General features: G+C 39.9%; 7 protein-coding genes, 2 long non-coding RNA genes and 1 pseudogene across 15 annotated transcripts in view; 7 read left to right on the top strand and 3 right to left on the bottom strand.

Annotated features, from left to right (window-relative positions):
• The first annotated feature begins 8,906 nt into the window (after positions 1-8,906).
• LOC149098653 (uncharacterized) lies at positions 8,907-16,457 on the top strand. Of its 2 annotated transcripts, none has more exons than XR_016203866.1 (2): positions 8,907-9,227; positions 14,505-16,457. It is a non-coding gene; the product is annotated as an uncharacterized LOC149098653 (long non-coding RNA). The 2 variants fall into 2 exon arrangements; XR_016203867.1 differs by lacking the exon at positions 8,907-9,227 and adding an exon at positions 9,288-9,582.
• Positions 16,458-27,655: 11,198 nt separating this feature from the next.
• Positions 27,656-34,070, top strand: LOC149098652 (uncharacterized). Its single transcript, XM_089276718.1, has 4 exons — positions 27,656-27,668; positions 27,945-28,037; positions 29,480-29,959; positions 33,643-34,070. The coding sequence occupies exons 1-4, from the start codon at positions 27,656-27,658 to the stop codon at positions 33,753-33,755; spliced, it is 699 nt and encodes a 232-aa protein (XP_089132844.1). The 3' UTR covers positions 33,756-34,070.
• Positions 34,071-35,764: 1,694 nt separating this feature from the next.
• On the bottom strand, positions 35,765-36,208 carry LOC149098651 (uncharacterized). The gene is made up of 2 exons (XR_016203871.1): positions 36,092-36,208; positions 35,765-35,914 (listed from the first exon to the last, which is right to left on the bottom strand). It is a non-coding gene; the product is annotated as an uncharacterized LOC149098651 (long non-coding RNA).
• Positions 36,209-40,169: 3,961 nt separating this feature from the next.
• On the top strand, positions 40,170-57,960 carry LOC110040202 (uncharacterized; annotated as a pseudogene). The gene is made up of 6 exons (XR_016203428.1): positions 40,170-40,182; positions 41,615-41,707; positions 43,924-44,193; positions 45,165-45,218; positions 49,340-51,692; positions 54,393-57,960. The product of XR_016203428.1 is annotated as an uncharacterized LOC110040202 (transcript).
• Positions 57,961-62,480: 4,520 nt separating this feature from the next.
• On the bottom strand, positions 62,481-89,206 carry LOC110040296 (EGF-like repeat and discoidin I-like domain-containing protein 3). 3 transcript variants are annotated; one of them, XM_089278316.1, is made up of 14 exons: positions 89,082-89,206; positions 77,981-78,053; positions 77,176-77,501; positions 76,216-76,357; positions 74,688-75,013; positions 71,746-71,890; positions 71,383-71,561; positions 70,444-70,587; positions 68,975-69,122; positions 68,331-68,659; positions 67,788-67,929; positions 65,299-65,624; positions 63,362-63,505; positions 62,481-62,629 (listed from the first exon to the last, which is right to left on the bottom strand). In XM_089278316.1, the coding sequence occupies exons 9-14, from the start codon at positions 69,003-69,005 to the stop codon at positions 62,621-62,623; spliced, it is 981 nt and encodes a 326-aa protein (XP_089134442.1). In that variant the 5' UTR covers positions 69,006-69,122; positions 70,444-70,587; positions 71,383-71,561; positions 71,746-71,890; positions 74,688-75,013; positions 76,216-76,357; positions 77,176-77,501; positions 77,981-78,053; positions 89,082-89,206; the 3' UTR covers positions 62,481-62,620. The 3 variants fall into 3 exon arrangements, with proteins under 3 accessions (XP_089134442.1, XP_089134441.1, XP_089134443.1); XM_089278315.1 differs by lacking the exon at positions 62,481-62,629 and having other exon boundaries at positions 63,347-63,505; XM_089278317.1 differs by lacking the exons at positions 62,481-62,629; positions 63,362-63,505; positions 65,299-65,624; positions 67,788-67,929; positions 68,331-68,659 and having other exon boundaries at positions 69,001-69,122.
• A 5,661-nt stretch (positions 89,207-94,867) lies between these two features.
• Positions 94,868-98,581, bottom strand: LOC110040382 (protein FAM185A-like). The gene is made up of 4 exons (XM_020745611.2): positions 98,134-98,581; positions 96,910-97,333; positions 96,109-96,246; positions 94,868-95,710 (listed from the first exon to the last, which is right to left on the bottom strand). Exons 1-4 carry the CDS (start codon positions 98,518-98,520, stop codon positions 95,454-95,456), a joined length of 1,206 nt encoding a protein of 401 aa, XP_020601270.2. The 5' UTR covers positions 98,521-98,581; the 3' UTR covers positions 94,868-95,453.
• Positions 98,558-101,501, top strand: LOC110040384 (prefoldin subunit 1-like). The gene is made up of 4 exons (XM_020745612.2): positions 98,558-98,710; positions 98,938-99,104; positions 100,182-100,266; positions 101,338-101,501. The coding sequence occupies exons 1-4, from the start codon at positions 98,573-98,575 to the stop codon at positions 101,416-101,418; spliced, it is 471 nt and encodes a 156-aa protein (XP_020601271.2). The 5' UTR covers positions 98,558-98,572; the 3' UTR covers positions 101,419-101,501.
• Positions 101,502-104,445: 2,944 nt separating this feature from the next.
• LOC110040345 (kelch-like protein 2) lies at positions 104,446-112,206 on the top strand. Its single transcript, XM_020745561.2, has 5 exons — positions 104,446-104,787; positions 106,258-106,604; positions 107,782-108,054; positions 108,812-109,122; positions 110,931-112,206. The coding sequence occupies exons 1-5, from the start codon at positions 104,766-104,768 to the stop codon at positions 111,748-111,750; spliced, it is 1,773 nt and encodes a 590-aa protein (XP_020601220.2). The 5' UTR covers positions 104,446-104,765; the 3' UTR covers positions 111,751-112,206.
• Positions 112,207-113,331: 1,125 nt separating this feature from the next.
• LOC110051101 (ATP-binding cassette sub-family C member 4-like) lies at positions 113,332-132,455 on the top strand. 2 transcript variants are annotated; one of them, XM_089278303.1, is made up of 9 exons: positions 113,332-113,414; positions 113,539-113,625; positions 121,222-121,767; positions 122,539-122,918; positions 125,845-127,184; positions 128,000-128,570; positions 128,894-129,030; positions 129,351-129,712; positions 130,291-132,455. In XM_089278303.1, exons 3-9 carry the CDS (start codon positions 121,252-121,254, stop codon positions 130,858-130,860), a joined length of 3,876 nt encoding a protein of 1,291 aa, XP_089134429.1. In that variant the 5' UTR covers positions 113,332-113,414; positions 113,539-113,625; positions 121,222-121,251; the 3' UTR covers positions 130,861-132,455. The 2 variants fall into 2 exon arrangements, with proteins under 2 accessions (XP_089134429.1, XP_089134428.1); XM_089278302.1 differs by having other exon boundaries at positions 113,334-113,435.
• Positions 132,456-133,685: 1,230 nt separating this feature from the next.
• Positions 133,686-142,836, top strand: part of LOC110045392 (ATP-binding cassette sub-family C member 4-like) — a 22,400-nt gene continuing 13,249 nt past the window's right edge. The window contains exons 1-4 of one of the 2 annotated variants that reach the window (XM_089278305.1): positions 133,686-133,767; positions 133,894-133,980; positions 140,832-141,377; positions 142,150-142,529. In XM_089278305.1, the coding sequence (XP_089134431.1) occupies positions 140,862-141,377; positions 142,150-142,529 (896 nt within the window). In that variant the 5' untranslated portion in view covers positions 133,686-133,767; positions 133,894-133,980; positions 140,832-140,861. Of the gene's footprint in view, positions 133,789-133,893; positions 133,981-140,831; positions 141,378-142,149; positions 142,530-142,836 lie in introns of both variants that reach the window. The other variant, XM_089278304.1, reaches the window with a different exon arrangement.

The raw sequence follows: 142,836 nt of genomic DNA, 5'->3' as shown, positions 1-142,836 counted from the left end.
TTCAACTTTGCATGACTGTGGATTCTAACCGCGTGACCTCTCAGATACCGGTCATGCGCTCTAACCACTGAGTAACGGACAGACTCTTGGTGAGCTAGGCCATTTCACTAAAAGATGGCGACCCTGAGTACATTTTCCATACTTGTTGTCAGACGAAAACTGTAACAAACCCACAGAAAAGTTCTGAAAACTCAGTCAAACCTACACACAATGTTGTTAGTGTACGAACGAATGTCGGAAAATATGTCTGTGATTGGTTTTTCTGACTGTGTTTAGTTCTCAGCGTATTGTGGTAAAATCTGCAGCCGCCAACTTTTTACTGCAGTGGACTTAATTCGATATGACGATAGCGCGATGTTTGTACCAAGCCTAACATTGTGCATTTGCTGGCCTTAAAGCAGTGTCTCAGCTAGCGTTTTCTCCATAAAGGAAACTAGCGGCTTTGGAGCTATTTAAATGTTTTATACTTTTTTGTCTGAATTTAAAATCACCCGAAATTTCTTGCACGTAATGTAGGTGAAAACTGTAATAATGAAAGGTCTGAGGAAAAAAGAAACTGATGGTCACTGCGATTCAACAACACAGTAGCAACATTGAACAAAGTGTTTTGAATGGATGTAGAGTTTATTGTATTGCTTTCCGATCGTTCAGTTCAGAACCCGCGGCTTAGGATCGTTGCTAATTTGTAACTACGTTTTGCACAGGTAATTAAACCGTTAATCTGTTAAAGTTGTAAGTATTAGACTCGAAGGTCAAGAGTACATTGAGACATAGTCAAAGATTTTGTCGTCTGTCGCCAAGATAAAATTGTCATTGTGAATTTTAGAAATTGAACACGAGGCGTGGACGAGTGTTGGCACGGCTCTTTTGAGTTCTCATCAACTTTCGTTTCATTAGTCAGTGAAAACAAGGAAAGGAAGCCTGCAGTTTCTTTTTCGAAATGAACTTAAGAAATGTTTTTCGGTTTTCGTAGTGTTTTGAGAAGAGGTTTCCGCTTGATATCAGTTTGAGAATTACCTTGTTTATATCTTGAATTATATTTGACAAGAACTTGTCGGAGTAACTGCAGTGAAATAGCAGTTAAGTTATTGTGGCTCAACTTGAGGATAGTAGTGTCTACTTTTCTGTCTCGTTGAACCGTGAGCAAAAAATCTTTTTGACCATAGATTAAGTTTTTAATTCATTGTTATTTGTAGATTTTACTTTTTTAAGTGCATGCCTTTGTGGCCAGTTGTAAATATGTTAGAAACCTTTACTTGTGGAATTTAACAATGAAGGAATGAGAACCGAATGTACAAAGTTCTTGTATAGTTGTTTGACAATATTAGCTTACAAAGATTAGCTAGCCTTAAAGAATATTTTGCGAAAGTATTATGCAGGTGTCAGCAAAATAATTTACTTCTAAATAAACAAAGTATTTTTGGTTTGTTTCTTTTTATGGAGGAGTTCATCTTCGCTTTCCCTCACAAACCTCCTTAGTCCTATAATGTGATCTTCGTTTTTAGAGCGTGTTCGTGGTTATTGCTTGTGGAGGGGGCAATTATCCCCAAAATGGTGCTGATTGTAGTCCTGCCCTGCCCTCCCTCACTTAGTAATCTAGGATGAATACAGAGTGCTTGAAGTATACCAGACTGAACGCTTATGTGCCACAGACACACCAAGCTCACGCTTTCAGCCCGCAACACACGCATAATGTTAAGAATGGAAATAAATCAAGGAGATAGACATGCTAAATATTAATGGCATAAAAATACTGTCCTTAATTTCTTTCTCTGCAGGGTCTACAATAGGGGTCTTTTTAAAGAGCCCTATTGTATGCGGCATTCCCGACCGATTTTCCCTTGCTTTCAATTCCATTATCTCGATGAATAGCAAAATCTCTGTTTACAAGGTTTGCCTCATTAGCATAAGCCATACAGTTTCTGATGAAGCTAAAACAAACATAACTTCTGAATATTGAAAGGGCACAGCACGATTAACGGTCCTAAGGAATTTGAGCTTGATGTATTGAATACATTTTGTGTGACGCGGGTGCGTGGAAAACTCAAAATGTTACAAAGAATGTAAGAGCTCATTAGCGTTTTTGCCACCCAGAAATTTTGCAGTTTCTGAAAGCCAATTTCTCCTCAGATGTTACACCCAAAGAGCCAAACATTTCACCAATGACTAAGTTTCACAAGCGCTACAAATTTTATCACAAAGCTTATCACATTTAGAAAACTTCGTTCAATTGACTTTGATAGTTTTGGTTCTGATGTCACGAATTCTAGTCTTTCGAGTCTCTTTTCCACACCGCTTCCGTGCCTTGATGACTTAATCAGTGAGTATAATGGCGTTCTTAGTTCCATACTTGATATCCACGCTCCTGTAAAAACCAAAACAATAACTCTGCGTCCGGCTGCACCTTGGTATTCTGAAGAAATAAACAATTTGAAGAAAGATCGCAGGAGACTGGAGCGGCGTTGGTGAAGGACCAAACTTCCAGTCGACCGCCAGTTGTTTATTGATCAATGCCGTGTAGTCAACTTTTTAATTTGTTCTTCCAAGAGAACTTACTACACTAAGCTGATCAGTGATAATCAGACGGACTATAAACTTCTTTTCAAAACAATTGACAGTCTATTACATAGGAAGTGTGATATACCATATCCGCCCTGCAACTCGCCTTCGGATCTCGCAAATAAGTTCGTCGAGTTCTTTTCTGATAAGATCACCAAAATACGGGTCGACTTAGACAATGCAGCTCTCATCATCCATCAAGTTCCTGAAGTTAACCGGGTCTGTCCTTATACGTTTGATGAGTTCAGTTTGGTAGATGTTGACGAAGTCCGCAAATGTGTTGTGAAATTATCTTCCAAGTCATGTGATCTTGATCCTCTTCCTGGCTATATCACAAGAAATGCTTTGAGCACACTGCTTCCATTTATCACCAAGATTATAAATACTTCGTTGCAATCTGGCCAAATACCCTCTCAATTAAAAGTTGCTAAGCTACGTCCTCTTCTTAAGAAGCCTTCTCTGGATCACACGCAGTTTTCAAATTATCGCCCTGTTTCGAATCTTACTTTTCTCAGCAAAGCAATTGAGAAGTTGGTTGCTAACCAACTGATCTCCTATGTTAACAACAACAACCTGAATGAGCCATTACAGTCTGCCTACAAACAGTATCATAGCACAGAAACGGCTCTCATTCGCGTGCATAATGACATCCTCACAGCAATTGATAAACGTAGAACGGTAATTTTATTACTTTTGGACCTCTCTGCTGCTTTCGATACTGTTGACCATGATATTCTCCTCTTCCGTCTACAACAGCGCTTTGGAGTTACTGGCAAGCCGTTACTATGGTTTAAATCTTATCTGTCCAATCGCATGCAGTATGTCTCTGTTGATGGTGCAGCTTCCTCAGATCATGCTCTTCAATGTGGTGTTCCACAAGGATCAGTGTTGGGACCCATTTTGTACGTTCTTTACACTTCACCCCTTTCAGACATTGTAAAAAAATTCAACTTGAGTTATCATTTTTATGCTGACGATTCACAACTTTATCTGTCCTTTCAGCCAACTATACCCAGTGATAAGGATTTAGCTGTGTCCAACATCGAGCGCTGTGTACGTGAGATTGATCACTGGATGTTGATTAATCGTCTTAAACTTAACAAGCATAAGACTGAACTTCTAGTGATCTCCGCAAAACATCTACCGAGACCAACCCTTCAAGAAATCTCTGTCGTCGATGAAACCATCTGCTCGTCACAGAAAGCAAGAAACATCGGTGTCATTTTTGACCATCATTTTCGTTTTAATGAACATATTGCAAGTATTTGCAAATCACCTTTTTATTATCTCCGTAATATCAGCAGTATAAGGAAGTACCTGTCATCGACCACCACTGAAATACTTGTTCATGCGTTTGTTTCTTCAAAATTGGATAACTGTAATTCTCTACTCTATGGCTTACCAAACTGTCTTTTAAAAAAGTTACAGCACGTCCAGAATGCCGCTGCTCGTCTCATCACCCTCTCTAGAAAACACGAACACATCACACCTATTTTGTTTAATCTCCACTGGCTTCCTGTTAACTATCGTATCATCTTTAAAATTCTACTCATCACGTACAAGGCCCTAAACGATCTGGCACCTTCATACGTTCGTGATCTTCTCACTCCTTACACTCCGTCTCGTCAGCTACGTTGATCTTCTAAAGAACTTCTTTCCATTCCGCACTTCAATTTGAAAACATATGGCGCAAGATCTTTCTCTGTAGCAGCTCCTACACTCTGGAACACTCTTCCGTCTGACATCAAGAACAGCTCCTCAGTGTCCCTTTTTAAACATAAACTAAAAACGTTCCTTTTTAAGAAAGCATTTTTATAACTTTTTAGCGACATTTTTTTATTTTTACTTTATTTGTCTTAAGTGTTTTTAATATTTCTAACTGTAAAGCGCTTTTGAACTTTTAGGATATTGGCGCTATATAAATATTTATTATTATCATTATCATTATTATTATTATTATTATTATTATTATTATTATTATTATTTATAAATTTTTGTAGTCAAATCTTGTCTACCGTGATGCCTTCTCTGCTTAAAGTCCTATTTTAATGAGGAAAAATGTAAACAATGACGTCAGAAAGGATTCTCCTATAAAAGTCAGTCCTGATTGAGGGTCAAAAAGGAAGGGGGGTTGTATAAATCCCATTTTCCAGACTATTTTTTGCCCAAATCCCAGTTCCATTCTTATTATTTTGTTTGTGATTCCCAGTCCCATGGACCATAATCTCATTTTCCCGGTGACAAAATAATCAAATTCCAGTTCCCAATTAACCCCTCCAGGCCCCTCTTTTAAGATCCATTTTTAATAAGCATAGCAGTATCTACCAGCTGGGAAAGTAGTTCAGTTCTTTTGTAATTCAAAGGTCTTTCTTTGGACGTCGGTTCTTAGTTCTTGGTCATAAGGTCTCGGCCAACGGTTTGTAGGATAATGCCGAATATTTAACATGTTATGTTTAACAGGTTTCAGCGTTGTCGCGGTGATTTTCCTAATTGTATCGCGGGGGCATGTCCTCGTGACCAAATATAGAGACTTGGTCAGCCATTTTGTATTGAGCATTGACCTCGTGGTTCAAATAAATCTTGGGGAATCTTCGACTCTGGAGTAATTGACTTGTCACGAATTTGAGTGTCACACCGTGTGGGAACTCCCATCAGGTTTTTAAGTTTTTTTCCGCGGATTGCAAATCTCTTGTTCCTCAGAAATTTGGTGTTTCACTTGTACACGCATCTCTCACTTTAATCGTTACATAACTGGAGCTAACTGTTCTTAGCATCCTTTTAATAATAAAGCTTAAGGCCTGAACTGCCCCTAAAGACACCAGTTAATGAGAATTAGACCAAGCGAACAGGGAGAAACCAAATATATTGGAAAGCGAATATTCTGATGGCGCTACGATCAAGATCAAGTGTTTTGGAGGTTCATGTTGTCTTGTCCAGACTCTCTCTCTAAACTGACCACAACTTTTAATTGTCGGAAATTGGGAGAAATGTTTCGAAAGAATGTCGTTTGTGGCGATTCTGTGGGTGCTCTTTGGACCACGATCCTTACTTCTCGGATTTTATTCTTCCAGGGTCTTTAGTATAAAGAGGAGGGGAAAAAAACACAACAAGCCAATGAGACTTGAATAGACAGAACGTAGAGGAATAAACGAGGAGAACTTTCTGTGGCCATGTAAGTAGTGGGGGGGGGGGGGGGGAGAGGGGGGAGGGGGAAGGGGAGGTCAGAACCTTCCACTTTCCGTACCCTATTCTCCCGCTTCCAGTACCTTTATCTCCCGACTCCCGCCCTTGTCTGCCTCGTTCCCGTCCAATGTAAATTAGGAGACTCAAAACACATCCTAGTCATTTAGCTGCACAATCCTTAGGCGTTTCTTTCCCTCTTTTCCTGTTTTTAGCCTCGCTCCTATTACTCTCGTCTTTTGACAGCTTTAAGAGGCCGGCAACAGTTTCCAGCACTTTTCCAACAGCTATACTTTGACGGATAAATACTACCTCTGTTTATCAAGTGATACTACAATAATGGTATCATGTACAACCCCAGCTATTGGTGAATCAATAACGGTAATCTTTATGGCATAAAAGGCTATCATAGCAACAGTATTACCTGCCATAAACACCCTAAATTTTAGCTTCAAGTGCTTATAACTCAAAAACGAGTTCGATTATCCCCATTTTTTATTATCTTATTGTGACAAGCATGATTAGATGGAACTTTTTGTAAAGTTTTGAAACAATTCTGAATTGTGGGTTTGGATCGAGCCACCTTAAATTTTCGAAGTATAACAAAGTGCATAACAATGTGTTCAGCAGTGATTGGGCAGTTCTTTGATACCATGATTGTAGTATCAACTGATAGAGTGGTTATAATGGCTCATCAAAATCTAAGTCTTGTGAAGTTCTCAAAACATGTTACCAGGCACCTTAAGCGAGATCATCTCATGACCTATGACGTAACCACCGTCTAAGGGTTTCAACTTTTACCGGATGTAAGCCTCAATTTTCTGGCCCAAGGGTGAATTTTCGTTTCCTCATCGGCCCAGAAGTCTCAAATGACGCCAAATGCAAGTCAAATAACATTTTGAGTTCTTGTTTTTTGGAAGTATTTGAACGCTTAACACACTGATTCAAGGCGCTTTATGCCAAAAACGCATTTTTGGAACATTTTGGACATTTTCAGCCTGGAAATGAGCCAAATTAGCTACAACCTACTCAAAAAGGCATTTGCAACATGACAACATGCCTTTCTTTCCACTAACATCGCGTTTTAGGACAGCCTTTGCCCGGGCGCACTCGGAAATCAAAATTTCGTCTTAAGGCTTTTGAGGGGTTTTTTTAATTTTTTTTTTTTTCGCCTTTCGCTTTTCTCCTTTTCTTATCTTTTTGCTGCTGTGATTGACTTTCTACCGGGCTTGCTTTCAGTTCAAAAATTCCAGAGAAAGCCTCATCGAGACGGGCAATTCTTACCATGGAGTAGCCAAGAGTAGTCGATGGAAATTTTGCTCCGAGTTTTTCACTCACATTTCTGAGTATTTTCGTGCGTATTTCAGGCTCCATTGACCTGATCACTCTGATCTGGGTATCATTGGAAAGATCTTTTTCTCCTGCAGAATGTGAGCATAGATGATGCCAATGTTGTTTAAAGTACAGCATGTAAATGTTCTGTAAATAGTGATTTACATTGTCTTTGTCGACAATGATCATTTGAAGAACATGTAAAAAACCTGTAAAATATTTTACGCACTTTTACAGTATCTGCCTTTGTAAAAAACATGTAAATTGCTTTGCTAAACCATATAAGAAACGTGTAAATAATTCAAGCGAATGCTGTAAAAAGTCTGGAAATGTTATGTTCGTAACCCTGTAAAAACCATGTAAATGAAAAAAGGGGGCTTGTAAGAAACATGTAAAAACCATGTCAATGAAAAAAAGGGGGCCTGTAAGAAACATGTAAAAACCATGTAAATGAGAAAAGGGGTCCTGTAAGAAACATTTAAAAACCATGTAAATGAAAAAAGGGGGCCTGTAAGAAACATGTAAAAACCATGTCAATGAAAAAAAGGGGGCCTGTAAGAAACATGTAAAAACCATGTCAATGAAAAAAAGGGGGCCGGTAAGAAACATGTAAAAACAATGTAAATGAAAGAAAGGGAGCCTGTAAGAAACATGTAAAAACCATGTAAATGGAAAACCTAGAAGTTGCACGGGTGCGGTAGAGGGCTGTAAATAGCCTGTTAAAAACATGTAAATTAAAAAGGGGACCTTGCAAAGGCTGTGAAAACAATTTAAATGAGATAATGGGGGCTTTTCGAAAAACTGTAAAGACCACGTTAATGTAAAATGGAGACTCTTAGAAAAAAAAAGATCTAAATTTAAGAGAAGGCCTGCCTAAACCCTGCAAAAACCATGTAATGGAAAAGTGAGCTTATTTAATATAACTCTGGTGTAACGGTTCAACCAGCGGAGACTGTTCAAATGATGTGAATTCCAAGTTACCGACAGGTTCGCTATCCTCTTGTAAACGGTTGGTTGGATTTTGCAAAGAAATAAATGAAGAGTTACCCCGGCCAGGTTAAACCTGGGGGGACGGGGGGGAAAGAGAGGAAGGGTTGTCTCGGGTAACCGAGAACATATAAATGGGACCTTTTAAAGGCGCGTAAAGTTAAAATGTAACACCGCCCTAAAGCTCCGTAAACATACCGTGAAGCCTCCATTAAGATGCCTTTTACGTTGAAGCATTTGAACTTCTCTAAAGTCTAAGTGTGTGCTATAGTTTGCTTTAAATTGAAGTTAGGTTAGAAGGTATGCACCAAACTACATCGCTGCACTGATCGACACCGCACTAAGCTGTCTTCTTGTGAACTTTCCGCGCATCCACAACGACAAAATAAAACTAGAATTGTTACTGCACATGCAGGCGTCCCAAGCTTACGTCTCTAGAAAAGAGAAAAATTAATTCTCGGACACGTACGTATTTATTCATGAAGGACCATGAAAGCATCACGTATTGTGTGAGTTCAAGACGGAAAGAGCCCTGGTAACCGAGTTTGAACTGACGCGAGTTAGGTTAGGCAGGGAACCATAAGGGACACGGCCGGCCCAACGACCGTTTTCTCTCGAATACTTTGAAACGCTGTTTTAGGCTATCTGGTGTACTTTCAAAGCTCTGTAGGTTAATTTTAGGTTGCGCAAAAAAAAAATTTATCTGTTCGGTTATTCTAGAGGAGCTTGAGTATTCTCGTACTTATTAGGGCTTTTCTGTCCATTTCCCGAAAACGTTAGGACTTATCGCCTTTCCGAAAATGATAGCTGACGTTTTTTCGGTAACCCAAAATGACATTTAGTTTTGTTTTTGTTTTGTTTTGGTGATTTCTACCGTTCTGTGCTTTCATTGCCGTCACTGTTATCCCAGTCCCTTTGTAAGAGCATACCAGCCTTGTGAGTGCCCGATCTCCAACAAACAGGAATCAGCGGTCTTCATGTTAGGTACCAGGTCTTCTCGGTTTTCCCGCCGTGTTTGGCAGTTCGTTGGAGCTTGCATCGAACTCGAGCTCTGTTTTAGCGGGCCAAAATCCACTCTACCTTCGCTTCGTCATCGTGCACGGTTTCAAGGCAAAGTTTTCCGTTACCCAGAAGCTGAAGATGGCGATTACAGGCAACAACAACAACAGGTAAGCAAGTTTTGCATAAATTGAACGAGTAGAGTAAAGTAACGTCAAGATACGTATACGTATACATTTCGTTTTGCCTGTTGGTTGTGAATGTGTCATTATCAAGGAGAAGTTACATTGCTTGTGGAATCGACTTTGTTGATGTTTACCTGCCGTGCATAAAGAGCTTTATGATCTGTTATTATCTGTTCTCGATAACCGAGTAAGAGCATGCGACATTTGTTATTGGCTTATATGCACCTTATAATTCCTTCTGATGCATTCTCTTGTAAGGTTATGTTGCCCTCTGATGTGAATGCTAGTAAGCTAAAATGTAATGTGCCATCTTCAGCAGAGAAATTTCTCTTCTGCTAGTGTAAGTATTCTGAAGTTACTCAAGTGTCTACAGTTGTACCTACAGTACCGCTCAAAAGTAAGTTATCACCCCTCGTCTCTCGTCTCGCGAGACGAGAGTCTCGACTCGCGAGACGAGAGTCTCGACTCGAGAGACGAGACTCTCGTCTCGCGAGAACCAATGAAGCGTATATTTTGGAATAAATTACAACAATTAGCTTGCGAGGAAACGATTAATTTCTCGCGACGCGTTTGTTGCAATGAGGCCTGGGAGTTTTCCCACGTATGAACAGAAAACAAAATTCGTCTGGGCGACTGTGTCTGTCTGGGCGAAACCATTCTCGTTCTGGGCGAATTCTGAATAATATCTGAGTCTCGGTCTGGGCGAATCGAGTTTATGTCTGGGCGAAACCATTCTCGTTCTGGGCGAAGCGCCTCATGGGCGAAACTCGTTATGGGCGAAACCCGCGGTTACCGTTGCAATGTATGCTTCGTGAAGTTCACGCTAATACAGCGTGAAGAGGTCTTGGATTGAAACTTGCTTCGCTAGATTCAACACGGTCATTACAAACGAAGAACTTTCATGGACTGGAATTATGGAGAAAAGTTACGTGTATGAAGAAACGAACGCCAAGACGTTAGCGAACTATTGTGTAACATTGCATCGCACCGGTCGGTGAAATGTCCTACATGTAGTTTTAGGTTTTTAGCGTGTTGAATTTCCATGTTACATGCGTGCGAGCGAATTGAAACGAAACTTATTTCGCAAGATCGGTACTATCGCCAGAATTGAAGAAGCTGATCCGTTGTGGAAAGCGCTTGATAAAGTTTCAACTTTCTCCGATTACTCAGAGTTATTCCTCGGTGCATCGAATTTGCATTTCGTGCCTGTGCATGAGTCCATTGATCTGGAACTCATTGTTGTTATTACAGATGAAAAAAACTTAGCTTGAACGTACTAATAAATGTTGTCATTACAGATGAAAAGTCTTGAATGTAAGTATAGCTCACAATCAATACACCAACCATTGATAAAATCTCTTGGCATATTTGTTGTTTGCGACGTTGATTACATAACAAATCGAAAACGTGACTAACTACACGTGGTTTCATAACAAAGGCACGTGATCGCGAAAGACGTGTCGAAAGGAAAGGATTCAGCGGCGATCAGAAAATTTGAAAGAAGTATTTCTCGCCAAGCTAGGCCATAGGCGGCAAGTTGAATGGGGCTCTTCATATAAAAGGAGTAGCCGAGAAATATAGTTCGAAAACTGTGCAAATCAACGGGAAATGGGAAATATTAATAAAACGTTGCTCTAGTTTTGCAATACATGTTTATTACTATTACAATTTATACAGAATACCATTACTACTAAGTGTAATACTTATTATTATACATGTTAATTACTTTTACAATTTATACAGTATACTAATACTGGTTACAACTAAGTGTAATACTTAGTATTATTGTTGATATAGTCTACTACTGGTTACAACCAAGCGTACATATAATACTAAAAATCCTAAGCAGGCATACTACAAACTGTTCAATGTCCTTCAAGGTCAATACTAATAAGGAAAAACCTACAAATTTTTCGTATAACGATATATTTGAAAACATAATAAGTCAATAAAGCATGTGACAATGTCAGATAAAGAAATTTTTTCCTTGGAGAAAACATGTAGTTCAAACCAAATAGAATCGTACAATTCGTCAAACTTAATTTCTAATTAACTACCTTTTCATGAGCCCTACATTTCCAAAAATTTATTGTTGCCTATTACCTTTTCCCTTTGCCCTACGTAAATACTCGTCTATCGCGACAATGCACTTGCGCCATTGCGCATCTTCCTGTGCTTGTCCGCAAGGATACAACTTAAACACATACTTTTTTACTATACCCAGCTTCCCTTGATCTAGTAACATTTTCCCCCTTGTCCCTGAACAATTTCGGCCTTCCAGTTCCCCAGGTTGAAATATAGTTTCAACAATTCTCACGCTAGAGCTCCCACTTTTGATTTGAACTGCCTCCTGCAAAAAACCATCCCCTTCCTCCCCGAATTGTTCCATGTTCCCACTATCCCCTACTGAATTAGAACTACCAGAAGCAATTGCATCATCCCTTAAGTCCCTAACTGCGTCAGCTCTGTTGTTCTTAACCATAACATCCCCAAAGTCCTCAACCATACCATCCCCAAAGTCCCCAACTGCGCCATCCCCAAAGTCCCCAGCTGCGCCATCCCCAAAGTCCCCAACTGCGCCATCCCTTAAGTCCCCAGTCGAAATCGTAGTAAACCTTCCCGAACATGGTTTTGGCGAAACCCTAACCCAAACCCTAACCCAAAAGCCAAGAAGTCTCTGTACCTATTTGCTTTTAAACATGACACTGTTTTCATCACTGCTTTCTTCCAGGTCTACAAACCTTTCTAAATGACCGGTTAAAGTAAATAAATAACTTCAATATCCACGACTTTCGCTTTATGTAGTTGACAAAAGAGGACGATACGATCGATCGGCAAACTTTCATCGTACAGGTTTGAGCACTTTTCCTTAAGCCCACGAACGACGTGATTTCCATTTAAAATAGTAAACTTTGCAGCATATTCTTGGATACGACTATTGAGCCAAGTAGATTTGAAAAGTTTAAGAGTCAAATCTCAAATGAACGTGATAACCAAACAACAGAGTTCGGCAAACGCTTCGTTCGAGCGCACGAAGTTACGCTTGGCTAATTTTCTGCGTGCTTGCAAGTTCGCATTACAATAGGCTATTAAAGTCTCGCGAGAAATTCAAGCAGTGGTACTTACAGTTTTTTCAAGCTCTCGCGAGACGAGAGTCTCGTCTCGAGAGACGAGAGTCTTGTCTCGCGAGACGAGAGTCTCGTCTCGCGAGAGGGTGGTAACTTACTTTTGAGCGGTACTGTACATGCAAATTACAATATGCTACACAACTGTACGTGGACATTGCAACCACTGGTGCTAATAGTAAGTTAAATGTTGTGAAACTTTCTTTCACAAAAAAAAACACTACGATACTTTATAAAGAAGTATACATGTACCTCAAACTGTCATGAAAACCACACAGGACTTGAAAAAAAAAAAAAAGGAAGAGTAACTTGCCAGGCGGAAAAATGTACTTGTCTTGGACGACACAGTATAGTCAATCGATTATTTCATAACAATCAATAGAAATTAGTCAATGATATCAGAAATCAATAAAAGGATTCGTCATGAGTAATCAATTGTGATCAAATTTTCAATAAGCCTTATCAATTTTGCTGATACTAGCTTATCTTTTAAGCAACATTTAATAAGAAAGATATAAAGTGAAATATGAAATCATGAATACAATTGCATAAAAACATAACATTGTGTCTTGTAAACAAAATATTTTGCTGGCATACATGTATCAGGGACTATGTTTTGGGGTCTTTTTTAGTGCCTTTGAAATCTACATAAATCTATGAATCTGCTGTTAAATATTAGTTGCCAGTGTGGTGGCCAGTAAGGAAATCAGAGGACAAATGCGAATGAAGTACACTCGGATTCCTAACTAATTCTTGCTTTCAACCTAATAATTAACTAATCTTTAGGTCTTAAGTTTTGAAATGGAATGACTGGAAATTATCATTTCTCAAGGTGGCATTTTTAGTCAGACTCACAAGACTACTGAGGCTACATTGTAGTTTCACTTGCCTACCGGGCCACTAAACTTCTATTTTCACTTGCCCAAGAGCAAAATTTACTTGGCTGAGGAAATCAGACCTGGGTTTTTCCTGCCCTGAGTAGATCACAGATAACACCAAAATGTGGTAAAAACAAAAGATATTCACATAAGCCATCACCAGAGTGTGTCACAGAATCTGTGAATTTTTAAGGCATGTGTCACTGATGTTCTTACCAGTGACATTTTGATGTCTTCTGTGATCTATTACTGAACAGATGCGCAACAACATAGAATCTATCTGCCTTCGTAATACATAACAGAAACAAAAACAAACATTTATGACATCAGTTGTACCTTTCTCTACCAATAGAGCATAAGTGCGCGTAAGAAACAATCAAATTGTGCCTGCAAATAACTTGACTTATTATTTAAACATTGTTTGATAGGAGTTTGATTTATTGTGCATGAATATTACAATGTAGAAGATAGTGAACATTGAATATTTACTGCCACACATTTTGAGTTTAGTTCTTCTACATCCTCTGACATTCAGTGCCTTCCAATCAGAGATGCAAAGTTTTTGTCACACAGTAGCTACAGATGTAGATGTAAGATCTGTTTGATTGATGAATATTCAGGGCTCAAAATAATGGCCGCTCAACGGGCAATGTCTGGCCAGAATGGTGACTTGACTGGCCAAAAACTTCACTCGCCAGTCATGTTGACCAGTCATGTCATGTTGAGACGGTCACGTTGTTCATTCTTGAATAAACAATCAAATCCCCAACTGTAAATCTGAGAGTTTTTAATCTCTTTTTTATTATGACCTCTAATGAAAACATACACCAATGCATACATGTATCTGTTCAAATGGCTTGCTGTTTGTCATGCGTTCAAGATCGATAGGAATGCCATTCAAGTGACTGGGGTTAAATCCGTTCGGAAAAATATTAAGCCAATTTTTAAACGCCCTAGCAGTGACTGGAACAAACAAACTATATTTGTGGGTTTAATTTGGCTCACATTACATGTACTTGATTTTTGTGTAAATATCCTGACCGGTCAGAAACGAAACGTGACCAAGCTAAAATTACTTTGGCCAGTCAACATGATCGGCTACAGTCCGATTTCAAAGGTCACAGTAGAAATTGGAATGATAAGAAACAAAATAATAACTCCAGTGTAAAATTCGCTGATTGATATCATACGCAGAATTTGCTGATTCATACTCAGACATAACTTATCTTATTTAACGAAATGTTTTATGTTACTTGTAGGATGAAGTAAAATTGAGAGTGGTCAATACATGCATACTCCTTGGCATTGATGCTTGATCAGGAAAAAAATCAGCCACTGAGAAGTCTACAGTACTTACGACTCTATAAGGGGTCCAAGGCCCATTTCTTGAAGGCCCTGGAAACTTTTTGGGCCCACAAAGCCATCTTTAATTGAGCTGTGTCTAAAAACTAAGAGCTGTATATGCCTGAAACTTCTTGTGTGAAGGAAACCTCTGTTCATATTGAGAATAAGCGATTAAAACAGCTCTGTAAGCAGAAGATTTCAGATTTTGGTATGGCTTTCTGGGTGCGAAACTTTTTGGGACCTTCGAGAAATGGGCCCCTGGTGCATTACAGTCTAACATGGTGACCTTCAACACTTTGATATGCTCTGGCAGCTTTCTGGCATAAACTCAACCACTTTAAACATTATTTTTTAATGCTTTGAAGTATCACCTACACTGTACCTGTGTTAGTGAATTAGCATCAGATTTAAATATCTTAGATTGCTAGGTTGATACTTATTGTTCAATACAGCAGCTATAAGATTTCATCATGAAAAGAAAAGGCTATGTTTACATACATGTAGTACCAGAACAATAATTTATTAACTTATGATGTGTTATGGGAACTATTGTACTAGATAGGCCTTTCAATTTCAACAGGCCCCTATGAATTTTTTTTACAGTACAGTTTTTTTTATCACAAAAAGAAAAAGTAAAATTTTGAATATTGTTTACAGTGAATGTTTTGTCAGGGGTGCAAAATGTTTGTACTGTTTGGATTCCGTACAGTTTTGGAAAAAGAAGGAAACTGTGACTTTGTAAACATAGCCTAAAAGATGTCAGAAGCCTTGTTTTGTGTTATGCAATGTAGTATTCCTTTGGCATGAATGTTTTTATGATGAATTTAAAATGTCAATCTCTATCTTGTGGTAAATGTTTTTTCTCCCTATTTTCTGTTATTTCAAAAGAACAGTTCACTCTATGAAAAAAGTTGATCAATAGTTCACACTTACATTGCAGTAATTTTCATAATAAAGTAAAGGTAAAGTCTGCATACGAGCCACGTGGCCCAACAGGCTGGAGCTTATCCCACTTTCTGTAGCAGGAAGCAACTAGGACTATATCTACTCCCCCTGGATGAGATGCCAGTCCATTGCAGGGTTACCCCACCATTAAATTCGCTGGTACCCACTTATACACCGGGGTGGAGAGGCACTGAGAGTAAAGTGTGTTGCCCAACAACACAACAGAATGTACCTGCCTAGGGCTTGAACCCAGATCGCTTGATCAGGAGTTGAGCGCACTACATGTAACTACGAGGCCATCGTGCCTCCCCCATTTTTCATAATAATTATTAAGGCTAATTTAATCCTACATTAATTACTTAGTGAGAAAAAACAGTTTATTCATTCATTTTATGACAAAGGTATTATCATTATGTTACATTTGACTTTGTGGATTTAGTATATGTTTAAGACAGGTATCCATTCGCAAACAATTTTAATTTAGTAATACACCTAAATTGCAAAATTTTTACTAGTTGTAGCTGACAACAGTATAGTTCTTAATCATTTTATTATTTATGAATTAAATAGAGCTGAATATGACATGGTTTTGCACAATCTTGAAAAGGTCTTGAATTTTGGTAGTCTTCTTGAAAAGTGCTTGAATTCGGTTAAAGGAGCTCAGTCATGGTATTTTAAAATATTTTGGCCATGCACAAAATTACATTTAAGTCGTCTTGTTATGGATAGATAGAAAAGAAAACATGTTTTATTTGTTGCAATGTATACATTGTAAACCTTATTCATGGCATATAAAAACTATTTGAATTTTACTGAGTTTGTTCTGATTGCAATAAATTTCTGATTCTGTATAAATTTGCATATTTTCTACTATTATGATTAAGGTCAACAGATTTGATTACAATAAAACTACATTCCATGCATTTTTCTTCAAGTTATTATTTACAAGTCATTTATTGTCCAGGGTTTCTGCCTCCCTTTTTCGATTTCTATATTATTTACAGGCTCCCTTTTTCCATTTCCAGGTTATTTACAGGCTCCCTTTTTCAATTTACAGGTTATTTGCAGTCTCCCTTTTTCAATTTCCAGGTTATTTACAGGCTCCCCTTTTCAATTTACATGATATTTACAGGTTCCCTTTTTCGATTTCCATGTTATTTACAGGCTCTCTTTTTCCATTTACTTGCTATTTACAGGCTCCCCTTTTCGATTTACATGTTATTTACAGGCTCCCCTTTTCGATTTACATGTTATTTACAGGCTCCCTTTTCGATTTCCATGTTATTTACAGGCTCTCTTTTTCCATTTACATGCTATTTACAGGCTCCCTTTTTCGATTTCCATGTTATTTACAGGCTCCCTTTTTCGATTTACATGTTATTTACAGGCTCCCTTCTTCGATTTACATGTTATTTACAGGCTCCCTTTTACGATTTACATGTTATTTACAGGCTCCCTTTTTTGATTTACATGTTATTTACAGGCTCCCTTTTTTGATTTACATGTTCTTTATGGGCTCCTCTTTTGATTTCCATGTTATTTACAGACTCCCTTTTTCGATTTACACGTTATTTACAGGCTCCTGTTTTTATTTTCCATGTTATTTACAGCCTCCCTTTTTTTATTTACATGTTGTTTACAGCCTCCCCTTTTTATTTACATGTTATTTACAGTATTATGGCAGCCTCCCTGTATTAAATTTACATGTTATTTACGGGTTTGTCAGGTTGAATCACAAGAAATTTACAGGCTATTTACAGTATTTGCAGGAACAGTTTACATGTTATTTACATGGTCTTAGCCCTTTGCTTTGAAACATTTACAGTGTTTTCTTCATCATTTACATGTTTCACTTAAAATATTTACATGTTTTTTACATGGAACCTCCAAAACATGTAAAAGAGGAAAAATCATGTAAATTATTCTTTACAGTCTCTTTTTGATTATTTACATGTTAATTACATGTTATTCACATACTCTGTAAATTTTCAACTTTTCCAGTGGTTTCAAATTAATTTTGGCATAATTTTTATCTTTCAGTGGAGCAATTTGCAAAAGAAATGTCACAGTCTGGAGTTATGCCAGCTTAACCAAGGGTAAGGTAATTAATTTTTCTGAAATAGAATAATAAATACTGTTACTCTATTTTAAGGTAATTCCTCTGAAATAAAAGCGACAATAGATTTTTGTTCAAACTTTGTCCACCGAATATTTGTCATGTGATAACTTCAGTTTTGAAATAAAAAAGGAGGGTGCCCATGCTCATTAAGGAGCAGTGAGGTATTGAAAATGCCCCATTTTGGCATTATTTAATGCTTGTTATAAGAACACATTCCCAGTAATTGTAAAATCTTTGTGAGCCCAGACTCATAAGAACACGCATTAAACTACAGTCAATACACTGTGTATATTTTAAGTCTGATTCTGACAGAAAGCTAAATCCTTGATTAAAAATTTGAACCAAATTTCTTGACGTGGTTACCAAACTGCAAAATAGAAAAGACCACAGTGTATCTGCTATTTTTCTTATTTATTCAATTTTCAGCAATAGAAATTAGCTCAGTCTTCTCTCACGCAAAGCTTATGATTAGATGATTACAATGACTGGAAAAAAAAATTGGGGTGCCTGTGCTCGTTGGTGAGCTAGGGCCATTTTTCAACTGACATAGCTCAATATCAAGGCAAATCCGTCATATTTTCAATATGCGCATGCATGAGCGCACGCTAATGACGCCATAAATTATGCGCAGTAAGGATGCGCGATGCAAGTGTGAGGAATGACCTTAAAGTGCACCTAACCCCAAAATTTATTTTTCGCTAAAACGAATCTACTTGTTATTTGAAATAGTTCTGGGAAAAAATTTTTGGATTCCGTAAAATCCTCGATTTTCTGTGCTCCGACGAAATCTCGAAATAGCTCCAAAACACCGCCATTTTGTTTCACGACCGAGTTTGAGGAGAATGGGTCCAGCGGCTCATGTGACATCTACCCAGGAAGGTTGGATATCTCACGTCCTCTCATTTCCTTCAGGATGGTGCAATACACATTCGAAAAGTGCACAGAAACGCCTTCCAGAGGTGCTATCGGCTGTTGCAGCAATATTCCAGATTTAAAGAAAAATATACTGTACAATTTACTGACGATGATCGGCTAATGGTGCAATAAAGACGTAAACGATGGTTGATTTTGTGGAACCGAAACAAGTGAACTGAATCTGTGAGAACCATTGAAGAACTCTCACTGGAATTTGTTCCGCAGACTTTCAAACGCTATTTTCATAAATTTTCTGCTTAAAGCTAACCAGCAATTTGTAGAAATACTACCGAAAACCTATATCTTCCAATCCCGCAGTATTTATAACATAACCGGCAAAGTTGTGCCGATCATGATCAAGAAGCGTTATACTGATATGTAAATAATAGATCGCAACTGTACGCCGCTAACCAACACTTATTTCTTTTTCGATTTAGATGAAAGTCGAAGATTAATCCTTTAGAATTACATGATAACAAAATTGTTAGACTCACAGAGTTTTTCGAAGGTTTCGAAATCAGCAGTGCGACAAAGATTCTGTGCAATAGCGTCGAAAATATGACCGCGTAACATTATCTGCGGACCACTTAGGGAACATCCTTTTCGCTTATCCGACGAATTTCACAGCAAACTTTGAGAACAATTTACATTCATTTGGTTATTTGGAGTTACGACTTAAAACGTGTGACAATGGAAAATCGGTAATTGTATGAAATATTTCCTTCCGCCTTACTTCCCGCAGCTTCAAAAATACAGGTCCAAACAATACGATTTTCACTCGATCGAAGCCAATGTTTTGGAGGTCATCAAGTCTCGAAAACTGCAACTCGTATGTCGCTCTTATAAACATGAAGTAAAACACAAACTGGATTTAACAGAACAATCACACCTTGACAAAATACATTCTCGCTAAGGACAAATGTAAACGGGCTATAAACACGCGTGGGAATCTTATGTTTAGTTGACGAAATTACGATCCAAAGCAGTCCTTGAGTTTTCTTTCCTGCTTTTCGTTTGCCTGCTCCTCCACTTCGTATCTAGCTTTCCATTCCTAATATACAAGCAGCTCGTCCGCAAAGAAGTCTTCCCCTTCGTCGCTTGAAATATTGTAAATTGCTCTCAAAGCTCTAAGCAGTGAGTTCACAGTTGTCGAACGTGCTCGATCGAAGTTTATTTCGGAGTCTTCTGAATCGAAACTAAACTCTGACTCCAGTGACGAAAAAGAAATGATTCTGAGACAAAACCTGGACGTTTGAGTCCCAAAATACATCGGAACGATTAGTTTTGTGTTCCATTTTCTCCAGCAAATACAGAGAGTTGACTGAGGCGCTATTGTGTTTGGTTCCTGGGTAGACGTCATCAGGTACCGCCGCCCCAGACTCCCTAAAACGCGGTCGTGAAACACTTCAAGCGTGACTTTGAAAGGGCATAGAAAATCGAGGATTCAACCAAATTCAAAAATTTCTTCGCCCAAATGCTTCAAATAAAGTCTAGATTCGTTTTAGCGAAAAAAAATTTGGGGGTTAGGTGCACTATAAGGAACAGTTGAAAACAATTTTGTAATGTGTTTCTATCGAGTTATTCAATATAGAAACATGAGTGGAAGTTTGGGAAAACAAGAAATGCTGTGGGAACACGAGCCAACAGGTGATTGTTTGAACCACAGTTCTTCCAAACTTTCACATTACATTAGAGTGTAAAACATTGACAAGCGTGTTTAATTGTTTTGCGCATGTAAAATCTATACCATAAAGCAAATGAAGAAGCCTAAGCCATGCATTACACTGTGATAAAACACTTGTCTGTGGCTCATGTTTTCTACAATGAATGTTTACTTTGATTCTCTTTGCTCGTGCCGTCATAATGTCAACATCTTGTGCGAGTTCCATGCTTCTGTCTATAGATCGTTTTCTAAAATCCAAAACTAAAGAGCCACTAAAGTTTTTATCCCCATCAGGCATAACAGGCAGTATATTTATATCTGTTTACAATTTTACAGCTCAATAGCATGCTTTGTTTGGAAACCAGAGCAATTTGAATTTCTGGGTTATGGAGGTGCGTGACACAAGGCTACGATCGAGTTTGTTGAAAAATATATACTTATCTCATGATTTTGAGCCTTTTTAGAAGTTAGAGCATTAAGAAAAGTCCTTACTTAAATGCTTCTTTGTTCGGTACTGATAATCAGTCGCTTAGATAGCCAAATTAAGTTCCAGATGTTTAGTCTATTTTCTGGCCACCATATTGGGGTACCACGGATGTGCACCAACATGGTGTTTTCATACTGGGCTCTGTAAACTTCTGCGAAATATTTCAACAAATATCTGAAGTTTGGGGGAACACACAGGCCTAAAACTTGGAGAAGTGTCTTATATTTTAGTTATCTTCTATAACATTGCAATTTCCTAGCTTTTTCCCTAGGATGGTTTTCGATTTATTTTTTTATTGCGTAACAGTGGAAACAATCTATATGTAGTTTTCTTGTTCACCACTAAATTTTGGGTAAAGTCTGCATACGAGCCAAGTGGTCCATCAGGCCGGAGCTTATCCCAGTTTCTGTAGCATGAAGTGACTAGGAGTATTTCTACTCCCCCCAGAATGGATCATGCTACAGCTGTAGTGCATCACAGAGTTACCCCCAGCATTAAGTTTGCCGGTAGCCATTTATATATCTGGGTGGAGAGAGGCACTGTGAGAGTAAAGTGTCTTGCCCAAGAACACAACACAATGTCCCTGGCCAGGGCTTGGACCCAGACTGCTTGATCTGGAGATGAGCACACTAACCATGAGGCCACCACACCTCCCTAGCTCCCTAAATTTTCTTCGATTCCTTTTGGTTTAAATTTATCTTGTGATGCAATAGTGTTGATCTGCGGAGAGGCACTGTCAGCCCACAGTGCCTGTCCAAGGAAAATACCCTTATGGATATTACTCGTCCATGAAAATTTTCTTTGAAGAAGTGGGCTTATGGAATAAAAACAACTGGTTTTTTTTGTCTGTGTTCTTTGTTTGTTTTTTTTTTCAAATCTACTTTTGGCCTTTACAGCTTTCAACTAAAAAAGTTAAGTGGTGAGCAATAAAGAAAATAGAGAATTAATAATAATTGTCATCAGTTGGAAGCATCGGTCTGATAGTTGCCCTTCAAAAATTTGATGTTCTTAAAACTAGCACATTTACCCTCGAAGCTTTGCTTCTCAGGCAAATATTTGTTTTAAGAACATCAACTTTCCGCCAGGCAACAATCAGCTGATCGTCCCTTGAAAGAAACACTCTATTGTTTAAGGTTACTTCCACCTTCAGAGGTAAAAAAAAATCGTTTTTTCTTTTATTTGACAAAATTTAAGTTCGTTATTTTATCTAGTGTTTTCAATGGAAAAACATTAAAAATCTCAAAAAGCGGCCGAGTTATTTAGAAAAAACGTATTTTCAAATAAAGTCAATAAACTAGGAAGGTGTCATAATCTTGTCAACGGGCTAGAACCCTGGGGAAATTTTCGCGGCAAATGCTCATCGCTCGTATTTCATGTCATTTGTATATTTTTATTTACATCACGCACTTGACAAAAATTCCCACGTGAAAGCTCTTTACGCTAACTCCTATGGAAAAACCAAAAGCAGAAAAAAGTCCTTGGGTAAAGAAAACGAAACGGCCCAGAGAAGAAAGAAAAAGCTCCATATTGTCAAGGAAAGAAAAAAAAAAAACCTTGCCGGGAGCGACAAAGGCTCTTGGTTTGGCCAAACGCCGTCGACAATCTCGGCATCTGCTGAAGATCCGGAGCGTTCAAATATCCTTGGAACAAGTAGCTTGAAAATCAAAGTCAACGTCAGTGCAGGCTGCGAACAAGATTCTTCGTCGGAATCTGGCGGAAGCGATGAAGAAAATGAAACCTACCCAAGGGAACTCATTTCAGCAATAAAGGTATTTCTTAAGCTGTCCGTCGATTCCTTAACGTCTTGTTTTTCAGCGGCACATTTTCCGCCTTAAACATTTTTGGCGCGGGTTTTGCCTTTGCCTTTGCCTTTGGCGTCTTTGCCCATTATATTACGTCGCCGTCCTAAATTGAACTCCACTGAGCGAGATAAAACAACACGTTGCAATGCGATGCTTTTCCAGGGAAATCTTGATCTATTGTCAGAGACACTAGGAGGTCCTGTTGTTGCATTGGTTGCGGTTTTATTAGGCGTGATAATCTCCGGGCGTGGCGCGAGTTGTTTACGAACCTTTACAAGCTAAAACCTCGGATTTGATTTTTGGCGGAATACATCCACTTTGAACGAATTTATAGGGTATGCAGATTTGACGGATTTTCGTGAAATTTCGCCAGAACATTTCAGAGATAATGACAAACCAAAGTGTGTCGGGAAATTTTGATATTTAACACATTTTTCCCGTGGCGTCCATTTACGCAACACGTCTCGCATATTTTTAGCTACTCCAACTTTAGATGTGGATATCTAGACAACCAATCAGAATATCGAAAAAGCCCGACACACTTTTGTTGATTGATGCCTTGTGAATAAGACTGTGCAGCCATTTTGCTCGTACTGCGGAATCCGATAGCCTATAAATTCAATAGAAGAAGCCTCGGTCGTTTCACACCTTACCGCCTCCTGACACTTCCTAAAAGAAAACATTGCTGAAATTGTATTTTTTTCGTAAAGTACAGTTATTAAGCTTTCTTATGATGTATAGTTTTTTGGGGTTTTATTGAAACTGGCGCGCGTACGATTTTTTCCCCGAAGGGCACCCGCGAAGGTGGGAAGTAACCTTAAGTAGAAACACTATTTGAAACCAATCAGCAGACATACACTATTTTCTTTGGGCTACATGTATTTTCTAGTACTCTTGAACAAGTTAGAGCAGCTATTTTACATTGCAAGCTGCTTTGAGTTATTTGAAAAATTGTATCAGTTGGTTATGTTTTATGTAAGATGTTTATTCATGGCTTTTTAGGAATCTCTGTACCTAGACTGGTTTCTAAGGGAAAATAATGAACTTGGCTGTGTGTCTTTGACTGATCACTCATAGAAAATGAGAGCAAATAGTCACTAATTAAATAGCAGACATTCTAGAGCCAAAAAAATTCATGATTAATAACTTTCATTTGGAGAATATTTATGTGCATCAGCTGCATGTGATTGTATTTTATCAGTAACTAGACAACAATGGGAGATGCAAATAAATCAGTAGATTTCCAATGGCACACACTGTATGTTATTGTAAGACTCCACTTTTTGCTCACATTTTGAAGCTGGACCTTTTGCCTTCTTGTCATGAAGTAGTTTATAGTCCAATCATGGCTGTCATCAAGAGGCTGATCTTAATTAAACTGTAGAGAAGCCATTAGTGTTTGTTTGCAGCTACTTGTATGACCCTACAGTGAAGTGACGTAAACTGATTGTTGTTATTCGCTCCAAGGGAATGCATGTAATTAATTCTTTAAGTGGCTTTGTTACTTATTAACTTTTGTCTCTGTAGTCAATGAGTTTTGTTTGTATGTACTTTGCTTGTAGGGAAATCTCTAAGTTCTCCAGTTTGTTACAATGTCAGCAGCTGAAAATAACAGCGATAGCAGTTCAAACCAAGAATCCCAATCTAAGACTCAAGGTAGTTATTAGGTATTTTGTTCAAACATAGATTGCATCGTGAACCCAGTGCAAAACAGTCAGTTGAACATCTTGATTACTTTTATTAATACTAGATAATTATTACTATAATAAAGGACGGTGCTTACTATTGTTAGTGCGCACCCATTCTGGACATCATACAAGGCATCATAACATGCCACGTGATAGTGTGCTAGAGTTGAAACTGACACAATCAACTAGGCTATCAAGTGTGTGACTAAAATGGAAATAAAATTAAATTCCTACTGTGATCAGTGACCAAATCAGGTTTAATGAACCTGTACTGTAACCAGGAATACCAGAATAGCAGCGTATCACTAACCACTTACTGTTGATGGCTTCCAACTGTAAACATGTACAAAAGTCATGCTAAACAAGTGCAGGAGATGCAATTGCTTGACTTACTGTGGAGTTGACAAGAAAGAATGTAATGGGCACCAAAAAGGTTTAAGAAAAAAGATAAATGAAATCAACCTTATACTCATTTAACTTTTAAAAACAGGTGGTTACCCCTGCATGTTATGTTTTGAAATGTTTACATGTAAGCGGCAAGCCTATTCAACATGTGATTAGTTTCTGGTTGTGAGAAAGGGCTATTTAGGGCCTGTTCACATGGAAGCGTGGGACCCTGGGGAGGTGAAGTACCTCACCTACATGTACCTGTGGTAAAGAGAAACTTGTCTTCACATGCAACCCCGGAGACACAGGGTGACGTCCAAAATGTAATCACATGGTCGCTTAAGCAGGCACATAAACAAAGAACTACATGTAGCATTATCAAGAAAAAAGAGAGATTGTATGGATAGACTGGTTACCCCACCAAGGCGGGGGAGCTCACCTGCCTGAGGTCCCCCACTTCCATGTGAACAGATCCTTAAACTTTACTTTGACTAAACCAGAGAAGAGCTGTCAGGGACACTAAAAGTGATGTTGTGAGGATTGGGTTTATTAAAAACATCCAGAAGTCATTTTAATGTTACCTAATTACCATTTACCATGTAGTTTATAGATCTCAAGCTTATAAAATGTGTTTGCTTTTTTATATGTAAAGGCGACCTGTAAGGAAATCTGTGAAGAAATATCTTTTCCTTGTTTTTCAGCAAAATGCTGATCTCTGTAGATGATGTTTTTATCACTTGGATTATTATGTTTTAAAATTCCATCATTGGTTAAGGTGGCTGAACACAGTTTTTGATACCTGTTTCATTCACCTTTTTCTCTAAAACCCGTGATCCCTTGGTCGCCAAAAATGACAGCAAGTTAGAAACACAAACTTTGGCTTTTTGACGATTAAGCTAACGTATGTACCATTGCCATGGCAACATGAGCAGGCCTTTAAAATCGGTTTTGTTTATTTGCAGAAAATCTAGTCATAAGAATTTTCTTTATAATTTGCATGCAACAAGCTTGTAACGATTCTCACAAGTTAACACCATTTTGCTAATAATTTAACAGAGAGATGTTTAATTATCCCTTGCTGAAGGTTCCCTGGAATATCTAGAATTTCCTTTGTTAAAGTTCAATTATTTTCAATACTCCAATTACTTATTTCCTAAAGTATTTTCCTGCCAAATTTCGTGAAATTCTAATGAGTGGTTCTCGAGAAATTGGCGTATTCCTGAGAATGCAATTTTCATTCAATCGCAATCTCGACTTACAACGCATGCGCTGCATTTAACTGGGTTCTTTCGGTAACAAAGAAAAAGCTGAGAATTGCTGGGTTCTTTGCATCGTAACCTTTTCTAACATATCTTTGTGATAAAAGACTAAAGCCATCAATACACTGCGTTCAATTATAGAGAAAAATAGTACAGATAGCGCAGGCATTCAGTAAATAAAATAATCGCTCTATTGACGGCATGTTTGTCTTTTGCAATCCTTGTGCCCGCGCTGAATTGCATCAGCAAAAGCGCGTGCGAAAACTGTGTTCGGCCGTGGACCTTAACTGCAAGCTTCTCCTCTTTAAGGTATAGATGCTTTTAAAAAAGGCACACCTAGTGACCTTGAACTAGATGATTTGACATTACAGATTGGCGCAGTGTGGAATAGACTCGGAATTCGCCTTGGCATTCCTCATGATATATTGGAAGGAATAGCTGCTAATGCAGAAGATAAACCATTTCAGATGTTACTTCGCTGGAGAAATACAACAACTTCAGCTACACCTTATCATGAACTCTTTGAGGCCTTCTGTCATAGCTAGTAGAGTTGGGCTGAATATCTTGGCCAAAGAATTTTGTTGTAAGGAAACTACATGATTCACTTTCTTACAGTACAACATCTTGACCCAGGGTAGTCAGTAATTTGTGAAGTAGGCAGACCCCAACCCCAGCTATTTTTTTCATTTTCCTACCTACTTGAAAAATAAGTGACAGCTCTGGATTAAGGAACATTGCATTCTTTAAATCATATATTTAAGTAAAAACTATTGTATTGTGGCAAATATATCGAGATGGAAAAAAAATGTCATTGTGAGAACACCCTAAATGATGTAAATCAAGGTGTTTTGGTTACTGCTATGAAATCATCCCCATAGGTATAGATTTAGCTAAGGAGGGGCCCTAAAGGTAACAGTATTTCCTCTAGGAGTTCTGAGAGCACCCCCTGTGAAATTGTGAAAATCTAAACAAGCTCACACAGGATTGCTATGCACTGTAGAGGCTTAGGGACAAAATTTAATGTCAGTTTTAGGTACTTATCCAGTGCAAAAACATGAAGAAACTTTGCTCGCCTACAGCTTGTAGGTTAATCTTTTAACCCTTTTTACATGAAGACCAAGTGGCAAGTGGTAGAAAGTAAACATAAATTTAAAAAAAATAGACTTTGCGAATGGCCACCTGCATTTTCAAGTCCCAAAATAGTATAAATTAGGTTGAACTTCTGTTGAACTAACCAAACAATTTGGAGACAAAATTCTGACAATATTGCCACAAAAAACAAGAACAGAGAAACTAAAAACTGTTTGGGGGTAGAGCTCTATTGTAAGTTGAATATTTGATTTAAAAAAATCATATTGTATTGTGTTTGTTTTAATTAAATTAGTTAAACTTTCCAAAAAAACAGAACTTCACTAATAAGAGTTATTTCCCTGATACAATATCTACTGTTTTTTGTAGCTATCCATAATTAAAGAACCACTACAGTGATGTCGTGTTATTTCTATAAAGTGTAGTTCACTGTTGTGTATCATTTTTCACATCTTCCGTGTATTTTGGAGAAGACAAGAGTTTCATTTTACATACCGTCGTGGGGAAAACAAAAGTAACAAGTTACAAAGTTGGCGTGAAAAGCTTAATTGCCACGTTTGCTGCTTCAACGTATCATTGAATTTAAAATGAACGAAAATGAACGTAAAACACCAGAGTAAAACTTTAAGGCTGTCGTGAAAAACAGCAATTGTAAGTAATTTTTGGACCTTCAATGAAAATGCAACCATGAAACATACATACTGCTAAGATTATGTCTTATCAAGGTTTGTGTCGGTTAATATTCTGTAAGGGGAAACGCCCTAGCAGACTACCGAGGTAAATACAAACCGGAAGTGAACCAAGCAGGGGTGAGTGCCCGTGTGACTATGTGCCAGAGCTATCAATTGCACTCTGCACTATCTGAGATTATCTCACTGGTTGGTGCTATATGAATGTCCAGTCATGGTGACTCTTAGGCTGGATCACTGTTACTATTCACTTCCTCCAAAGGATTTACCTCTAAGACTGCCCTAACATTAAATATCTTTCTTTCTTGCTAGATGCATCAGCAGAAAAGCAGAGTTCATCACAGCAATCAAAGAGAGTGGTACCAAGTACAAGCAGCCAAGATCCCAAACGCTTTAAAGTGGAAGGTATTTAACAATTGTTAGTCTGTTTCTCTGGAAGTTTGGTTGAATTTGGTTACAGTAAATATCTAATCGTACCTTTGTGGTATGCTTTGGTGGCATATCAAGCTTGTTTGATCTCACCATGGGTATTTTGGCTCAAGTACATCTCACCAAATATGAATCATGGCTCAACCAAACTTAACCTGATCTGTTGCTGAAACGTTCTGAAAAGATATGATATGGAACAATTATTTCACTCGCGCTTTTTGGATATGAGTTGGCCATAATCCTCTCATAGCCTACGAGCGCGAGCGGAATAATTGTTTTACTTAAAACGCCCCCAAAATATAGAAAACCAAGATAAGATAAAAAAAAAAACTGTCTTAAAAGATTACCGTCGCAGACCCGTACCATATTTGTAGAGTACGGTATAATGGCTCATGTAGCATGATTGCTAAGCCAATGAAGACTCTTGAATTGCATTAGCCAGTGATCCAGTTTTTAATGATATAGGATATTAAGATCAGGTTCCCAGTCCTGATAAATATGAATCTAACTCGTCTTATTGAAAATGTATGTGCAATCACTTCTTTCAAAGGATTAACCTCTATGAATGCCCTAACATTAAATTTCTTTCGCTCTTGCTGGATGTATCAGCAGAAAAGCAGAGTTCATCGCAGCAATAAAAGGGAGTGGTACCAAGTACAAGCAGCCAAGATCCCAAACGCTTCAAAGTGGAAGGTATTCAGCAATTCTGATTAGTTCTTTAAATTGAAATAATAACTTTATAATCGCGTTATGCATACACTACAGTATTACAAAACTGCATTTAAAATGTGATTTACCATGCTCTTTTTAGTGCAGAGTACACTTGATTGTATACTGGGTAATTTGTTCATTATCTGTTTGTGTTCTACAGTTGTTTATTCGTCTTTAATGTCAAAAGAATTATATTATATTACATTTATATATATATTTTTTTGGTTTAGCCTATAAAAAGCACAGTGGTATTTTTACCGCCGGTAACGCAAAAACAAAGCTTGTGGCCTAGGAGTGTCATGGCCCTTGTGTACAAAATGGCATCCTTAATTGCTGGTGTGCTGATGAAATGCATTGTGGGCTATGGCACTCCTAGGCCAAATGGTATATTCTTGTTTGTTTGTTGTTTTTGTTATACCAGGTACTTTTGTTTTACGTTGAATTGAAATAATATAATTATATAAAAAAAATATGAGATGAAAATATCTATCTTCAGATTGAGAAAATCAATTGAGAAAAACAACAAGAATTAAACATAACCATCACCCACTGCAATAAAGAAATACCTCCTCCTCTAACATGCTCTGAATTTTTCCCTGCGAGAAAATCCATTACCCGACAGTTTTACAATGTCTCAACTGTTTTTTCCATCTGCAAAAAAATGGCACTTCCTCTCTGTAATTGACATGGCTATGTTTTGTCAACAGCCAATTCTCTTGAGATAAGAATTGATTGTGAAACTGTTAAAGCAAAAGGACTGAATAGGACTTCAGATTCAACAAACTTGGCACAATGCAAGGAAGGAACTGAAGGAGCAGTGCCGACAGAGGATGACACTCGCTCAGCTAAGAAGTTTTTTCTTAGAATTGGATGGGATTACTATCACAGTGTGAAACCATCTGACAGAAAGGGATTTGACGACTTCCTTAAATATTTAACCAGTATGAGAGGTGTCCTGATCGAAGATGTTAAGTCTGGCAGTCTAGTAATCACAGTCAAGTGTGCGTCATTGCAGGTCCTTGAAGAATTCTGGGCTGACTATACATGTGGGCATCTGGACGAAGTGGTGCAAAAATGTCTTGTAACAGAGGATATCCTTACTGATCTTGGCCTTGCCGAGTTGAAGCTGAAGACTGCCATAAGAGAAGATGACTACGAGGAATGTAAACAATTCTTCCAGGAATTAGGTTGGTTCAAAAATTGATGATTATCAAGTTAATTATCCTAATGTAGAGTTCAAATGGATGTCATTTAGTTGACTTTGATTGAAATGAGCAGTGCCTTGCCATGATGTACATTGTAACAAGCCACACATTGAAATGAACAAAGTTTCAAATACATATCATATACACTTTACTGAGCTAAGTTAAATTATGGCAGGCAAAGGGCTGATAGGGTCCTACCATGTGCAATAAGGCACCTATCTAATTACAATTTTCTAGATAGCGAGACTAAATCACTGTAGTTAAGGAAATGTAACTGAAGGATGGTTCACTTATAGGTGTCAGAGGAGTTGACTCTTATCTCTAAACTCTAAACCTCGTACGCTGTTTCTGCAAGTCCACCCTCACAAGGTCGCACAAGTACTCAAAGGTTTTGCGTGTCCCTCTAAAATGTTCTTTCCAATGAAAATTCAGCACTAGATTTATGTACAAACTGCGAAACTAGGTTTGTGGATGTGGCCCAACCCAAGCTCTTCTTCTTCCTGGCGCGTTTTGTTGATTCATTTGACTCAAAAACATCAGCATAATTCCTCATTGGTTTCTTCGTCTTATTCGAAAGTCCTCATCCACAACGAGAAAGTGATAAGCTTGGTGAAATGGCACTGCCTGCTGTCGTTGCTGAAAGAAATTTTAAAGCCAAACGAGAAGAGGAATTTTGATATTGCGAGGTTGCATGATGTAGGATTGGTGCACCCACTCACATGGTTGAATATATTGTGCAACAAAAGTTATTGTTTTGTGATACCTGAAGAGAGTAGAAACCCAGGTGTGAGGAACGCTTTCTCTTGATAGTCTTAAGAAATTCATCATAACTACCTGAGACCTGAGAATCTTGAATGACCAGTTTTGATAATTACAGTTGTCGTTTATATTTGGTAAAATTTCTCCAACTAGAGGTGGTGGCAGAGGTCAAGTGGTTAAGGGGCTGGATTTGTAATCCACAGTTCCCGGGTTGAAATCCCTCTCTCTGCCACGAGATAGATTTGTGTTGGGTGGTTCCAAATTTAATTTCTCCACATCTTGTAAATAGTCAACTGGTAAGCGTCCAACCAGCTGGGATTTTTGACAAGTTTTCAACTATAATTGTAGACCCGACTCGCGTACTCGAGAGATCAGCGGAAATCAAGCCTGAAAACAGAAATTAAATGAGAGCGTTTCTTTTATTATTATTTCCTCGAGTGCACCCTAAAAGATACTTTGACAGCTAAAAATGGTGACGTTTCGTCATCAACATACTAAGTGAGACCAGAATCCTTGATTTGTACCCAGGAGGACGAACACCCCCGACCTTTTCATGTAGGAGTCTTCCCGGGTTTCGAACATGAGCCGTCTCAGGTCGTTTTACAGTCGCTTGCAGCGTGTCAAGTTAGTTATTTTCGAGAGGTAGAAGGTATAACGACTTTTTCATTGTAAAGAAAATGCTTATGGTTCTTCCTCAGCAATTCGATTCAGGGAAAGCCTTCGTGGTTTTTCCTTCACAAACCTACGCGATATTGTGATTTCGAAAGCAATCGATATAAACGAATGATTGAAGTCTACAGACGATTTTTTTAACACAAGGAACTGAAAGACAAACGCTACCTTTCGGTAAATGATTTGTTGACAGAAAGAGAAAAAACAATGAAGAAGAAAGAAAAATAATGTTACGAGTATCGTTGAAGAGCAGGGTTGATTCCAGACAGAACTCAGGATCGCTGGTAACAGCAACAAACTAATTTATTTTCGTAAGGTAACTTCGCGAATTTACAGCACTAAGCTTCTTCAAATTTGAATCAATCTCTCTTACAGCAGAACCTCTCGCTCTAATATACATGAGGCTTAAAGTTCTAGAAACTTCTATCTGGAACTAAATTAAGTAGTTTCACACAGTTTCTAATCTGAGTAATTACATAAGGATTAGAATGTTCTGGAATGTTCTAATACAAATTGGTCACGGCTGAATGACTTCCGGTTCTAGATTGTTCTAGAAATTGACTTAGACAAATTTTCGTAACAAATAATCAGAAGTCACCACCAGGATTCCACCTCCCAGTGTCTCGCATGGTGAACCGGCGCTTATCACATTGAACTACTTGTACACAAGCTACCGGAAGGTGAAAGTGTTAACTATTTATTTACGTACCGCAGGCTCAAGTGTTTGGCTCAGTCTATACCACACTTTTGACCAAACAAAATGATCTTGCCGTTTTTGACTACAGCACAAGGAAGACATGTACAGATACATGTAATGTAAAACGTGTAGGCAGGCCTGACTAACAAACAGTTTTTTGACCTTTAACTTTTTCGTTTTTGCAAATATCACAACAAACCCCTGAATGGAATAAGTCCTTATGGGCTTGTTCGAAAGCTAGACTGCCCTCACTTCACAATTAGTTCCTTAATGAGGTTTCATAATTTATTTTCGAAGTTCAGTGGCTCACAGCCACTTTGATTCTATAATTATGTCATGTACTGTGACCAAGGACAGCAGTTATTTTTGAGGTAGTCCCACTTCTCCCTTTTAGTGCAAAACTGAAACATTACTGTGGCTGCGTATTGTTAAGAATTACCCATAGGTTGGTTCAACAAATGTCATCTGCTGTTTTCAAACTACGCTAGTGTGTTTGTCATGCTTCTCCTTTGTGGCATTTTTATTTCGAGTTAGTTGGTTTAATACTCTTCAAACTGTAAATTTGTGACAAAAAGACCAAAAGAAACCAGGAAAGTGCTCAAATATTGCTGCAGACTTCGTCGCATCTAATGAAAGCGTAGATTAATTTAATCAGTCTTTGAGAAGACTCGTTCACCGATGCAGGATATAATATTGGCCGAGAAGCGCTGTTTACTTTCAATACTTCTCGTTGAAATGATTCTCAGTTGTATCAATCGATATCACTGTGTATTAATTTTGGATTGTTTTATTGTTAACAACAAAGATGGCAACAGAAAAAGAAAGGGGTATTCCGTTACCATCTGATAATGAAATTAGTTCTTGTTTATCGGTAAAGAGAAAATTTGCATTTTGAGTAAAACAAAATCGTTTCTCTTCGATTTCTTCATCAGCTTTATAACCTTCTTTCATTTATCTCCAGCGGTGAAAAAAAAAACAAGCACATCTTCCGTGTATTTTGGAGAAAACAAGAGTTTCATTTTACATACCGTCGTGAGGAAAACAAAAGTATCAAGTTACAAAGTTAGCGTGAAAAGCTTAATTGCCACGTTTGCTGCTTCAACGTATCATTGAATTTAAAATGAACGAAAATGAACGTAAAACACCAGAGTAAAACTTTAAGGCTGTCGTGAAAAACAGTAATTGTAAGTAATTTTTGGACCTTCAATGAAAATGCAACCATGAAACATACATACTGCTAAGATTATGTCTTATCAAGGTTTGTGTCGGTTGATATTCTGTAAGGGAAACGCCCTAGCAGACTACCGAGGTAAATACAAACCAGAAGTGAACCGAGTAGGGGTGAGTACCCGTGTGACTGTGTGCCAGAGCTATCAATCGCACTGTGCACTATGTGAGATTATCTCGCTGGTTGGTGCTATATGAATGTCCAGTCATGGTGACTATTAGGCTGGATCACTGATACTATTCACTTCCTCCAAAGGATTTACCTCTAAGACTGCCCTTACATTAATTTTTTTTATTTCTTTCTTGCTAGATGCATCAGCAGAAAAGCAGAGTTCATCACAGCAATCAAAGAGAGTGGTACCAAGTACAAGCAGCCAAGATCCCAAACGCTTTAAAGTAGAAGGTATTTGGAAGTTTGGTTGAATTTGGTTACAGTAAATATCTAATCGTACCTTTGTGGTATGCTTTGGTGGCATATCAAGCTTGTTTGATCTCACCATGGGTATTTTGGCTCGAGTACATCTCGCCAAATATGGATCATGGCTCAACCAAACTTAACCTGATCTGTTGCTGAAGCGTTCTGAAAAGATACGATATGGAATAATTACTCCACGCACACTTTTTGGATATGAGTTGGCTATAATCCTCTCATAGCCAACGAGCGCGAGCGGAATAATTGCTTTGCTTAAAATGCCCCCAAAATATAGAAAACTAAGATAAGATAAAAAACAAAAAAAACCGCCTTAAAAGATTACCGTCGCAGACCCGTACCATATTTGTAGAGTACAGTATAATGGCTCATGTAGCATGATTGCTAAGCCAATGAAAACTCTTGAATTGCATTAGCCAGTGATCCAGTTTTTAATGATATAGGATATTAAGATCACGTTCCCAGTCCTGATTTAGAAATATGAATCCAACTCGTGTTATTGAAAATGTATGTGCAATCACTTCTTTCAAAGGATTAACCTCTATGAATGCCCTAACATTAAATTTCTTTCTTTCTTGCTAGATGCATCAGAAGAAGAGCAGAGTTCATCGCAGCAATCAAAGGGAGTGGTACCAAGTACAAGCAGCCAAGATCCCAAACGCTTCAAAGTGGAAGGTATTTAGCAATTCTGATCAGTTCTTTAAATTGAAATAGAGACTTTATAATCATGTTATGCATACACTACAGTATTACAAAACTGCACTAAAAATGTGGTTTACCATGCTCTTTTTAGTGCAGAGTACACTATTGGGATGATTTTGGGAGCTGCTATCCGCTAAGGTGCTACGGAAGTAAGATGCTAAGGCAATAAGGTGTAAACTTTAATGTTTGTTTAATTAATTAATTTCAATTAATAATTAATTAGTCTAGAGGCAAGGAAGTGGTAGGGGTGGGGGTGGGGAAGGTACCTGTGTACTCTACGTAAAACAAGTTCCACCTAGTTGAGTGTGAACATCGCAAAGCTACGTATTTCTTTCAGGTAACCCCTTGCTCTCCTTGTGGTACTATGTTTCCACTCGGTTTTCAACCTGGAAAATATGTTATTTTCCAAGTTGTAGTGGTGGAACGATTTCACTCCATCACTCCTTCACTTCCCATTAGACATTTGGAACCCGTGGGGGAACTTCCATATGAAAAGGCAAGGGATACTCGTCGGAAAATTTCAATTTAACTCCTAAGGGAGACTAATGTGGACGTTGCTTGAGATTCATTAGACCACTAAAAGACACCACTCAAAACGGAATAGGTTCGATCACTAGTCACTGTTCAAGAAAGGATCCCGCGTGCACTTGTAGACCCGACTCGTGTACTCGAGAGATCAGCGGAAATCAAACCTGAAAACAGAAATTAAATGAGAGCGTTTCTTTTATTATTATTTCCTGGAGTGCACCCTAAAAGATACTATGACAGCTAAAAATGGTGACGTTTCGTCATCAACATACTAGGGACCTTAAGATACGAGGACGGGAAGGCCAGGACGGCAACGGCAGTGGACGCGGGTCGCGTACTGTCGCGAAAAACAAAATGCTTAAGATGTGCATTTTCGCAAAGAACGGCGACGTCAATAATTCGAACCTCGTACAAGCTATTCACAGAAGCAATGGCATCCATTAGACTATAAAAGAGATGGTAGAAATCTTATCCTATTAGGCTTAAACGATAGTGAACAGCGATGCTGAATTTCTTTTTCTGTATAAGTGAAGCAAACATCTGTCAATATTTTAATGGAGAAACCATAATTTCCGTATGAAAAATTAAACGAACAATCTGATCGACCTGCTTCAGATGGCTTTTCAGTTACCACTAGAGCGTTTGGGAATTCTGTCGCCGAAGAATCCTGACTTTTCGTGAACGTTTCAATTTCCATCTGTAATTGTAACAAGCATCATAAAAATCAAACAAACGTTGCTTCAAGTTCCGGGTAGCATAAAAAAACTAAACGTCAGTTTGAAAATGTGTATTTTATTTGCTCGATAGATGCTCCATGGCATTCATTCTTACAACATTTTATCGACTGTACTTACACTGATGTATTCTCAATGCATACAGTTTGTATTGAGCTTGCTCACTCGTGATAGCGTCTGAACAGTGACTGCAGAAACACAAACGAACAGACAAGGAATATTTTTATTCACATTTTCGTATCTCAGCGTAGTGTTCTACACTACAATCACGAAAACTTTGAACCTTATAAACATTCCTATCAATATAACTGAAAATAAAGTCGATTGGAACAGTTATCGAGGCAAAACAAGAGCAAAATACTCACGTTTTCGATACGACGGCTGGTCGGGCGAAATGGCGTCCTCGACGAGATGAGGACGGCAGAGAGATGAGTGGAGAGTTCTCGTGCGCATGCCCGGTTGAGTGAATTTACTTCTGGTAGCCGTCCTACCTCGTCCCGTCCTGGTATCTTAAGGTGCCTACTAAGTGAGACCAGAATCCTTGATTTGTACTCGAGACGACGAGCATCCCCGACCTTTTCATGTAGGAGTCTTCCCGGGTTTCGAAGATGAGCCGTCTAGGGCCGTTTTACAGTCGTTTTGCAGTGTGTCAATTTAGTTACTTTCGAGAGGTACAAGGTATAGCGATTTTTTCATTGTAAAGAAAATACTTATGGTTCTTCCTTTAGTGATTCGATTCAAGGAAAGTCTTGGTGGTTTTTCCTGCACAAACCTACGTGATATTGTGATTTCGAAAGCAATCGATTTAAACGAATGATTGAAGTCTACAGACGATTTTTTTAACACAAGAAACGGAAAGACAAACACTACCTTTCGGTAAATGATTTGTTGACAGAAAGAAAAAAAACAATGAAGAAGAAAGGAAAAATAATCAGTAGTCACCACCAGGATTTCAACTCCCAATGTCTCACATGGCGAGCCAGCGCTTATTACATTGAGCTACTTGTACACAAGCTACCGGAAGTTGAAAGTGTTAATTATTTATTTACGTACCGTAGGCTCAAGTATTTCGCTCAGTCTATACCACACTTTTGACCAAACAAAATGATCTTGCCGTTTTTGACTACAGCACAAGGAAGACATGTACAGATACATGTAATGTAAAACGTGTAGGCAGGCCTGACTAACAAACAGTTTTTTGACCTTTAACTTTTTCGTTTTTGCAAATATCACAACAAACCCCATACATACATACATACATACATACATACATACATACATACATACATACATACATGCATGCATGCATGCATGCATACATACATACAAACATGCATGCATGCATGCATGCATACATACATAATTTATTTGATAAAGCAGGTTGGAGATCAAAATTGGCAAGACGCTAAGTCCTGATGTGGACCTGCACTATCTAAAATTATAAATTAATAAAATCCTACGTAATACATAATCCTACATAATTAAGACAATGGCTGAATAAATAGTGATAGCTAAAAATAGATAAGTAGTAACAATATACAATAAAATTTTAAAAGTAATTGAAGTCTAAGGATTTGTTTGAAATACAGCAGGACGCTTTCCCCTGAATGGAAAAAGTCCTTATGGGCTTGTTCGAAAGCTAGACTGCCCTCGCTTCACAATTAGTTCCTTAATGAAGTTTCATAATTTATTTTCCAAGTTCAGCGGCTCACAGCCACTTTGATTCTATATGTCATGTAATGTGACCGAGGACAGCAGTTATTTTTCAGGTAGTGCCACTTCTCCCTTTTAGTGCAAAACTGAAACGTTACTGTGGCTGCGTATTGGGAGTGCACCTAAACCCAAAATTTTTTTTCGCTAAAACGAATCTACATGTTATTTGAAATACTTCTGCGAAAAAAGTTTTGGATTCGGTTAAATCTTCGATTCGCTGTGCCCCGACGAAATCTCGAAAATAGCCCCAAAACACCGCCATTTTGTTTCACGACCGAGTTTGAGGAGAATGGGTCCAGCGGCTGTTGTGACGTCTACCTAGGAAGGTCGAATATCTCACGTCCTCTCATTTCCTTCAGGATGGTGCAATACACATTCGAAAAGTGCGCAGAAATGCCTTCCAGAAGTGCTATCGGCTGTTGCAGCAATATCCCAGATCTAAAACAAGATATACTGTACAATTTACTGGCGATGATCGGTCAATGTTACAATAAAGACATAAACGATGGTTGATTTTGTCGAACCGAAACAAGCGAACTCGGAGTCTGTGAGAACCATTGAAGAACTCTCACTGGAATTTGTTCCGCAGACTTTCAAACGCTATTTTCAATATTTTCTGCTGAAAGCCAACCAGCAATTTGTCGAAATACTATCGACGACCTATATCTTCCAGTCCCGCAGTATTTATAACATAGCCGGCAAAGTTGTGTGATCAATCAAGAAGCGTTACGACCAAATATACTGACATGTAAATAGGTCGCAACTGTTCACCGCCAACCAACACTTATTTCTCTTTCGATTAAGATAAAAGTCGAAGATTAATCCTTTAGAATTACATGATAACAAAACTGTTACACTCACAAAGTTTTTTCGAAGGTTTGGAAATCAGTAGTGCGACAAACACTCTATACAATAGTGTCGAAAAATTAATATGACCGCATAACATTATCTGCGGACCGCTTAGGGAACACATCCTTTTCGCTTATCCGATGAATTTCACTGCAAACTTTGAAAAACATTTACACTGGTTATTTGGAGCTAGTACGACTTACAACGTGTGGCAATGTGAAATCGGTAATTGCATGAAATGTTTCCTCTCGCCTTGCTTCCTGTAGCTTCAAAAATACAGGTCCAAACAATTCTATGATTTTCAATCGATCGAAGCCAGTGTTTTGGAGGTCATGAAGTCTCGAAAACTGCAACCCTTATGTCGCTGTTATAGACATGAAGCATTCCAGAGAGTAAAACACAAACTGGATTTAATAGCACAGCTATACCTTGACAAAATACATTCTCGCTTAGGACAAATGTAAACGGGTTATAAACACGTGTGGGAGTCTTGTGTTTACGTGACGAAATTACCATCCAAAGCAGTCCTTGAGTTTTCTTTCCTACTTTTCGTTTGCCTGCTCCTCCACTTCGTATCTCGCTTTCCATTCCTAATATACAAGCAACTCGTCCGCAAAGAAGTCTTCCCCGTCGTCACTTGAAATATTGCAAATTGTTCTCAAAGCTCTAAGTAGTGAGTTCACAGTTGTCGAATGCGCTCGATCGAAGTTTATTTCGGTGTCATCCGAATCGAAACCTAACTCTGACTCCAGTGATGAAAAAGAAATGATTTTGAAACAAAACTTGGACGTTTTAGTCCCAAAATATCTTGGAACGATTAGTTTTGTTTTCCACTTTCTCGAGCAAATACAGAGAGCTGACTGAGGCGCCATTGTGTTTGGTGCCTGGGTAGACGTCATCAGCAACCGCCGCCCCAGACTCCCTGAAACGCAGTCGTGTAACACTTCAGGCGCGACTTTGAAAGGGCATAGAAAATCGAGGATTCAACCAAATTCCAATTTTTTTTCGCCCAAATGCTTCAAATAACAAGTGGATTCATGTTAGCGAAAAAAAATTTGGGGGGTTAGGTGCACTTTAAGAATTACCCATAGGTCGGTTCAACAAATATCATCTGCTGTTTTCAAACTATGTTAGTGTGTTTGTCATGCTTCTCCTTAGCGGCATTTTTATTTCGGGTCTTAATTGCATTCGAGTTGGTTGGTTTAATATTCTTCAAACTGTAAATTTGTGACAAAAAGACCAAAAGAAACCAGGAAAGTGCTCAAATATTGCTGCAGACTCCATCGCACCTAATGAAAGCGCAAATTAATTTAATACGTCTCAATATAATATTGGCCGAGAAGCACTGTTTACCTTCAATATTTCTTGTTGAAACGCTTCTCAGTTGTATCAATCGATATCAATGTGTATTAATTTTGGATTGTTTTATTGTTAACAACAAAGGTGACAACAGAAAAAGAAAGTGGTATTCCGTTACCATCAGATAATTAAATTAGTTCTTGTGTATTGGTAGAAAGAAAATTTGCATTTTGAGTGAAACAAAATCGTTTCTCTTCCATTTCTTCATCAGCTTTATAACCTTCTTTCATTTATATCCAGTGGCGCAAAAAACACAAGCACATCTTCCGTGTATTTTGGAGAAAACAAGAGTTTCATTTTACATACCGTCGTGAGGAAAACAAAAGTATCAAGTTACAAAGTTGGCGTGAAAAGCTTAATTGCCACGTTTGCTGCTTCATCATATCATTGAATTTAAAATGAACGAAAATCAACGTAAAACATCAGAGTAAAATTTAAGTCTGTCGTAAAAAACGGTAATTGTAAGTTATTTTTGGACCTTGAATGAAAACGCAACCATGAAACATACATACTGCTAAGATTATGTCTCATCAAGGTTTGTGTCGGTTAATATTCTGTAAGGTGAAATATATATATTGTCAGAATTTTGTCTCCAAATTGTTTGGTTAGTTCAACAGAAGTTCAACCTAATTTATACTATTTTGGGACTTGAAAATGCAGGTGGCCATTCGCAAAGTCTACTTTTTTTCTTTATGTTTACTTTCTGCCACTTGCCACTTGGTCTTCATGGAAAAAGGGTTAAAAGATTAACCTACTAGCTGTAGGTGAGCAAAGTTTCTTCATGTTTTTGCACTGGATAAGTACCTAAAACTGACATTAAATTTTGCCCCTAAGCCTCTACAATGCATAGCAATCCTGTGTGAACTTGTTTAGATTTTCACAATTTCACAGGGGGGTGCTCCCAGAACTCATAGAGGAAATACCGTTACCTTTAGGGCCCCTCCTTAGCTAAATCTATACCTATGGGGATGATTTCATAGCAGTAACCAAAACACCTTGATTCACATCATTTAGGGTGTTCTCACAATGACATTTTTTTCCATCTCGATATATTTGCCACAATACAATAGTTTTTACTTAAATATATGATTTAAAGAATGCAATGTTCCTTAATCCAGGGCTGTCACTTATTTTTCAAGTAGATGGGGAAATGAAAAAAAATAGCTGGGTTGGGGTCTGCCTACTTCACAAATTACTGACTGCCCTGGTTGAAGACTGCCTTATTGCCTTAGCGTATTACTTTCATAGCACCTTAGCGGATGGCAGCTCCCAAAATCATCCCAATAGTGTACTCTGCACTAAAAAGAGCATGGTAAACCACATTTTTAGTGCAGTTTTGTAATACTGTAGTGTATGCATAACGTGATTATAAAGTTTCTATTTCAATTTAAAGAACTGATCAGAATTACTAAATACCTTCCACTTTGAAGCGTTTGGGATCTTGGCTGCTTGTACTTGGTACCACTCCCTTTGATTGCTGTGATGAACTCTGCTTTTCTGCTGATGCATCTAGCAAGAAAGAAAGATATTTAATGTTAGGGCAGTCTTAGAGGTAAATCCTTTGGAGGAAGTGAATAGTAACAGTGATCCAGCCTAATAGTCACCATGACTGGACATTCATATAGCACCAACTAGTGAGATAATCTCAGATAGTGTACAGTGCAATTGATAGCTCTGGCACACAGTCACACGGGTACTCACCCCTGCTTGTATTTACCTCGGTAGTCTGCTAGGGCATTTCACCTTACAGAATATTAACCGACACAAACCTGTTTCAACGTACCCCTGTGACTGTGTGCCAGAGCTATCAATTGCACTCTTCATTATGTGAGATTATCTCACTGGTTGGTGCTATATGAATGTCCAGTCATGGTGACTCTAAGGCTGGATCACTGTTACTATTCACTTCCTCCAAAGGATTTACCTCTAAGACTGCCCTAACATTAAATATCTTTCTTTCTTGCTAGATGCATCAGCAGAAAAGCAGAGTTCATCACAGCAATCAAAGGGAGTGGTACCAAGTACAAGCAGCCAAGATCCCAAACGCTTCAAAGTGGAAGGTATTTAGTAATTCTGATCAGTTCTTTAAATTGAAATAGAAACTTTATAATCATGTTATGCATACACTACAGTATTACAAAACTGCACTAAAAATGTGGTTTACCATGCTCTTTTTAGTGCAGAGTACACTACTGGGATGATTTTGGGAGCTGCCATCCGCTAAGGTGCTATGAAAGTAATACGCTAAGGCAATAAGGCGTAAACTTTAATGTTTGTTTAAATAATTTATTTCAATTAATTAATTAGGCTAGAGGCAAGGAGGTGGTGGGGGTGGGGGTCGGAAAGGTACCTGTGTACTCTCTACGTAAAACAAGTTCCACCTAGTTGAGTGTGAACACCGCAAAGCTACGTATTTGTTTCAGGTAACCCCTTGCTCCCCTTGTGGTACTATTCTCGTAACACGTAAGTAGCACATTGGGATCCTAGGAACCTGGGGGCTGGAGCTGCCGACCGCAAACCCAGGTAGGAAGAGCACTCTAAAAGCTTGCCCTACCCGCAACCCAGCCATGAGCCGCACCCGGCCTGCTGAAAGGGCCTCTGGACTGACCCAGACCGGAGAGATAGGGGCTCGTGGCCCATAAGCCACAGCCCCCAAGGGGCCAGACCTGAGGCACCCGACCCAAGTAAAAGAAAGCCCGCAAACGCCATACCTGCTACGCTAATAGACTGGAAACCTCGCTGAGAGAGCCAGGTGATGTGCGGATATAGCGTTGATAAGCGTCACTAGACCAGCGACCTAAAGTCTAAATTAGGTGATCTGGCAGTCCCCGGGAAGCCACTGTAGTGGCAGCACCAATCCGGAAGCTATGACCAGAATAACTACCCAAGTAGCCCGCTGAATGAACGTAGTGTCCTCAGCAGCGACTATCCGTCATTAAGGGTCAGCCTTTCATCCGTGCGTTTTGGTGTCCCCCCTTGAAGAAGTATAACATATCCTTCATCTGCCTGCTAACCATACAAACAACCTGCAGACTACAATAACAGTAATAAGTCTAACAGCTCTTTTACCCTTCTTGCATGCCTCGTTATAAATTTCCCCTCAGTTCTTTTCTTGAATGTTGGTCCTCTTGTAACATGTTCTGAAAAATTTGGTTTATTTGAAAACCTTTAATATCATATACCTTAGCAACCCGTAACAATCCCATCCTTGAGATGCCAGAGGAAGTTATCACGCCTTCGATCCACAGGAACAAAAACTTCAACACGTGATTACCGGTAGTTCCTTGTTGTGAGTAAAGGCTATTTAGGGCCTGTTCACTTGGAGGCGGGAGACCCCAGGGAGGTGACGTATCTCACCTACCTGTGGTAAAGAAATACTTGTCTTCACATGCTACCCTGGGAATGCAGGGTGAGGTCCAAAATGCAATCACACGGTTTCTAAGCATGCACATACATGTAAACAGAGAACTAGCGTTTGTTTTCTTAGTCTGTTCTGATAAAGCTGCTTTTTGCTTCATTGTCATTGTTGCAGCCAAAACTTCAGTGTGATTCCACTAACCAGCCTTACTATCCAATTCCACGCTTAAATTGTCACCAGCACTGTCAATTTCATCAGCATTTTGGCAGTTTTGGAGGCGAAATCATCGAAATAACTCACCACGTCCATAGTGGTTGGCAGCCATGTTGTTCTGCCGTGTATTTTGGCGGGCTTTGGAGCAGTGATTTGATTACCCCCGGTTAGGCGGGTTACTCCACTCCGCAGCTTTCACATGGAGAAAACTCACCCCACCAAAGCGGGTTACCCGGACTGGCTGACTGTGTAACTCACCTTCATGGGGTACCCCACCTAACATGTGAACACCATCAAGAGAAAAAGACAGATTGTATGGATAGACTGGTTACCCCACCAAGGCAGGGGACCTCCCCTGCCTGAGGTCCCACACTTCCATGTGAACAGGTCCTTAGACTGTATTTTGGCTAAACCAGAGAAGAGCTGTCAGGGACACTAAAAGTGCTGTTGTGAGGATTTGGTTTGTTAAAAACATCCAGAAGTCGTTTTAATGTTAACTACCATTTACCACGTAGTTTATAGATCTTAAGTTTATAAAATGTGTTTGCTTTTTTATATGTAAAGGCGACTTTTAAGGAAATCTGTGAAGAAATATCTTTTCCTTGTTTTTCAGCCAAATGGTGATCTCTGTAGATGATGTTTTTATCACTTGGATTATGTTTTAAAATCCCATCATTGGTTAACTGCAAGCTTCTCCTCTTTCAGATACAGATGCTTTTAAAAAAGGCAAACCCAGTCACCTTGAACTAGATGATTTGGCAGGACAGATTGGTAAAGTGTGGAAGAGACTGGGAATTCGCCTTGGCATTCCTGATGATGTATTGGATGATATAACTGCTAATGCAGGAGATAAACCACTTGAGATGTTACTTCGCTGGACAAATACAACAACTTCAGCTACACCTTATCATGAACTCTTCCAGGCCTTGTGTCATAGTAGAGTTGGGCTGAATAACTTGGCCAAAGAATTTTGTTGTAAGGAAACTACATGATTCACTTTCTTACAGTACAACGTCTTGACCCAGGGCAGTCAGTAATTTGTGAAGTAGGCAGACCCCAATCCCAGCTACTTTTTTCATTTTACCGCCTACTTGAAAAATAAGTGACAGCCCTGAATTAAGGAAGATATTTCATTCTTTAAATCATATATTTAAGTAAAAACGTATTGTGGCAAACATATCAAGGTTAAAAGAAGTGTCATTGTGAGAAAACACTAAATGATGCAAATCAAGGTGTTTTGGTTACTACTATGAAATCATCCCCATAGGTACAGATTTAGCTAATGAGGAGCCCTAAAGGTAATGTTATTTCCTCTAGGAGTTCTGGGAGCACCCCTGTGAAATTGTGACAATCTAAACAAGCTCACACAGGATTGCTATGCACTGTAGAGGCTTAGAGACAAAATTTAATGTCAGCTTTAGGTACTTATCCAGTGCAAAAACATGAAGAAACTGCTCGCCTACAGCTTATAGGTTAATCTTTTAGCCTTTTTTACATGTAGACCGAGTGGCAAGTGGTAAAAATTAAACATAAGTGAAAAAAAAAACTAAAATAAACTTTGCAAATGACTATGTCCGGCATTTTAAAGCCCCAAAATAGTATAAATTAGGTCGAGCTTCTATTGAGCTAAACAAACAATTTGGAGACAAAATTCTGACAATATTGCTACAAAAAACAAGAACAGAGAAACTAAAAACTGTTTGGGGGTAGAGCTCTCTTGTAAGTTGAATATTTGATTTAAAAAAATCATATTCCATTGGGTTTGTTTTAATTAAATTAATTATATAAACTTTCCAAAAAAGTGAACTTCACGAATAAGAATTATTTTCCTGATACAATATCTACTGTTTTTCTGTAGCTATCCATAATTAAAGAACCCCTACAGTGATGTCGTGTTATTTCTATAAAGCGTAGTTCACTGTTGTGTGTCATTTTTACCAGCACAGTCAAATTTGACAATGTAAGTAACCATCCAGATGCTAAACGACCCAGGTTTGCAGGTACTGTTGTTAGCGATAATTGTAGTTGTATGGCGTGCTGAAGCCCACTGTCATGTTGTGATGCTGTTCTTCATGATGGAATTTAACTTCAGCTTTGCGATGAAAGTCAATTGGAATTTTCAGTCCTGACTAACACTTTCTCCATGTACATGTAAATATTGTTATCGTTAACTCCATTTCAAGAGGATTTGTTTAAGAAGCCAGGCTTAAATTTCATCTCCTCTTCCCCCTATCTAACCAGGCTGAAATTCTGCATGTTTTCACTCCTTAGTATCAGCTAAAAACTTATATGTTCTTTAAACATGAAACTGTCCCTTGCACCCTTGAAAGCAGGCTTTGAAATATTCATTTTGGTACCTTTCGTATCTCAAAAGTCAACAGAAAAAAATTAACCAATCAAACAGTTGGCTTAAAAGTTGCTGAGGGTCATTAACCCATTAACCAATCAAACTGGCTTTGAGGGAGAATGGATTTTGTGTCACTTGAGACGCCATCAGCTTTGGCATCATGATTGTATTCTGGGTAATTTCTTAATTATTTGTTGTTGTTTTTCAGTTGTTTATTCCTCTTTAATGTCAAAAGAGTTATATTATAGTACATTTTTATATATATATTTTTTTCAGTGTAGCCTAAAAAAAAGCACAGGGGTATTTTTGCCGCGGGTATAGCAAAAACAAAGCTTGTGGCCTAGGAGTGTCATGGCCCTTGTGTACAAAATGGCACACTTACATGTAATTCCTGGTGTGCTCGTGAAATGCATTGTGGGTTATGGCGCTCTAAGGCCAAAATTAATGGTATATTCTTGTTTGTTTGTCTGTTTGTCTGCTTTTTGTTTGTTTTTGTTATACCATGTACTTTAATTTTAGGTTAAATTGAAATACCCTAAATCCTCGAATTAACCCCTCCTCCCTTGAATAAGCGCCCCCTTCGAATAAGCACCCCTCCTATCAGCTGAAATTTCAAATAAGCGCCCCCCTCCCCTTCCCCCATTTTGTAGACTAATAATGAGACAACAAAGGATGTATAGTTTTCGTCATGTAATATTGATACATTGTTTCAGTTTGTAAACACGTTAAGTGAACACGTTGAACACGTTAAGTCCTGACGGTGCCGCGATTTCAACTTAAGCTTTTTATGTCAATAAACAGCTTATGTTGTTGTTTACGCGCAGATGATGTATCAAAAAGTTGATCATGGCAGGCCACGATTTGGGAAAAATTAAATAAGCCCCCTGCTCCTTGAACAAGCGCCCTCAGTCTTCTTCTAAATTTGAAATAAGCGCCTCGGGCGCTAATTCGAAGATTTACGGTAATATATATAAAAAATGAAAGAGAGGAAAATATCTACTTTCAGAATAAGAAAATCAATTAAGAAAAACAACAAAAAATAAAGAAATTATAAAAAAATTGCTCGGGCACCCATAGGCTACCATACACATCAGAAGACGCTTTTGATCATTATCTAATGAACTGGGAAAATGTCTGACAAGGCAAACCTAAACAAGCATGATGGGATACATTTTACCAGAGATACCCACAATACATCTACGATTTTTTTTTCGGTCATAATCCAAGCACAAAAATGACCCGTTTTAAACCATTAGTAAAAAACTACTCCGTCTATTCGTTGAAAGCTTTCCCTACGGGAACAAAAGGAGCTTATAGGCAAAAAAACAAAACAAAACAAAAACACACACACAAAAAAAAGACCGAAAAAGGGCAAAAACCAAAGGAAAATGAATAGTGGCATTCTGTTTATCGATACCCTGAATAAGGTTTGGCAATTAGTAAATTCGATTTCTTCACCTTTAGTGTCATTTTTTCCCCTCTTTTTACACGGCATGGCAAAAGTTTAGTTTAGCCTTTGTTCTGAACTCTGCAATTTCTTTTCCATTTCTCACTGTAAGATTAAATTTGGAAATACAGTTAACAATAAAGATTAGCGAAAAAATTGAGCAACGACGTTTCGGTGTCATCCTGGCACCATTTTCAAGTTAAAAAATATTTGTGCGAAAAGTAAACTAATTTATACCAATGGTAGAGGTGCGAAATTGAATAAATTAAGATTAAGATAGCTGTTCAATGTTCATGTTCATTCCAATGAGGTGTCAAACACTGGTAATGAGTTCAGTGTCTGTTCAAAGCCTAAACAAATACTTTTGCGCGAATGGAGTCTGACTGTGTGTTAAGGCTCGGTTTCTTCTTGCGAATCCACAACATTTCGTGGATCAAGCAATCGAACAAGCAAGCGCATTGAGGAACACCGATTTACCGCCATCGGAAAACACCTTCAAAATGAACACCGAGTTGATACAGTTGGTGACCTGACTAACAACTTTAAGATCCTAAAGAAATGTCAGGGAAAGTTCGATTGCTTGATCCACGAAATGTTGTGGATTCGCAAGAAGAAACCGAGCCTTAACACACAGTCAGACTCCATTCGCGCAAAAGTATTTGTTTAGGCTTTGAACAGACACTGAACTCATTACCAGTGTTTGACACCTCATTGGAATGAACATGAACATTGAACAGCTATCTTAATCTTAATTTATTCAATTTCGCACCTCTACCATTGGTATAAATTAGTTTACTTTTCGCACAAATATTTTTTAACTTGAAAATGGTGCCAGGATGACACCGAAACGTCGTTGCTCAATTTTTTCGCTAATCTTTATTGTTAACTGTATTTCTCACTGTCATGGGAAATTTCTAAACATCATTTCTTAGGCTCTATGACTTCAACAGATTAGCTCTTTGCCATGTCTCTTCCATTTTTGGTCCAGTCTATTTTTTTCAAACTACAACGATATTTGCTAAGTCATGTAACTGGAAAGAGAAAAAAATATATATATAAGCGGATTCCATTGATGGCAATTAAAATTCGGGCTATTTAAAAGCCTGTGATGTCATATATTTTACCAACCCTTAACAATTCCATGCGTGAGATGCCAAAGGTAACAAACCTCCGATCAACAGGAACAAAAACTTCATCCCTTTTACTTGGAGCTTTCTTGATTTTGCATTCAAACGCGCGCTAGGGACTTGCACCAGCCACTTTGATGTACACAACCACGAAGTAGTGTCCTCAGCAAGGACTATCTGTTATTGTGGGTCAACCTTTCATCCGTGCGCTTTGGTGTCCTCCCTTGAAGAAGCATAACCTTTCCTTCATCTGCCTGCTAACCATGCAAACTACCTGCACACTACAACAACAACTCTGACAGCTCTTTTATCCTTGTATTATGCCTCTTTATAAATTTGTCCTCAGTTCTGTTCTTCAATGTTAGCCCTCTTGTGACATGTTTTGAAAAATTCGGGTTATTAATAAAACCTTTAATATCATATACCGTAGCAACCCGTAACAATCCCATGGTTGAGATGCCATAGGAAGTTTATCACGCCTCCGATCCACAGGAGCAAAAACTTCAGTCATCCCTTTTTTCACTCGGAGTTTTTGCCATTTTTCCTTCTAAGGTGCGGTTAGGGACCATTACAGTATGTACACAAGCACGATATAGTGTCCTTAGCAACCCCTTATCCGTGTGCTGTGGTTCCTCGCTTGAAGCAGCATAACCTTTACTAGATCTCTCTGCTAACCATACAAACTACCCGTAGTTACTCAAGCGCGCGCTTGAGCTCCCCTCCATCTCCCGCACATGTTTTTTGACATGACAAATATTTTCAAAATCCTTCCCCTGCTCTCAATTGTTATCGCGAAATCTCGTTAAAATTTTCTGTGTGGAGATTAGGTGACTTAGGACGCGCAAGAAAACCTGCGAACCGGGGGAGGGGTTTGTAAAGATTTGTCCTGTCAAAAAACGTGTTGGAGAGGGAGGAGAGCGCGAGTGCGCGCTGGATGACGCGTTTGGGATTAGGGTTACAGAACGATCATGTTGCGAAAAGTTATTTGAGAAAAAATATGGAAAAACCACTTTGGAAACGACGCTAAAATTCTCCGACTGTCCAGAAACTATTCAAAAGTAAATGTTTTAAGTTGTAAAAGAATCTTTCGACTTCGGCTTGTGTTTGCTTGGTTTCGTGGAAGCTGGGAAATATAGAGATTCGAGCGAATATTTATACTCCCTGTGTTTTAACTGCCGTATTCGTTTCTCGTTCTCACAGAACCCTTCAACCTTGGAAAGTGCCAACAAAAGCTGCAGTCCATATATGAAACCATGAGTAAGGTGAAAATTATCCCGTGGGACGAAAGCTCTGCCATTCATATTGATGATCTCTACACAATGTTATCCTGGGTCAGGGATGACAGGAAACCAAGTGGAGTGACACAAAAAAAACTTGAAGACTACACCGATATATTTAAGGGCGACAAGCATCATCCTAGTCCAAAGCGACTTCTGGTGTATGGACGGCCAGGTATTGGAAAAACCACATTTTCTAAAAAGACTGCTTTCGACTGGTCGCAGCAAAGAAAAGAAATCCTAAAGAAATTTGATGTTGTGCTGCTGATTAAGTTGCGAGATGTGTGTGAGTTGAAAGGTATCCGTGATTTTCTAAGGGCTTCCAAACTGCTGGCTGGTGATGAAGTGGTTGATGATTTCTATGAGTACATACTTCATAATCAGGAAAAGGTGTTACTCATTTTGGATGGCTATGATGAGTACTTCTGTTCTGGAGAACAATCACCTGTCCGTGACATTTGGGAGGGCACGCAACTGGGTAATATCCACGTGATTATTACAACCCGAAAAGAGAAAGCTGACGAGTTAAGATACCACAGCCGCGTTCAATTTGAAATAAACGGTTTCAAAAGTGACGATCAAGTCAGAGAGTTTGCGAGCAAGTTCCTGGGTGATGAGGAAAGAGTTGAAGAGTTTCTAACCTACTTACGTGAAAGGGATTTGAAAGACTTGGCTGAAATCCCACTTTTTTTGTTGATGCTCTGTACAGTCTGGAAGGAAAACCACTTTAAGGAAATGCCAAAATCACGGGCTCACATTTGCCAATATTTCATTGAAACTTTGATCCTCCACACTATCGCAAAAGATGCAAAAGCAAAGCAAGAGGAAGGTATAGACGCCTACAATGTAGAGCTTTGTGGACTAGGCAAGCTTGCCTTTGACGCACTTTTGCAAAATGTTCTTTCTTTTCCTTTTAGCAAACTGCCTGACAGCATTTTGAGTGAGAAATTAATCAAAGTCGGGTTGTTTCATGTCCTCAATGCTGCAACATTTTTGAAACGCGAGCAACGTGTTCATTTTATTCATAAATCAGTACAGGAGTACCTTGCTGCTTCCTATCTCAAGGAGGAGTTGTTAAAAGAAAGTACAACCTGTCTGTCCGAAGTCGACTCATTTGAAAAGATTGTCAAGGTGATTGAAGTTCTTAGATTTGCCTGTGAGCAGTCAGCAGATGCTGCATGCGCCATTCTAAGTCATCTGGGGATCGTAGGAAAGAAGGAAGGCCTGACAGAGTACAACTTCACTGAGACACCTTGTATCAAAGACTTGTCTAACAATCAACAACAGTTTCTAACCCTTATCTCACGTAGCTTTTTCTCATGCGCATCCGACAAGAGGCGTGATCTCTATCCTACATTTTTGGCTTCCGTTGGTGGTGTTTTATTAATTGATTCTGACCAGCTGCATAGCGTTGCCAATGAGCACATGTTGAGGTCTGCTGCGGCGCCAGAGTTTATCTTCTTCTCTGGCGGCCTACATACAGAGCAAATCCATCGAGACCTAATCAGTTATTAGAATACCTCAGTGCAGTTATTGTCAGCTGTTCGGGAGAAAAGAAAGCTTCGGATTTCCTAAAGAAGTATTCATTACCAAACGTAGATGATATTTTTCTGAAGAAAGAAGAAGGGAAGACATACCTTAACATTGCTGAAATTCTGGCAGAGATTTCCACATTTCCCACTGAAATGCTTAGGGAGCTCATGTCATCGCCAGAATCATCTCAGAGGAAGAAGCCAGTTGATGACCAATCAAATGAACAAGACGACAGTAGCGCTTTGTGTTTGACTGAGAACAGCACTGCTGATACTCAGGCTACTCAACATTGTCTCTCCTGTGTCTGGGTCATTAATGTCTATGTTCAAGAAAGGCAAGAGATGGAGACGCTTATTGACGCCCTATCTTTTGTGACATCTCCACGAATTTTACTCATTACAGGGTTAACACTTTTCACTGATCCTGTGTTGGTAGACACCTTGGTCTCACGTATTAACTTTACAAACAGACTTGATATGCTAAAACTTTACAATATCAATTTGACAGCCAAGCCTGCTGCTGTCATCGCCAGATCTCTGTACCAGGCTCCTAACTTATCTTATCTCGACTTGTCATTGAAACCTCTTGGTGAAGGAGTAAGTGATGTCACGCGACATCTCAGCTGTGTTCCTCACCTGGATAGGCTGGTCCTTTATGGTGTTAAGATGACAAAGAAACAAGTGAATGATTTGAGTGAAACTGTGCGTCAGACCAAGATCAGGAAGTTGGCGTCAGATTACCATGTAAGTTTTGTGATTTTTGTTAGCATTCGTCTCAACTGTTTACCGTAATACTGGATGTTGTCGAGATATTGATTTGGCAATTGCAATATGTTTTGTTTCCTTGTTTTGCCGAACAAGCGTTAAGTTTAAAAATTAAAAGACGAGGGCAAAGTTTTTCGGATAAAAAGTGCTATAAATCAGTCCAAATTAGTTTTTCTGATGAAAGCATTAATTTTTGATGTAATATAGGGATGCAATATCTATTTTAGTTTATATGCGTACTTTGTTGTGGCTCTGCTGTAAACCTGTCTGTTTTGCTGGTACACTGATTTGCACTGGTATCGCTTGTCCTCTGAGACTCTATTGCGCATTTCTCGGCAATTTTTCATTCTCCATGGCATTTAAGGGAGTTAGAGTTAAAGTCATGTATCGGTTTTATATTCATCCCGAAACGACATTTCATGACGGACACCACAATAGAAATACATTTATTTTCTGGCAGCTGCTTCTTGCGCAAGCTTTATTTAAAGTTATAAAGTGTATTAATATTAAGTGTATTATATGGCTCTGGCTTGTGGCCGATATAACGCGCGCTCTGATTGGCTAAGAGCGAGATCTGAGTGGTCATTATGCAGCCGTAATGCTCACGGGCCGATTACGGATTATGCAAATTAGCGAGAGCGCGGCTCTGAAAATTCAAGCGCATTGAAACGATGAAAGCCGATTAAAAACAGTGAGAGAAAGTAAATTTAATTCCGATGAGCTAAAAGTGTAGATTTTTCCTTTATAAAATTTATATAGAAGTCGTTTTTGACTTACCAGCCGGTAACCTTGGCGGGCACTAGTGAAAAACAATCAAAGTTTGCCGAAATCGCTAAGGGAAAAACACCATCGGCAGATCTGTCATGCATCCTGAGCAGAACACCACGAAGAAACTTATAAGTTATCATCTTAGTCACAACAATTACCGAAATATTGAACTCCGTCACAGTTCTCATCAAATAGATTCCCTCGCTTTAACACAAGCAAGTGTAAATCAACTTCCAGGATCATCAGATGTACACAATCGGGCGGTTTCGGTCGGTAGCAGTGTTTCTGATAACTGCAGGAAGTTTTAGACGTTCAGAAGGCTTGAAAAGTTCATCTGTAAATTCCAGAATGAAGAAGGCGAAGATATGTTGTCGAAAGCGAATATGAAGATCGAGTTATTCTGAGCAGTGCATTCTGAAGCATTAGTATTTTCTTTCACCGAAAGACCATTTGTTTGGACTACTTTGAAGCACTATAAGCGTTGACGTTTCGCCACAAAAGTCGGAAAAACTCCCCCATCAAGTTGTGGCGCCACGATACTAAAATACCTTTTTGAGGCTGGGACAATCATTTTTCCCGTAAAGAAATGTGTACTTCTAACGGAAGACGTAATACACTCAGTGGTGAAGTTCACTGAGTTCTATTCTCCTTTACAGATGTTTAAAAGGGGTCAGCACCATCCTACCCACCTCCCCCCCCCCCCCCCCCGCCCCTACTGTTTAAAGTGTGGGACTGACGCTGAAAAGGTCTGAGAAGGAGCCTGGCTTTCTTGAATGCATCTAGAACTTTAGACAAGTTCAGGACAGTTCCTTTAAGTGTCAAATCAGGTTTTTGACCTTTTCCAGTTTCTAAACGAAAGAACAAAAATATAGCTTATCAATTTTTGATCTTCTTAAATTGACTCCGTTTGGGAAAACAAGTTGATCTACTACATTCACACACTTCAAGAACACAGGCTGCTTCATGAACGGGAAGTGGAACTGAAGACCCTCCCATCCACCCTCCCCTGTGACACAAAATCCTCATCCTCGGTCTCATCAGCTGCCTCATTTAGATTATCTCAGTCACCTAATTCAAAAGTTATTGAAAAGGCTGATAAATAAATTCCAACTTAGTTTATTGCTTGCAGGCAATACAAAGATAGTGGCTTGCATCTTATTAGACGATTCCCAATCCACTCCGATTATAGTACGCTTCACCCGTGTGGTTTGATGACCAAAGACATCCTCCTCACAGTGCAAAACGTTCTGAAAGCATCTTCTGTCGCGGATATCTATATTACGCCGAATTTTGCTTTTTTTTATTCTGGCCTTTAGTGAACCAACTTTGATCTGAATCCCTTCCGACTAAACAGCGGCAAAAACCTTTTGAGACAAACAAACAGCCGTATTAACTCTACATCCCTTTCCTATTGGATTGGTTGTTAGAAAATAACTTGTAGTTATAGCAGCTTAAAGTAAACACTAATTAGGGAAAGGGATTGATAAACTATAACTCAATATAATTATGTGGCGCACCGACAGAAGTCTGGACTTAATAAAATGTCTTCAAGAGTTGGTGAGGGATGTGAAGATCTAGCTGACTTTTATGATAATATTAATGTAATCAGTGTGGCTCCGCCATACCTCTAAATGTCAATAATTAATATTTGAATCTGAAGCACTTTTTAAGGAAATGTAAATTAAGGATTCTTTACTTTGTAGAAACCGTTTCAACCGAAAAGCTGATATGCTTTTTTTTTCAGTGTTGAAGGAAGAGTATTTTTCTCTGGAAATTACCTAATGTAAAAAACTAAAAAAGGGCGAACGAGTACAGATTTTGTTGAGCCCACAAAGCTTTGGTCAGCAACTAATGGCTAGTGTGTGTGGATAGAGACGATGGTGTTTGACAATGTTTTGTGATTTATGACAGGAGGATGATGGGAGCCCCAAACCTGAACATGAATGGCCATCTGAGGACTCCTGGACATCTGAGGGCTACTTGAAACGTTGGTATGGATCAAAAGACGAGCTGCAGACTGAGACGTCAAGTGAATCAGAAGACGAGCTGGAGACTGGGACATTAATTGAATCAGGAGACGAGCTAGAGACTGGGACATCAATTGAATCAGAAGACGAGCTGGAGACTGGGACATCAAGTGAATCAGAAGACGACCAGGGGCCTGGTGATTAGAATCAGATTTTATCGGTTGCTGTAACAATAGGCTAACATAAACTGCACAAGAGACTGAACAAGAGGACCAGCAAGAGACTGGAACGGAGCAAATGGTCATGTGATCAACAAAAGGAGCAGAGCATCACGAACTGTAAGAAGTCCACACACCTAGAGCTTAAGGTAGTATCGGTACATTTATGTCAGTTATGTCTTAGCACAGTGGTCAAGTGTACTGCGTGTGCGCAATTCCCGCCAAAACTGACGCTGACAAGTGCAAAGTCTCTCAATCTGTTTTAAAATCCTTTACTTTGAAGCAAAAACTACTGAAATCGAACGCTTTGAACGCCAAATGTGCACACATAATTTGATAATTGTTGTCTACCAGTTTTGTCGCGTCATATTTTTGTTCTGTGTCGTTGTATTTTATGTGAGATTCTCAGACAGACTTGAACATTTCAAGGCAATGAAAATCGGAAGTCCGAAGTGGCATTCATTTGACCGCTGTGTCTAAGGCGTGTAGGACTGAGACTGAGTAATGTAATGTAACACAGGAAAACCATGATGACGCGAAACAATGTAAGCACAGGGAGATGTCACATCAAAATAGAAATGAAAATAGTTATCTTACAGACATTGCTTATTTCACGTGCATGTCTTGCTTTTGCGATGTTTGCGGGACACTTCTCGGAACTGAGTAAGTTTATCATTCTCGGGAAACAATTGGGTGATCATAGCATGAGACCCAAGCTTATTTTCCAGACGTGGGTGTTTCGGTGCGCCCGCGATCCTCTGTACATGCTGACCGAGTCTTTCCCAAACCCCGTAGATTTTCTGTTCTAGTCCCCGCCCCAGATGAACGCGTTTTCAAAGTTAAAAATGTTCACCTGACAAACAAGATAAATCATTGTGGGTAAGATAACTTGTTTTAGCTCTAATTTAATGTGAGAGTCCACTGTCTGTGACAGTTGTTAAATCATTACATTTGTTTCTTCCGAAAGCTTCAATTCAAGATCTTTAAACTGTTTTCTGTCAGTTTGTATTTGGGCGTGCAGGATGTTCATTTGATGTTATGTTGCTTACGGCCTGGTTCAAGCGTCGTGCTTTCATCATGGAGAACTCCATTGACGAATTAAGTTCAGCTTTGCATGATTGTGGATTCTAACCCATGACCTCCCAGATACCGGTCTTGCGCTCTAACCACTGAGTAACGGACAAACTCTTGGTGAGCTAGGCCATTTCACTAAACGATGGCGACCCTGAGTACATTTATCCATACTTGTTGACGGACGAAAACCGTAAAAAACGCACAGAAAAGTTCTGTAAACTTAGTCAAACCTTCACACAATGTGTTAGTATACGAACGAATGCCGCAAAAATATGTCTGTGGTTGGTTTTTCTGACTGTGTTTAGTTCTCAGCGTATTGTGGTAAGATGTAGATTCGCCATCTTTTTACTGCAGGGGACTGAATTCGATATGACGATAGCGCGGTGTTTCAACCAAGCCTAACATTGTGCATTTGCTAATCTTAAAGCATCTTTTCATTTCGCACTTTGTCGTGAAAATAAGGACCTGTACCTTGTTAAAGTGTGTGATTTAAAGCTAAGGAGATGGCAAAGAGAATATTTCATTTAATACATAATCTTCGACGTTTCAATGTCATCGTCGCTTATTTCTCAAGCCAATGTTTTACAAACAGGAAGAATGGTTAATAAATGCCTGTGTGAATTAACGATGAACCGAGGATAAATAACTCGCAAAAAATTTCGGACGTTTCATTTTCGAACGTTTAATTTTGGACACTTGCTTGAAACATAGCTAACGTAAATTTACGCCTGCAAAACACGTTTTAGACTGAAACAACATCTGTGAAAATGATATTTTACCTGCATCTTCAAGGTTTAACAGATACATCGACGGGAAAATAGGGAAAATTCTGTCTAAGCCGATTGGTATCTGAAGCAGTGTCTCAGTTAGAGTTCTCTCCATAAAGGAAACTAGCTGCTTTGAAATTAAAATCATCCGGAATTTTTTGCACGTAATGTAGGTGAAAACTGTAATGATGAAAGGTCTGGCGAAAAAAGAAAGTGTTGGGCACTTTGCGATTCAATAACACAGTAGCAATATTAAACAAAATGATTTGAATGGATGTAGAGTTCATTATATTGGATCGTTGCCAATTTGTAACTACGTTTTGCACAGGCAATTAAACCGTTATCTGCTAAAGTTGTAAGTATTAGACTTGATGGTGAAGAGTACATTGAGACATAGCCAAAGATTATGTCGTCTGTTGTCAAGATAACATTGTCATTGTGAATTTTAGAAATTGAACACGGGTGGATGTTTGAGAAAACGAAAATGCTGTGGAAACACGAGGCGTGGACGAGTGTTTCCACTGGTCTTTCCAGTTCTCACAAACATTCCGTCATGAATGTTTCATCAGTCAGTGAAAACTAGGAAAGGAAGCTTGTACTTTCTTTCATGAAATGAACTTTGGAAATATTTTCCCTTTTCATAGCGTTTTGATGGTAGTTTTTCAAAGAATATTAGTTATTAGTGATAGTGTTAAGTTGACTTGCTTATATCATAAATTAGTATATACCACACAAGTGAATAGTGCTTTTCGCGCGCTCTGATTGGTTAACTCGGAGGTGATTAGCAAGTACTATTCACCTCCAAGCAGCCGGCGCGAGAGATTTCAAAATTTCCGACCGCTTGGCACACATAAAATAACGTTTTGGTTCGCTAATTATTCAGATTGTGTGGTATATTCTAAAGCAATTATTCACCTCAGTGTCGGTGAAAGTGATGGATATTTACCTCGCCGCTTTGCGGCTCGGTAAATATCCACCACTATTCCCGTCCACTTCGGTGAATAATTGTTAATTATTTTTGTTTAGATTTTGTCGGAGTAACTGTAGTGAAATACCAGTTAAGTTATTGTAGTCAAGGATGCTGTTCCTATTAATTCTAGTGGTAACGTCACTGTAAACAGCATCGTCAACGTCAGTTTAAAGATGTCTGTCTCGTCGAACCCTTCTTGACCATAAATTAAAGTTGCTAAATCAGTTATAAGTAGATTTGACTTGCTTAATTGCATGCCTGTGGGGCCATTTATAAATATGTTAGAAACATTTTTGTGTATTTATAATTTAAACAATTAGGGAAAGAGAAATGAATGTACAGTTGTTTGAGAGCTCTCTGCAAGATTACCTTTCAAAAAGTAGCTAGCCTGATGAATATTTTGCAAAAGAGGTATGTAGGCACCTTTGCAAAGTAATTTACTTTCACTCAAACACAATAAAGAGTTTTGTGTAACTCGCGGAAGAGTTCATCTTGTGTTTGTTGTCCACAATGAAGGGGCGTTTGGGGCGAGCGTACGACAAAATAAGAGTGAAAAGTACTGGGACGAGTGAAACCGTGTGTTTCGAAAAGGTGATGGATGTAGGGGCGGATCTTCGCTTTGTTACTGCTAATGTTGAATATTGCATTACCACTTTGGGATGGAAAAAAATCTAAAGACCATACGTATGGGAAGATTATGATGGAGGCTAAATAGAGCCTTTACGGTTACAAACTCTTTTATATTACAATACATCTTATAAGAATATTGGGGTTGAATCTTCGCTTTGTTACTGCTAATGTTAAATATTGCATTACCACTTTGGGATGGAAAAAAATCTAGACCATACGTATGGGAAGATTATGATGGAGGCTAAATAGAGCCTTTATGGTTATACACTTTTTTATATTACAATACATTTTATAAGAATATTGGGGTTAAAATTTGCGAAATTTTAAGAACATTTTAAGAATAAACTCGAGGCTGAGATTTTGAAAATAACATCATTTTTTGTGTTGAAAATTTGTAAATAAAATTCAATAATATATATATTTTTTTACCTAAACCGTATAAAATTCTCTCCTTTTCGAAACGGCAAATCAACCAACACTAGCCTGCGTTGCAGCCGGACGTGTCATAGAATCCCCGATATAGTCCGTCTGCGAAACGGCTCCCAAAAGCTTGTTCTGATATCCCGCATGGATACACGCATCTGTGTATCCATTTCTGATTGGCTAGTTTCTTACACGCCTTGTGATTGGTCATATTCTTGCGAAATATATCACGCAATGCTAACAATAGAGTGACAGGCCTACACAACTCCTATCCAACGTGTACTAATAAATAGCCGCTTTGAAAGTTTTGCTCGAACTAGTGTATCTTTAAGGATCTGCCCCTTTTTTATGATACGATAGGGGGATCTTTGAATATTTCGATAAGCAATAATCCTGTGTTTTTAGGAGAACATTTCCAGAGTAGAGTCGTTAGAGGTCATAGGTCTGTGTGGTTTCCATTGTTATCCGTGTGTAATTTGTAAGAGTTTGACACGTCTGTTTTTTTGCCACGTGGTAGTTTATTTGGCTCATTTGTACTGCAGGATATGTTTTAAGCTCTGTAAATGTTAGCTCTGGAGGGACAAAGTTTGAAATATTCCGCGAACATGTTGGTTACTTGCATTTTGTATTATTACGCCGGGCCCCGGCTGTTTGATTTACTGTTGCACGTAATACTGCTGCTTATCACGGTTGTCATATTTATCTTTGTCCGACTTCGCCAGAGAATATGGTCTATAAGCGATCACAATGGCGATATTACAACGAGAACACTGGAACCACGAGGCTTTTCGAACAGAGCATCGGCAGCGATCGGAAGGCACTGGAAAATCAAAGATTTACCGTAGCCCGTCGGCAAATTTACAAAAATATTTTGACCTCCCAGAAATTTGCGAAGCGAGTTTTCCTGTTCAGGTAGAAGATTATCGATTTAAAACTGCTCTCTCGTGGATTTGAACGCGTTTTGCCAATCTTCCTCTGCTATTGCAGACATCTTATTTCCAACTCGAAGTAGATGTACAAATGTTCTTGGGAAACCCGCACACAATTATTTTTAGCATTACGTGATAGTTGCGTGATCGCTTTCGCAAGAATTATTCAATCAGAAAGTGCGTAAGGAACTAGCCAATCAAAAATGGATACACTAACTGTGGGATATCAGAACAAGCTTTTGGGAGCCGTTGCGCAGACGGACTATACCGGCGGTTTAGACTGTCTGTGACGCAGGCTAAACCAACACGCGCTGTGTGGGTGTCTCGAAAACTCAGACTTCAGACCCTTGAAAAACTGAGACCATACGGTGTCTCAAAAACTCAGACCCTTGTAAAACTCGGACCGTCGGGTGTCTCGAAAACTCAGACCCTTGAAAAATTCCAGACCCCATAATTTTTAACGCATATGTTGTAAACACATATACGTGCGCAATTCAGTCTCCTGTTGCGACTCGACAGATCTACCTGTTCATACTTTTCGTTACAAACAATTATGATCAAAATGAAAAATAGGAGTTGCAAGACAGATATTTCATCGCTTCAAGGGAGCTAAGCTCTATGAAAAGGAGCCCGCGCTCTTCCCCCGAGGAACGTAGACCAGACACGAGAGAGCGACGGAAATTGAGCCTACCTTGTACCTCGTTGGCAAAGAGATCGAGACAGGAAGTACAGGAGTGTAGCTTTTTGTCGAGGGTCGAGGGTAATATTTTAAGTTAATATTAAAAATATTAGTAATATTAAATAAATATGTAACGCTAGTTTGCGCCGTTTATCTCTTCAGTACTTTCTCACCTTGCGCGTGTTTCGTTAGCGTTTGAGATCATTTTTCCTTTTCTTCTTTCTTTCTTACCCCAGGGAAAAAATAGTAGAGCGTTTAGGGTACGACGTTACCTTCAATCCGCCTAGGGACGACGATTGCTTCTATGCCTCGGCGGCAAAGGCCTTAGGAATTGAAACGCAGAGCCTGAAGAAGGTGGTCTTCGACTTTCTGAAGAGCCACCAGTTTGATGTGACTATTCAACTTATATAGCTAACTCTCGGACAACAGAGATAAGTTTGTTGTGTCAACTGGCAGCGATTTTTACTGGAATACTCGGCCAAGATTCACAGCAATTACAAATGCTTACCTTGTAGTTACGACATTGCAACCGGCCAACTTGATATTAATTGTTGGCATTTAAGCAATTTGCTACGCGTAGCTTAGAAATGATACCTCAAACAAAATATCGCACAGGCGATTCGATCTGAACTTTCTTCTTGTCTGCGGTCGTCAGGACCTAAAATGCTTCCATTTTCCCCTTGAAATACGCGCATGTTGCATGTTACTAAAAATCATATCTTCATCGCGCGTAGTGAAGATATATATGTTATTGGCCGACTGGGAGGTCCGTATAGTGAAAAACTGTGACCGAGGTCTTGAAAATGCTCCCCGAGGCCGCAGGCCGAGGGCAGCATTTTCAAGCCCAAGGTCACAGTTTTTCACTATACGGACCGACTCTAAGCCCTCAAGTGGGTTTGTTTACACAACTTTTGTCATTGAATTTGCTTACGCGCCGTCTACAAACTATTCGTACTCGAAAAATTCTAACGAGCGAACGAGCGAGTAACTCGGATACTAGACAAAGAAAGATGTATTAAAGAACAGATTTATTTCGAACATTAACTACTTTATGTTAGTTGCATTTAGTTCACCAGTTCAGTTCTTCAAAAGTGTTTTTCGGTGTGAAATTTCGTGCAAAGTTTGAAGTTGTACTGCAAAAACAAGTTTTTTGTCAGTGTTTTCGTAGTTTAAACTCGTAAATGGCTCATTTGTTATCTTCCGAGAACGAGCATAATCTTTGCTTATTTGCCAGGCTTTCAAACAATATAATTCCTGGACTGTCTCCTTCCGAAAACGACCGACATCTTTGTATGTGAGGCGTGCATTCTGCATATTACAGCCCTTATTACGTTTTTCGGCGTTGTTCACGATAAATTCTCGTCCCCAGTTTCCACACTCTACGCATGACCCTTTTGGCCATGTAAATACCCTCTCTAAATCTTATAAATCGTATAAATTTTTTTTCGTGACTCAATAAATAATTTACCCTCGACCCTCGACCCTCGACAAAAAGCTACACTCGAAGTACAGGGTTTAATGTTCAGGAGGCAGAGGAACCGTCCCACAATGGAGAGAGGGAGAGAGGAGTACTCCCTTGTATACTCTTTATAGGTTATGCGGGGCACCGAAGGTTATGGTTTTTTAGCAGTTTTTTGGTTTAAAAAACGGAGTTGATTTTTACCATTTTGGTCTGAAATAGCTAGGCTATGTTTTTACACGCTTGCCTGGAATTGAGTATGCTGTTTATATATAAAGCAATTAATCTTTATTCATTAAAATCGGGAAATTATAAGCCTTTCTCAAAGGAAAGCCTATGGCTGGCGACAGGCGTGAATGTATTAGAGAGATGACCTAATGTAGTGTATATATTAGTGTATATATTAGTGACCTAGTGTATATATTAGAAACGTGCTAAGTTTTGAGGGGTGAAGCAGGGGTGGCTCGATTTGTGGGTCAGTTCTGCTGAAGAAGTGTCACGTACTGAAAAAAAGAATACGAGGGTAGCCCGAATCTAGGTGTTCAGTTAGTTTAGAAGCAGCGCACAGAAAACGGCGAGAGAAAAAATAAGAGTAGAGCACTGGAATCCTTGCCGCATTTCTCTCTCGCCGCTTTTCTAAAAGTTCTCAACTAACCGAACGCCCGAAATAGGTTAAAATAAGGGCAAAAGCCTGGAATCGAACTTTTACTGTATAAATCGTAGTCTATGCTGTGTAATATACAACCCAGTCGACGATTGTTGCTCCAGGTGAATCTCACGTACGGGGCAATAAAAGTGTTCCAAATGTAAACTCGATAGTAGCGGACACTATGAACGAAGAGTGCTCTAATCTATAATTTAGTTACAAAGAAATGACAACCGCTTTTGATTTTGGAAAGCTCTTTATTCTATACTCTACGAACTTGAAGATGTTCCAAACAAAACCCCTACAACTACTCCATGTACTTCAAGTTGCTGCACCGTCTCCCGTTTCTACGGCGCCTGACTGAGCTTTTCTCTTCCTCAGATGCCCTTAAAAATGATATTACACCTTCATCACTGAATGCTAGACTACGAGTAGTCGGTTTTTGTTCCTGAAATCCTTCACGGGTGGCACTCAGTTAATATTGTGCAAATTAGGGAATAAACGAGGAGGGAATGGGGAGAGGCGCCTGCGCTTCTCGCGGCTCGCCGCTCGATCGAGAAGACGAACTTCTCGCTGGCTAGGAAAGAAAGAGACTGCTACGCAGTCTAACTGGATGCCCACACCTTCATTAAATTAAAATTAAATGGTATAACATTTTACTGTCTAATTTTTCTAATTAAAGTCCTTGCAAAAGAGACTCGCATTTGGTCAATTCTTGGAAACTAAAAAATATCGCTTCTTCTGAACCAATACATATAGCTTACGCCCACTTCTAAAACTTATTTATACTACATCAAGTTAAAACAAATAATAACTATCAATGTGCTCGCAAATATATATTAACCAACAGAGACTTTTAAAATTTCATTTCTCTATTTTCCTTTATTTAGTATTTAAATATATCAGACAACCGACAAACTTATCGCTTCTCGGACAAATCCGGGCACAAATATCCGAGCATATTTTCCAAATACATATGACAGATAGAAGATGGGGACCCACAACCGAAGCTTGCGGAACACCGCATGATAAACTCAAGCAAAAGGAAGGAATCTCAGGTCCCGAGTGGAGAAAAACTGTTTTCGGTTAACATCATTTTTATCTCAGCCCTCTCTCACCTTGATCGGACAGCCGTACAGCTCAGCACGCATGCTGATATGGCTGTGCCATGTCAACGGATGGATTCGGACAAAGCGGGCATGGAATGGCGGGAAGATCTTGTGAACAACAATGGAGTCCCGATCAAAGTTGCCCCGAAAAAGCTTAAATAAAAAATGAAATTAAATAACAGTTAAATCACGGATTTGAAATAAATTACTATCTATCTCTTTGCCGAGAGCAGACTGCTAATTTAGAATAGGCAATATTCGTATTCTCAGCTCGTTATTAGACTGGAACTAGCTTGCAATGGAGGCTCAGGTATCAGCATTTGAAAAGACCCCACCTTAGCCTCAAGTTGTAGGCTAGTTTATGTGATCAGCGTGACCCATATGTGTCACGCGTTGTCGGCTTCAACTCGTCAGTGACAGCTGGAAAGAAAGCCGACTTCGGTAAATAACTTAAACCTTGGCCTCAGTATTTCATACACAAGTTCATCCGATAACTGTTATATAACATCACTCTTGCTACTTTATCACACACTTAATGACTAATGACTCAACGATATCCTGATAAAACGTACAATGAGATTATGAAAATCTCGAGCACGTAATCTCATTCCTTAAGTATATGTCTACTTGTCTTTTAAAACTTTAACAACGTTTCGAAACTGCTACTTTGAAAAGGCAAGGAGGCAGCAGATCGCATACTGCTGGGCAACTCACAATCAACTACAGAATAGATAGTGGGTAGCGTAGCCAATCAGAGAACGGCATTCGTGGTAGAACGTCAATAGATTTACACTAAAAACTCTTGTTGCCGTCTGTTGCACAAAACTAGGTCCGTCCACCACATATTTCTTGGAACATCGGAAGCAAATTTTTAAGAAAAGCAAAGAAAAAAAAAACACATTTTGGTTTCAACGAGTTTTGTTTGCTTTCCTAGCTAATTATTTAATTTACTGGTCCCTACTCGTCTCTTTGAATTCGAAGATGCTAGATAAACAATAGACTCCATTTGGGGCGAAAATATGCTCGGATATTGGTCCGCGGACATTATTTGTTCTGAGAAGCAAACAATTTTCCGAGAGCGAAGCTCGAGGAAAACTGTGAGCTTGGAGGAACAGAAAATGTGTTAAGAACAAATATCCGAACATATTTTCGAGCCAAGTAAAGGCTATTGTGTATATTATCCTGAAAATATTTTTAGCAACATGTGTGGTTTTGAAAATTGGGGAATATCACTCGGATATTCCCCAGTTTTAGCTGGGGAATATTCAGTCACGTGACGCTTTTAGACCAATCGCCCACGAGCGAAAATATTTGATGAATTTTAAAGCCCCGGCCAAGCGATCGCAACATTTCAATCCAACATATCGTAACATTGTTGGGTGCAACATGTTGCGTGCGTTTGGCCACCCTGTTGCGATGTGTTGCGACATGTTGCGACATGTTGGGTGTTGTTGGCTTAAATTTGAAACTGGTCAAATTTTTCATGCAACGTTTGTGGATGTTGCATGATGTAGTCGTTTGGCCAGGTTCGTGCAACAATGTTGCACCCGGGCATGCGCACTAGTTCGATTTTCAATACTCAACATGTCGCAACACGTCGCAGCAGGGTGGTCAAACGCGTGCAACGTGTTGCGCCCAACAATGTTGCGATATGTTTTGCTGAAATGTTGCGATCGTTTGCCCGGAGCTTGAAAATGCTGGGCCAATGATGTTGCGACATGTTGTGTTGAAATGTTGCGATTATTTGGTCGGTGTTTAAGTGTTTTTATACACCATCCTTAAACGCTTTTTAATCAAATAAGTAATGGACAAATCACTGTGTGGATTGTCATGAAGTATAAGCGCATAAAACTAGGAAACCTTATTTCCCATCTTATGTTCTACTAGGCCGGACAGGCTGAAAATGAATCAGAGACGAGGAATAATGTAGTCAAAACTATTATTACCTTCTTTTTACCGCGCACTGTGTACTGAACCCAGAAAGAACCTGCGAGGCTGTAAGACAGCGAGTAACTAGTTATCCATTGAGAAGCATCTTGTCTTCCTTGTGTCGCTACTTTAGTAACGGTTGTGGGAGTTCCAAGATCAATCTGTAGCCATTGGTTGACGTTATTCGTCTTGGCACACCAGGATCCTACCCTACCTGAAGCAGCTGCCAAGTTTAAACGGGCGAACGTGGCGGCACAAACAGCGCTGTGAACAGTTGAGGCAGTCAAGGCACTGGCTGGAATTCGACCATCTTCAATCCCGAGTGACATGGAACACTGATAGCCTAAAAGTAAAACGACAGTAACAAACATGATGATTAAAATGATCATTAGTGTGTCAAGGGCAGCTAAACTTCCCTCAGTCTGAAGGAGATAAATGCAAACAGTCTTGTTTTGAAAATCTGTTTCTGTTAAAAAAAAATTTTAAAAAAACAGTCTTACAAGCTTCCACAATTTCTTTCGGTTAATTTACTACTTTACAAGAGTAACGTTGCGCTGAATTACGTAAAAATCTAAGATTCTTAAGTAAATGCAGTATTTTCTAAATGTAATATTTTCCGACATACTTATTGATATGTTTCTGTTTGCTGCAATCATTAGCCCCCAAACTGTAAACCGTTTTTCGCATTTTATATTGCATAAGAGTAAAAAAATAATATAAACAAACAAATATATCGCGAAAATTCAACATTTCGTTGCCAAATATGCATTATAAATACAATCCTAACCAACAGCAAATAGGCACTAAATTAATCTAAAAATTAGTGACCTTTATAACTGGGTGAAAAAAAAGTCGCCAAAAGTTTTGCTTTGGTTACACTGTACGTAGAATCTTAAAACTCGAAAATTTGAGTAGGATCACTCGGTACTTTACTTTCAGATGCAGGTAAGACCAACCATTTTTGACACGCAGATTCCTTACAATAACTAACCCTCTGAATATTCAATGAATCTCTCCTCTACTCACTGAAAATTTCTAACACTATGACGCTTTTGACGTCATTGCAATTTTGCGTGCCGAAGTCTTTTTTTTTCGTTCAGCTATGTATTAATGGAGTTTTTATGCTACTAAACATAGCAATAAAAGACAAGATAATGTCAGAATTAACCTCTGGTTAATTTGTCTATAGTAAAATTTCAATGGAACGGGTATGCCCTCAAGGATCGTTTTTCGGTCCCTTAATATGGAACATTTATCAGAACGATATGTCAGCTCATGTTAAAGACGCAAATTTAACCATGTATCCTGATGATCACCAAATGTACGTCAAAGGAAGAGACCATGAAGCAGTAGGACGCAGATTGAAAACTCATGGCCAGCAAGCACTGTCCTGGTGTTCGAATAATTTTCTACTGGCCAATCCAGACAAGTGTCAGTCTCTAAACATCAATCTATGGAAACTCGATAAGGACAAGAGCGACAAAGCACTGAACATAAACGATGTAGACATTGTGAATACTGAATTAATCAAACTACTAGGAGTTCACATAGATGACAATCTCAACTCTACTGAGCATATTAGCAAATTATGTACTAAGGCAAGCCAGAAAGTTGGAGTACTCTCTCGTCTTTTAAACTTTTAAGTTTAAATATCCTGCAAGGCTAAGCTGCTACCGTATAGATCCTTTATACTCCCTTATTTAACTTACTGCCATCTAACCTGGCATTTTTGCAAGTCATCAGACAAACGGAAGTTAGCCACGAATACAAGAACGAGCCTCAACGGTGATATTTAAATCCCACTCCGATACATATGAATAACTTCAGGACGTGCTGATAAACCTTCTCTATATAATAGAGGGCTTCAGGATCTCACAGCGCTTGTGTACAAAGTCAAACATGGTCTTGTACCTGATTGCGTTTCCGATCTATTTGTCCGCAAAGGCCCTATACACTCGCTGCGGAATAGCGACTTCGTATTACCACGTTTTAGAACTATACGCTATGGCAAACACTCTGTTAGACATCTCGGGCCATTCTTACGGTCAAAACTTACCAAAAATCAAAGAGATTCGACTAGTTTAGCTGTTTTTATAAAAAGAAAATAAGAAAACTGAACCTTGCGGACATTTTAACTAACAACAGCAATTGCTGTCATCTTTGTAGCCAATAGAATTATTTTAATTTTTACAATTTTATCTTGTACATAAGCTAACATAGGATCTCTCATACTCATTAAGTTTTTTATCATTTTCCTGTAAATATTCAAATTTGAAAAGTACCGTTTGTCAATTAGTGTTGCTATTTTACTAGCGTCCCCAATTAGTCAAATAAAGGTTTTATTTACTTACTTACAGGTTAATGGAAACTGAGAGCGGACGAAGGTCAACATTTAGATTTATCCATCGCCAGGTGACCATAAATTAACCAATAAGAGCGCGCGTTAGATTCATGCAACTGAACACAAGCTACATAACAAAACATTTTATACACCGGCTATAATTACCTTCCTGGCAACCGTACACTTCTGCTCTCGTGCAAATGTGACTTGACCAAGTCTTGGGGTGGAAACGAAGATACTTGGCTTGAACTGGCGAATGCAGAGAATGATAAACTGGAGTGTTACGGTCGATGTTACCTCCAAACACCTGGTAAATTCGGAAGGCTCGAGTCAAATGTTTTCCAGAAAAAAAAAACATAGCGTTAAAATGACACAGTTTTAAGCCCTTTCCCATACAAGCCTTAAAGCATTTACTTTTGATGACGTACCTACAAAGACACTGACAACTTAAGTCTCTTGATTGTGTTAATTCATGGGCACGATAATATTTCTGCTCATACCATGTGTCACGGATCTATTTTGCTGCTCAGAAGGGGGACTTGTACTTTGCCCCTTCACGGCTCGTTGTCGACCGAAACGGAATGTCAAAAAGCTCACCAACGCAACCAAAACAGAAGAAGAGAAAAATCATTTTATTACTCACACCTGTATCTTCATGTTCCCTAAAGAGGAAATCAAGATGACCTCAACCAAGATTGTATTTCATACCTTGATGTGTCCATCAACAAGTCTGTACCAGGCCCAATGTGATCCATCAACGCTGTAGGACAAACTGTAGCTCGTTACCCGGTGATCACCATCATACCTCCCCTGAGTCGCCACTTTGGTGACTGTCGTTTCCCGGCCAAAGTAAATCTGCAGCCATTCATTACCATTGTTAGTGCGCGTGCACCAGGCCCCGACCTTACCCGAAGCTGGGATCTTGTTAAGGCGGGAAAACTGGGGAATGTGATTGGCGTCATGGTATGTCGATGCAGATATTGCGCTGTCTGGAAGATGGCCACTCTCCATTCCCAGAGGTAGAAAACAACTACGAGCTGTTAAAAAACCGGAAAATTGAAATATTACAGAAGCCATATAAGGAAATTCACTTACATAGTACCTGAGTTTCTAAAAAGGACAGTAAGTCATAGCCTTGAATACTGTAGAATGGCTTATAACAACATGCAATGACCCTCCATTGAAGAGATAAAAGGACAGTGTGTGGATTTCTTATTGCTGCAACGCGGTCACCAAACCAATCCGTCTATCGTTAGAATGAGCTGATTTAAACAGTAACTCAAATTCAACTCTATCGTCAGAATATGTTTCCTTCTGCGAAGTTTGGTATATAAAAAAATCAATCGTTTCACCTTCTCTGCAACCATAAATCTCTACTCGCATCGAGATGTGACCAGCCCAAGCTTTAGGATGGAACCGAACACTTCTGGCAAAAACCCGAGTGTCTGGATTGAAGAAATGCTTTGCAACTGTGGCTCTGTCGCTGTTGCCTAAGAACGTCTGCAGATAGAATCAGTCAGACAATCAATGAGTCAACCAACCAGTCAATCAATGAACCAACCACCCACCCAACCAACCAACCAACCAACCAATCAATCAATCAAACAATCAATCAATCAATCAATCAATAAGTCAATCAGTCAGTCATTCAATCGTTCAGTCGTTCGGACGGACGGTTGGTCGGTCAGTCGGTCGGTAAAAAATTAATGATTTATTCAATCAATCAATCAATCAATCAATCAGACGATCAATTAGGCGCTTAGGCCCGGGTCGGTCGCACTAGAGCCAATTTTGTTTGTATAAGTAATAAATCTGTCAACAAGTAGCGTAAAATAAGTGCGACCCCAGTTTCAAAAACTTGCCAAATTTTTGCAGATTGCCAAAATTTCGCCAATCTTCAAAGAAACCGAAGTGCTGCCTCGGAGGCTTCCAAATTTTGGCAAAGCAAACAATTTTTTTACTTTAACCATTTAACTGCCATATTTGTTAAAACATGCCTGGATAAAATTACGGCGAGAAAATAACTTTGACGGTTAGTCCAGTTTGGCGCGTGCGATGGCGGGACAAAATCATTTTTTATGCGGTCCGTCTGACGCTTTTTTTAGTTATTTCAATGCAGACGAGGAATAGGAGCGGCGTTTTTATTCAAATTCTTATGACTCATACCCTGGATCCGGTTACTGGCAGTAATTTGAAGAGATGGTTTCAGCGAGACAATCTTCTTCGATCGCAAGTGGCGCAAGCAACAACACAAACGCAAGCCGAGCAAAACTGCTCGTCCAATTATGGGCCGGAATTCACGAGTTACTGTATAGCGGAGAGTCAAGAACATACAGCATGGATAAAAATCTGCGAAGAGTTAAACTCTCGCATGATTACTAATTGAGAAATGCAGATCTTGTTAAATATATTTCAATCAGTAACGTTTTGGTTCCAGCATGTTGGCCTAATGCGACCACTGCCAAAATTTGGAACTTGCGAAATTTTTGCCAATTTTTTTCCTCGCCAAAAATTGGAAATATTTTAAACAAACAAAATTGGCTCTAGTACGACCCGGGCCTAAGTCTACCAATAAGTCAGTTCCAAAGTCATTGTTAGAATTGGATCAATTTCTGCCGGGACTTGTTGACGTGGTAAACTTGACTGATCTGTGTTCAGTCTGTATAGAACTATCATAATACTGAATCCTCAATCCCCAGGCTTGATATGCTCTCTTCACAAAACAGTTTGCTTCCAGTTTATCTTGACTAATCGAATTAGCGCAAAATGGAAACTACTACAGAAATGTCATCTTCAGTACTCTTGTTTTTTCAATAAATACCTTGACTTGACTGTTTTCCCGGATGTAAACCCAATTGAAGTCGTCTGCGGTGTAAGCCAATGAGAAACTGGTCACCCATTGATTAGCATCATGTCGACCCTGAGTGGCCACGCCTCTTATATTGTGCAACTGGCCAAGGTTTACCTGAGATGAAATGAATTCCTTACAAGGTGGCAAAATATGGCATATCCGATCTCTAATTGCAATCGCCATTAATAACATTTAGCTCAACAAACGTTTAGCCTAAACCGATTTCAAACAGTTTCCATAGTCTTAAAAATTCGCAATGTATTAAGTCTATTAAAGATGTTTAGTAAAAGACGAGGAGCAACTGCAGAATACTCGGCTTCTTTGAACCTACACTATGGAAAAAAGTAAGATACAAGCACCCTTTTTCGAGTTCCAGTACTATATCTGAAGTCCAATGTGCAAATCTGAAAAGGATCAACACTTAAATTTGGCTTTGATGTGCTTATTGTGCCGCGACAAATCAGATGGTAGAAGAAACCACAGAGATTAATTGCAGGCGGTTAAATTATTCATTTCATATCCTGATGACGGAATGACATTTCACAAATAACTCTGGTGTTCACTTCTCTCTGATTCACAGTCTATTCCACATTAAATTTGATCAGGAAAAATTTTGAAAGGTTATTCGAGTCTACAGGCTGAAATTACTTTACATTTACGTACGGAATCTTCTTTGCTTCACTTTCCGGATTTTCCTGTGCGTACACTTTGAATTTCTCGCGGTAACTTATTAGTTTATGGAGTCAGAATGGAGTGTGGAAAGTTTGTTCGCATGTTTATTTTCAATTAATCTAACTTAACGTTCAGAAACTGTTTGCAGAGGGAACAAGGAGTTGACGGAAAGGAATCTTGATTTTACTTTCAAGGTACATTGATTTACTTCGTGAAATGAACGGTCCTAATTTATACCTGAAGCCACTGGTTGGCATTATTCTGACCAGCTGCCCAACAAGATTTCCCGCCACTTGGTAATAAGTTGAGTCTGCCTCTATTTGGAAGATAGCTGGAACTTGCTCAGGACGAAGCTGTGAATGCTTCATCAGGAATTCTACCGTCCTCCACCCCCACAGGCATAAGACAGTTCTTCACTGAAGGAAGAAGAAGAAGAAGTAAAAAAAAATCTTAAAATATATAAAATATAAAACACCTTGGGCAAGGATAAATTGAGACTTTGTCAAGGGCTTTGAAGGTATACAAGCATTTAGCAGTAAAAACTTTCAGCGCCAGTTTTCAGACGAGAGATTAAGGTTATTTGTCATCTAATGAACTTACCTTTTCGGCAGCCATACAGTTCAACTCTAAGGCAAGGTATATTATGATTGTGGGTCTTTGGATGAAAGCGGATGAAGCGAGCATCAATGTGAGGTCTAAGAGAGTGTGCAATGACAGTGTTTCTGTCAGTGTTCCCAGCAAAGACCTGAAGTAACAACAGTTTAGCACTATCAAATGCCAGACTTCAATAACTCGCCAACCACATTTAAAACTGTCTACTCGTGATATGCCTTCCTAAGGCTAGTCCCTCAGAGGGGCATGCAACTGAACAACTGTATAATAGATGAACAAGATAAAGCATCACTCTCCTTCGATCAAATGAAAACCTCAAAACTAACTGCTTTTTCTTCTTTTCTATACTGAAAGAAATTGACAGTGTAAACGTTAAAGTAAGAGAAACGCCCCATAAAAAGATAATTGTTTTGATCATTCTATTTTTCAAGTGTACATTGAATTTCTAAGATTGCTGGTTTTCGATATTAAGGTTGCGTTCTGGACTTTACAACAGGAGTTTGAAAATGCATGTATGTGCTAAAAAGCGGGCATAAACATTATCACACAGAAAGACATGAAATATGTCTTGCACAAGTTCACTGATAGGGGCTACATCATCTGGTTTTTTGGAAGATACAAAACTATTTGACACCATAATATTTGAACATTAATCGCAGTAGTTAAAGATTTGCATTTAGGGAGTAGCAATTTACCTTGAGTTCAGTTGATTTGAACAACCCTTTTATTTCCTCTCAAAAACTCCCATATGAAAAGGTCGGGGATGTAAATTCAAATATAATCTCATTTATAGTGGTCATGCACTTAGCTATACAAGTACTAAGCTTTGCTAGTTTATAGGCATGCCACTCAAACAATGGAAACAAATATTTCAAGTAAACGTAACATAGTTAAAAATCCCAACCTGGCAGGAGGCAGACCAGTTAACTATTTACAAAGCGTGACCGAGGATTTGAACTCGGGACTATCGAGAAACAAATCCCGCCAGTGGCCGGGTGGAGGCCTTGAACCGGGGACCTCCGGACTACAACACCAGCGCCCTAAACCACTCGGCCACGCTGCCTCCGATTTTTCTCGTCGAAAAATCTGAATTAAACCCCTAAAGGAGACCAATCTGAACGTGGCTCAAGCTTAATTTCAAACCTAAAAGATACCACTTAAGGTAATTCCTCTGAAAAAGTGACAATAGATTTTTGTTCAAACTTTGTCTACTGAATATTTGTCATATGATAACTTCAAATTTGAAATAAAAAAGGGGGGTGCCCATGCTCATTAAGGAGCAGTGAGGCATTGAAAATGCCCCATTTTGGCATTATTTAATGTTTATTATAAGAACGCATTCCCAGTAATTGTAACATCTATGTGAGCCCGGACTCATAAGAACACGCATTAAACTATAGTCAATACATTGTGTCGAACACAAACAAACGTTTTAAGTTTGATTCAGACAGAAAGCTAAATCCTTGGTTAAAAATTTGAACCAAATTTCTTGACGTGGTTACCGACTGCCAAATAGAAAAGACCACCGGTATCTGCTATTTTTTCTTATTTATTCAATTTTCAGCAATAGAAATTAGATCAGTCTTTTCTCACGCAAAGCTTATGATTAGTTGATTACAATGACTGGAAAAAAAATTGGGGTGCCCGTGCTCGTTGGTGAGCTAGAACCATTTTTCAACTGACAGAGCTCAATATCAAGGCAAATCCGTCATGTTTTCAATGTGCGCGTGCACGAGCGCGCGCTAATGACGCCATAAATTATGCGCAGTAAGGATGCGCAATGCAAATGTGAGGAATGACCTTAAATGGGCACAGGCTCGAGTACCAACCGCTGTTCAGGAAAGGAGCCCGCGTTAGTAGAGCGGACAAGAGAGACCGGGAGAAATCGAAAAAAAGAACATTTAACAACACAAACTTTGGTGTTTCGATGGTTAAGCTGACGTATGTGCCGTTGCCATGGCAACATAAATAAATATAAACAGGTCTTTAAAATCGGTTTTGTTTATTTGCAGAAAATCTAGTCATAAGAATTTTCTTTATAATTTGCATGCAACAAGTTTGTAACGATTCTCACAAGTTAACACCATTTTGCTAATAATTTAACAGAGAGATCTTTAATTATCTCCTGTTGAAGGTTCACTGGAATATCTAGAATTTCCTTTGTTAAAGTTCAATTATTTTCAGTTCAATACTCCAGTTACTTATTTCCCGAAGTATTTTCGTGCCAAATTTCGTGAAATAGGAAATAGGCGTATTTCCGAGAGTGCAATTTTCATTCAATCGCAATTTTTTGACTTGCTACGCATGCACTGCATTTAACTGGGTTCTTTCCGTAAGAAAGAAAAAGCTGAGAATTGCTGGGTTGTTTACATCGTTACCTTTTCTAACATATCTTTGTAATAAAAGACTAAGGCCATCAAAACGTTGCGTTCAATTATAGAGAAAAATAGCACAGATACTGCGGGTGTTGAGTAAATAAAATGATCGCTCTATTGACGGCATGTTTGTTTTTTGCAATCCTTGTGCGCGCGCTGAATTACATCAGCGAAACCGCGCGCGAAAACTGTGTTCGGCCACCTTAAATGGGGGTGAAAAGGGGGTCGGGGATCTTCCAGTAGTAAACATACTACCAAGTCATACTGATCAGAATTTTCAAAACAACAGTGATATCGAGAAGAAAACTGCTTTTACATTTAAAATAACTTGGGCAACTTGCTATTTATATCAGTTTAAACTATGCTAAAAAGCAGATATCGGATGTTCCTCAGTTGGCCACTGTACATTGATACTGTTGTGGTTGGTCTCTGCACATACTTTTTCTGGATCATGTCTAAATTCTGTAAATTTTATGATATATGCATAAGTAACTTAATATATAAGGAGGATTTTTCACATTAGAGGACATTTCAGAAATGTTACATGTAGCTTACCTTTTCAGTAGCACGTTGTTTGTAGCTAATCCAGTGCATTCCATCCACACTGTATGAAAGCGTGTACGTTTTAACCCTGTCCTCAGTGTTGTACCGGCCTTGAGTTGCCACTTTTGTAACTGCAGTGATTTCTCCCAAGTCTATCTGAAGCCACTGATTAGTGCTTTTATGTTTTGGACACCAGGCACCAACATGTTTGCCATCAGACAAAATGTTCAGTCTTGCAAGCGAAGGTCTGTGGTTGTTGTCATGACTACCAGAAGCTGTAAACGCACCGTCAGGGATGCGTTTGTCTTCCATACCGAGTGACACTGAACAACTGTGAACTAAAACAAAAAAAATTGCGATAAGCTCATATCTCTGACAAGCAATTCTGATCCACCATTATCCACTTAAAACTCAAAGATAATATCTATATACCATAGTTAAGTCATGTTTGAGTGACAAACTCTCCATAAACCATTTAATTTACTTTCATATTCAAAGGACCCTAGCCAGCCACACCTTTGTTTTTGTTTATATGCGAGAGTTTGGCTATTATAGTTTATTCGGAACATGTCGAAACGAAGGAAATCACTATGAAACCGCTAAAGATAATCAAACATACTTTCAGGAACACAACTTAAAGTAACGCGACAAGATTTGGCTTCGCCTTCACGATCAAATGATCAGTAATTTCGATGGCATCGAAAATGGCGGAGGCTGGCTAGTGTCGTTTAAGTGTCTTCACAATTTCCTTTAAGCAAATATGAGCTCATATGCAAAAATAATTATAGGAAAACAGCAATATCTACTGATGCTCTTGGTTGTGGCCAAATATAAACATAGGCACGCAAGGCATGCAAGAGTTAATTTTTTGTGAGTTCAAAGCCCCTGGAGGTAGCAGCACTCAGTGGATTCTTAACAGTTATGATAAGGCTAATCAATCAAGTTTGTTTCGTTACGATGTACAGAGCCTATTTGGTGACAAAAACTCAGTTACAGGAAAAGTTTTGTTACTTTATGACGTAAGTTTACCTCTTTGAACTACGCAAGGAATCTGTTTCAAAGCGAAAGAACCACTGTATCGCCTTAAGGCCTAAACTAAAGGCCGCCGCAAACTAGCCTACTAGCTTAACCGTAGTAAACGTGCCATCGGCGTCGCCATCGGCCTCGTTTTGTTTGTAGAAAAACAAAGACGTCCAGCCGTTCTAAAATCAGGATGAAATCTTCACACACATGATTCACCTATACAAGCAGCAATTTGATTGGTTGTCTTTAGTAGCCCTAATCTGATTGGTGTAACAAACATACATCTCTAACTCATTCAATGACCCGCTCATAACATTGCCCAGACCCGATGACTTAGAGATATTTTTTACAAGAAAATAACTCAAAAATCGGAGCAAGGAATAAGCCAAATTTTTCCATCAATCTCAAAGAGTGTTTTGGAATATGGAAGGCCGCAATATTCTTACGAGACCTCCAGCTTTCTTTAGGATCTAATGCAGTTCATGTGCTAGCATATATACAGGATTAACACACATACCATTTCTGCAGCCATACACTTCGACTCTCATAGACGTATGTCCATGGTAGGTCTTGGGGTGAAATCGAATGAGTCGAGCACTGAATGCTGTCACGAGTAGATGTTCAGTGACTGTATTTCTGTCCTTGTTTGCTGGAAAAACCTGAGAATTATATAGCACAATAACAAGGTTGAGAATTGCCCACTCAAAAGTAAGAAAGAAACAACATTCGTGATTTGTTTTTACAGTGCACCTGCATCATGTAATCATGTACATAGATCTAGATGCACAACATACGTTAGTAAATTCTGCAACAGATCTGAGTGTCTGCTAGGAACTGGAACTGATCTGGAAAGAACACCAATCTGGAAGAGCTGTTATATGAAATGCAGCTACAATTTTCTGATTACATTTGAAATTCATATAAAGTCCTGAGATCTTACTAAGCCGATGGGAGTTTATGGGCTATTCAATTAAAAACATCCTTAATTAAAGGAAGTAACAGTACATCAATTAGCTACCTTGAGCTATAAACATAGCTTTCATTTGGAATCTGGATATGTTAATTTTTGTCAGTTACACAACGTGTAATGAGTCCAATTATTTTGGATATAAGACTGACTTACCACATTTTTAAAATGAATGTTCCAGTTTTAAGGTTCACTTAGCAAAATTAGATGATTGACTGTTAAACTGAATGTGGTAGTTGTTACAGGCCTTGAATTTTTATGATGCTTGTCAGTTTTGTTTAAATGGGAAGTCTTACAAGAGGTTTTATGATCTGCGATACATTATATGCCGGTTCACTAGAAATGCCACTCAAAACCACCAGTTCTACTGTTAAGTGGTGACTCCAAGTGAAACCAACGTTGAATTGTACGTGTATTAGAACGCACTTCATCCCATAAACTCAGGCAACCGAACTGATTGTCATATTTGATTATCACGCTGCACATTCAAGGCTGAAATATTCCCCTTACCCACGTCACACTGTTTTCCTTGTACTCGGCCCAGTGCATCCCGTCCAAGCTGTAAGAGAGAGTGTATTTGGTTACCCACTGATCAGCGTCTTGTCGTCCTTGTGTAGCTACCTTGGTCACTTGTACCAGTTCTCCAAAGTCTATTTGAAGCCACTGTTTGCCATCATTAGCCTTCGCTGCCCAGGATCCATATCCCTTGCTATCAGAATGTATGTTCAATCTTGAACGGGCAGGACCATGTTTGGCTTGGGAAATGGAAGAAGCAGAAAATGCTCCATCTGGTACATGACCATTTTCCACGCCGAGAGGAAGGGAACAGCGGTAAACTGGAAATAAATACAATGACAAAATGTAACCATTTAGTACTGTAAGTGACGATTTTTGTCTTTCATTACTAGCAGTCTATTAAGAAACTTAAGGTCTCAGGGATCTACCGTGGAATCCCGATTTTACGAACCTCTAAGAGAAGCGAAAATTGGTTTGAGAAATCGGGGGTAAAATTACAGTGTTCGATTCAGGGGAGGCAAACGACTTTTGCTTGAACTATTGGGACTGAGGAATGAAAACTCGAGGTTTCGAGAAATCGGGATTTTACTGCATTTGTGACTACATTACACAAGGAGTTCTAACGATTTAACTTGTGTGCTTTTTGCCTAAGTGAACATTAACAAAAATTAAAATGGCAGGCATAGCATCAAGTTTAACTGTATCAGGTTTTATTGGGTTAGAATTTTACAATTAGGGCTGTACATTCCTAGCTAAACCACGAATAAAAGTGCCCCATTTGAAAAGGTGTGCTGCTTACCTAACAAAGGGTTGGTATAAATACTTCTTTTCTGAAGCTTGTCTGGCTTATGGCTCAGACCAGTGGTTTCAAACTGAAAAATAAAACACAGAGGCTCTCAAGACAATAGCCTGCGAACAGGCTCCCAGAGAAGACGGAAAATATAAATTCGGCGAGCGCGAAATCAAGAATGAGCGAAGCGATCGGGGCGGGACAGGGGAGCCTGTGGACTTTGTTTTTGATGTGCCTATCCGCCCTGTAACAAATCAGTCAATGAGGTAATTGGACCTGTCAAGAAGCCACATTTTCTGTACTTGTAAACAGTTCTAATCGACCTAATCAAACAGCCGGGCCCGGCGCCCGGCCCGGCGTCATAATATAGAGTGCAAGTAAGCATGTTCACGGAATATTTCAAACTTTGTCCCTCCAGAGCTAATACTTAGAGAGTTTAAAGCATAATTTGCAATACTGAAATGAGCCTAAATAAATTATAAGCACATGATAGAGGTGTCAAACTCAGCAAAGCGACATGCAAACAACAGCGGAAAGTCCGGAAGCCATGCCTTTGACCTCTAAAACAAATTTGCTATAGCACAGCCAAACGGCTTCTACTTAAAATTCCTCTTCATAACAGAGCATAAAGTTCCCTTCAGAATCACTTGTGAAATGACGAAAGATCGAGAGACGGCAATTAAAAGAGAACGGCAAATGCACAATTGCCACGAACTGTGGGAGTCGTGTAGGGCGGTCAACCGCAGTTTACAGAGACCTGTCAAATGTTTATCTCAAAGATGTCAACAATCAGCGATTTAGCCAATCATACCATGGTACCAGGAGCTGGTATCATAGAACAGCGGCATCAATAGAATGTCTACAGGCTCCCTCGCTTCGTTCGGGCTCATCGGGAGCCTGTTCGCAGGCTATCAAGACAAAGGTGTAGAATGTAAATTGCTCTCGATCATTAACAGATTTAAGCTCTGTGTTTTGTTTGTTCATTTACCTTCCACTAATTAAGACTTCAAACAACAAATATGATACTTCTGCTTTAGTTTGTTTTCCTTTCAGTTGTTGTAATTAACATGATAAATTTGTTTTTCTGGCAAAATAAGACTTTCATTCTCTTTTAAACACGGCCGTCGTTGGTAGCATCTATGAATGACATCTTTGATAGTTGACTTATTTCAATGAAAGAAACCAACAATTCGTGTTATTAAGTAAAGGAAAGGTTTGTCAGTTTATGCGAGAAAAATTGGTCAATTAAAGCGTTGCGAGACAAAAAAAATTGCAAAAACACACCCTCTGATATCCCAAAGTTTAAGTTACTTTAGCTCCACAGACCTTGAAAATTTCAATGATCTGAAAACAGCTATCCCAAGCTCCTTGGGAGCCGTAAAAAATTAAAGAAATCTTATAAGGCATTCCGTAAAAGCGCAAGTTTAAGAGCAACAGTAGTATGTTACAGTACGAATCATGGCAACGAAATACGAACGTCCTCTTCGATTACAAAAAATCGATTAAAACGCCAAGCACCAAGCAACTAAAGGAGGCCAAGAAGCTCAATTAAGCAAAGCACCCCAAGTAAGCAAAAAGCCTCAAGTAAGCCAAGCAGCTCAAGTAAGCCAAGCAGCTCAAGTAAGCCAAGAAGCTCAAGTAAGCCAAACAGCTCAAGTAAGCCAAGCACCTCTAGTAAGCCAAGCAGCTCAAGTAAGCAAAGCACCTCAAGTAAGTCAAGCAGCTCAAGTAAGCCAAGCAGCTCAAGTAAGCCAACCAGCTCAAGTAAGCCAAGCAGCTAAAGTAAGCCAAGCAGCCCAAGTAAGGTAAGCAGCTCAATTACGCCAAGCACTTCAAGTAAGCCAAGCACCTCAAGTAAGTCAAGCACCTCAAGAAAGGTAAGCACCTCAATTAAGCCAAGCAGCTCAAGCAAGCCAAGCAGCTCTAGTAAGCCAAGCAGCTCAAGTAAGCAAAGCACCTCAAGTAAGTCAAGCAGCTCAAGTAAGCCAAGCAGCTCAAGTAAGCCAAGCAGCTAAAGTAAACCAAGCAGCCCAAGTAAGGTAAGCAGCTCAATTACGCCAAGCACTTCAAGTAAGCCAAGCACCTCAAGTAAGCCAAGCACTTCAAGTAAGCCAAGCACCTTAAGTAAGCCAAGCAGCTCAAGTAATTCAAGCAGGTCAAATAAGCCAAGCACCTCAAGTAAGCCAAGCAGCTCACGTAAGCAAAGTACCTCAAGTAAGCAAAAAGCCTCAAGTAAGCCAGGCAGCTCAAGTACGCCAAGCAGCTCAAGTAAGCCAAGCAGCTCAAGTAAGCAAAGCAGCTCAAGTAAGCAAAAAGCCTCAAGTAAGCCAGGCAGCTCAAGTAAGCCAAACAGCTCAAGTAAGCCAAGCAGCTCAAGTAAGCCAAGCACCTCAAGTAAGCCAAGCAGCTCAAGTGAGCTAAGCAGCTCAAGTAAGCCAAGCAGCTCAAGTAAGCCAAGCAGCTCAAGTAAGCCAAGCAGCTCAAGTAAGCCAAGCAACTCAAGTAAGCCAAGCAGCTCAAGTAAGCCAAGCAGCTCAAGTAAGCCAAGTAGCTCAAGTAAGCCAAGCAGCTCAAGTAAGCCAAGCAGCTCAAGTAAGCTAAGCAGCTCAAGTAAGCCAAGCACCTCAAGTAAACCAAGCAGCTCAAGTAAGCAAAAAGCCTCAAGTAAGCCAGGCAGCTCAAGTAAGCCAAGCAGCTCAAGTAAGCCAAGCAGCTCAAGTAAGCCAAGCAGCTCAAGTAAGCCAAGCAGCTCAAGTGAGCTAAGCAGCTCAAGTAAGCCAAGCAGCTCAACTAAGCCAAGTAGCTCAAGTAAGCCAAGCAGCTCAAGTAAGCCAAGCAGCTCAAGTAAGCTAAGCAGCTCAAGTAAGCCAAGCAGCTCAAGTAATCCAACCAGCTCAAGTAAGCAAAAAGCCTCAAGTAAGCCAGGCAGCTCAAGTAAGCCAAGCAGCTCAAGTAAGCCAAGCAGCTCAAATAAGCCAAGCAGCTCTAGTACGCCAAGCAGCTCAAGTAAACCAAGCACTTCAGGAAAGCCAAACACCTTAAATAAGCCAAGCACCTTAAGTAAGCGAAGCCCCTCAAGTGAGCCAAGCAGCTCAAGTAAGCCAAGCACCTAAAGTAAGCCAAGCACCTTAAGCAAGCCAAGTACCTCAAGTAAGCCAAGCACCTGAAGTAAGCCAAGCACCTCAAATAAGCCAAGCAGTTCAAGTACGCCAAGCACCTCAAGTAAGCCAAGCACCTCAAGTAAGCCAAGCAGCTCAAGTAAGCAAAAAGCCTCAAGTAAGACAGGCAGCTCAAGTAAGCCATGCAGCTCAAGTAAGCCAAACAGCTCAAGTAAGCCAAGCAGCTCAAGTAAGCCAAGCAGCTCAAGTAAGCCAAGCAGCTCAAGTAAGCCAAACAGCTCAAGTAAGCCAAGCAGCTCAAGTAAGCCAAGCAGCTCAAGTAAGCCAAGCAGCTCAAGTAAGCTAAGCACCTTAAGCAAGCCAAGTACCTCAAGTAAGCCAAGCACCTGAAGTAAGCCAAGCAGTTTAAGTACGCCAAGCAGCTCAAGTAAGCCAAGCAGCTCAAGTGAGCTAAGCAGCTCAAGTAAGCCAAGCAGCTCAACTAAGCCAAGCAGCTCAAGTAAGCCAAGCAACTCAAGTAAGCCAAGCAGCTTAAGTAAGCCAAGCAGCTCAAGTAAGCCAAGCAGCTCAAGTAAACCAAGCAGCTCAAGTAAGCCAAGCAGCTCAAGTAAGCAAAAAGCCTCAAGTAAGCCAGGCAGCTCAAGTAAGCCAAACAGCTCAAGTAAGCCAAGCAGCTCAAGTAAGGCAAGCAGCTCAAGTAAGCCAAGCAGCTCAAGTAAGCCAAGCAGCTCAAGTAAGCCAAGCAGCTCAAGTAAGCAAAGCAGCTCAAGTAAGCAAAAAGCCTCAAGTAAGCCAGGCAGCTCAAGTAAGCCAAACAGCTCAAGTAAGCCAAGCAGCTCAAGTAAGCCAAGCACCTCAAGTCAGCCAAGCAGCTCAAGTGAGCTAAGCAGCTCAAGTAAGCCAAGCAGCTCAAGTAAGCCAAGCAGCTCAAGTAAGCCAAGCAGCTCAAGTAAGCCAAGCAGCTCAAGTAAGCCAAGCAGCTCAAGTAAGCCAAGTGGCTCAAGTAAGCCAAGCAGCTCAAGTAAGCCAAGCAGCTCAAGTAAGCTAAGCAGCTCAAGTAAGCCAAGCAGCTCAAGTAAGCCAAGCAGCTCAAGTAAGCCAAACAGCTCAAGTAAGCCAAGCAGCTCAAGTAAGCCAAGCAGCTCAAGTAAGCCAAGCAGCTCAAGTAAGCCAAGCACCTTAAGCAAGCCAAGTACCTCAAGTAAGCCAAGCACCTGAAGTAAGCCAAGCAGTTTAAGTACGCCAAGCAGCTCAAGTAAGCCAAGCAGCTCAAGTGAGCTAAGCAGCTCAAGTAAGCCAAGCAGCTCAACTAAGCCAAGCAGCTCAAGTAAGCCAAGCAACTCAAGTAAGCCAAGCAGCTTAAGTAAGCCAAGCAGCTCAAGTAAGCCAAGCAGCTCAAGTAAGCCAAGCAGCTCAAGTAAACCAAGCAGCTCAAGTAAGCCAAGCAGCTCAAGTAAGCAAAAAGCCTCAAGTAAGCCAGGCAGCTCAAGTAAGCCAAACAGCTCAAGTAAGCCAAGCAGCTCAAGTAAGGCAAGCAGCTCAAGTAAGCCAAGCAGCTCAAGTAAGCCAAGCAGCTCAAGTAAGCCAAGCAGCTCAAGTAAGCAAAGCAGCTCAAGTAAGCAAAAAGCCTCAAGTAAGCCAGGCAGCTCAAGTAAGCCAAACAGCTCAAGTAAGCCAAGCAGCTCAAGTAAGCCAAGCACCTCAAGTAAGCCAAGCAGCTCAAGTGAGCTAAGCAGCTCAAGTAAGCCAAGCAGCTCAAGTAAGCCAAGCAGCTCAAGTAAGCCAAGCAACTCAAGTAAGCCAAGCAGCTCAAGTAAGCCAAGCAGCTCAAGTAAGCCAAGTAGCTCAAGTAAGCCAAGCAGCTCAAGTAAGCCAAGCAGCTCAAGTAAGCTAAGCAGCTCAAGTAAGCCAAGCAGCTCAAGTAAACCAAGCAGCTCAAGTAAGCAAAAAGCCTCAAGTAAGCCAGGCAGCTCAAGTAAGCCAAAAAGCTCAAGTAAGCCAAGCAGCTCAAGTAAGCCAAGCAGCTCAAGTAAGCCAAGCAGCTCAAGTAAGCCAAGCAGCTCAAGTGAGCTAAGCAGCTCAAGTAAGCCAAGCAGCTCAACTAAGCCAAGTAGCTCAAGTAAGCCAAGCAGCTCAAGTAAGCCAAGCAGCTCAAGTAAGCCAAGCAGCTCAAGTGAGCTAAGCAGCTCAAGTAAGCCAAGCAGCTCAACTAAGCCAAGTAGCTCAAGTAAGCCAAGCAGCTCAAGTAAGCCAAGCAGCTCAAGTAAGCTAAGCAGCTCAAGTAAGCCAAGCAGCTCAAGTAATCCAACCAGCTCAAGTAAGCAAAAAGCCTCAAGTAAGCCAGGCAGCTCAAGTAAGCCAAGCAGCTCAAATAAGCCAAGCAGCTCTAGTACGCCAAGCAGCTCAAGTAAACCAAGCACTTCAGGAAAGCCAAACACCTTAAATAAGCCAAGTACCTTAAGTAAGCGAAGCCCCTCAAGTGAGCCAAGCAGCTCAAGTAAGCCAAGCACCTCAAGTAAGCCAAGCACCTTAAGCAAGCCAAGTACCTCAAGTAAGCCAAGCACCTGAAGTAAGCCAAGCACCTCAAATAAGCCAAGCAGTTCAAGTACGCCAAGCACCTCAAGTAGGCCAAGCACCTCAAGTAAGCCAAGCAGCTCAAGTAAGCAAAAAGCCTCAAGTAAGCCAGGCAGCTCAAGTAAGCCATGCAGCTCAAGTAAGCCAAACAGCTCAAGTAAGCCAAGCAGCTCAAGTAAGCCAAGCAGCTCAAGTAAGCCAAGCAGCTCAAGTAAGCCAAACAGCTCAAGTAAGCCAAGCAGCTCAAGTAAGCCAAGCAGCTCAAGTAAGCCAAGCAGCTCAAGTAAGCCAAACAGCTCAAGTAAGCCAAACAGCTCAAGTAAGCCAAGCACCTCAAGTAAGCCAAGCAGCTCAAGTAAGCCAAGCAGCTCAAGTAAGCCAAGCACCTTAAGCAAGCCAAGTACCTCAGGTAAGCCAAGCACCTGAAGTAAGCCAAGCAGTTTAAGTACGCCAAGCAGCTCAAGTAAGCCAAGCAGCTCAAGTGAGCTAAGCAGCTCAAGTAAGCCAAGCACCTCAAGTAAGCCAAGCAGCTCAAGTAAGCCAAGCAGCTCAAGTAAGCCAAGCACCTTAAGCAAGCCAAGTACCTCAGGTAAGCCAAGCACCTGAAGTAAGCCAAGCAGTTTAAGTACGCCAAGCAGCTCAAGTAAGCCAAGCAGCTCAAGTGAGCTAAGCAGCTCAAGTAAGCCAAGCACCTCAACTAAGCCAAGCAGCTCAAGTAAGCCAAGCAACTCAAGTAAGCCAAGCAGCTCAAGTAAGCCAAGCAGCTCAAGTAAACCAAGCAGCTCAAGTAAGCCAAGCAGCTCAAGTAAGCAAAAAGCCTCAAGTAAGCCAGGCAGCTCAAGTAAGCCAAACAGCTCAAGTAAGCCAAGCAGCTCAAGTAAGGCAAGCAGCTCAAGTAAGCCAAGCAGCTCAAGTAAGCCAAGCAGCTCAAGTGAGCTAAGCAGCTCAAGTAAGCCAAGCAGCTCACCTAAGCCAAGTAGCTCAAGTAAGCCAAGCAGCTCAAGTAAGCCAAGCAGCTCAAGTAAGCTAAGCAGCTCAAGTAAGCCAAGCAGCTCAAGTAAGCCAAGCAGCTCAAGTAAGCAAAAAGCCTCAAGTAAGCCAAGCAGCTCAAGTAAGGTTAGCCAAGCAGCTGAAGTAAGCCAAGCAGCTCTAGTACGCCAAGCAGCTCAAGTAAACCAAGCACTTCAGGAAAGCCAAACACCTTAAATAAGCCAAGCACCTTAAATAAGCCAAGCACCTTAAGTAAGCGAAGCACCTCAAGTGAGCCAAGCAGCTCAAGTAAGCCAAGCACCTAAAGTAAGCCAAGCACCTTAAGCAAGCCAAGTACCTCAAGTAAGCCAAGCACCTGAAGTAAGCCAAGCACCTCAAATAAGCCAAGCAGTTCAAGTACGCCAAGCAGCTCAAGTAAGCCAAGCACTTCAAGCAAGCCAAGCAGCTTAAATAAGCCAAGCACCTCAAGTAAGCCAAGCAGCTCAAGTAAGCCAAACAGCTCAAGTAAGCAAAAGCCTCAAGTAAGCCAGGCAGCTCAAGTAAGCCAAGCAGCTCAAGTAAGCCAAGCAGCTCAAGTAAGCCAAGCAGCTCAAGTAAGCCAGGCACCCCAAATAAGCCAAGCAGCTCTAGTACGCCAAGCAGCTCAAGTAAACCAAGCACTTCAGGAAAGCCAAGCACCTTAAATAAGCCAAGCACCTTAAGTAAGCGAAGCACCTCAAGTGAGCCAAGCAGCTCAAGTAAGCCAAGCACCTAAAATAAGCCAAGCACCTTAAGCAAGCCAAGTACCTCAAGTAAGCCAAGCACCTGAAGTACGCCAAGCACCTCAAATGAGCCAAGCAGTTCAAGTACGCCAAGCAGCTCAAGTAAGCCAAGCACCTAAAGTAAGCCAAGCACCTTAAGCAAGCCAAGTACCTCAAGTAAGCCAAGCACCTGAAGTAAGCCAAGCACCTCAAATAAGCCAAGCAGTTCAAGTACGCCAAGCAGCTCAAGTAAGCCAAGCACCTAAAGTAAGCCAAGCACCTCAAGTAAGCCAAGCAGCTCAAGTAAGCAAAAAGCCTCAAGTAAGCCAGGCAGCTCAAGTAAGCCATGCAGCTCAAGTAAGCCAAACAGCTCAAGTAAGCCAAGCAGCTCAAGTAAGCCAAGAAGCTCAAGTAAGCCAAGCAACTCAAGTAAGCCAAACAGCTCAAGTAAGCCAAGCAGCTCAAGTAAGCCAAGCAGCTCAAGTAAGCCAAGCACCTTAAGCAAGCCAAGTACCTCAAGTAAGCCAAGCACCTGAAGTAAGCCAAGCACCTCAAATAAGCCAAGCAGCTCAAGTACGCCAAGCAGCTCAAGTAAGCCAAGCACCTAAAGTAAGCCAAGCACCTTAAGCAAGCCAAGTACCTCAAGTAAGCCAAGCACCTGAAGTAAGCCAAGCACCTCAAATAAGCCAAGCAGTTCAAGTACGCCAAGCACCTCAAGTAAGCCAAGCACCTCAAGTAAGCCAAGCAGCTCAAGTAAGCCAAGCAGCTCAAGTAAGCCAAGCAGCTCAAGTAAGCTAAACAGCTCAAGTAAGCCAAGCAGCTCAAGTAAGCTAAGCAGCTCAAGTAAGCCAAACAGCTCAAGTAAGCCAAACAGCTCAAGTAAGCCAAGCAGCTCAAGTAAGCCAAGCACCTAAAGTAAGCCAAGCAGCTCAAGTAAGGCAAGCAGCTCAAGTAAGCCAAGCAGCTCAAGTAAGCCAAGCAGCTCAAGTAAGCAAAGCAGCTCAAGTAAGCCAAACAGCTCAAGTAAGCCAAACAGCTCAAGTAAGCCAAGCAGCTCAAGTAAGCCAAGCAGCTCAAGTAAGCCAAACAGCTCAAGTAAGCCAAGCAGCTCAAGTAAGCCAAGCAGCTCAAGTAAGCCAAGCAGCTCAAGTAAGCCAAGCAGCCCAAGTAAGCCAAGCAGCTCAAGTAAGCCAAGCAGCTCAAGTAAGCCAAGCAGCTCAAGTAAGCCAAGCAGCTCAAGTAAGCCAAGCAGCTCAAGTAAGCCAAGCAGCTCAAGTAAGCCAAGCAGCTCAAGTAAGCCAAGCAGCTCAAGTAAGCCAAGCAGCTCAAGTAAGCCAAACAGCTCAAGTAAGCCAAGCAGCTCAAGTAAGCCAGGCAGCTCAAGTAAGCCATGCAGCTCAAGTAAGCCAAACAGCTCAAGTAAGCCAAGCAGCTCAAGTAAGCCAAGCAGCTCAAGTAAGCCAAGCAGCTCAAGTAAGCCAAACAGCTCAAGTAAGCCAAGCAGCTCAAGTAAGCCAAGCAGCTCAAGTAAGCCAAACAGCTCAAGTAAGCCAAGCAGCTCAAGTAAGCCAAGCAGCTCAAGTAAGCCAAGCAGCTCAAGTAAGCCAAGCAGCTCAAGTAAGCCAAGCAGCTCAAGTAAGCCAAGCAGCTCAAGTAAGCCAAGCAGCTCAAGTAAGCCAAGCAGCTCAAGTAAGCCAAGCAGCTCAAGTAAGCCAAGCACTTCAAGTAAGCCAAGCACTTCAAGTAAGTCAAGCACCTCATCAAGTACGCCAAGCAGCTCAAGTAAGCGAAGCACCTCAAATAAGCCAAGCAGCTCTAGTACGCCAAGCAGCTCAAGTAAACCAAGCACTTCAGGAAAGCCAAGCACCTTAAATAAGCCAAGCACCTTAAGTAAGCGAAGCACCTCAAGTGAGCCAAGCAGCTCAAGTAAGCCAAGCACCTCAAATAAGCCAAGCAGTTCAAGTACGCCAAGCAGCTCAAGTAAGCCAAGCACTTCAAGCAAGCCAAGCAGCTTAAATAAGCCAAGCACCTCAAGTAAGCCAAGCAGCTCAAGTAAGCCAAACAGCTCAAGTAAGCAAAAAGCCTCAAGTAAGCCAGGCAGCTCAAGTAAGCCAAGCAGCTCAAGTAAGCCAAGCAGCTCAAGTAAGCCAAGCAGCTCAAGTAAGCCAAGCAGCTCAAGTAAGCCAAGCACCCCAAATAAGCCAAGCAGCTCTAGTACGCCAAGCAGCTCAAGTAAACCAAGCACTTCCGGAAAGCCAAGCACCTTAAATAAGCCAAGCACCTTAAGTAAGCGAAGCACCTCAAGTGAGCCAAGCAGCTCAAGTAAGCCAAGCACCTAAAGTAAGCCAAGCACCTTAAGCAAGCCAAGTACCTCAAGTAAGCCAAGCACCTCAAATAAGCCAAGCAGTTCAAGTACGCCAAGCAGCTCAAGTAAGCCAAACACTTCAAGCAAGCCAAGCAGCTTAAATAAGCCAAGCACCTCAAGTAAGCCAAGCACCTCAAGTAAGCCAAGCAGCTCAAGTAAGCCAAACACCTCAAGTAAGCCAAACACCTCAAGTAAGCCAAGCACCTCAAGTAAGCCAAGCAGCTCAAGTAAGCCAAGCACCTCAAGTAAGCCAAGCACCTCAAGTAAATCAAGCACCTTAAGTAAGCCAAGCAGCTCAAGTAAGGCAAGCACTTCAAGTAAGCCAAGCAGCTCAAGAAGCAAAGCAGCTCAAGAAAGCCAAGCAGCTCAAGTGAGCAAAGCAGCTCAAATAAGCAAAGCACCTCAAGTAAGCCTGGCAGCTCAAGTAAGCTTAGCAGCTCTAGTAAGCAAAGCAGCTCAAGTAAGCCAAGCAACTCAAGTAAGGTAAGCAGCTCAAGTAAGCAAAGCAGCTCTAGAAGGCCAAGCGCTTCAAGGAAGCCAAGCAACTCAAGTAAGTACGTCAAGCATCTCAAGAAAGCCAAGCAGTTCAAGTAAGCTAACAATCACAGAAATTCATTTGTGCCTTTTTTAGAATGGAGTAATAAAACGTACATGTACCAATTCTTCTTTTGTGGGCCGGGTGAACCTTTTTCTTGAAACAAAATTTACGAATAAGAAAATCATCGCAAAAAAAAACAACAACAACAACAAAAAATGGTGAAAAGTGGACTAAATATTCTTGGTTACCGACGCTTAAAAGGCCCCTGAAATGTTCCGTAGATTCAATATCTTCATTATCAGTTTACACATAGAGAAAAGAAAAAAAAAAAGTAGAATTGTTGTCGAAATCGTGATGGTTCTAATATCCGTAAAATATGAGTAAAGAAAAAAATGTGTTGCGGCTGAGTTTCAAATTTGTATTTTACTGATTTCAACTGAATGTTCAACCGAAGCAAGAAATTTTGTCTCTCTATACCACTCTTCTTATAGCGTATTCAAAACCAAACAAAAACGACGAGAAAAATAATAATAATAATAAAAATAACATACAAACGTTTGCCACAGATTTTACGGATTTGATTTTTTTTCGCATTGCCGATTACTTTATCTTTCTTAAGCCGGAACGATAAAATCTTGGGAACGAAAATGCCCCCGTTTTATACGCGCGTAAAAGAAAGCTTGCGAGTTTTGGTGCAATAGAAAGCCGTTTCATTTGGGCGAAAAAACGTGTCTGAAATGTGCGTGATATCCGGATTGTAAAGCATTATTGAAATAATTCATACCTTTGAAGCAGTTTCTTTTGCGCGAGAGAGTAGCATCGCCGATGCCACGATAAAAACCTTTACCAAGAAACGCATCATCCTGAACGAAGGTCTTCTTGAAGTCCTTTATTTCCTCAGTTAACAGAGGCTCGAGGAAATGACAAAGGTCGCCGGAGAAAAACATCAATAAAAATGAATTGTCCTATTGTTTTCAAAAACTCGAAAAATCTCGCACAAGTTATTTACAATCTTACTGTGTTTGAAGGTACATTCTATGACTGAGGGAAAGAGGGTGAGAGGCTAGTTAGGGCAGCGGTAAACATACCTCAAAGAATTGGCATACGTGAAACATACGAGTCCTGCTTAAAATGCGGGGGAAACTATTTTCCAAGGGTTTTAGTCTTTGGATCTGTCGGATTTCTTTCCAGACATGTAAGGAACTTAGAAAAGAAAACCCGTTTCAGTGTGTGTTAAACGGAATTCATTTCAACTAGAAAATAGTCACGGCAACCCCTCCCCTCTGAGATTCTATTTGACACGTTTCAACTTACTGTTTGGAGAAGAACGCTGGGGGTTGTAAACCTCTCCGTAAAATCCACGTCCAGGTGTGACTATTTGACCATTCAATTAAATAAACTAATCTTACCAAGATACTTTTCGAATTAAGAAGCTATGCATGGTGACCATTATGAATGAAACCGTTCTTAGGCTTGTTAATCACATGTCAGAATGTATTACTTTGACTGATCGGCAATATTACTACAATCAACATTTTTTAATATTGATTGCAGCGAAATGCCCATCCGCCCAGCGAATCTGACTGAACGTTTTCCTCTCGCTCGACCAGTAAGAGTTTTGAATTAAGATTTGTGCAAAAAAGCTAGCGTTACCGGCCAAACATAAAATATTTTCTGCTAACAATGCAGTTATTTTGCGTGACGTTGTTTCAGTTTAGAACAAAGTTTATTTAGCCACGCGTTTGAGTCGATACATTCAGTACCATGTATAAATTAATTAAGATCTGCTAATATCTAGAAGTTGCGTTCTCTGTACTTTTGGTATTTGTTCCTGTATAACTCTCTTATAATTAATTAATTTGTACTCAAAATTATCAAGAATAGCTCTGTTAGCCAAAGCTGAAACAAATTATAACGTAATAATTCACCCCGTAAGCCGAATAGTTTCTTTCACTGATTAAACATTGGAGGCGAATAAAAGATAGTCTTCCTTTGGGATAGTAATCAAAGAAATAGTTTATAAGAGAGAGGGTAAATTATCATCAAAAAAGTAGCCTACGAGAAAGCTCTGTTGGGTTTCCTAGGGTCACGCTTCTTGTCGAGCTAAAGAACGAAGAAATGAATTGATCCATTTGATCGAGAAATGAAATTATTATGTAAGCGCAATTCTTTGGTTACTGAGTTCATCTGTCGACGGCGTTATTTACTCAAATTTATTATTGAAGATTATTGATTATTTCATCTTCCAGGCGGAAAACTCACGTAAAAATATTGAATTCAATGTTAGTATATTCTCAGCTCCGACTATTGCATTTCTAGCTCTCTGATTGGCTCAAAAACTCCGACTATGAGCCATTAGTCGGATCTGATATTTGTTCTCTGAAGCGATCGTACCAAGTGACTAGTAAAATAGTGAATTCTAATTTGGGATCATTCCGATTTTCACAAAACTGCTAAATACGAAAGTTCCCTGACGGGCAAATGTACCGATTTTGAATCATAAATCTTCCTAATGCTTGATGGCCTAATTTTTGACATAGAAAACAGACATGTTCAGAAAGTTACGACCCTCCAAAAGTAGCGATCAGAGTTTTATGACTTCACAGTCAAACCAAGTGAAGCGTACCCCTCAAGATCACATTAATTAATTGATTATTTGAATATTGAACCCGCTAGTCGTTTCAAGAATGCAATATTGAATTGATTATTGGAAGATTGAACCCACTAGCTCGTTCCCAGAATACGGCTAATGGGTTTAATGTTCTAAAAAATCAATTTAATATTGATTTTTAAAATGACGAGCGAGTTCAATATTCAAATAATCAATTTATAAATGTAATTTTGAGGGCTACGCTTCACTTGGTTTGACTGCAATAGCAAATCGAAAGCGACGAATAATGGAATAATAGATACAGCCAGCGGACAAAAACATTATAATTGCAGTGTAATCCTAATTTTTCGAACCCGGCTTCAAAGGAAACGAAAATTTGTTTGAAAAATTGGGTAGTTGGAGAAATCGGGGGTAAAATTACAGCGTTCGACTGACGAGAGGGAAATGACTTATCGAGAGGTTCGAAAATTCGAGGGTTCGATAATTAACAAATCGGATGTGGTTAAGCGTTGTCTGTACTCTTATCGACGGCGATATGCGTCACCACAGTGCTCTATCAGATTGCGAGATTAGTGGCAATTGTGGTAAAAATGAGGATTTCATCGTATTTTTATCCACCGAAAATTGCGATCCTCTGAAACTCAGGAAAAGTTGAGCGCCAAGAAAACACTGCTAACTAACGATCGCGAGCTCGAGGGTCGAAAGCTGGTTTCCAATCGGCCAGGCTAGGAAACAGCTATGAAACACTCAGCTTCAAGTTTACTTGAGTAGGCAAGCGATTTCAATGCATCTGACTCGTTTCAAAATCTTTCCTATCGAGTGTTTACGACTCTGGAATAGACAGTATTCGGAGAATTTGCCATTTGGGGTTTTCCGTTTCTTAAGAAGGTGAACAACATAAAAGGGAGCTTATCTTAAGGGGCGTGGGGGTGGGGGTGCCTTATTTGTTAGCAGTTTACCTTGAGTTCATCAATAAAATTTACGTACCTCAGGAGAAGCTGCATGAGAAAGTATATCACGAAGGATGGAATGTCGAGTAAAGAACTCTTCACCAATGAAGCGACCGATTCATCCAATATTCTTAAAAATCTCTGTTAGTGTTTTGCCGAAAGATATTTCTCAATAGTCGAGCCGTAAAGTTGAATCAATGAGGCCATTGTTTCATTTCGGAGAACGAGAAAATTCTCGCATTGTTCTTGGTCTTGAACATTCACTCGGCTAAAATAAGTCGCAAAGTTTAACTTTCTGAACGAGGGAAAAAAATACGCTAAACTAAATGTAACAGCTGAATTTTCGATGGAAATATAGCGGGAATTTCCAACACGAAGGATCTTTTCCCGGATTACAAAATGAAATGGGTCATAATACAGTGGAATCCCTATTTTTCCAACCTCCAAGGAAAACGGAAATTGGTTCGAAAAATCGAAGAGTTCGAGAAAAAATCGGAGGTAAAATTACAGTGTTTGACTGAATAGGGGACACGACTTTTGGTTCGAGTTATCGGAAGGTTCGAAAAATTGAGGGTTCGAGAAATCGGGATTTCACTGTATTTGTTTCAGCAGTTTGATGTCATAGACTGAGTAAACACTCGGAAAATGGGCCTGAAGGACTGAAGCTAGCTCTTGTGTCGGCTAGTCCGTTTTACGCTTCACCCACCAAAGCAAATTGCCACTACACCGCGTGTGAGCAACACTGCCGACTCAAAGGATCACTGACTGATACTCATGATGATCACCGACTGACCATCTCAGTTGCAAAAAGCGGCCGGCGGAAGCTTCTGAATTCACTGTCATTCGGCAGGACCGAGTCAAGCCTGGGAAAGATTTGGTGGGCGCTTACTGGGGGTCGGGTGCTCAACCAAAGCGAAGGACAAGGAAACTCGATTTTATAGATTTGCTTTACAAAATTGTAAATTATTGAGAATAATTTCCTTACACTCTGCTGTCATAAAACGTCAATACTGCAGCAAAATTTTGCATTTCTGTTTTTGTTTATTCAGTTTAATGTCTTATCGAAATTCAACTGAGTTGCCGTGAGTTGTCCGTCCATTTAAGATTGCATGATTTGAAGACTACAAAAATCAAAGAAAATGGTTTCCTGTGGTTTATATTTCCCCTCCTGCCGGCGCAGATCTTGATAAGTACCTGGACTCTTATAGATAATTATTTTTCGTCTATAGTGTAAGTTTATTAGTAGAGCTAAGCTCGTGCAAACATTTACACTGGAGTGTAAACGAAATGTGATGGAATAACAATTAAGCAATATACGTCAAATATGACGAATACCAACGTTCTTTTGTGTTATACCCCGATTCTCTTAGTCCGACTTCGGTTCACGCGCTAAAAAAGACCTGGATTTTGGAACTTTGCCTATTTTTGAAGTCGGCCTTTCTCGTGGTTAAATACAGCATAGCAATTTTAACAGGGTTTAGACAGTCTTCTTGAAATTGATCGAGACGGTTTCAAAACAACTTTTTGCGCTAAACTAAATTTTCGATTGAAATATATCGGGACTTCCGCCACGAAGGATCTCTTACCGGATTACAAAATGACAAAGCCAGATCATTATTTTTCAGTATTTTGAGTAAACACTCAGGAAATGGGGCTGAGAGCGCTTGTGTCGTCTGGTCGGTTATGTGGTTCAACCGCCAAAGCAAACTACTACTACACCACACCGCATGTGAGCAACAATGGTGACTCAAAGGATCAGTGATGACAATGAGCGATGACCCGCGTCTGGCTAAGAACGGCAGGCGGAAGCTTGCCTGTCATTCGGTAGAACTAACTCAAGCCTGAGAAAGATTTGGTGGGCGGGTGCTCAACCAGAGCGAAGAAAACGAAACTGGATTTTATGGAAATCACACGCCATGATACGCTTTACAACTGTTGTAAATTATTAAAAATATTTCCCTTTCATTCTGCTGTCATTCCTGCCATAAAACGTCGAAAGTGCGGCAAAATTTTGCATTTCTCTTTTTGTTTATTCAATTCAATGTTTCATCGAAACTAAACTGGGATACCGTTTATAGCAGTTCGTCCCCTATGTACATGTGAAGACTAAAAAAATCCGACGAAGGAAGTTTCCTCCATTTCCCCGCCTGCAGGCGCGGATCTTAGTAAGTTCCTGGACTTTTGTTCCTCTCACTAGAGTAAGTTTATTACTTCATTGAACTACGCTCGTGCAAACATTTTCACTGGAGTGTAAACGAACTGTGAGATACAATAACAACAAAGCATACGACAAACTTAAACGAATACTAACATTCTTTGGTGTCATTCCCTGTTTCTCTTCCGGTTCTCTTAATCTTCGGTTTACGCGTTAAAAAAATCCCGATTTTTCAACTTTGCCTATTTTTGCAGTCGCCTTTTTGTGGTAAATAGAACACAAAATAAAAAATTTAACAGGGTTAGGAAAGTCTTCTTCACATTGATCGATACGAACGGTTTCAAAACTATCCCGTTTGTTTTCTTTCAATTTCATTCACGACACTAGTGTACGGACATTTAGGGAAAAACTATTGTTTGACTGTTCGAAGGCTCTAAACTGGATACAGGTAAGAGAAAACTGATATATTTTGGATTTTTTTTCCGAAATATTCCCAATTTGCAAATAAACTCCTAACATAATGACATCTGGGAAAATATTCTCAATATTTCAATACCAAACTTTAATGAGTAAATTTTTTTTGCTGTCAAGCGAGTACTTTCAGTTTTCTCTGAAATCTTCCGTATGTAAATTAAATTTCCCCGAACTGCTCAACTTGGTCTTACTGCGGACAAATGCCACCACGAAAACCGGACCAAGTATAAAAAGGGCATCGAAATATTTCCGAATTATCTTAGGGGAATCTTTTAACGTCGCATCAGTTGTTTGTAGCCATTAAAAACGAGGGATAAAAGCCAGCGAAATTTGACAAACAGCTTTTAAGGGAGTCCCATGGAATATCAACAACACGAAACAAAGGTAGTAAAGGAGTTTAATGCTCTCCCTCAAAAATAGCGGAGGACACCACTTTTTTACATTTTTCAACGCTAGTTAAGAAGTTCAAGTTTTTATTTTCCTTTCTTTTTTGCCGTTCACTTTTATTATTTTTTATGTATTGCGCTTTTTAGGTAACGTCCTCGATAGTGCTAACCCCAGAGCTCTATGTCCACGATTTTGTTAAAAAGAAAATTACAATTAATCTTTTACCACCACTCATTAAAAAATCCGGGTGAAGCATCGCTCTCAAAGGACAAATATCAGGCCTTTGCTCACAAAGCAGGTTGTTAAAGTTAAAGTTTTTATTGAGGAAAGACCATGGCCGGGTTTGGGATTCGACGGTCGGCGGGGAGAAAATTTTACAGGTAACTGGAAAAGTTGCCAACAAACGAGAGGGAGTAATCTTTGAAGAATTTGACCGGTACTGAAGTTTGAGTGGTCAATTGTATCCTCGTCTCTCATCTGGAAGTCAATTAATGGGCGACTACAAATTTGGCATTTTAGCCTAATTTAATAGAATGATTCACGAGTCATTTTGAAAATTCCAAATTGTAGACGTACGCTTTAGCTAAATTTCAAAGAACTAAACCAGTCTTTCTTTTCAATCTTTACAGTTCCTAGTTTTGCCTCAGCTTTAATTGTCCTTGTTTCTTCATCCGTTTTGTGTTCAGGGTTGAGTTTCCCGGACATAACAATAAAGTTCTCTCCTTTTTCTTCTTTATCAATGGCCACGTTAACATCAGAATTTATGTCAATATGTTTTGACTTCACTTGAAGCTCTGAATACAGAGATTCCTCCAATGACTTGATGTGAATGTCTCCTGCAAGGAATAACAGTGAAGAGTGAACAAACGTCATTTCAGGCTCAGCATTTCATGAATTCTGCACATCTAGTTTGTCAAACTAAGAGGGCAAGACGCCCTTGGGTTATTATTGTTCACAAGGTGTTATTTTGGTGGGGAGACTCATTGTTAAGGGAGTAGGACTTAGAGTGGTTTTCAACTGAGTGTCGTGAAACCAAAACCAAACCAACTACTTACCAATTAGACTACTCTGAGCCAAGCTGCAACCGTAGAACAACACAAGCCAAAACCAAAGTAATTGCCTTTCTTGCTTTCAACACTCAATTAAAAAACCGCTCTATAAATGGAATTTTACTATGCAATTTCAAGAAAAAATAAGTGGCAAAACAATTTCATAGAGTTTTAGGGCAACTTACCTTCTTTGGTTTCCAGTATAACATTATTATGCCGCGATAAACTGATGTCTATGTTTCCAGTGTTTGTAACAGCTTTTAGTATCCCTGATGTTGAACCAATTGAAATGTCTCCACTCTTGACACTTACTTCACTCTCACCTGAAAGAGGAAAAATGCACTTTATTAACAAATATATGGGGTAACAACTTGTGAGGTCTGGGGATAATTTAATAAGTACAATAAGGTCCAAAGAAGACATGGAGGAAAAGCCCATAGTCATCAAAGAAGTGATTAGAAGTAAGTGCAATTCACAGAAAGATGATTTCAGCTCAGAAATTACTGCCAAAGGTAGTCCATACTCAGTCAAGAAGAGGTTTGGAGGTCCCACACGTATGCTAGAAGAAGGGAGAAATGGCAAATTTACATGTTTAAAAGTCAATTTAAAAAATGATTTGTAAAATAGCAATTTACTCATTTTGGCACTTGTGAATGACAAGAACGTAGCCATCATAAGCTTTCTTCTCATGGGAAAGTGAAGTTTCTCAGAAGAAATCTGAAGAAATTCAAAGTACATAGAAGAGATGAATGTTTTGGGGAGCTATTGAGATTGAATCTTGGACTACATGTAGTGCATCAATAAACAGTTTAAGCTTGCCTGAACAGTAAGCCTAAAAATTCATATTTCTTTGCACCCTGGTTATCATTCCTCTGAGAGGAGAAACACAAAGAGAGAATAAAGCAGCTTGCTCAATGATGCAATGCAATGGCCCTGATCAGGATTTTGAAGCCAGGTATTTCCCAGTAGATGCATTGTGTACTCACCGTGAATATCTCCTAAGTTGATGTGACCACTTTCAGATGACAACTGAGCCTTTAGTACATATGAAGCTCCCACATCAATAGCTCCATTTTCTGTTTCCAAACAAAATTCCTTCCCTTGCAACTTTTTCACAGATATCTTTCCTTTCTTTTTAGTGTCGAGGTTTCCCAACTCAAACAGTAACTGAGATTCACATTCAATGCTACCACCATTCATCTTCACTCTCAAATGTGACCCCCTAAGATTCTTCACACGACATGTGCCTTGGTCCATAATTATATCAAAAGGCCCTCCTTCAAGATTTCTGATGTCAACATTGGCATCATCTCTGACTTTAATGTCAGCACCATAGTTGGCAGGAACCTGAAAATGCAAGCTAACATCTTTTGAAGGGTACTGAAACTCTCGCTGGTCTGAGCAAGTAACCTGTGAAAGGAAGCAAGTCTCTATTGGTGACTTACTAGTAAAAGGGTTGAGCAATCAAAAGTAAACAATCAATCCATCATTGCATGTTACCACAAGATATTGCATATTGCAATCTTTGTGCTAGCAGGTTAGATATCTTTTTGGGGGTTAAGAAATTTTGTGGTGACATCTTTGGGATAAAGGATATCTGTAAGGACTTTTCTGGGGGGTGGGGGGGATTGACATACTGAAATGCATGACCCAGAGTTCTAATATTTATGTCAGACAATTGAGTTAGTTTCATTTATATAGTTTACTTAAAAAAAAATAATCTAAACTACATAAAAAAAAAAATGACAAGGAGGCTCTCTGTTTTATCAATTCTGTCAGGAAACGATATCCTCAGAGACTCAGGAGCAGATAGCTGGGTCATGAATGAAACTTTGGTTGACATCATTTTTGCCCATTTCCTCCTTCTACCCTGACTATCCACCCCTGGGTCTCTGAGGTGAGGAAACAAGGTCTTTTTGGGTTATGTTCCAAACCACTGGTCTTTTTTGAGTCTGGTTTTGGCCAACAAGTGCAAGTAATAGTACTTTCTTTAGGTGTAACAATTTGGCCTCACTAATAAATCTTAGTACCCCCCGCCCCCCACCCCACTCCCGAGGAAAAGTTTTGGTTTCTTCCATCTACATGTACATAAATCCTGAAATTCAGTATCTTGAGAGTTTTATCTTTCTTTGCAGCCATTAATTGAGCTGCTGCATGTTGAACTACAATGATTTTTTGTTCTCTTTAATCACTTCGTTACTCATTTTCACCTTCAAATAGTCTCTTGATGATGACGACTCTGATTGTACACAGTATTCAATGTCTTCTTGAAAAGCTGTTTTCACTTGTAGAGGAAGATCTTCCTCACCAACAGTCTGCAGATAAAGGTATCCCTTGACCATTTCAGCTTTAGGATCTCCATGTTCCACATATTCCATGGGATTGATCGCCTCTATCTTCACAGAATATGGACTTTTGACTGAAATACCAGGAGCACCTCTACGTGCGGCAGAAATCCTCCATGTAGCCATATCATGACTTTTGAGGCGAATCTGTGAGCGATTTAGGCGAATCGCTTCTATTAATACATCCTGAGACAACCTTCCACCCTTGAGCGTCCTGAAAGGCTTAAATTTACGAACCAAGTTATGCAACATCTTTACTTTTACCCAAATTTTTGTTTACAAGAAATCTGCCGATTCGTCCGCCATGTTACTTTGTGAGCCACATTTTGCCAGCGGTAGTCTTTATGAGCGCATACGCATCGAAGAACGTAGTTTCCAGGGTTTTCTCGGTAGAGGTGACAATTTCAAGATGGCGACAACATTTGACCAAGAACTGCGAAAGGTTAGCACCACATATATCGATTTTAAAATTTTTTTTTCATGGAACGCCAGTCATTTGTTATTTTAAGTTATTTTAAAGTAAATTTTTAAGTATATTCTGTATGCGTGTATTCATCGGTAAAACTTGATGGGAGAAAGCTGTGTTCATTCAACAGCTCCCAGACTGAGCAGCTACACTGCTGTCAGAAATAATTTATAACGTTGCTTGTCTTTATCGCTCGTCCTTAGGCTTTTCAAGAACTTCAGGGGAAAATGATTGAAACCACTCAGCGTGTCAAGATAGCTGAAGGGCAAATAATGCAACTACGAAGGAACATTGCCCATGCCAAATTGACAGATCAAGAACTAGCGTCTTTACCTACTGATACACCCACTTATGAGTCAGTAGGAAGAATGTAGGTATTCAGCATATGTTTCTGTAATTGCTATAGCATTTACATGTGAAGAACTGGAGGCCTAATGTTTAATTGGTTTGCTGGACTCTGGATCATGCAGTCTACATGTAGGTTCAATCCATGGCCAGGTCATTGTTTTATGTTCTTGGCAAAACACTTCACTCCTACCATGCCTCTCTCTACCCAGGAGTATAAAATTAATAGGTGCTAGGGGTCACCTTACAATGGACTAGCATTCTACCCAGGAAGGAGTAGACGTTTCAGGCCAAGCTAGGCTGCGTAGCACGCGTTCCTGTACGAAGAGCTTTTCCACATTGTGGCCGCTCATAAATTTGGGCAAGACAAAAAAATTGACGAAGCAGGGAATGGTGTGGCAAGGAAGGGAACACTTGCCTGCAATCCCTCGGTTTTGAAAAACCCTCACCTCACTACGCTCTGCTTTGTCAATTCTTTGCTCTCACTCCAATTTACACACTGCCAGAACAGTTGCTATGCAGGCCAAGTCGAAGCCGCTTAATACTACAAAAGCTGGGATAAGTTCTGGTGGTATGGACGACTTGGCCTGACATAAACTTAACATAACATTCATAGTGTACTACATCTACATTCTTATCTTGTAATATCCCATCAGGATGGTTTGCAAGGAATAGAAAAAGAAAATAAGATCAAATGAATATACAAATATGTAAAAACAAATACATTAGTGCCTGCAGTGCCAAAAAAGAGAACTGTGCCAACGGTGTCTTGTTCAATACATTTACAACATTCTATGTTCAGTACAGCACACCACTTAAAATACATTGTGCATTACTTACAAAGCATGTAATGTTTGAACAGGAAGCCAATATTCAGCCCGAGTAATTAAAGAGATAGTAAATGGTACTAAGAACATCATGTGTATCAGAACTTTTGAACTGATCTCAAAGTTACCTAGCCTCGTTATTTTTTGTGTGTTACTTTCTGTTGTGGGGTCTGTTGAAGTGTCAGTCTCTGATTTTCAAGCAAGGGTCTTAGCATCTTCTCCAATTTTACCATTCATCACCCTTAAAAAAGTGAATGTATTTTATAAATCGACAGGTTTGTCCTCCAACCTGTATCAGACATCAGGAAGGAACTAGCAGAAAAGCTCCGTGGTAATGAAGAAAAAATAAAGAGCATAGAGGTTGGTGTTTGCTGAGTGTTTTTAACCACAATATCAAATCGTATAAGTGTACATGTAGTTCTTAGAAATATCCATAGACTACTTGTACCTTCCCAAACAAGGTTTTTGGAAACTCCAAAGGTTAGAGGGGTTTCAGAATCCAAAGTTATAAAAGAAAGTGAGAAACTGAGCTTTAATTTCTTGAGGGTTGCACCTGTAGAAGGTAAAATAAAAACACCTTCTGTGGAAAGGTATGAAAACTTGCAGAAAGAGAAAAATTGCAATTATCAGTTTCAGTTATTGCTATGTACAGCTGTATCAGTATGTACTGTACATGTGCGTACACAAAGAAAATAGATGTTGATCACTCCGAGTGCAATAGGTACATGTCACATGTTAGCCTTTTACGGTAGCCCTGTAAGTCACAAGATGAAGTGGTAACTTACATGTACTTTTGAGTGGTACTGTAGTACTGTAACTTGGATACCCAATCTAAATTCTTTACTGATGCCCCATTAATTTAAAAAAAGCACAAATCTATTAAGGTAACATGTACATTTAAAAATACTAAAGTAATAATTATTAGGCTACAGTAATTACATATAATTATTATATGGCTTTGGCTTGTGGCCGATATAACGCACGCTCTGATTGGCTAAGAGCGAGATCTGAGCGGTCATTATGCAGCCGTAATGCCCACGGGCCGATTACGGATTATTATATTGCCCGCTCAGGACTACCCGCTGTGTCCCGCAAGAAAAATTTCCATGAAAGCCATATAATAAATCCTTTTTTGACCAAGCTTGTTCGGTCAAGATGGCTGGATATTGGCCTCGTTCTTTTTTTGCAAGTTTATGGACCTCGACTCCATCTCGGTCCATAAACACGCAAAAAAAGAACTTGGCCAATATCCAGCCATCTTGACCTCACACTTGGTCAATAACCCATACATATAGGTCACATTGATTTAATTGACACTATATTTGAGAGCTTGGAGAAAGTTTGTTTAGTGATACTGTGTTATTATTAAGAGTAACGTTGAATGAGTACAAGATGAGTTCACTGTACGTTCTGAATGTTTTTTCTTGACAGGCAAACAAGGAATACCTTCAAAGAAGTGTTAAAGAACACGAAGATAATATAAGGGAAATGCTCGCCAGTCGACCAAAGTAGTTCACGTTAATTAATTTCATTGTTACAAATCTTATATGTGGGTATACATGTAAAAGTATAATAAACAGTATTTGTAAGTAGTATATGTGTGTTTCACTGAAAGTCATACGTGAACCATTTTCAGTCTCAAATAAATAGGGTGATGTAGCAGCTCTCGTAAGGTCTCACATGAATGGCTCGATACCCTTTAAGAAAACAATAGAACAGACAACAGAAACAATGCCCCCTAGTCCTAAAACAATAACAGCTGGTATAATAATAAAACAGTAACGGCTTATGAGAGCTGTTACACTTCTGAATAAATATCATATCCTTGTGAGCAAGGCCTACAGCCACCTGAGTGACTTAATTACGGGGGAACCCAGTTAATCCAGTCACCAATGGGCCACAAAAATTTTGCCTTATTAACGGGGTGGCTTTATTGAAGGGGTTCTTTAAACAAGGAAATGACTGACTGAGCTTTTGTTCGGGTCAGAATAAAGTGGCCACAATAATGAGGTGACTGTATTTACGGAGTGGCGGTAAGGCGGGGTCCAATCTATTTACAACGTTACTGTACCTTGAAGAGTGAGTGTATATTTGACAGTGTTCTAAAATCTTGATGTCGTGCAGGATTATGCAGGATTATGCATGACATCAGAATTGCCAAAATCTATGCACAGTAGCTGCTGTAGTCAACAAAGATTTGCATGCACTTCTGTATATCCAAGCGCAACAAGGTCCATGAGAAAAGGCAAAGGGATGATATTTCCCCAGTGTAGTGTATATGGTCCCAAGCAACTTTAGTTAACAAGAAACTTTCATTTTAATTGAAATTAAAATTTTTATTGAACAAGTTTGTAGTTAGTGGAGACTTAACCTCTATAGTCTGATACCTAGATAATATTGGACTGGCAACAAACCATTCTGATTTATTCATTTTGATAATTTATTGGCTCTCTCAGCTATCTTGATAGTGTAAAAACATTTGACAGCAATGACAGTAGATAACAACTTAGCTCACACTGATTTTGTATGAGATGATGGTCAATTGTCAATATTGAGATAAATGCATGTATATTCTACAGACCTTCAGGAATTTCTGAAATCTTTTAGCTATTTTATGGTTAGAAATAATGGGAAAGTTTAGGTAAAGCTCCTCATTTTTTATAAATTACTCATTTAATGCCAGACTTCACCCATCTTTTGAAACTTATGATTTTCAGAAAACTTGAAGTTCTTCAAAATTTTATAATCATCTTTTAGAAGTTTGCTAGGAAGTTCAGACCAAGCAATTTGTTGATGTTTGTTTGAGACATACATTTTACTGCCCATCAATTTTGTTTCCCTTTGGAAACTGCATTATAGCAATTTCCTCAAGATTCTCTGGTGAGCAAAATTATCAATGGTAAAGGTTTCAGTGTATCTTATTTGCCATAAATTATTACTTGTCTTTTAGTTTAATTATTGGTTAACACTTTATGCTTTCTCTTTCATTTTATTGCTGTATCAGGAGATTATACATGTATTTTAGTACTTTTCAGTATATAGTTGTTACTGTATACAAAATTTAAAAAATGGTGATGAACAAGTAAGTCATGGTAGTGAGCTGGAGGTTTGTGGAGTTTTATAATCTATCAAATATTTTCGCTCACACACAATTGATTTAAATGCGTCACGTGGCTGGATAATATTTCCCTTGCTAAAACTGGGGAATATCGGAGTGATATTCCCCAATTTTCATAGCTGTGTGTGTTGCGAAAAAAGATTTGAAGGATGAAGACAACAGCCTCCATTAAGCGTGAAAATTTGCTTGGATATTTGTCCTTGGACATTATCTGTTCCTTGATGCTCACAGTTTTTCCTCAAGCTAGGCTCTTGGAAAACTGTTGGAACAAATATTTGAGCATATTTCCATGCCAAATGGAGGCTATTGTTTATTTATTCTACTCTTATCTCTTTCCCAAGGTACAGTTAATACCCAGGGGAGGGGTATTCCTTGCAGTGGCTGTTATTACAGTTGAGCCTAATATTCATTTGTTTAAAAAGGAATGCAAACAAGTTGAAAGGGTCAATAAAAATCAGAATTTACCCTTTCACCTCATTTGTATGTCAAACCGCTGATAACTGTCTTAGAAGCCTTTTTTTTATTTCCTCTGCCATCCTGATTTACCAATCCTGGCCCCTTGCTCAGACTAAAAAGTGTCACTCCCATGACCCATTATCTGGCAGACCTGGCCATTGGCAGCAGTAACAGAGCAGTGAAGGGTTAAGAGTTTGTCAAAATATCTTATTAACATCTGCAGGAACCGAGTCAGAGGAATACAGTCATTGTCAACAGTCAAATATCAATTTTTGCAGTAATTTCCCCTCCAGACATGACTTATAATAATTTCAAATTCCATATGAAGTAACACACCATAGAATGTCATCATGGTGATAATAATTTTCATACTTAGTATCTTTGGTCTCTCCTTCTCAGTTTGAAGGTGAAACATCCCAGAAGAAGGAGATAAATTTTTATATCTTCTAGATGTAGTTTCCCTGAGAAACATCATTTATATTTTCTGAAGGCCAGTCTCTGTTGCACCCATTGTTTTTGTTTGCTGGCACACACCCAGGTACACAACAGCTGCGAAAGAGGCTACCTTAAAGGAGCTCAGTTACGGTTTGCGCATATTGAAAAGTTTAGCCTCAATTTTTCAGATTCATCATTTGCAATCTGTGTCAATCTTCTCCATCCTTAGCCATCCTTGTTCCTTTATGGTTTATCATTATCTCTTTAGTGTTTTTCTATCTTATTAAACTGTTATTTTCAGGTTCCCTACCATTCAAAGGTAATTTTGTAAATGGCCAAAATAACTCAAAATACCGTGACTGAACCCCTTTAAATTGGAAGCCTTGGCCCAAGACTTTGCTACTTTCACTTTTTTGCCCTTTTCCCTTTTTTAGCTTTGCCTAGTTTTATAGGTGGAAGCTAATCAACAGCTGGACCCAGCTGGGGCGCAGGTCCACATTGACTACTGTGCCCTCCCCAGAGAAATTAATAGCAATGCATGCTGGGTAACCTAGCCGACCAGAGTGTGTTTTCAAGAAAACACGGCAAGAGCTAACTTCACAACTTTGGCAGAAAAACCCTTTGGATTGCGATCCACTCTGTCTGTCGGTCAGGAAGAAGGGTATAAAGTGGTCAAGGAAATCGAAGGGATCTCGTTATGGAAACGTTATAAGATTTGTTCTTGTTCGGGGCAAGGATTGATAGGACCTTGAAATCAACTACCGACAGATGGTTCCATATCTGTGATTGAACGAACTTCACTTCTTCGAAGTAGATATTGACTAAAGGAGTGGTTGATTTGCTTGAAATTATGTCGAGGGAAAGTAACTGCGGTACGTATGCACTGTACTATGTATATGTATAAAATATATTTTGTAGTGGTATTAATCTTACTTGTAGTTTGAGCTATTAATTCGGGCTACAAAAGCTGTAATGTTTTTCCTAAGCTTGCAATAGCTGTTCTAAACATCGATCACATACAATGATATCTTGGCTTAACTTCAGTTTTTTATGGTGTCTTTTTCAGTTTTAAAATCGGTTGACAACATGGTAACCTTTTAATAAACTGTTTCAATACATTGTAAAGTAATCTCTTTCTGAGCGATTGTTTAAAGGTCGCATTTAGTTCGTCGTTTACAGCGACTTTTTTAAAACATTATTTCGATCCAAAGAACTGAATTTTGACCCTATGGAAAGCTTTAGTTATCATTTTCGTGGCCAAGAGCAGATTTCACGTACAGCTGTACTGATACTGCAATTCAAGCAAATCTTTTTATACTGACAGTTTCTTTGGGTCTTATCTCAGGATCATGCAAAATGACCCTACTAGTGGAGCTGAGAGCCAGATATTTTCCATGCGAACCTTTTACAACTTTATTTAACAGCCAATAACCATTTTATGATACCACGTTTGTGTAGTGTAATTTTGCTAGAACTGAAGTTGTGAATATATATTCTGAAGTGTACTTGCTAACTGAGTTGCTAGTGTGCGTGGTTTACAAGAAGAACTTTTATCAGTTGAACCAGCTGTAAGAAATGTACCCATGTCATCTTGCGGTGTAATGACTTCTATTGGATTGTGTCATTAGTTCTGTAAATATGTTGATCCATGCGTGACAAATATCCATGTTACATGTAATTTATGATTTTGGAAACCAGTTTTCAGAGCTGCCTTTGATCAGCATGCAGTATTGTACTACAACAAACTGTAACAAATAAGTCATAAAGTGGTGCACAATATAATTATTAACAGATAAAAATACTTGTCCACTATGACAATAACAATGGATAATTTCAAGAAATCGCTGTTACTGCCAAATTGAACTTTGTTCTCTGCCAATTTGGCAGTCTTTAGAATTTTTTTCTTCCAGTTTTTTTAACAAGACAACATTATACATTTGTACATGAAGATGGTGTCCATACTTATTTATATGATAAGTAAAATTATTTTAACTGTCATGTTGATTCATTTGGTTCTTACCTATGATATATTGGAGTACAGACGCATAGATGATGTCATTAACATTCTTTTTTGTTTCTTTATTATACAAAACAAGTAGATTCCATGTTGCTGTGCAGCTGTTCAATAATACATGTAGATCACAGAAGACGTCAAAATGTGGTATAACATCATTGACAGACTCAGTCTCTTGTGCCATTTTTTTGTTCTTACCACATTTTGATCTTTTACGGAACAGATACCCAGCAACATGGAATCTCTTTGTTAAATTGATGTTTTACACCTGTAGGTTTCATCCATTTGTGAACCTCAGTAAGTTTTGTATTGTTCTCTCATCTGCCAGAAAGCCATACCAAAATGGAAACAAATCCTCTGCAGGAAGAAGAGAAGGTTGTGATCCCACCATACAGGAGCTCAGAATGTCATAACAAATCTTTCCAAGTTATGAACACTTTACGTGAGCAAAATCAATTATGCGACGTTCTGTTAAAGGCTGGAGGAAACGAGATTCCAGCACACAGGGTTGTCCTGGCATCATCCAGCCCTTATTTTCTAGCAATGTTCACTGGAGAGCTGTCAGAGAGCCGACAAACAGTTGTAACAATGCGTGAGATTGACAGCCATGCACTTGAACTATTGGTGCAGTATGTTTACACTGCAGAGATTGAAGTGACGGAAGATAACGTCCAGGTCAGAAGTTTACCAAACTGTAGTTAGTACACGTATCTTTTTTTATGTTTTGTTTCATGTTTTAGTCACGCAGAATTTACTCTAGACCTGATTACCGCCGCCTGTTTGGGACAATGAGCCTGTGTCTCCTTCCCCCAAACTTATCTCTTTTTGGGAAGGACCTCAGGAAGGAGAGTGGCAGAAGTACAGCCTATATTTACTCTAACACCATTAAAATTAGTCTTAAAAAGGTTGACCAGCCATTATGTACCCTAGTTATTAGTCTAATCTATTCTCTCATGAGCACAGTCAAACCTCTGCTAATGGCACCTCTTGTAGGTGGACACCTCCGGTTAGTGGACAGTTACATGTAGCAGTGATAATGTAAGGAGAAAAAAGATTTTTATCACTATTAAGACTAAAGGATTAAAATAATTTGACATGTAGTAAAGGTCCCTACACCGCATTTTTGACCTTCCACAAGCAGACACCTAAAAAAAAGTGAAGTCTTGGAGGTGAATGGCTGCTAGCTGCCGTAGCTTATCACGGTTTCTGTAGCATGAAGCAGCTAGGAGTATTTCTACTCCCCCTGGATGGGATGCTAGTCCATCGTAGGTCACTCCCCCATAATTTGTTAGGTTTCCCCAACAATTCGTTGGTACCCATTTATACTCCTGGGTGGAGAGAAGCACTGTGAGAGTTAAGTGTCTCGCCCAAGAACACAAAACAGTGTCCCCAGCCAGGGCTCGAACCCGGACCTTTTCAGGAACAAGCGCACTAACCATGAGGCCACTGCACCTCCCAGACGCCTCTGTAGGCGGACACTTTTTCTATTCCTGAGGGTGTCCGCTCACGCAAGGTTTGACTGTACTTACGTTTACATGTATATTGCAATTCTAATCTTTTTTAAAAAGGGGAAAAACTAAAACTATATTTAGATCTGAAAAAATAAAAATCGTGAAACACACTTGCTAGATACATTTTTGTGCAGTCTGTGCATACATGAAATTGAATTCACATGGAAATTAGTGACACTACGTAAGACACTTATTTAATAATTTAGTCTTTTCTTGTTATATTTTTTCTTTTGTAGTCTAATTTTGTAACATTTATGAGAGCTTATTTGGTAGTATTAATAACCTGTTACCAGGAGAAACCCCTTGAACTTGCCTGAATATCATTATTGTTGTCTTTTTAGGTCCTACTTCCTGCAGCTAATCTTCTTCAATTAACAGATGTGCGAGATGCATGCTGCGAGTTCCTGAAGGCGCAGCTCCACTTTACAAACTGTTTAGGAATCAGAGCTTTTGCTGACATGCATTCTTGTGGTGATCTAATGGTTGCAGCACACTCTTTTGCTGAGAAGCACTTTAGTGAGGTTGTCCAGGCTGATGAATTTCTAGCTTTACCAAACCTTCAAGTTGAAGAACTTATTTCAAGTGATCAGTTGACAGTTCCTTCAGAAGAAAAGGTGCAACAATGTATTATTGTATAATTGTTAAGTAATTCCTTTGATGTGATTGTTAAATTTGCATGAACTTTCTTTGCCATATATGTATAAGCTTTTTATTAACCATACAATGTAAAAAAAAAAGGGGGAAAAATCCTTGCTCCAAACTATCAGTTCTGGTTATGCCTGCAGTTTTTCTCACCTTTTCTGGCCAAAGTGTTTCGTACTTGAGTCCAAAAAGGGTAAAAAGAGACCGGCCTGTTCCTCGAAAGCCCTGGAAACTTTTCGGGTTCGCAAAGCCATTTTAAGTTCATCTGTATCTGTTCATCTACAGTTCATGACTTTCACAGAAATTTTAGTGGAATGGACTTCACTGGGTGATCAGCTAGGGAGATTTTCCTGCCTGGGTTTATCTAGTGTGTTTTTTTTCCTGAAGTGGGCTAGCAGGGATAAGCATCTCCAACCTAGACCAATGTGTTGTGTTCTAATGGCTAGGACGCTTTACCCCCACCTTGCCTTTTGCCACCCAGGAGTATACTGTAAATTGGTAGTAGCAATGCGTGCAGTAGAGCTTTGAGTCTGAGATTATTCCACCACTTATGCTAGAAATATCTGTGATAAGCTGGCTTTCCATCCAGGAGGGGTGGTGTTAAGGGGGTAGAACAGACACTTCAAATGTAAGATACATGTGCCTGACTCCTCCAATCCTTCGCTTATACCTTCCATCGTGCAAACTCAGACATTAATGATAGAAGCCTGACACCATTTTTTATTCCAGGTATTCGAGGCAGTAGTCACGTGGGTAAATCACGACCCTGAACACAGGCAAGACTGCTTGGCGCAGCTCATGGAACACGTGCGCCTGCCCCTTCTGTCACGTGAATACCTCGTGAGCCGCGTGGAAACCGAAATGCTCGTCAAAAACAACAACATGTGCAAAGATTTCCTGATTGAGGCTATGAAGTATCATCTACTGAGCAATGAACAGCGGTCATCCGTGCAGTCACCGAGAACTCGACCCAGGACGCCGATTGGTTTACCTAAAGTGATGTACGTTGTAGGAGGCCAGGCACCTAAGGCAATACGAAGGTAATAGAAACAAGTATTCACCGAGCGACCTTACATTGTATGTGGACACTCTCTGGTCTTGTCACGCAATGCATTTAATATAAATTTAAAAGAGGTTAAATATACTTATTTAACTTAGTTAACGACGAGGAGCGTGTTGCTCATTAGTTGGCGTGGCGTTGGCGTGGCGTTGGCGTTTATTAGTGTTTTTGGTGGCATGCTGTGGCGTTTGTTTTGTTGTTAGGGTTTGCGTTACTGTAATAGGCCTAGTGCGGAGCAGTTTCCTGTGCCTTCGGGTCAGCGGTTTATTGTTTCAATTTATACGTGTGCCTTTACATAAGATCGTAGTTTTACTGTGCGTAGTGTTCGGGGCGTCTTTAGTTTTTGGAGCTTTTTAGTGTTTTCTCCCACTCTCCTTTCCTTTTATTATCTTTACCTTATTTATTATTGATTTATTGCTGGTTTTCAGTGTCACGCCATTCATAATAGATCAAAAGAACAATCAAAACCGTTCAATAGATAAAGTCCAGAATCTGGGATATGAAAGAAGGTAAATATGCAAAGACTCTCGCCAAGATTCTGGTCACAGCAATTTTTCTTATGCAAGATATGCAGAGAAATTTTTTACCCAAATTTATAGAGATTTGTATGGAGACGCCATGCTGGTGCCCATCCGTATGGGCAACAACATGGCGACCGGAAACCAACAGAAACATCTGTCTCTGAGTTTTGCTACAAAAGCATGAATTTATCCCTCGAGGAACTCTGAAACATTAAAATAATACTTTTTCTAAGACATAAACTGTTCAGATAGCCAAATTCCCCGAAATAAGTCACTTTTTTAACCATCATGACAGCTCTCTAGGCCGTCATGTAAATGGTGCGTCACGCAAAAGCTTAGAAATTCAAGCGTAGTGTATCACAAAACCAAGAACCCATTCGGAGCGAAAACTTTTATGAATATTACTTTTCAGCTGCTCTTATACATCATTAGAGTAAAATCTCAGGAAGATCAATAGTTTTGTAGTTTGAATTTTAGTGACGTCATGTGAAAACCAGCTATTAGTATTTTTATTGTTATTTTGTTTTTCATTATTATTATCGCTCTTAATATTATTATTGTTTACTATTGTTATTATTTTTGTTATTTCCACTGAGCTCCTGGCTCTGTGTGACGGGTGCTTGGGCTGGGGCTGGGTTTGGCGGGCTGGGCTCGTGGCTGGGTTGCGGGTAGGGCAGGCTTTTGGGGTGCTCTTGCTACCAGGGTTTGGGGTCGGCAGCTCCAGCCCCCGGGTTCCTGGGCACCCAACCTCCATGTGCGACTCAGGCGTTAATATTTCCTTTGAGGAGAACAAGTAAGGGTGCAGTCCAAGGACGTCAATATGAAGAATATAGAATAATATTAGGGGGCTGTAGATTTGACTGATTTGTCTAATACACTGTATTTTGAGTGGAACCCGGTTAATATGGGCACTAATAGGACACAAAATCTTGTTCGTATTATAAATCGGGCGCTTATAAATATAAGCGGGCGCTCAGAATAACGTCACGGACTCGAGTTTTATCGATTTACTATAAAGGATAAATTTAGTATACAATTTAAAACAGACATCAAAACGATGAAAGAGAAGACGGACACTAGATGTACAAGTAATGCGACATTAAACCTTTACTGCGAGCACAATGAGCAGAAAGTCAAACACCCAAAGTGAGGTGTCTGTATGAAGTGGCGATGTCCGTAAAGTGGGGTTTGCTCTAACATCATTTCGTTTCGTGTTGTTATTTTGTTCTCTAATACTCACCATTCGTTTTCACTCATTTATTTATAGCGTGGAATGCTACGATTTCAAAGGTGAAAACTGGTACGCGGTTGCTGAGATGAACTCCCGCCGTTGCCGCGCCGGTGTTGCCGTGTTGGACGGACTCGTCTATGCCGTGGGCGGTTTCAACGGTTCGCTGCGCGTTCGCACGGTCGATTGCTACGACCCTGTGAAAGATCAGTGGCGCCCTGTAGCGTCGATGGAAGCGCGTCGCAGCACGCTGGGCGCGGCCGTGATGAACGGACTGTTGTACGCCATAGGCGGCTTTGATGGCACAACGGGACTCAACACTTGTGAAGTGTACGATCCGAAGCTCAACGAATGGCGACCGATCTGCCCTATGAGTACCCGAAGAAGCAGCGTCGGTGTCGGCGTTTTAAACGGTCTGCTTTACGCCGTCGGTGGGTACGACGGCGCGTCAAGACATTGCTTGAGCTCGGTTGAGTGTTACAATCCTAACACGAACGAATGGTGCTTAATGGCGGAGATGAGCACCCGTCGAAGCGGCGCAGGCGTCGGCGTGGCGGACGGACTATTGTATGCCATCGGCGGGCACGACGGTCCGCACGTACGCAAAAGTGTAGAATGTTTCAACCCGGATCTGAACCAGTGGCGGCCTGTCGGCGACATGAGCATGTGTCGTAGAAACGCTGGCGTAGCGTCAGTGAACGGTTTACTTTTTGTCGTGGGCGGTGACGATGGATCCAGTAATCTGTTTTCAGTTGAAGTTTATAATCCGAGGACAGACCAGTGGGGCTTGCTTTCAACGTTCATGACGATAGGCCGAAGTTATGCTGGAGTAGCCGTGATTGACAGGCCTAACACTTAACCATGGCTGCTGGAAACGTTGCTGTGATCGTTGAGCAACGTTTCCTTCTGTCATCTGCTCTTTTCGTCCTGGTTAAAGATATTTAACTTTATACGTACGGTGTAAAACTGAAATTAGCGAACAAGTTAAAATGGAATGGAAGAGAAAAGATCGAAGGTGACAAGTTCTGAGTAGCGTAGGATTCTTGAAGTCTGGAATTCTTCCCAGAAGACGTTTACAAATCTTTCGCATGTTTTGCTAGGAAAGCTCTCGAATTTTATCCAAACTGCGACAAGCCACCTTGATTACATGAACCGTAAGTTTTTTTGTTTACTGCCTAGTCAATACTAGAAGCCATCATTGGCCTGTTGCTGTCTGGTGGTCTTCTACACATAATCATGTAAGCGAAGAGAAAATTATGAAGAGATGTAACAAAAACAGACATTAAAATTTCACTTAAAGTGATTTTTACGCTGATTCACGGCTGTTGTTTCGTGCAATAAGTTTATGTAATTTTTTTTGTCTCGTGCTTAAAGGAACTACGTCAAAGTTTGCGCATCTTGAAAAGTTTAGCCTAAATTTTTCAAGTTCGTCGTTTTTCATCCGTGTCAATCTTCTCCATCCTTAACAATCCTTGTGCCTTTATGGTTTATTTTTATCTCTTTGATGTTTTACTATTATTTTTAGTAAACCACTATTTTCAGGCTTTCTCCAGTTCAAAGGGAATTTCGCACGCCAATAAAACTCAAAAGAACTCAAAATACCGTGACTGAGCTCCTTTAAAATTGTCGAGTCTAAAAGTTATTTTCAATATTTTTTCTTGCTCGCGATTGGTCGCAACACGCCACGTGACGCAAATGTAACAATATACCTCCGGTTAATTTTTTTGTTTAACCTAAAGGTGAAATGCAACTCGAAAATGGTTAAACTGCAGTCGGCTTTAATAGTGAGCGATTTTAGAGCTGTCAAAACATAAAGCTTGCCATGTGATTTTGAACGAATGTAAAGTGTCCACTTACTGTTTCCATTGTCTGATGAAAGAGCTTAAAATACGTGTGGGATAATTTTGTAGTACCGGGGGAACTCCCGTATAATTAGGACGTGGGTGCTCATCGAAAAGTTTAAAAAGAACCCCTAAGAGGTACCAAGATCCTGTTTTGTGGGCGTGGCTTCAATTCTTTTTCACCCCTAAGAGGTACCAATTCTAAAACAAATTATCTCCAATCATTTTTTTTTTTTTCGGCTCAATACCCTGCAAGGTACCGCAAAGGCTCCCGCTGTGAAGCATTTGAGGCTGAACACCCTGAGAGGAACTGCTTTTTAAACCCTTAAAAGGTACGACAACACCCCCGTTCTTTTTATACGGGAGCCCCCCCCCCCCGGCACTTATCCCCTTTCTAGCACTCCACGTTGACTTTGTACCTCCAAGCTAACCGTCTTTAATCACCTAAGTCATGTGGCTGAAGAAAGATGGCCCATATTGAGGCAATAAGGAGACTCGTTGCCACAAATAGGGACGACAATTTGCGAGAAAAAGGCAGTTCTGAGCGAGTTATTCGTGAACTTCACACACGAAGAATCATTTATGTGCAAATGCAACCGCTGATCAACTATTTTCTTTGTTTTGCCGCGTGAGTGAAAGAAAAGCGAACGGCGAGTCCCGCGTGAATTAAGATAGTTTTGCCGTGAGTTGATTCTGTTTTGCTGTGAGTAAATTTAATGGTCTTGTCGCGAATGGACTTTTTGTTCCTGTCAGAAATCTGTCTTGCCGTGAGTTAGTTTCTTTAACCTTTTGTTTTGCCATGATAGTTTTGGGCCACGAGAACAGATCGCGTGACAATCACGATAGACCTTGATGTAGTATATATGCCACTATCTCTAGCTGATTTTTGTCAGGTAAGTGATTTGCATTTCACATCATATTTATGTCCCTGCTGCGTTGAATCGCATACTAATACCAGCTGTAATCCCAGAATGAAGCAACGGCAAGCACAAAAGAAATTTTTAATTGGCTATTGCATTATGTCTAGCGAGAGACTCCAACCGATTACATAACATCCTCGGTAGAATTTATCGGCAAGCACGAGGATCCCGACGGTTTCATCAGTCGATGAAATAATACCAGTATCTCACGCCTATATACACTGATATTCTGTGGAATCTAAAGTAACAAAGAAATTTATATTAACCATGCACACGGGCTCATGCTACACACGTGTAATGAGCTTTTCAATACCTGTGATTTTGAGTCAAATTATTTTTCAAGCTGAAGTCTGCATTGACGTTTATCGTTTTCTTAACGTTTCGTGTTTGAACCGGCAGGGGTAATTCGCAGAACGCCGAATGTCGAATGCACTGTTTGCTTCCGGCTAGTTTCTTTCGGCGATCTGTCCCAATGGGTCCCCGGCTCATCTGCGATGGATCGCCGACATACTCAAATTTACTCGAAATGCAAATCGAATTGCGCAATTTTCAAATATTTTACCTATAAATACGGATCCAATCGTCTAACTGGAGTACGTTGCGTCCGCAGATGATGTTCACATAAAATATTTTCATCGCCGACAACCGCCGACAACCGCCGACAACCGCCGGCTTGCCTGCGAAGTTGAACTCAGCTCAACTTCGCACGGTCAATGCTTGGGATAGATTATGATTCGGCGATAAATGTTCACAAATGCCGTAACGGTGTCCCAGGTATGTCGGCGGTATATGAGAACCAGGCTTTACTTATATTTGCTTGCGGTTAGCCTTTATTTGTTGGACAGGGCCATATGCAATATAATGCTGTCCTTAAACAAACAAAAGCTAACCGCAAGCAAACAGTGCAGTGGCGTTCGGCGTGCTGCGTTCTGCAAAATATTAACCCTGCCGTGTTTTAGCTAAAATGTCAATGGAGTATTGGTTTACTTCAGAGCCTGAAAGATGCCCTGCCATGACAGTAATTATGCGCCAGTACGTATCAGTCCTGAAAGCAGTCATTACCACTCATTGGTATTGCCTGGGGATATTTGCTGATATTGTTCTCGTGTTTTGTTGACCGTCCTTTTCGTTTGATGTTTTTATAAACCCTGCCAAACATTCAGTCCACTGAGGAGTAAAAGAGTGTTTTCAAACTGATTTTATCGAGAGTCCTTCAAAGCCTAACAGCGAAATTGGTTTGTATTATGTAAGAAACTGACATTTCCATACGATTGATTATGCCATTTCGTCTGCCATTTTATGGGTGTAACTCATATTGTTAAGTGAAGAGGGAATAAAAAATCAGACGCTTGTGTGAAAAACAGATTCTATCAAGGTCGGATTATAAATAGTTATTAGTCCTATCATTTTAATACAGCACAAGAGTGGTCCAACGAAGAGAACTGTTAGCCCAGCACTTTCAATACATTATAGCCTGCGGGTATGGTAATTAGTCATGATTCACTGGAGCAACCTCGTTCCCAGGGTCTCTCATCTTACCGCCCCCTGGAGCGAGCGAAGTAAACCAAGAACGATATGATGTTCTGCGACAATGTCCGGCGGTAATATTCTGCAAACGCCAAGGAAAACTTATCCATCATCTGATAGCGGAAATCCATGTCGCTGATGGTTGCATGGTTCAGTGAAGGACGTTACATATTGTAAAAATCTCCTCACGAAGGCGAATGGAGAATTACACACCGCAGCCGAGGCTGTGTATGGAAGATGTTTGGCTCATCTTTACCTCAGAATGAAGTGTAGGTCTTGTTACCGGCGATTAAATAATTCTAGAGAATTAAGGGCCTTTTAAATGATCACTGAAAGCCAAAGTCACTTCGAAAGGAGCGAAAGGGTGAAAAGATTTATTGAAGTTTCACCGCGCCGTCGGCGCCCCGAACTTTGCCGAGCGCGAAGGATATAAATACAGCGAACTCGTCGCGGTATACATTTCGCCGTCGTTGCTGATAAAATGGATTTATCTTCGAACGAAACGAGACTAGAAAAAGAAAAATATAATTTTTATTGTGTCGTTAATAAATTATTGTACGTGACACCAACGGTTCGAGAGAATTGTGCACATTTTCATTTAATTCTCGATCTCTCGACCTTTCTTTGCTTCAAGCGTGTTTCTGAGGGGCATTTTTTGTGCCGTGTTATTAGAAGAAATGGAAATTATAAGTAGAGCGGAGTCGTTTGATTATGTTACAGCATATTTTTAGAGGTCGTAAGTCTGCATGGTTTCCGCTGTTAACTGCACGTCGCTTCTCAGAGTTTGACACCTCTGTAATTTGCCATGCCGTGCTTATACTTTGTTTAGGTTCGTTTCTATTGCAAGATATGTTTTAAGGCTCTAAGTATTGGCTCTCCAGGGACAAAGATTAAAATATTCCGTGAACATATTGCTTACTTGCATTCTATACTGTGACGCCGCAGGTGACGCCGGGCCCGGCTATTTGATTAGAACTGTTTTCAAGCACAGTGCGTTGCACGAAAATCATATTTATCTTCGTCCAGCTTTTCTTCAGAGACTGCCGTAGCTTTACTTTGAGAAAGCTATACGTTTTCCTAGAGACGTTCTTATGTTTTTTTGCATCAATTTGATCGAGTGCATTCAAAGGAGCAACAACAATTACTACGGGATGAAATTGCGCTGCTCGACGTCCACAGTTGAAATATGAATGACTTTCCATAAATCCAGTGGGTAAGACGGCAACACTGAAAATCACGACCACTAAATTGCCTCGAGACAGACTTGCTTAACCTTTAGGTAAACGTTGGAACAGATATTATTCGAATTTCAGCCTGAAAGCTAAGTATTGATAAACGCCACGGGTAATGTGGCGGTCGCAGCGCGCGACAAAGCTCAACGCGACAAACTGCTGATTACAGAGGACCCCTCCCTGATGTTCTCAATTGTCAAAGTGGCACGTGACCAGACCCAACCAGGGTCTCTCTTCGCTCGCTCCAGGGGGCGGTAAGATGAGAGACCCTGGGAACGAGGTTGTCACTAGAGAACTGTTCTTCAAATAATATCATTCATGCATACGTAGATATAGGAGGGGGACATGGGGATTTGCGGTGTTGCGGTGTTGATGTTTTTTGAATGCGGTGATGCGGTGAATAAAATCTCAACTTGCGGTGTTGCGGTGATCTCAAACCCTACGGTGTGCGATGTTTGTGTTTTTCACGCTGCCGTGTTCGGTGAAATGAAATTGTTTGCGGTGCTGGGGTGTTTTGATTTACCTTTCTCAAACCTAAATTTGACCTAAATGTGGCATGTAAACTTCGTTAATCCATGCTAGTTTATGACAAACACATACCATTGAGGTTAATAATTTGCAACAAAATACAGACCATCACTTTCCAGGCAATCTTGAATATGCTTCGGCTGCCAATGCGAAGCTGTTTTCATTTATTCGTAACTTGTCAAGTAACTCGACCTCTGCCACCCGGAACTCAGTGTTCGCTAGACACGTGGAGGAGCGAGGACAGAAACAATCCTGGAAATTCTGGAAACGCCAAGGCCGAATATAATGTATTGTTGACTGCGCAGCTTTTTCCTACGAAAAAAGGAAAAGGCCGCGAAAACTACCGGCCACAAAATATATTCAGATGTCGCGTCGGCAGGGAAGAAAGAAGGCTTTCTAGAGACCCTGTTAGGGGTAAATTCCGACAAGCGACATGGCCTTGAAACGGCGACATGAGAGCTATGAATTGGCGGCGAACGACAGACTACTCCAGCGAAATAGGGAAAGCGACACCAATGGCAAGATAGACCGACGACGAATTTCGGAACTGAGAATGCAATGATTGTTTTAAACGTCTGAGTCGAAGTGAGGACGCCCTTCCAGAGTTTTAAATGTGTTTTCCTCTCTCAAGCGCGATGTCGACGGGTCGTGAAACCCAGGTTTTCTTGTATATGCTAAAACGTCCACGTCGAATAAATCGAGTCCGTCATTGCTGAGTATTTTTTCTCAGTCTCAGCTGAGTGAGCAGTGCCCTAAAACACCTAAAAACACGCTTAAGGAAAAAGGAAAGAGATCTTTGACCGTCCGCTTCATATTTTTATTAGTGGGTCACCAGTAAAAGATTATAAAGCTGTATTATCAACAAATGGCATTATGGAAGGAAAAGAGAGACAGGGGAAAGCTGCCAAGGTCTTCTCGTCTTCAGCAGAAGATAAGGATTACGCTAAATTCAAAGGAAGATTATAGATAGGAGAGATTATTTGATTGAGGCCGTTGAGATTTTGAGTTAAAGAACGGTTGTTAAACATAAACATGGTAAAAATAGTCATAGGTTCGATTGTACTTTAGGTCCAAATACTGAGTGGAAAATGACTGAAAATAGCAATTCCAAGCGGCTGAATTTCAAAATTTCCCGGGGGGAGCATGCTCCCACATCCCCTAGGAGGTTAGCAACCTCAGCGCTAGAAAGCATGCCCAAGCCCTTAGAAAGCATGCCCCTAATATGCCCCCCAACATGCCCCCAGCCCCTTAGAAAATGTTTAAAAATTGAAGTAGCTAAGAAGTCTTTTCCTTCATTCTGAGTCGAAATGTGATGCTTTAAAAGTAACCATTAAGTAATCATTAAACCCACTGACCGGAGAAATGCTGGCTCTGCATAAGAATTCCTACTGCTGAAAAGTGTTCGAAGCAAATGCAAAGCATACAAGGAGTTAATTATATCCAGAGATACCAGGAGCCATAGTCGGGGACGGAGTCCCCGATTATGGCTTCTGGAGATACTTAATTATATGTGTTATACGTGTAGCTTCGTTTTAATCGAACAAGGTCAAATTTCCCGACACAACTCCTCTGAGACGAAATTCCGACAGGCGACATAGGAATCTTGCGAAATGCCGACATGGCTGGTGGCGAATTTCAGACAGGGGACATGGGTACCCCCCTCCCCCCCCCCCCCCCCCCCAAACAGGCTCTCTTTCTAAGCTAAGGAAGCTTTGTAACTTACACACGTTTACAACATTTTTTCCTTTTGCTATTCGGCTTCATCTATAGGTCATTCTATATCCGCTCCAAGGTCCTGCGACTTTCTTGACCTTCTATTTTTTCAAACGATTATCGATATCGAACGCAAACGCAGCTAGCTCCGGAAAGCAATACCTTCAGTCCAGATAGGGCTTCAGTCAGTGGGTTTATACACCAAGAAAAGTTAGCGAAGTAGGAGAAGAGAGGGATCTGGGGTAGAGGCTATCTCTCGAGGCTCCTCTCTTTTTTCTTCGTCCGCTTCCTACTTTCGCGCAAGGTTTCTTCACAAGAGCAAGAAAACGGATTTACAGGCATCAGCAGTATCGACATATGCGCAATGAAAAACGTTGTGATGTGCTTATTTTGTGGAAAATTGTTGAGGTATAAAGGTATTATTTTAAGTGTAAACTCGAATCATGGCGCTAAAAATACGTGTTGCGGTGACGGTGTTTCGTTGACTTTTCTTGCGGTGATGCGGTGTTCGTCAATGTTTTTTGCGGTGTTGCGGTGTTCAGAACCCCCCCCCCCGCCCCCCCCCCCATGTCCTCCTCATATTGCCGCTTTTCACATGACGTCACTAAAATTCAAACTACAAAACTATTGATCTTCCTGACATTTTATTTCCATGATGTATAAGAGCAGCTGAAAACTAATATTCATAAAAATGTTTGCTCCGAATGGGTTCTTGGTTTTGTGATAGATTGCGCTTGAATTTCTAAGCATTTGCGTGACGCGGCATTTAAATGACGGCCGAGAGAGCTGTAATGTTGGTTAAAAATGTGACTTAATTCGGGTAATTTGGCTATCCGAATAGTTTTTGTATTAGAAAAAGTATTATTTTAATGTTTTTGAGTTCCTCGAGAGATAAATTCACGCTTTTATACCAAAACTCAGTTGCAGATGTTTCTGTTGGTTTCCGGCCGCCATGTTGGTGCCCATCTGGATGGGCACCAGCATGGCGTCTCCATACAAATCTCTATAAATTTGGGTAAAAAGTTTCTCCGCATATCTTGCGTAAGAAAACTTGCTGTGACCTGAATCTTGGCGAGAATCTTTGCATATTTACTTTCTTTCTTTTCTCAGATTCTGGACTTTATCTATTGAACGGTTTTGATTTTGATTTTGGTCTATTTTGAATGGCGTGACACCCCCTAAATGGGATACTAGTCCATCGCAGGGGCCCGGCATGAAATTCGTCGGTATATCCCCCTGATTTATACACCTGGGTGAAGAGAGGCACTGTGAGCATTAAGTGTCCTGTCCTCCTATATATATATATATATATATATATATATATATATATATATATATATATATATATATATATATATATATATATATATATATATATATGTCCTATCCTCCTATGTATATATATGATAACTGAACAAGAGAAATGAAAACCAGAAAGAAAGAGTTATCTTTTTGAGTTATTTCCGTGTACAAATATGGTCCCGATCCCAACACCTTACGTGCTGTATAAATAACTGTATAATAATAAGGAAGTATACGGAAAAACAGCCAAGCACACCCTCGTTAGTTCGGCGTATACAGTTGCCTGGTGTTCGTGCGTGTAAAAATTGTAGCCTTGTAGGATGACCAATGATGACTCAATGTTGATGTTACTCTGTTCACCAAAGCCACCCGTCCCTCGTAGCCGGCGGGGCCTTGGTAACGAGCAAAAGGCGGCTCTAAACACATATGATTTGATTGGCTACACTCTTTGAAAAGGCAGTCTCCTTCCCGCAAATATACACAGGTTGATTTTTACCTAAAACTGGTCGATTAGGGCATCTTTAAAAGAGCTCAGTCAGGCGTTTGAGTTATTATGGCCACGTACAAAGTCACCTTTAAATTGAAGCAAACCTGAAAATAGTAGGTTACCAAGATAGCAAAACACCGTTTAAAGAAGTAATATTAAGTTAAGAGGGAAAGGTGGTTTTAGAGACAAGAATCTGTGGCTGTCCGATTGAATGTTTCAGTTAGAAATTTCTGGAGATTCATCCCAATGAAATGACCCAAAGGATCTTCATCGTTTTGAATGGATTGGTAATGACTAAAAGGAAGAAAATCGAACCAAAACATTGTCTCTATTCCAAGAACATATCCGAAGGAGAACAAATCGAGCCAGACGCAACTAAAAACCTACAGTACAAAAACATACACACACCGATAAAACTGATAACTGAAATCCTTCTTTCTGTTTACGCTTACACTGTCATAAGCCAGGCCAATTTTCACGACGCAAGTAAAAACTACAGTGCAAAAAAAAACCCGATAAAACTAATAACCTGCTTCTCTCTCTTTAAGCACAGGTTTCATAAGCCAAAGTAAAAACATACAGCGGTAAAACTAGTAAAATCCTTCTTTCTCGTTGAGGGGATTTGATTTCCATGAACCAAGTAAAACAACGTAAGAACTATTTGTCCCTCTCGTGGATTTCAACCAATAATTGATCTACACGTAGAAAGTCAAAGACGAGTAAAACAGAATTTTGCGTTTGTAACTTTGCTTGTCTTTCTTTCTCTCCTACTTCTGTCAGGTTTCCGAAGAAGGCCATTGAAATTGAGGAATGGAAGATACTCTCGTGCGTAATCCAAGAGACCAGGCAAGTTTTCTCTCGCTGTTGACTGCCTCCTGGATAAACGATGTTCTTAAACTCGGAAGCAAACAACCATTAGAAGAGAAACATTTGTTGGCGGTCGGAACTTCATATCAAGCAGAAAGGTTGGTGGCTGACTTGGAGAGGGAATGGCTGGCAGAGGAAAGAGCGTCTGAACAGAACCGAACAAAGCCTCGTCTGTGGAGGGCCATGATGAGAATTATTCCCTACAGAGACTATATCATTGTAGCGTTCTTCAGGATATTTTATTTAATAGCATTCAATATTTTTCCTTTGATCGTGTGGTTCTTCTTGAAAAGCATTTCTACTTCTACAGAAATCAGTTACAGGTCAACGCTGCCAATCATCATTGGTATTGCTCTTGCTACCTTTATAAGAACTGTATGCTCAAATCATGGAATATTCAAGATGGATATAACATCGACCAAACTGAAAGTAGGGATGACTGGACTAGTTTACAAAAAGGCAAGTAATTTTCATCAGAAATCTGGTTCTAATAAGGCGTAACGCGAAAGGAAAAGCTATCATTTGTTCACGATATGCACATGACATGTTAATTTCTAAACTTCTGATATTAACCTTTTTTAAAAATCCTCAAGCATCAAGCGTGATGTTTACTTAATAAGAAAGTATTCGTTTTAACTTATTTCGAAAACAGTGCTGTATGTTGTTGATTGGCGTGAGGGACTGGTTCTGAGCATGTGGACAGAAATGCAAATTGTCGCCTAGCTATGTAAGGGAATTTAAGCAAACCACGACGACGAAGGGAACGGGACCATCACCAAACGAAAGGTTTAATGAGCAAAACAATAGCCGTGCACGTGCGTTATAAATCTTTGTACATTTCTTTGCGGTCCTCTGTAAAACAAGAACGTGATATGACCAGGTTCTGCGTAGTCTGGGGAACGCGAACGACGAAGGCTATGATCAGCTTAGAGTGGTATTTACTTGGTTTTGCATTACCACGGTAAGCAATTGGCTTCAAAATACTGGCACCACTTTGTCATCCAATCAGAAGTAAAACTGAAACTAATCGCAACTCGCTCGCAAACGTTTTCTCGCGCTTTGCGTCGGCTACATGTATTTGCTTTGGTTTTTGATTGGTTCACTGGCTTGTCTGTGCCATTTGTGATTGGTCAGAGTAATAACTTTGGTTTTCGTCTGACGAAACTCAATCGAAAACTGCAGCATGCTCTGATTATATAATAAAACATAGTGTATTTTCCTTTTTTCCAGATTCTTACCTTAAATCGAAGCACTTTAGAAGACACCATTTCAGAAAATACGATCAATCTTGTTTCTAACGATGCTCAAGCCATTGAGAAAATGGGTTATGCCATTTTTTTACTTTCGTTTGTTCCACTGGACATTGTTGCTTCCATGGTTCTTGTTTGGTACTTAGTTGCATGGCAAGCCTTAATAGGAGCGTCTTTCTTCCTTCTTGTTGTTGCCTATGGATCATTTGCAGCTCATAAGGCTGGTAAGGTACGCCACCAATCAGCTGCAGTGACCGACAAACGATTGGAGATAATGAAAGAGATCATTACAGGAATCCGCGTGGTTAAGATGTACGCCTGGGAATGGAACTTCAGAGACCTTGTTGCCCAAATAAGAAGGTTGGTATCTAATATATTGGTGTCTTTCCAATCATTTAGGCTACACGCCCGCCAATAGTCGTTTACCATCTTTGAACGAATAGTCAACGTGGCTCATCCGAGTTTTCTATCGCTTATTAAAAACAACAGCAACTGGCATTGTTGTTACACAGAAAATATCCGAAATCAAGTGAACGATTTTAGCATTTTTGAGCCTTTAAGTCGAGCATAGTGGACTATCAGCAATTAGTGTCACCCAACTAGTGGACTAATGCAAATCCTGCATTCTAATTGGCTACGCTACTCGAGGACTATTAGTTCGCCTCATGGGCTATTGACTCGTAGGCCGCAAGGGTTACGGATCTAATTGTTAATTAGTAGATTTCTACTTGAACACTAAAGCAAATGCTGCAATCTGATTGGCTGAGCCATCGCACACTATCAGCCATTACAGTTCACGACTAAATTTTCTCCGATTCTTATTGGTTTAAATGGTGTACGGAGAGACACTATCAGCCGATAGTGCCCGTCCGAGGAAAATACCCAGATGGATAGTACTCGTCCGTGAGAGATTTTCTGTAAACAGGCGAGCTTATAAAAAAATAAACAAATGAAATTGTATTAAGTGGGTCTTGTTTATTTCCCTTTTTAAATTTTACATTTGGCATTCACGGTTTAATCTAAAAAAGTTGAAAATAATTCGATATGATTTTTGAACTGGAGAGCGGAAGAAAATTTAGTAGTGAACAATAAAGACAATAGATTGTTTATGTCTCGGAACTATCGCTCTGATAGTCGCCACTTGGAAGTTTGACTAGCATATTTACCCTCGAAGCTTCGCTTCTCGGGCAAATATTTGTTTTAAGACCATCAAATTTCCGCGAGGCAACCAGCAGCCGATAGTTCCTCGACAGAAACACTCTATTGTTTAATTAGTGTTCAGTGGCTTGGTGTGGTCGATAAAATTTCATCGTTTTCTCGTTTCTCCGAAGTTTTGAAAGAACATTTAAAAACAAAAGGATAATTAAATTCCTGAAAAGACTGAAAAAGGACATTCACGGCTTCTGCAATTAAAAAAACTCGAATTTTTTTGAAAGAAACTGATAAGCGCGCGCACACAACTGAAAATATCAAATTGACAACTCAGTCCGCGCGAATTCTCTAAAGCGAGAAGTTTAATATTAAGACCAGAAATATTTGGAATCATTATTCGAAGCAAATTTCAGTTAGAATTCTACTAAAACAGTTCGATTACGAGCTCGAGATTTCTATGAGGTGATAGTTGATTCGGCCTTCTGCCTCATCAACTATCACCTCATAGAAATCTCGAGCCCATAATCTAATTGTTAATTAGTAGGCACCCAGCTGTGTTCTACTGGAAAGCCGCGAGTCGTATTGGTTCTCTCATCGTTTCCCATTTAATAAAGAGATTCCATGGAGTCGTACCGGTCACAGATGAGGTCAAAATGCGATAAGAACACAAGTAAGTGACACACTGGCCGTTAGGCCGGTATGTTACTGATGTTCTTGCATATTTTGACGTCTTCTGTGATCTGTTACTGAAGAGACCCACGGCAACATGGAATGTCTCTGTTTTATATATTAGGGACCTTAAGATACGAGGACGGGAAGGCCAGGACGGGAGCGGCAGTGGACGCGGGAATCTTTCGCGGGTCCCGTCGTGTCGCCAAAAACAAAATGCTTAAGACGTGTATTTTCGCAAAGTTCGGCGACGTCGATAATTCACACATCCTTTAGACTATGAAAAAGATGGTAGAAATCTTATCCTATTAAGCTTAAACGATAGTGAATAGCGATGCTAAATTTATTTTTCTTTATAAGCGAAGCAAACATCTGTCAATATTTTGATAGAGAAACCTCAATTTCCCTAGGAAAAAATAAAACGAACAATCTGATTGACCTGCTTTAGATGGCTTTTTACCACCGAAACGTTTGAGAATTCTGTCACCGAAGAATCCTGACTTTTGCTGAACATTTCAATTTCCATCTGTAATTGTAACAAGCATTATGAAAATAAATCAAACGTTGCATCAAGTTCCGGGTAGTATAGAAAAACAACAACTAAACATCAGTTTGAAAATGTGTTTTTTATTTGCTCGATAGATGCTCCATGGCGTTCATTCTTACAACAATTTATCGACTGTACTTACACTGATGTATTCTCAGTGCATACAGTTTGTATTGAGCTTGCACACACGTGACAGCGACTGAACAGTGACTGAAACACAAACAAACAGACGAGGAATATTTTTATTCACATTTTCGTATGTCAGCGTAGTATTCTACACTACAATCACGAAAAATGCGAACCTTATAAACATTCCTATCAATATAACTGAAAATAAAGTCGATTGAAACATTTATCCGAGTAAAACAAGTGCAAAATACTCACGTTTTCGATACGACGGCTAGTCGGGCAAAATGACGTCCTCGACGAGACGAGGACGGCAGAGAGATTAGTCGAGAGTTCTCGTGCGCATGCCCGGTTGAGTAAATTTACTTAGCTCGTCCCGTCCTGGTATCTTAAGGTGTCTATTAAGATGACAAAACCAATTGTTGATGACGTCATCTATGCGTCTGTCCCACAGTAGATCATAAGTAAGGACCAATCAAAATGCGAGAATTATTCGACATATTGTATAATTAACAATTATAATATACAATTAATTAATACATTATAATTACAATATACAATTAATACAGTGTATAGCATTTCAAGACAAGGACTGAAGCCACACCACAATTTAGCGTTCGGGAAAGTGCAAAACACGGGCTGGCTCAAAGAACTACTTTGTCAGTATCGTTACTTAAAACTAGAGAGACCGGACTGAGACTGAAATATCTTCCCTGTTTCTAACGTTTTGAGACCAGTTAAAGTTCTGATATCGTATTATTAACCCAACACGTTTCAATTTCATTTTGACAGAAAGGAAATCTCACTGATTCGTATTCGAGGGTTCATAGTCTCCAGTATCTACGCCCTGTTCTTCTCAAGCTCAGCCATGGCAGGATTCATTTCAGTCACGACTCTACTTTTTATGGATACTTCGCTGACATCGTTTAAAGTCTTTACTTTGCTTACTCTTTTAAATAACTTAAAGATGGTAGTCACGATCTTTATAGCAGATTCATTACGCTACATTGCCGATGCAAGAACTGCATGCGATAGGATGCAAAACTTAATAGAAAAGAAATCCATGTTAACACGCAACATGGACTACCAAGACAAGCCGTCTTCTCCAGAAGTTTCCTTCAGAGGCAAAGGGTATGAACCAGAATTTGCTACAATTGAGAGCTTTAGAAATGGAAAACCTCATCCGAAACTAGGCCAGACATCTCAAGACATCAAACCACGGATATTTCTTGAGGACGTTTCGTGTTTTTGGAACCAAACAACAGAACTTCCAGCGTTACAAAGTGTTTCATTGAGTGCTGCAGATGGGCAACTTCTGGGCATAACAGGGCCAGTTGGAAGCGGCAAAACATCTTTGCTGATGACCATCCTAGGAGAACTCCCAATCTCCTCTGGCAAAATTTCTTGTATTGGAAAAATAGCCCTCGTCTCCCAAACACCATGGGTCTATTCTGGTACTGTGCGAGACAACATCGTTTTTGGCAACCAATTCGATGTGCAAAGGTACAATAAGGTTATCGAAATTTGTGACTTGGAGAAAGATATAGCAAGCTTCACGAAACGTGATCTAACTGAGATTGGACAACGTGGAGTGATCCTAAGTGGTGGTCAGCGTGCACGAGTTAGTCTGGCACGCGCAATCTACTCAGATGCGGACATCTACTTATTGGATGATCCACTCAGTGCAGTGGATGCCAAAGTTGGTAAACATTTGTTTGATAAATGCATCAAAGAGTTCTTAGACGGGCGAATGCGTATTCTGGTCACTCATCACTTACAGTTTCTGAAAGAAACAGACAGCATTGTTGTCCTGCGGAATGGCTCCGTTATCTGTGAAGGAACGTACAGTCGAATAGAAAAGGACAAACAAGTCGCTTCTTGCTTTGTTTCTCAAGAAAAAAAAGATTTCAATGGCCAGCAAAACAATGACGAGAGGTTTTCGGTATTCAATGAAGATACCTTGAAATCGATGAATTGCGCTGGAGAACACCATGACAGGGTAGATCTGGAAGATGAAGCGGAGGACAGAATGGTTGGAACCGTTAAGTGGTGGTTGTACTGGAAATACTTAAGAGCTGCACTCCCAACGATTTTGATAATCAGTCTTATGGTTTTCTTCGCAATTGTTCAGGGTAAGCAGTAATTTTTAGTGGATGTAATTCCCTCTGCACGTCAAGGTTATAAAAGTCTAGTACCACAGTGTGGGTGGCCTCTTCTACCGAGAGAAGTTGGAACGAAAATAGACAATCTCAAAATGCACTGGAAAATTTGAACACACCACTTTAAGCGGGAATACTCGGGAATACCTTTCAAAGATTTCTCCAAAATGTAAGGTTTTCTACGTCTATTAATTCCAGTATTTATCGAGTAAATGGTTGATAGTTTTGCGGTAAGTTGGAATAGCGACTTCAATAATGTTAATAAATAGAGGGAAGCTGTCAAATTCAATTGTTCGAAAAAGAGAAATTCTAAGTCACCAAACAACTGTACAAGAGTAAAGTCATACAGAGATCTACGCTCACACATGCACGACTCTATCATCTCAGAGCTGAGCGATACGCCCATAGTTCGGTGGTTGAACCATCCAAAGTGTACATGGACTGTCATCGATTGGACTTTCCTCTTTTGAACGAAGAAGCTTTCTCTCTGTTGGCGTAACTGGAATTTAACGTTTTGTCCTATTTAATCCTTTTATAAATAACGTGCATCTCATTCAGAGGTTGTTTTAAGTTTAAAACTAATCGTGGAAACACTTAGCCGTCGCCCCATCCTTCCAAAGTCCCTAACGGAAGATACGTCGTTTAGATGTTCTTTTAGTCCTGTTAATAGCATTTTTTCCGCACCTCTTTGTTTCCGAGTCTTGGCCCTACGCTCCAAATGAATTTTGTCATTTTTTTGTGTCCAAAATCAAAACTTGATAATACACATACTTTTCTTTTTATTTCAGTGTTCTTGATAGCGCCCTTCTGGTGGCTCTCTCGGATGACTGAGATGCCATTTGGACAACAGAAGAGTTACACAACGCTTTTGGTGTACGGATCCATTGTTACGGGCTCCTTGCTTCTTACGCTAATATCCTCGTTCTGTTTCTACCTCGCTGCTCTAAAAGCTTCAGAAAACCTCCATGACCAGATGACAAAAGCAGTTATGAAAGCACCAGTGCTATTCTTTGACACTAATCCGGCAGGTCGCATCTTAAACCGTTTCTCTAAAGATGTTGGGTGCATGGACGATATCCTTCCAGGAGAATTCCTTTTTGCCATTCAGTTGTGTCTATACTTTTTCAGTGCTACCATACTTTCAGCAGTAGCAAATGTGTGGCTTTTTATCACTTGTACACCTTTGACGCTTTTGTTTATGTACCTGGCTAAGTATTACTTGAGATCCGCTCGTGAGATCAGGCGACTTGAGGCGATAACCTGCAGTCCAGTGTATTCCCATATTGCTGATAGCTTGGCAGGATTGGAGATCATTCGATCATCCGAGATGGAAGACGATTTCCTACAGAAATTTTACAAGTAAGTATGTACTCAAACTGTTACATGCATGTTTACCTGAAAGGACGTGCTGGGCTTCGCAAACTTTTAAGAGGTCTGTAAAGAGCAGGAGATTTATCCCTAGGGTTTGTTAACATGGATGATGAAAGTTTCGGATAGTGAGCAACCTTTACATTTGACAAAAGAGTGAGGATCAGCACTGATGAAAACTACAACCATGATTCCCTTTGTCGTAATGATGGGTCTATACTGCGGTTACTCATAGACAGATTCTTGACCGACTATATTGTAGCGTCATCAAGCTTTATCAAGCTAATCTGCCTTTTTTTTTTTTTCCTTTGCAGATATCAAGACAGAAACACGTCAGCCCTGGTATTATTGAGGGCCTCTATACTTTGGCTCGCGTTTAGAGGGGACCTTCTGACTAACTTTCTTGTGACATCCGTGTCAGCTGGAGCTTTGTTAGCAACACAAAGTCCTGGTAAGTTCCTAAATCACTGGGCACTTTCCATTCCACCACAAATTCCAGACTGAATTCGAAGACTTCTCCACGACGACAATAGGGTTTTGTATTTGAACAATACCTTGGATACATCTAATCCTACAGGGACATTGTAAATCTGGCCCCTGGTCATTTTATGCTGTAACTGCCATAAATATAAGATAATGTGTCAAGGTAGAAGACAGCATCGTCCTTCAGAATTTTTCTCTTTCAGATCTTCCAAATTGGACATCAGGCATTCTAATTGCATATGGTAATGTATAATAAAGCAAAAAAGAAAGTCTTCCTTTTGTTTTTAGCTTTGGCAGGTATGGCTCTCACTTTTGCAGCCGAGACTTTAGAAGCCTCCCAATATGGCGTCCGTGTGGCTTCGGAAACAGAAAATTACATGACTTCAGTAGAGAGGGTGTTCACATACACCGAAATTGAGCCAGAGCCTGGGTACGGCACTGAAGCTCTTCCACCTGAAGAGTGGCCGACAACGGGCAGCTTGACATTACGTGACTTGTCATTGACCTATTTGAAAGGCGCGCCGGCAATTTTGAACAACATAAGTGTCTGTATCGCTGATAAGGAGAAAGTTGGCGTCGCAGGTCGCACGGGAGCTGGGAAATCATCTTTAGTGACAGCTTTGTTCCGAATGCCAGAACCTGAAGGAGAGGTACTTAGACAAGAAAAATCTTTCTTCGAGTAAAAGCTATTTAGTTAGCTCTCTCATTATTAGAAGAGGACCAGAATTTAGTCGTCAGTACTGCGTAATAACCTATTATTTATTACAGGATGCTAATTGCTAACTTACTTTCTTTAGCTTTGTTAAGCCCCAATGTATTTGATATCAGGTGACATTTAGGACAACACAATGTATCAGTAGCGAATTGTAAATAGTTCTCACTATGTCGAACAAAAAAGGGTTTCAGATGGTATATGGACCAAATGTTTCTAGCTGTCTACTGTTGGAATGACCGTTTTAATTAACACATCAATAACATTACAGCAACTTGGATAAAAAGAAAAAACAATACATCGATTTCCTACAGGCAGCCCAGCCGGACACGTAAACCCCAAAATTCTCCAATTCGCTGGCTTTCGAAAACAAAAAATGCGCTGCTTGTGACCGTTACCGTAGAAATGGTCGTTATGGCAAAATTCCACTCGGAATTACCTTCAGACTACCTTGCCATATGATAAGTCTATCAACCTTAGCTCATCCTGACTCGCATTTCTTCATTCATCGCGCAGGTCATTATAGATGGTGTGAACATCAAGGATCTCAATCTTCAGGCGTCTCGCAGGTCCATGGCCGTAATAACCCAGGATCCTGTGCTCTTTAGCGGCAGTCTCAGGAAGAACCTAGACCCTTTTTCTTTATATCAAGATCATGATTTGTGGCGTGCTTTGGAAGATGTGCAGCTGAAGACCCTGGTGCAACAATTACCTGACCAGCTGGAGTACAAGTTGAGAGAGTCCGGGAACAACTTCAGTGTCGGAGAGCGCCAACTGGTCTGTTTAGCGCGTGCGCTGTTACAGAGAAGCAAGATCATCATTCTGGACGAAGCCACTGCTAATGTGGATTTCAAGACAGACAGACTGATTCAAGAAGTTATACGCAGCAGATTTAAAGATTCCACTGTAGTAACCATCGCTCATCGCTTGAACACCATCATGGACTATGATAAAGTGTTGGTTATGGAGCAGGGAAGAGTGGTTGAGTTTGACAAACCTGAAGTTTTGCTCGAGAATAAGAATGGATTCTTGGCTCGTCTTGTTCAGGCTTCTAACTCGGCTTCCCCTCAAACCAATTTTCTTTAAACCTACTAGCACTGCATGGAGTCCCCCATATAAGCCTAAAACCTGAGGCAATCCCCCTTAAGTTATGTTTAGACTTGTACCCAGTTCTTCGTTCCCCTAACTCAGTAGGGCAGGAAAAAACCCCAGGTCCGATTGCTTGGGGTAAGTAAATGTTTTCTCTTCGACAAGTGAAAATGGACGTTTGGTGGTCAAGTGACATTAGCCTCAGCAATCTTGTTAGTGATAATTTCCAGTCAAAAACAACTTCAGGACTTAAGACTGCAAGATGAGCAAAACAATGAGTTGATAGCAATGGATTAATTTAAAATCCAAGCATACTTGATTATAGACGGTATCTATAGAAACACATGAACATTACACGCCTATTGAGCAAGTAATAGTTTAGTCGGGGCAACTGAAATGTCCTGGCTCACTGGGCAACTGGATTTCAAAATATTATTTCCTGCCCTGCAAAGGGCCTAACTGAGATAACATTTATTGCAAATAGAAAAGACAATTGTTTCAAAGATTCTGTTGTCAGGCGTTACAAAGTTTTACGCTTTTAGTTGGCTTTCCAGAGACTCGAAAACACCAAACAACTCCAAAAACAGAGTCAGAGACGGAAAATTAGTAGATTCAGCTCAATCATACAGATTTCAGTATGGGAAGACCACCACAGATCAAATCCAGGAAGGCCACTTTTATACACACAGTAACTGCAAGGTTAAATCGTTTTGTGGGAAAAAAAAGCCGAACACCTCACTGAACGCAACCATTACAACTGCTGAATAACATATCTCCTGACCAGTAGCAAGATCTGTACAACTGCTGAAAAACGTCAAAGACTTGCTACTTTAAGGCTAGACTGCAGAGCCAGAATAACTGGAAATACTGAATCTAAACTTGTGGTTCATAACATCATGCAACAGAGCAACGCTCGTTTATATTTGCTGACTAAAAAATACGTTTCCAATTAGAGAAGGAGAACGAACAGTTTAATGTAACTGCCTACGATAAAACTATCAGTAACTTCCTTCAGGAAGATATCCGTCTAAAAGGACAATTTCGACCGATTAATGAAGAAACCTCTACAGTACTGTGCAAAAGTAATGCAAACGATAATCGATTAATGTCACGATATTCGCGATGTTTCGGCGATATTTGAATGATATTTTGCTTGAAACGATATATCACGCGAAATATCGCAAAGCCATTGTTGTAACAGTTGCGATATTTTCCTGAGCACTGGCAGTGTTCAGCTTGTTTAATATCGATGAAGCTTGGCAATATATTGATCTTGTTCAGCGAAATATCACCACAGCTAAACGATATACTGTTTTCGGTCAGTGAGATATCGCTACAGCTAAATGATATATCGCTACAGCTAAATGATATATCGCTTCTGGTCATCGAGATATTGTTGCGTAGCGATATATCGCTAAGCGAAATTGCGCTGCACACAAAATTTTACTCAACGCACAGTAAACTAAGTAATGGTATTGGTGATTTGTGTAATTTTCTGCTGTCATCGCTGTAGTCTGAGCTATATTATAGTAGACGTTTTCTTCGCTGTTATATGCTGTTATAAGTACGTGAAAAACATGCCTCACATCGTACCCCCTTAGTTTCTATTGTGGTGTCGATATCGTTCGACGCCCCCTCGCTCGAGTCACCGTTATGGTGTCTTAATATAACATCTCCCTCGACGATCAGTTCTCCGGTTGACCATCTTTTCATTTAAGATTGTATGAAACATAATTTCAGGTTAAAGCCTTTACTTATTTTGCAAAGCATCTTTAAAATGCCTTCCTATAAGGAAGACAAACTTCGGTCTGGAAAATGAGAAAGGGAAAGTACTTTGTAAATCATCCTAGTTTCGTTCTTATAGCTTTAACTCTCCATAAGAACAAATGACGTTTGTAGAGTAAATCGTTAGTCTTCTCCTCCCGTTTCTGAATATCGATTTTCAATTCTTTCAAGTCTTTTCACCAATACAAGGCCCGCAGCCCTGGACCTGCAAAGTTTTCTGCTCACTCGTACATTTCTCGTTTGCACTATCAATGTTAGATAGAACAACAATTTTTCAAGTCCGTAGACTACTAGGAACTTCTGTTGTCATTCTCAATTTCAATAACTCTGGTTTCCGGTTTTCGATTTTCAACTTATTGTTTCCATTGTCTGATGAAAGAGCTTAAAATACGTGTGGGATAATTTTGTAGTACCGGGGGGAACTCCCGTATAATTAGGACGTGGGTGCTCATCGAAAAGTTTAAAAAGAACCCCTAAGAGGTACCAAGATCCTGTTTTGTGGGCGTGACTTCAATTCTTTTTCACCCCTAAGAGGTACCAATTCTAAAACAAATTATCTCCAGTCATTTTTTTTTTCGGCTCAATACCCTGCAAGGTACCGCAAAGGCTCCCGCTGTGAAGTATTTGAGGCTGAACACCCTGAGAGGAACTGCTTTTTAAACCCTTAAAAGGTACGACAAACACCCCCGTTCTTTTTATACGGGAGCTCCCCCCCCCCGGCACTTATCCCCTTTCTAGCACTCCACGTTGACTTTGCACCTCCAAGCTAACCGTCTTTAATCACCTAAGTCGTGTGGCTGAAGAAAGATGGCCCATATTGAGGCAATAAGAAGACTCGTTGCCACAAATAGGGACGACAATTTGCGAGAAAATGGTAGCCTGTGTCACAGCCGCCTCTCCCCGGAAAAAAAATCGGAGAGAGAATTTTTTTTTGTCCGGGGAGAGGCGGCTGTGACACAGGCTAGAAAATGGCAGTTCCGAGCGAGTTATTCGTTAACTTCACACACGAAGAATCATTTATGTGCAAATGCAACCGCTGATCAACTATTTTCTTTGTTTTGCCGCGTGAGTGAACGAAAAGCGAACGGCAAGTCCGGCGTGAATTAAGTTTGTTCTGCCGTGAGTTGATTCTGTTTTGCTGTGAGTAAATTTGATGGTCTTGCCGCGAATGGACTTTTTGTTCCTGTCGGAGATCTTTGTCTTGCCGTGAGTTAGTTTCTTTAACCTTTTGTTTTGCCATGATAGTTTTGGGCCACGAGAGCAGATCGCGTGACAATCACGATAGACCTTGATGTAGTATATATGCCACTATCTCTAGCTGATTTTTGTCAGGTAAGTGATTTGCATTTCACATCATATTTATGTCCCTACTGCGTTGAATCGCATACTAATACCAGCTGTAATCCCAGAATGAAGCGACCGCAAACACAAAAGAAATTTGTAACTAGCTATTGCATTATGTCTAGCGAGGGACTTCAACCGATTACATAACATCCTCGGTAGAATTTATCGGCAAGCATGACCCCGACGGTTTCATCTGTCGATGAAATAATACCAGTATCTCACGCCAATATACACTGATACTCTGTGGAATCTAAACTAACAAAGAAATTTATATTAACCATGTACACCGGCTCATGCTACACACGTGTAATGAGCTTTTCAATACCTGTGATTTTGAGTCAAATTATTTTTCAAGCTGAAGTCTGCATTGACGTTTATCGTTTTCTTAACGTTTCGTGTTTGAACCGGCAGGGGTAATTTGCAGAACGCCGAATGCCGAATGCACCGTTTGCTTGCGGCTAGTTTCTTCACTTATATTTGCTTGAGGTTAGCTTTTATTTGTTGGACAGGGCCATATGCGGCATAGGGTAAAATATGGACTGGACCATTGGACCCTTGGGCCTTTGGGCTATTTTTTGGACTATTTCTTGGACTAAATTTTGGAGTATTTTTTAAGGGGTGGGTAGATAGTTTTGTCAGACAGTGGTTTATCATATGGTCTTCCTCAGAGAGGGGTAGGTAGGTTGGGGTAGGTAGTTTTTTCTTTTTGGGAGGGGTGGGTAGGTGAATTGTGTCAAAGTATGTAATTCTTACTCATCAAAAATTAATACATAGTAAGGGGTGGGTAGGTAGGTAGTTTTGTCAGGGGAAATGGTTAATAATATGTTTCTCCTTAGGGAGGGGAGTGTAGGTAATTTTCGTTACGGGAGAAGTGCTAATCACAGCACTTGTATCATTACACATGATAAACCATCCAAAAGCAATGGTCACACAACACATGTACGCATGCGCACAGCCTATTAACATGGAAGGGGAATGTAAGTAAAAGTTGTCATCTATGAGGGGAGGGGGTTGTAATTATTAGATAAAAGTTATCAGCATTAGGGAAACTTTTTAAAACAAGATTATGACAGGCCTACAAGGACTCCCCTCGTAAATTGCGATAGCGATGCATTTTAGCCTTCAGTTAAATTTTCGCTCTAACAAGCATATCTTTAAGAGATTTGCCTCTCTTGTATGATGTAATCGGAGGTTTAGTATAGATGCTTTTCAGCAATGGCTGGTTTTGTATTACAACCCAGTTATTCATTAAAATTTCTTTTAGTCCACCTACTGCTGGGTGATATGTCATGACAAGTGGTAAAACTTTCATTTCAGTCTTTTTTCTCTGTTGGAGAGCCAACCTTCTGTCCTCGAAGCAGACTCCTGTTAGGGACTTCTCAATGAAGTTATTAGGATATCCGCGCATTTTAAGGCGCAGTTTGAAGTTTGAGAGGCACTCTTCAAAAGTAGTTTGTGAAGAGTTTGTTCTTAGGAGTCTTGTCACTTCACCTTTGACAGAACCTCGTTCTCAAGGAGGCCAAGCAGTATTAATGAGCAAGTGCATAATTCAATTCATTAGCAAGTGCATATTTCCTGTAATGTGTTCTGTGAATTATGCAAATCATATAACAAAGTGTTTTCATTGCAAAAGATAGGGTAAACTATTATTTGTCAAGCTGTGTGATAGCCTTGTGATGGAGAGATAAGAATTCTAACAGAAGTGAGCAAGGTCACAAGTCACGTCCTTGTATTTTGAAGATAACAGACATTTTGTTATTGTTCTGTCTGAAAACGTAAAGAACATGTTATCAGCCAAGGTACATTGGGGCAATAAGAGCTTTTTGGAACACTGCTTATGTCTAGAATGACTTTGTAACTGCCCAAAAATGTTTCCCTTTTGGAGCGCTGTCAGTCAGAGCAACATAAAAGGAAATGGAAATAGCTCTTGTGACGGTTCTCATCCACGACAGAAATATAGTCGAAGCCCACTGGTGCAAACGATCCATTATGTTAGCAATCATAAGCAACAAGTTACATTGGCACAAGTCAATAAGCGATTTTGTGGACAAGAATCGAAAAAAGTTTCCCTAATGCTGATAACTTGTATGTAATAATTATTACAACCCACCCCCCTCATAGATGACAACTTTTACTTACACTCCCCTCCCATGTTAAAAGGCTGTGCGCATGCATATGTGTTGTGTGACCATTGCTTTCAAATGATTTATCACGTGTAATGATACAAGTGCTGTAATTAGCACTTCTCCCCCTAACAAAAACTATCCACCCCTTGCTATGTATTAATTTTCAATGAGTAAGAGTTATATATTTTGACAAAATTCACCTACCCACCCCTTCCAAAAAGAAAAAACTACCTACACTTCCCTCCCTAAGGAGGAACATATGATTAACCATTTCCCCTGACAAAACTACCTACCTACCCACCCCTTGCTATGTATTAATTTTCGATGAGTAAGAATTATATATTTTGACAAAATTCACCTACCCACCCCTCCCAAAAAGAAAAAAACTACCTACTAAACCGCAAGCAAAGAGTGCATTTGGCGTTCGGCGTGCTGCGTTCTGCGTTCTGCAAAATAACCCTGCCGTGTTTGGACTAAAATGTCAATGGAGTATTGGTTTACTTCAGAGCCAGAAATGTGCACTGCCATAAGGGACCGTTCATTTTTTATGAGGTAGGGGGGGCTGGTGGGATTTGGGGGGGGGCCATGCGAAAAAAAAATGGCTTTCGAGGGGGGGCCATCCCAAAAAAATAAGGGGAAAAGGGGGGGGTCACCTGAAATATTTTAGTAAAACTTTAAAATGGCATCATGTTTGAATATCAAAAAAATTGCTGTAGAATAAACATAGAAGGCAGGATACAAATTTATTACAAACTTTCCTTCTGCTTTAAAAAAACGTTTGGCGACAAAAAGCATTTGTAGCTACTGAGAAGAAGTATTTAACACTGTTATTTTCGAATGCAACTTTCACTGGCACTCATCTTCATCTCCGCTGTCGTCGAGTTCTTCGTCGCCGCTTGTGCTGCTATGGGAGTCTCTTTCACCAATGCTGCAAGAAGCAGCAATGCTTTCCGTCAGAGTGTACTCTTCAGGGTACATGAAGGTGTAAACATAATCTCTGACTTCCCGCTCAAGGTTGGTGGTGATTCTGCTTCTTGTAACATTGGTGAAATAATTCCCTTCCAAGAGCTGTGCGATGTATGGCCCATCTCTTCTAAATATCGACGTGGCAACATCCTCAACTTTAAGACACTCTTCCGGGACGGCCGTTCTAGGAGGGTACACAAGGCATTGTGGAAGATCATTTCCTAACGGGTTTCCAACACAGATTCCATAAACTCGTTGGACGTTGTTTTCAGTCTGCTTCCTCTTTCTTTCATTTGACTTTCTGCGGTTTTCTTTTTTCCTTCTCCTTTTGTTGATGTGCTGTTTCAGTATACCCTTGAATATGCTGTTATAATTGCTCTTCTTATTTTCTAGTGCTTCCATGTCCTGCGTGACCTTCGTCAACTTAGCTTCTGTACATTTGATCTGTTTTACATTAAAACTGTGGGCAAATTCTCCGCCCTGCTTTAAAGCAAGCCCATTGGACTGAAAGAGTGTGGAATCGTGTTCCTTTACATCTTTCAATATGACATTCAACTTTTCCACCATTGCTCTGTGCTCTTTGATGGAGAAGTTCAGTTTTCTTCCATCACTGGGCTTCAACTTGTACCCTTGCATGGAAAACTCACTCGCCCTTTCTGAACAGCCATCCGCACTTAGAAAGATTGCTTCTTTTGCTTGTAAGATGTCAAACTGCCTGGATCGTTCAGCTGTAAACCTTTTCTTAAACGACTCGTCGCTTTCGCCATTATTGCGCATTTTGGAATGAGCCTCTTTCATGATGCTCATGTAGTAATGCGCTCTTTCCCCGATTGGATTAACAATATAAAGAAGAAAGAGCATGGAAGTGGCAGGCTGGTTTTATCTGACCCAGAGAGCGTTGCTCTATTTGCAGATAAGTTTATTGTCAAATCGAAGTTTGTGGTGGATTATCTTCAGCATCTTGAAGTGCTGGAATTTAAAAGGAAAAAGAGAGCAGAAGAAAAGGCAAAGTTAAGTAGGGAGGAGGATTATCCTTGGACTGAGTTGTGCGAAGATCTAACCAAGCTTAAAAAGCTACGTGTTCCAGAACTAAACAAGTACTCAAACCACCACGGGCTGAAGCAGCATTTGAAAAGCAGCAAGAGTGAGAAAGTAAAGGCAATTGTAAGACATTCATGCTTGCAGCAGAAGAGTCCTCTCAGAGCTGGCCAACCAACACTGAGAAATGCCAGGACATCGACACAAAATGACCACACGGCAAGTGCTGACAGCAGTGAAAGGGATGAAAGTGACAATGATGAGTATGACAGTGATGCCATTGACTCTGGGGGAGACGATGATTCAAGTGACGTCATTCTTGCATTCATCAATTCAGATGAGGAAGATGCCAATGAGAGGCCAAATGCCACATGCTCAGGGCGAGCCACAACTAGGAGATCCGAAATTGACTTCTCTTTCTTTTGATTTGTTTTTTAAACAACAGCTCTCTGTCGTATAGAGATTGTAAATATTGTCTTCATAGTGAGCACAATAACGTGAAGTAGGGGGATAATAGAGAAATATTAAAAAAGTTGAAATCTAAATATTGTTTGTTCAATTTTTTTTTTGGGGGGGGGGTCATCCCAAAAAATGACCGCTATAAGGGGGGGGCCATGTGAAAAAATTGGTAAGCTGAGGGGGGGTCATGCGATTTTTAAATGGCGCTTCCCAAATCCCACCAGCCCCCCCTCCCTCATAAAAAATGAACGGTCCCTAACAGCAATTATGCGCCAATACGTACCAGTCCTGAAAGCAGTTATTACCACTCATAAGCATTGTGTGGGGATATTTGCTGATATTGTTCTGGTGTTTTGTTGACCGTCCTTTTCGTTTGATGTTTGTATAAACCCTGCCAAACATTCAGTCCACTAAGAAGTAAAAGCGTGTTTTCTAACTGATTTTATCGAGAGTCCTTCAAAGCCTAACAGCGAAAATTGGTTTGTATTATGCAAGAAACTGCACGTTTCCATACGATTGATTATGCGTCTGCCATTTTATGGGTGTAACTCATATTGTTAAGTGAAGACGGAATAAAAAGTCAGACGCTTGTGTGAAAACAGATTCTATCAAGGTCGGATTAATTATAAATAGTAATTAGTCCTATTATTTTAATTCAGCATAAGAGTGGTCCAACGAAGAGAACTGTTAGCCCAGCACTTTCAATACACTATAGCCTGCGGGTATGGTAATTAGTCATGATTCACTGGAGAACTGTTCTTCAAATAATATCATTTATGCGTACGTAAATATAGGCTCAGGTAACGTCTGCATACGAGCCAAGTGGCCCATAAGGCCGATGCTTATCCCCTGTTTCTGTAGCATGAAGGGACTAGGAGTATTTCTACTCCTCCCTGAATGGGATGCTAGTCCATCGCAGGGCCCCGGCATTAAATTCGTCGGTATATCCCCCTGATTTATACACCTTGGTGGAGAGAGGCACTGTGAGCATTAAGTGTCCTGTCCTCCTATATATATATATGTCCTATCCTCCTATGTATATATATATGATAACTGAACATGAGAAATGAAAACCAGAAAGAAAGAGTTATCTTTTTGAGTTATTTCCGTGTAGAAATATGGTTCCCTTCCCAACACCTTACGTGCTGTATAAATAACTGTATAATAATAAGGAAGTTTACGGAAAAAACAGCCAAGCACACCCTCGTTAGTTCGGCGTATACAGTTGTATGGTATTCGTGCGTGTAAAAATTGTAGCCTTGTAGGATGACCAATGATGACTCAATGTTGATGTTACTCTGTTCACCAGAGCCACCCTTCCCCCGTAGTCGGCGAAGGCTTGGTAACAAGGAAAAGGCGGCTCTAAAGACATATGATTTGATTGGCTACACTCTTTGAAAAGGCAGTCTCCTTCCCGCAAATATGCACAGGTTGATTTTTACCTAAAACTGGTCGATTGGAGCATCTTTGAAGGAGCTCAGTCAGGCATTTGAGTTATTTTGGCCACGTACAAAGTCATCTTTAAATTGAAGCAAACCTGAAAATAGCAGGTTACCAAAATAGCAAGACACTGATTAAAGAAGTAATATTAAGTTAAGAGGGAAAGGTGGTTTTAGAGACAAGAATCTGTGGCTGTCTGATTGAATGTGACTTTGAGTTAGAAATTTCTGGAGATTCATCCCAATGAAATGACCCAAAGGATCCTCATCGTTTTGAATGGATTGGTAATGACTAAAGGAAGAAAATCGAACCAAAACATTGTGTCTACTCTAAGAACATATCCGAAGGAGAACAAATCGAGCCAGACTTATGTAAGAGCCTAGGTACAAAAAAAAAAACAAGAAAAAAAAAGGAAAAAAAACACACACACACACACCGGTAAAACTGATAACTGAAATCCCTCTTTCTGTTTACGCTCACACTGTCATAAACCAGGTCAGTTTTCACGACGCAAGTAAAAACCTACAGTGCAAAAAACACCGATAAAACTAATAAACTGCTGCTCTCTCTTTATAAAAGCGCAGGTTTCATAAGCCAAAGTACAAACATACAGCGATAAAACCAGTAAAATCCCTCTTTGTCGTTGAGGTGATTTGATTTCCATGAACCAAGTAAAACAACTTAAGAACTTTTTGTCCCTCCTGTGGATTTGAACCAATAATTGATCTGCACGTAGAGAGTCAAAGACAAGTAAACAGAATTTTGCGTTTGTAACTTTGCTTGTCTTTCTTTCTCTCCTACTGCTGTCAGGTTTCCGAAGTAGGCCATTGAAATTGAGGAATGGAAGATACTGTCGTGCGTAATCCAAGAGACCAGGCAGGTTTTCTCTCGCTGTTGACTGCCTCCTGGATAAACGATGTTCTGAAACTCGGAAGCAAACAACCATTAGAAGAGAAACATTTGTTGGCACTAGAAACTTCATACCAAGCAGAAAGATTGGTGGCTGACTTGGAGAGGGAATGGCTGGCAGAGGAAAGAGCGTCTGAACAGAACCGATCAAAGCCTCGCCTGTGGAGGGCCATGATGAGAGTTATTCCCTGCAGAGACTATATCACTGTAGCATTTCTCAGGCTATTTCATTCTATAGCATTTAATCTCTTTCCTTTGATTGTGTGGTTCTTCTTGAAAAGCATTTCTACTTCTACAGACATCAGTTACAAGACAACGCTGCCAATCATCATTGGTATTGCTCTCGTTACCTTTATAAGAACTGTATGTTCAAATCACGGAATATTCAAGATGGATATAATATCGACCAAACTGAAAGTAGGGATGACTGGACTAGTTTATAAAAAGGCAAGTAATTTTCATCAGAAATCGGACACTAATGAGGCGTAACACAATAGGAAAAGCTATCATTTGTACATGATATATGCACATGACGTGTTAATTTCTTAACTTCTGATATTATCCTTTTTTAACAATCCTCAAGCACCAAGTATGATGTCTACCTAATAAGAAAGTATTCGTTGTAACTTATTTCGAAAACAGTGCTTTGTTGTTGATTGGCGTGAGGGACTGGTTCTGAGCATGTGGACAGAAATGCAAACTGTCGCCTACGCTATGTTAAGGAGCTTTAGCAAACCAAGACGACGACGGCAACGGGAACGTCACCAAACAAAATGTTTAATGAGCAAAACAATAGCCGTGCTCGTGCGTTAAAAATCTTTGTACATTTCTTTGCGATCCTCTGTAAAACAAGAACGTGATATGACCAGGTTCTGCGTAGTCTGTGGAACGCGAACGACGAAGGCTATGATCAGCTTAGAGTGGTATTTACTTTGTTTTGCACTACCACTTTAAGCAATTGCCTTAAAAAAACTGGCGCCACTTTGGTATTCAATCAGAAGTCAAACTGAAACTAATCGTGACTCGCTCGCAAACGTTTTCCCGCGCTTTGCGTCGGCTACATGTATTTGCTTTGGTTTTTGATTGGTTCACTGGCTTGTCTGTGTCATTTGTTATTCGTCAGAGTGATTACTTTGGTTTCAGTCTGATGAGACTGAATCGAAAACTGCTGCAAGCTCCGAATATGTAATAAAAAACATTGTATTTTTCTTTTTTCCAGATTCTTACCTTAAATAGAAACACTTTAGAAGACACCATTTCAGAAAACACGATCAATCTTGTTTCTAACGATGCTCAAGCCATTGAGATAATGGGTTACGCCATTTTTTCACTTCCATTTGTTCCACTGGACATTGTTGCCTCCGTGGTTCTTGTGTGGTACTTAGTTGCATGGCAGGCCTTAATAGGAGCTTCTTTCTTCCTTCTTGTTATTGCGTATGGATCATTTGCAGCTCATAAGGCTGGAAAGAAACGCCAACAGTCCGCTGCAGTGACCGACAAACGATTGGAGATAATGAAAGAGATCATTACGGGAATCCGCGTGGTTAAGATGTACGCCTGGGAATGGAACTTCACAGATCTGGTTGCACAAATAAGAAGGTTGGTATCTAATATATTGGTGTCTTTCCAATCATTTAGGCTCCACGCCCGCCAATAGTCGTTTATCATCCTTGCACGCGGTACGAATAGTCAACGTGGCTCATCCGAGCAACTGGCATTGTTGTTATACAGAAAATATTCGAAAGCCAACGATTTTAGCATTTTTGAGCCTTTAAGTTGAGCATAGTGGACTATCAGCATTTAGTATCACCCAACTAGTGGACTAATGCAAATCCTGCATTTTGATTGGCTACGCTACTAGAGGACTATTAGGAATAGTCCTCGAGTAGCGAAATTGGCGCAATCG

This window comes from Orbicella faveolata, unplaced genomic scaffold, assembly GCF_042242905.1.
Source record: "Orbicella faveolata isolate gen_17 unplaced genomic scaffold, um_ofav_v1 contig_46, whole genome shotgun sequence".
Classification (NCBI taxonomy): Eukaryota; Metazoa; Cnidaria; class Anthozoa; order Scleractinia; family Merulinidae; genus Orbicella; species Orbicella faveolata.
The sequence above is the reverse complement of the archived record's forward strand: the minus strand, read 5'-3'. Positions and strand labels throughout refer to the sequence as shown.

Bases quoted from the DNA above. Each gene is read 5' to 3' on its own strand.
- LOC110040382 (XM_020745611.2), bottom strand. From the start codon at position 98,520: ATGTTGCATAACTTGGTTCGTAAATTTAAGCCTTTCAGGACGCTCAAG. The intron at 97,334-98,133 runs GTGAAAATGAGT...TTCCTTTCACAG, and splicing joins CATCAAGAGACTATTTGAAG to GTTACTTGCTCAGACCAGCG. The intron at 96,247-96,909 runs GTGAGTACACAA...TTCCTCTTTCAG, and splicing joins CAACTTAGGAGATATTCACG to GTGAGAGTGAAGTAAGTGTC.
- LOC110040296 (XM_089278317.1), bottom strand. From the start codon at position 89,159: ATGATGCGTTTCTTGGTAAAGGTTTTTATCGTGGCATCGGCGATGCTA. The intron at 78,054-89,081 runs GTATGAATTATT...TTTATTTTTCAG, and splicing joins CAAAAGAAACTGCTTCAAAG to TTTGAAACCACTGGTCTGAG. The intron at 71,562-71,745 runs GTAAGTTCATTA...TTCTTCCTTCAG, and splicing joins ACTGTATGGCTGCCGAAAAG to TGAAGAACTGTCTTATGCCT.
- LOC110040384 (XM_020745612.2), top strand. From the start codon at position 98,573: ATGTTACTTTGTGAGCCACATTTTGCCAGCGGTAGTCTTTATGAGCGC. The intron at 98,711-98,937 runs GTTAGCACCACA...GCTCGTCCTTAG, and splicing joins TTGACCAAGAACTGCGAAAG to GCTTTTCAAGAACTTCAGGG. The intron at 100,267-101,337 runs GTTGGTGTTTGC...TTTTCTTGACAG, and splicing joins AAAAAATAAAGAGCATAGAG to GCAAACAAGGAATACCTTCA.
- LOC110051101 (XM_089278303.1), top strand. From the start codon at position 121,252: ATGGAAGATACTCTCGTGCGTAATCCAAGAGACCAGGCAAGTTTTCTC. The intron at 128,571-128,893 runs GTAAGTATGTAC...TTTCCTTTGCAG, and splicing joins TTCCTACAGAAATTTTACAA to ATATCAAGACAGAAACACGT. The intron at 129,031-129,350 runs GTAAGTTCCTAA...TTTTGTTTTTAG, and splicing joins GTTAGCAACACAAAGTCCTG to CTTTGGCAGGTATGGCTCTC.
- LOC149098652 (XM_089276718.1), top strand. The intron at 28,038-29,479 runs GTATTTAACAAT...TTTTGTCAACAG, and splicing joins CAAACGCTTTAAAGTGGAAG to CCAATTCTCTTGAGATAAGA. The intron at 29,960-33,642 runs GTTGGTTCAAAA...CTTTCTTGCTAG, and splicing joins ACAATTCTTCCAGGAATTAG to ATGCATCAGCAGAAAAGCAG.
- LOC110040345 (XM_020745561.2), top strand. From the start codon at position 104,766: ATGTCGAGGGAAAGTAACTGCG. The intron at 106,605-107,781 runs GTCAGAAGTTTA...TTGTCTTTTTAG, and splicing joins TGACGGAAGATAACGTCCAG to GTCCTACTTCCTGCAGCTAA. The intron at 109,123-110,930 runs GTAATAGAAACA...ATTTATTTATAG, and splicing joins GCACCTAAGGCAATACGAAG to CGTGGAATGCTACGATTTCA.